Here is a 144,179-nt window from a genome sequence, read left to right as displayed (position 1 = left end):
CCAGACTCGTTGATCTTGGAGTGTATCCTTTCTGCCTCTAGGACATGAACACTTATTCCATTCCTCAGATTAGGGATATTTTCATCCAGAATTTGTTCAACTATATCGTCTAGTCTTCTTTCACCACACTGTCAGGGATCCTGATAATTCTGATGTTGATATGTTTCACGGAGTCATTTATTTCCCCAATTCTGTTTTCATGGCTTCTAAGCTCTTTGTTCCAAGCCTCCTCCTGATCCTTTTTCTCTATCAGTTTGCCCTCTAGATCACTAATTCTGTCTTCTGCCTTTGTTACCCTAGCTGTTAGAGTATTTAGATTAGATTGGATCTCACTGATAGCATTTTTAACTTCTGCCCTGGGTTCTCAGTTCCGCCCTTAGAGATTCTATGTTGTTACTAATGGTTTTCTCCAACCTAGCCATTGCCTGGATAATTGTTACCCTGAATTACCTTTCTGACATACTGTCTATGTCCATATCCCATAGTTCTGAGGGAGAGGGCACAGTCTCTGAATTTTTCCTCTGTTGGGAATTCCTCCTCCTAGTCATTTGGTGAGAGGTGGTTGAGGGGATATATAGCTGAATATATCAACTATGATCCAGGCAAGGTGCACCCTGGAAAGTTTTGGAGCAATTGGAAGTCACCACCAAAATGAAAGAAAAGAGAAAAAGTGAGCGAGCAAGAGAGAAACAAAGAGAAAACCCAGCCAAAATGAGCCCCCAAAGTAAAATTTATAAGGTAAATAAACAAAAACGAAGAAACAAAAAGACTGACAAAAGTAAATGACAAGGAAAGAAAGAACCTAGCCAAAATCCATCCCAAGAATAAGATTTATATAATACCAGAACAAAAACAAATACACAGTAACAGAAGAAAAAGATGGGAGGGTGTTTATAAATCCTCAATATGGGTGAGAAAGGTTATTTTGGTTCTTCCTAGGTGTATCTTGATATCTTTTTAAAGGATTCAACTTTCCAGAGATAAAGGGAGATTAAAACTGGTTTACATGCAGGGGTAGTATTGAATAGGGAAAAAGGATTACTTTGAAGCTTATATATGTATGTATATTAAAAAAAATAAAAATAAAAACAAAAACACAGGTATATGTATGAAAAAGTTCAAGTTAAAAGGTTATTATGGAATATGTTGTATTAAACCTCTAGTTGTAATGGTAAGTAGGTTAAAAAAAATTAAAAGAACAAGAATCGTGAGAATGAATTAAAAAAAAAAAAGAATAAAAGTTGAATCTATGAAATATGAAGGTTTTAGGGCCATGCTGTGAGCTTAATATATTGTTGTCCCTAGATGTTGGGGTTTTACAGTTTTAATGGGACCCTGTGGTTATTGTCCTTTTGTTCTTTTGGCTTGCCTTCTGGGGGCGGGGCCTGCTGCATTGTTCTCCTGTTAATCTTGCTTGGGTTGAGTCGCCCTGCAGGTTATCAAGGGGCTGGGCTTTGTGGAAACTGGTTTTTCAGGCTTTTGTTCTCTGGAGGTTTTTGTTCTTTGGCAGCTTTTTGTGAAATCAACCTGCGCGCCCAGACCTCCGCCTGAGAGAGAAGCCTCCGTCTGCTCCCCTCTGGGTGGTCCAGAACACTCAGACTCCCCCTCTGCAAACTCCGCCGAACACCGCAGCCACCTTCCCAGTGGTTGCCCGAGGCTCCCGCTGGCTCTGCACCCCCGCGCCACTAAAACCGTAAGCAATATTGGTCCAGGGAGCCCGCTTCCGGTGGCTGCCTTGGCCAGGACTGCTGTCTGGGTTCCAGGCCCATGCACGATGTGCTCAGACCCTGCGGTCGAGCAAGCCGCGGAACGCTGCTCCAAGGGATCCCAACCAGAGATCGCAGCGGGTTCTCTCAGGCGCAGGCTGGGAGCGTTCAGAGGCTCAGCCGGTCACAGAAGGCTGTGGTCTTAGAGGCTGTGGGCTCGTGCCCACACCAGGCTCACTCAGATGGGGATGGGAGTGCACCCAGCCGAGCTGTGGTGCAAGCAGTGGAAAGATGGGACTCAGGGACCACAGACTGGAGGCTCCGCCACATTCTCTCTGGCATGGGTGGTTGCCGGTGGTGGCCGTCCTTGGACTGTGGGCTTAGACCTGTGCCCATGACCACCCGATTCCACCAGTTGCCCCTTAAGATCTTTTGCTCTTTGTGAGTGCTTTTCACCAGACTCCAAGTTAGTGCTGTCCTCAACCACAGGGCACTTTCTTATTGGGGTATTACTTTGCAATGGGTCACTTCTGGTGGCTCCCTCCCCCACCTTCTGTTTATTCTCCGATATCAGTCTGACCATTCCCACTCTGGGTTACCTCTCTACTGTGTCTTCTGCCGCTATAGCGATCTAGAAGTGTATAATCCTGCATCTCAGGCTGATTACATGGGTGTTTGAGAGTTTTCTGGTAGATATTTAGCTCACTTTGGGGGACCAGTTGAAACAGGGTCTCCTACTTCTCTGCCATCTTGCCCCTCCTTCTATTATACTATCCCTTTTATTTCTTTTTGTTGGTTTATTTCATTGGCTAGTACCTCCAGTATGAGGTTGCATTGAAATGCTGGGAGAGTATCTTTGCCTCATTTCTAATATCGGGGCAAAGTTTTCAGTATTTCCTCACTGAATTATGTTTGCTCTAGGATTTTTGTTGAGTATTCTTAAGTACATTGAGGAATTTCTCTTATCTTTGGTTTTTAGAAATTTTTGAAAAGGTGTCAATGAATGTTGAATTTCATCACATGCTTTTAATGGATGTCTTGACATTATCATGCTAGTTTTGAACATTAAACATTGCATTCTGGAATAAATTCAATTTGTTGATAATGCATTATTTTTTTTATATGTCTCAATTCAATTTGGTCATATTTTCTTTAGAGTTTTTGAATTGATATTTATGAAAAGATTGGAATTTCTTCTTCTCCCCCTTGTGATAGCCTTACCATGCTTTTGGTAATAAGATTATGCTGGCTTTATAAAATCAGTTGGGAATTGTTTTTATTTTTTCCTATTCTCTGGAAGAGTTTGAATATGTTAGTATTATCTCTTCCTTAAATGTTTGGAAGAATTTACTGGAGTAGGTATGTAGGCCTGAAAATTTCTTTGTGGAGAGGTCTTAAATTTTAGATTCAATTTATTTAAATATATATATTACTATTCAGAAGTTCTATTTTATTTTGTTTCAGTGTTGATGTTTTGCATTTTTCTAAAACTTATCCTTTTTAAACAACTTTTGAATATAGTTGACACACAATGTTACATTAGTTTCAGGTGTACAACATAATGATTTGACAAGTTTATGCTATGCTGCTACCATCTGCCACCATACAGTACTATTGTAATATCATGTCTACATTCCTTATGCTGTGTCTTTTATTCTCATGACTTATTCAGTCCATAACTGGAAGCCAGCGTCTCCCATTCCCCTTCACCCATTTTGCCCATTGCCCAAACTCCCTTCCCTCTGGTAACCACCTTTTTGTTATCTGGATTTTCATAGAAGACTTGTCTTTTTCATCCAAATTTTCAAATTCATTGGCATAAGGTTCCTAACATCTTATGATTTTCAAAAATATTTATTTTTTGACAGAGCACAGGCTGGGGGAGTGGAAGAGGGAGAGGGAGAAGCAGACTCTCCACTGAGCAGGGATCCTGATGCGGGGCTCTATCCCAGGTCCCTGAGATCATGACCTGAGCTGAAGGCAGCTGCTTAACTGAGTCCCCAGGTACCCCTCTGCTTATGATGTTAATGTTTGTAGGATTTGTAGTGCTTTCAATTTTTCATGCTTGATACTAGTAATTTGTGCCTTGTTTATTATTCTTGATAAGGTTATATAAATTTTATCAAAGTTTTCAAAGAACTAGATTTTGGCTTTGTTGATTTTTCTCTAGTTATATACTTATATTTTCTCTATTGTACCTTTATTCATATTTGTTGATCTTTGTTTTTATTTTTACTATTTTTTTCTTTTATTTGATATGGGTTTGGTATGTCTTTGTTTTTCTAGCTTTTTGAAATAGATTATGAATCTTTTGTCTTTCTCCTTTATTATGGATTTAAAGCCAATTTAATCTCAGTACTGCTTCAGTTGCATCCCCTAAATTTAAGATTCATTGCTTGAGGTTCGTTCTTTTTTTTTTTTTTTTTTTTAAGATTTTATTTATTTATTTGTCAGAAAGAGAGAGAGAGAAAGCACACAAGCAGGCAGAGAGGCAGGCAGAGGCGGAGAGAGAGGCAGGCTCCCCGCTGAGCAAGGAGCCCGACGTGGGACTCGATCCCAGGACCCTGGGATCATGACCTGAGCCGAAGGCAGCGGCTTAACCCACTGAGCCACCCAGGCATCCCATCTTGAGGTTCATTCTTAAGATTATGCTTTAGACCAGTGATTTTCAACTTAGGTGATTTTATTGCTGCCACCCCCTACCTTCAGGAATGTCTGGCAGTGTCTGGAGACATTTTTGGTAGTCACAGGTTGGGCAGCGGAGCTACTAGCATCTAGTGGGTAGAGGCTAGGGCTGTTGCTAAAAATTCTACAATATACAGGACAACTCCTCACAACAAAGAAGTATCTGTCAATGGTTCTGAGGTTGAGAAACCTTGCGGACTTAGGCCTATTTATTAACCATAAATGTACCCCCCCATAATATCCTCCACATGACTTGTTTCTTTCCTCCTTTTGGGTTCCCATGGTGCTGTCCCTAATCACCCTATACATGTAGCTCTAAATCATGCTCTATAATCTTTATTATATTTTCCTTCATCACATTATGCATGTTCTCATATGATGTAAATAATATATAAATATATAAATCCATATATGACCATATATATGTAATATTTATTTCTTTTTGCTTGACTCCTTCACTAGAATAGCAGAGTTCTATTTTGTTTTTAACTTCCTTTTCCCAGTGTCTAGAACAATCCTGCATGGTTGGATGAGTTAATATTTGTTACATGATTGAATGCATTGTTGCATTGGAATAAGTGTCGTTTCCAGTTCAAGGCACTGAAAGTGCAGTGGTCGATAAAGTAGATGTTGTGTAAGGGGGGGTACAAATGCGATAAAGAAAATAGTGAATTTTCCTGGTGCAAGAAGGGAAACTCCTCTTCTCCCTTTTTCCTTAGCATGTTTACTTAAAGAAAACTGTAATTTTTAGTTCTTTCTCTGCCCATTTGAGATGTCTATAAACTTTTTAAAAGTTAAATAAGGCTCTAGCCAGTTTTGTAACCTACAAATCCTTTTCAAGAACTTGGTATTCATCCTTTTGAAATGTGACCAAGGAAGATAGCACCTCTATTTTCCAGTCTCTGGGAGTGCGTAGGAGCCCAACTTTGGTAGCTGTGTGACTCCACATTACTAATCTATCTCTTGTCATAAGTAAATAAAAAATTTGTTACCTTTTTTTTTCTTTTGTTTGTTTTTAAATATTTATTTATTTGACAAAGAGAGACACAGCAGAAGAGGGAACACAGCAGGGGGAGTGGGATCAAAGGGCTCCATACTCCAATAGTGTCTCTCTGACCCCCCAAATTTCTCCTATAACAGATGTGACTGAAATTTCATCTACCATGTAAATATTCAGTATTGGAAAATATACTTGCAGCTCTACAGGCAGAACTGTGCCAGTGAGAGATTGCACCAAATTTTTGAATAGGTGTCTTTATTTCCATATAAGGCTTTGCCAACGATTTGTTGAAGACACACCAGAGATCGCAATAAATCCTAAGTGAATGTTGAAAATTCATACACAACTTTCAAGATTATTTTTTTGTTAGTAAGCTGGATATAAAGTAATTCATTTGATATTCACCCTCTTCCTTCCTGTCTTCTCATAATACATTTGGTCTCCAGATGTTGAAGTGAGGAACTTTTTTCCTGGAAAATGAAAGTGTTGGGGGGGCTGGCATATGGAAGAGACTAAAGCATGTCTCAAAATGAAGCTAATGTACATCTAAATCCCTGGGACCTCTGACATAACCTTGCCACAGGCTGAACTTGGTACTGAGAAAGAGGAGGCCCAGTGATTTCTGTTAAAGCACCAAGTAGTTCAAGGGATCATTGGAGAAGTTTTCTCGTATTTTATCCTATGACATTTTTCTTGACAACCTTGCCAAGTACGTTTTTTCCTCTTTCTCTCTCTTTCTTGCAAACGAAGAGTCAAGCTGAGGGAGTTAAAGTAGTTTTCTAAGGGCCCCAGACATTTAGGTGCAAAGCTAGAACTCCAGACTGTTTGACTTAGACGCCCTTGTGCTGTCCCACATATCATACTGCCAACCCAAGGAGTTGAAAGTCTGCATGTTCTGCTACGCGGTCAGACCCTAAGTGTTACTTTAGAACAAAGGTACTGTGTATGGCCTTGCTTCTTTAGGATTTCATGCCTGTATGCCATCGAGGGCTGGGGTCATGAATATCTAGCTATTCAAATGGATGAATGAATTAAACCTGGCCATGCTAAAACCTTTTCCAAAGGAGCTCCTCTTTTAATAATTTCTATTTCTCTTAAGCCTGCTAGTTATTAGAACCTAAGCGATCATTTGAGGAACGTTTTCTCCTTGGCCACTTTAATATTCACTGAATTACCAGATATGTCATTTTACTTTTATAGTGTCTCCACACCGGTCTCTTCCTTTTTATTCCCATTGCCACCACCTTTATTTCAGCTAGCCTCAAGGCGTATATACTTCCATTTACATTCTGTTTTACTCTGTCTCATCCATATATCCATCCATCCCTCTGTCTATCCATCATCCATCCTTTCATTTCATCAACAAACATTTTGTGAGTACTTACTAAAGATACAATCGACAGATTATCACAATATGGTACGATAAATGCTTAAGAAGATATTGTTTAGGGTGCTATGAGAACACAGAAAGGGGACATTCTTACCCAATTCAGGGAGAGAGACTCAGAGAAGGCTTCTTGGAGGAGCTGTCAATCTGAGCTGAGCCTCAAAAAATCAATTGAGTTAGAAAGGTGAAGGGGATGGAGAAGAGCAGAATAAGAACCACAGGGTCCCTCCCCTGCTGCCTCACCATTTCTTTTCTCTGTTTCAATCTTCCCCCATAGCAGTTTGCAATACCTGGCACACTATGTAGTTTACCTGCCATATTGCTTCCCAGGATTATCCAGTGATAGTCCCTGACACCCCAGTAAAAGCCAGATGGATCACAGCGGCTGCCCAGGCTACTGTGGTGGGGCTCCTGTCAGTCCTCTGACCTCTTTTCTCTCCACTTTTCTCCTTAGTCACCCTGCATCAGGACACTGGGCTCCTTGTTGTTTCTTGAATGCATCAGGCTGCCTCCTGCCTTGGAGCCTTTCACCCATTCCTCCCTTCCCTCTGGGTGCAGTGGTCTCACAGATGTCTGCATGACTAACTCCCTGCATTCCTGCAGGACTTACTCACACTATTACACAGGGCTTCCCTGATTATTCCATTTGTAATTAAATCCACTCACCTCCCCACCAGAGCTCTCTATCCCCTAATCCCCCTCTTTTTAAAGTAGGCTCCACGCCCAGTGTGGAACCCATCACCCTTTTTTGCTTAGAAACTATCAGCTTGATCATACCATGCATTTATATGTTTATTTCATTTATTGCCCAAAGAATGTAAGCTTCATGGGAACAGGGCTTTTGACTCTTTTAAAGTCAATTCTGTCTTCACTACCTAGATGAGTCCATAGAAAATCTTGTTTTGGGGGGGCAGGAACAGTATACTACGTTGATGGCATATAGCAACGTAGGGCTCCTCAAACCCCATCCCCCCTCTTCAGGGGCTCTGGGACAGAAACTGTGGAAGTTGGGAGATTGTCAGTGTGTTGGGAGATGTGGTGGGGCAAGGACTCCCCAGCAGCTGAGGGCCTGTCTTCCTTTTGCTATTGCTGGGGCTGGTGGTCCAGGGGGCTCTTACTCCTTGGAGGCCATGTGGACTGTAAAGTCCGCCATCTAGTTGCTGTGGCCAAATTCACTGTCACACCAGGAAATATATTTGACAAAGTGGTCGCTGAGAGCAATGCCAGCCCCAGCATTGAAGGTGGGAGTGGGTGTCACTGTTAAAGTCATGGGAGACAGCCTGGTCCCCAGTGTACCCCAGGCTGCCCTTAAGGGGTCCCTCTGATGACTGCCTCACTACCTTCTTAATGTGATCTTATTTGGCAGCCTTCTCTGGGTGGCAGGTCAGATCTGCACTGCTAGAGTTGAGGATTCAGTAGTGTGGCACCACCTTCCTTGGACTCTTGCCAGGTGCTAATGTTGCTTAAGGGAAGGAAACATTTCATTTTGTTTGGTGGTGGTAATGACTACCTTTCCCTCTCTCTCCCAGCTGATGTTTTTAGCCTTTTACCACCACCAAAGGGTCACTTCTGTATTTCTCAGCAGGGATTTTTCCTTTTGACTAACACATGGGATTCTTCCACAGAGCTATGGATTTCTTGGTTGTTGGTCACTGTCACAGTATAGATATTAGGAGGTGGAGGAAGGGAATGTTGGAGTTTTCAATTAAAGGCCTCTGTTTCCTTGGTGTGTAGGAGGCTGGACCATCTGGCGAGAAAAGGTGGAAACAGGGTAGAGATGATGAAATTTGGAACTTTCACCCATCAGATTGGGAAATGTGACTAAAGACAGAAAACAGAGGGATCCTGAATACAATGACATGTTTGGAGAATACACAATATCCTTGCACGATGTCTGATGTTGATTTTTTTTTTGCGTAATACACCAGTGCTGCTGATTCTTTAGAAGGAATTCTTTAGGGGGAATTCTGATTCCTCAAGGAGGAAGAATGAATTGAACTCAAATTCTCATTGTTAGAAAAGTAACAAGCACAAAGTAATAATGTGCTGTGATTTTCCTGTGCGAATCCTTGTTGTCCTCAAAGAATAGGAACTGCTGTAGCCCACAAGGCAGGCTAATCCTTAGCACTTATCAAATGATCAGACATCCAGCAGATATATGGGGGAGAGAATAAGAACCCTGGGCCTTTTGGAAGGCAAACCTTGTGGTCATTTCCTACTCCTGGAGAGATTAATACTGAAGCTGACATTTACCAAGGGTTCCTTGTGGGCGCTGTACGAATACTGGGTAGACCCTCCTGAAGGAATATCTGCGCTTGGTGGTCCCTCCCTCTGGGTTAGAAGAGGTTCCTACCTTCATCAGTCTTCTCTAAACTTCAACAGTGGGATTTATTTTTGAGACCAGAAACTTGGATTTAGTACAATTTCTGGGAGTGTGCTATGATTGTACTTCAGACAGGCCAGAATAGGAATCTAAGAAGTCAGGTCAGGGAAGGAGCAGGAATTTTAGAGGGAATCTTGGAGCCACTGAGACTTCCAGGAGGGGTCAGGGGACATCTATAGGATCCAGGACCTTTGGGATTTGGGGGCAGGGAATTTTTAGGGCACTTTCTGCAATGGAATATGGAGAAATTTCATGGCAAAAGGGGCACATTGGAGCCAATAGCAACAGAGAAGGAAGGAAAAAAAAAAACACTTATGAGGCATTTACTATGTACCTAAGATTTGTCTAATGCTTATCATATATCAGCAGTGCATATCAACTATATCTTTTTAAAATTTTTTCAGTGTTCCTAGATTCATTGTTTATGCACCACACCCAGTGCTCCATGCAATCCGTGCCCTCCTTAATACCCACCACCAAGCTCACCCAACCCCCACCCCCACCCCTCCAAAACTCTCAGTTTGTTTCTCAGAGTCCACACAGTCTCTCATGCTTCATCTCCCCCTCCGATTTCCCCCAACTCCTCCTTTCCTTCTCCCAATTGCCCTCCGTGTTATTCCTTATGCTCCACAAGTGAAACCCTATGATAATCGACTCTCTCTGTTTGACGTATTTCACTCAGCATAATCTCCTCCAGTCCTGTCCATGTTGATACAAAAGTTGGGCATTCATCCTTTCTGATAGAGGCATAATATTCCATTGTATATATGGACCATATCCTCTTTACCCATTCGTCCATTGAGGGGCATCTTGGCTCTTTCCACAGTTTAGTGACTGTGGCCATTGCTCCTATGAATGTTGGGGTACAGATGGCCCTTCTTTTCACATCTGTATCTTTGGGGCAAATACCCAGTAGTGCAATTGCAGGGTCATAGGGTAGCTCTGTTTTTTAATTTCCTTAAGAAATATCAATTATATCTTGCAACAGTTCTATGAAACTATTGTAATGTCTCCCTTCTGTAAGTGGCAAAACTAAGGCCTGGAAAGTGAAGCCACTTGCTCAGGAGCACAAACTAACAAGTGGCCAAGCTGAGGTTTTTCTTTTTTTTTTTTTAAGATTTTATTTATTTATTTGACAGAGAGAGATCACAAGTAGACGGAGAGGCAGGCAGAGAGAGAGAGAGGGAAGCAAGCTCCTTGCTGAGCAGAGAGCCCGATGCGGGACTCGATCCCAGGACCCTGAGATCATGACCTGAGCCGAAGGCAGCGGCTTAACCCACTGAGCCACCCAGGTGCCCCACCAAGCTGAGTTTTAATCCGTAGTCTTCTGACTCCATATCTAGAGCCCTGGGAAGGAGATTGTGGCCGCTGTTATGCCTGAGTTTTTGCGTCCCGAGAGGTCACCAAGGAGCCAAGCACTGATGCAATCACACGAGGATTTATTCATCAAGCATAAGCTTGGGCCCAAGTATACCTGACGCAGCGGAGTAGGGACTTGAACCCGGAACCAGATTACAGTCAGAGTTTTTAAAGGCAGAGTAGGGGTGGACTCGGCGGTGGGTGAGGACAAAGGGGGTTGTGGATGATGTAAGTCTCTAAGGAATTTTGGAAGCAAGGTCTCCAGGACCTTGAGGGGCTAGCTGTTGTCTGGGGAAAAGGTTATTCGTTACCAATAATAAAAATCTTCTTGTGACACCCTTTAGGTGTATATCAGTGGGTCATATGCTTGGGAATGATCGCTGATACTATCTTGGAGGTTTAGAGATAAAGTGTCACATTTCTCCTATCAAGCGTCCTTGTTAGTGAGATTTAGGTTTAGAAGAAATTTAACTTTATTTCCATTTCCTTCTGCCTCAGCCTCCTTCAGTTTTATGGTGGGGAGGGCGACATTAGGGCTTAAGGAACTGAGTTATTTGTCTCTTGAAATTGGGCTATTGAGAAGATAGCTTCTTTGTTGTAAATCACTAGGACATTTGTAAACTGAGGGAGACTCCGGTCTTGCAGGATTGTGATCTCTGCAAGTTAACTATTTGTTTTTCTTTTAGGGCAGCCAGGGGTGGCTGAGGAATGTCACACATACTACCGAGGGGAGGGGAGCGGGTGGAGAGGGGGTGCAAGGTGCCAGCTTTTGCTTTGCCAAGATGGCTGTACTTATAGGGCTAGACTCGAGGTGGGTACAGCCTTGTTTTTCTTGGCCTCCACAGCCGCCAAGCCAGTAGGTGACAAGACTTTAGTCATATTTTAGCAAGGGGCCTATGCTATGCACACTTGTTAAATGTCTGCTGCTAAATAAATGCAAAGCTTTCCTGCCTTTTGTGTAGTTTCTGGATTCTACACATCGTTCTCTGTCTCCTCCGTCTCCTTTCAGAGAGCATTGGTCCAGTTGCTCTTCTCTACTGCTGTGATCCCTGTTTGCTCCATGTAGCTAAGAAGGAAGGGTCTTTCTCCTGTTTTCCAGGCTGTGCAGCACTAACACCCTTGGTAACTCTCTGCTAGCAAAGCTGGGGAATGGAGGAAAGGGGAAAGGGAAGAAATGGAGAGTCTACTTATCTATTTTCCCTCCCCCCCACCCACTCAAAATCCCTTTCTCAGACCATGGTTAGGGGTGGGGAGAGGCTCCAGAGAAACAAATCATTCTGTGTCTGTGTCCTCTTTGGTTAAATGAAAAATACAGTTTTCTTTTTTATTTTTTAAAGATTGTATTAATTAATTGATTATTTATTTATTTATTTATTTGAGAAATAGATTGTGCATACACACACACACAAGCAGTAGGGAGGAGCAGAGGGGGAGAGAGAATCTTTTTTTTTTTTTTTTTTTAAATTTTATTTTTTTGGTGTTCCAAGAGTCCTTGTTTATGCGCCATACCCAGTGCTCCATGCAATACGTACCCTCCTTAATACCCACCACCAGGCTCACCCAACCCCCCCACCTCCTCCCCTCCAAAACTCTTTGTTTCTGAGTCCACAGTCTTTCATGGTTCATCACCCCTCTGATTTCCCCCAGTTCACTTTTCCTTTCCTTCTCCTAAGGTCCTCCATGTTATTCCTTACGCTCCACAAGTAAGTGAAACCATATGATAACTGACTCTCTCTGCTTGACTTATTTCACTCAGCATAATCTCCTCCAGTCCCGTCCATGTTGAATCAAATGTTGGGTATTCATCCTTTCTGATAGCTGTGTAATATCCCGTTGTATATATGGATCACATCTTCTATCCATTCGTCTATTGAAGGGCATCTGGCTCTTTCCACAGTTTGGCAATTGTGGCCATTGCTGCTATAAACATTGGGGTACAGATGGCTCTTCTTTTCACTACATCTCTATCTTTGGGGTCAATACCCAGTAGTGCAATTGCAGGGTCATAGGGAAGCTCTATTTTTAATTTTGTGAGGAATCTCCACACTGTTTTCCAAAGTGACTGCACCAACTTGCTTTCCCATGAACAGTGTAAGTGGGTTCCCCTTTCTCCACATCCTCTCCAACACTTGTTGCTGACTGTCTTGTTAATTTTGGCCATTCTAACTGGTATAAGGTGGTATCTCAGTGTGGTTTTTATTTTAATTTCCCTGGTAGCTAATGATGATGGACCATTTTTTCATGTGTCTGTTGGCCATTTGTCTCAATGGGTAGGTTGTGAGTTTTTCCCCATTGAGAATGATATTCACTCTGTGTTCTTCACAGATAGATTTTATGAAGTTGAGGAATGTTCCCTCCATCCCTATACTTTGAAGCGTTTTAATCAGGAGCGGATGCTGTATTTTGTCAAATGCTTTTTCTGCATCAGTTGAGAGGATCATGTCGTTCTTCTCTCTCTCCTTATTGATTTGTTCTATCACATTGATTGATTTGTGAATGTTAAACCACTCTTGCATCCCAGGGATAAATCCCACCTGGTCATGGTGAGTAATCTTTTTTTTTTTTTTAAAGATTTTATTTATTGATTTGACAGAGATCACAAGTAGACAGAGAGGCAGGCAGAGAGAGAGAGAGGGAAGCAGGCTCCCTGCCGAGCAGAGAGCCTGATGCGGGACTCGATCCCAGGACCCTGAGATCATGACCTGAGCCGAAGGCAGCGGCTTAACCCACTGAGCCACCCAGGTGCCCCTGGTGGGTAATCTTTTTAATGTACTGTTGGATCCTGTTAGCTAGGAATTTGTTGAGAATCTTGGCATCCATATTCATCAGGGATATTGATCTGAAATTGTCCTTTTTGATGGGGTCTCTGCCTAGATCAGGGTAATTCTAGCTTCATAGAAAGAGTCTTGAAGTTTTCCTTCTGTTTCTATTTTTTGAAACAGCTTCGGGAGAATAGCTATTATTTCTTCATTGAATGTTTGGTAGCATTCCCCAGGGAATCCATCAGGTCCTGGGCTCTTGTTTTTTGGGAGGTTTTTGATCACTGCTTCAATCTCATTACTAAATGTTGGTCTATTCAGGTTGTCAATTTCTTCCTGTTTCAGTCTTGGAAGTTTATAGGATTCCAGGAATGCATCCATTTCTTCTAGGTTGCTTAACTTATCGGCATGTGACTGTTGATAATAATTTCAGATGATTGTTTCTATTTTTTCTTGGTGTGAGTCGTGATCTCTCCCCTTTCATTCATCATTTTATTAATTTGAGTCCTCTCTTTTCTTTTGGATTAGTTTGGCCAGTGGTTTATCAATCTTATTGATTCTTTCAAAGAACCAGCTTCTAGTTTCGTTGATGTGTTCTACTATATCTCTACTTTCTAACTCTTTGATCTTGCTCTCATCTTGATTATTTCCCTTCTTGTGCACGGGGTTGGCTTAATTTGTTGTTGATTTTCCAGTTCTTTAAGGTATAAAGAGAGTTGGTGTCTTCAGGATATTTCAGTTTTTTCTTGAGTGAGGCTTGGATGGCTATGTTTTTCCCCCTTAGACCACCTTTGCCATATCCCATAGGTTTTAGACTGATGTGTCTTCCTTCTCATTGGTTCCCATGAATTAAGTTCTTCTTGGATTTCCTGGTTGATCCAAACATTCTTGAGCAGGATGGTCTTTAGCTTCCAAGTGTTTGAATTCCTTCTAAACTTTTTCTTGTGGTTGAGTTCCACTTTAAAAGCATTTGTGGTCTGAGAATATGCAGGGAATAGTGTCAATCTTTTGGTACTGGTTGAGCCCCTTTTATGACCCAATATGTGGTCTATTCTGGAGAAAGTTCCATGTCCGCTCGAGAAGAATGAATATTCTGTTGTTTCTGGGTGGAATGTTCTGTGTATATTTATGAGGTCCATCTGGTCCAATGTGTCCTTCAAAGCTCTTGTTTCTTTGTTGATTTTCTGCTTGGGTGATCTGTCTGTTGCTGAGAGTGGCATGTTAAGGTCCCCTACAATCAGTTTATTCTTATCAAGATGAGTCTTTATTTTGATTAACAGTTAGCTTATGTAGTTGGCTGCTCCCATGTTGGGGGCATAAATATTTATAATCTTCTTGATGTATAGACCCTTTAAGAATGATGTAGTGTCCTCCTGTATCTCTGACTACAGTCTTTAGCTTAAAATCTAATTTATCTGATATGAGAATCACTATCCCAGGTTTCTTCTGAGGCCCACTGGCATGAAAGATGGTTCTCTATCCCTTCACTTTCAGTCTGGATGTATCTTTAGGTTCAAAATGCATCTCTTGTAGGCAGCATATGGATGGGTGCTGTCATTTATCCAATCTGCAACCCTGTGCCATTTTATGGGAGCATTTAGGCCATTCAAGTTGAGAGTGATTATTGAAAGATACGTTTTTATTGACATCATGTTGCCTGTGAAGTCCTTGTTTCTATAGATTATATCTGTGAATTTCTGTTCTATGTCACTCTTGGGTTCTTTCTTCTTTTATAAAACCTCCCTTAGTATTTCTTGTAGTGCCAGCTTGGTGGTCACATACTCCTTTAAACCCTGTTCATCTTGGAAGCTCTTTATCTGTCCATCTATTCTGAATGTCAGCCTTGCGGGATAAAGTATTCTTGGTCTTATGTTCTTCCCATTTAGTGCCCTGAATATCTCTTGCCCGCCCTGTCTGGCTTGCCAGGTTTCTGTAGACAGGTCTTACATTATTCTGATGATCCTCCCTCTGTACATAAGGAATATCTCCCCCACCCTCACCCCCCCAGCTGCCCTTAAGACATCTTCTCTGAATATATGACTCATGTACTTAACAATAATGTACCTGGAGGTCTTTCTACCCTTGTTGATCTTGAGGGGGTGTCCCCTCTGCCTCTAGGACACAAACACTTGTTCCATTCCCCAGATGAGCTTTTCTTGAGCTGTGGCCCAATCTTTCCGGTGTCCCTTTATGAATTGCTGAGGGCTACAGGCTCCTGAAAACAAACTTCTTCCCCATTAAGTTGTTTAACCTTTTTTTTGAAAGATCACACTCAGCTGCTCAAATGGGCCATCCTTAGTGCTGCTTCCTACACTCTGTTCCATTAGGCAAGATATTGCAGAGACACAGAACCAATAGGATATACATATTTATTGTAAGGATTGGCTCACATGATTCTGGTGGTTGAGAAGTACCAAGATCTGCAGTCAGCAAGGAGAGAACTAGGAGAAGCAATGGTGTGGTTCTAGTTCAAAAGCCAGCAGTCCCAAGACCCAGGATGTGTCCTGGTTTCAGCTGAAGTCTGTGGACAAGGAAAGATAAGGCAATCAAGAAGGAGGAATTCTCTCTTACTCATGGGAGGATTAGTCTTTTTGTTCTACTCAGGCCTTCAACTGATTGAATGAAGCCCACCTATATTGGAGCCAGCAATGTTTTACTCAGTGTACCCACTCAAATCTGAATTTCATCCAAAACACCCTCATAGACACACCCAGAATAATGTGTGATTAACTGTCTGGGCAACCCGTGGCCCAGTCAAGTTACACATAAAATTAACCATCACATATGTCTTTGCCATCCTTCTTTTTACCTCTTATACCCTGAAGACCTTTACATTCTTCTGATCGATATCCATATCCTACCTACTCCATGATGTCACATGTAATTTTGAAGGATTCTTCACTGGTTATTTGTGTCAGTCTCTCTGCAAGATTCTAAATTTCTAGATGAGGATGACAAGGATTTTATTTATTAAAACAAGAGATATAGGAATCTATGATATTTTCTGTCTCTTCCTTAATGGCACATAAGTGGACACTCAGTAAATACTGTTTAGTTCTATACAGTCAGTCCAGTTGGAGAACATGTTTTCTGATAACGTGGATCCCAGGAAAGCAACTAGGGAGGGTGAGTGTTAGTAAGCTTGGGATGGACAAGGATATCTCAGGCCTTCCCTTAACCCTCTGCACGTCCTCACCATGGGGCTCTGGACTAAGGCAAAAAAGCAAGAACTTCTTTGCTTCTTCACTCTTGCTGCGCGAGAAGAGCTGGAGCTGAGAGGTTCCCTTTAAGGTCATAGTCACTCCGGCACTAGACCTAGGAGATCTGCCAGTATCCAAACCCTAGGGCAGTCTTTCTCAACGTCGGCACTATTAGTATTGAGGCCAGAAGACCCTTCTTTGATGTGAGGGACTGCCCTGTGCATTGTAAGATGTTAGCAATGTCCTTAGCCTTGATCTACTAGATGCCAGGTAGTACCTGCACCCCAAGTTGTGACAATTAGAAATGTCTCCAGATATTGGCAAATGCACCCTGGGGAACAGAAGCATTTGAGAACCACTGATTCTGGGTTTCGTTTTTTTACAAAGGAGAGTCACCTATGTGATCACATCTGTGAATCAGGAGGGAACTTGTTCTTTTATCTATTTTGCACAGCTGGTCAAGTGGCAGGAAAAGAAAGAACTCGTATCTTCTGACTTTCAGACTACAGCCCTTTCTATTATATCTCTCCAATGGCTCAGTAAAAAGACCGCTAGGGATGAAGGATCAGAAGAAAGAGTGGATTGACCCCACCCTGAAGGAGATGTCAGTTTTGAGCTGAAGAATGAAAATCCTTATTGAATTACAAGTCTTGACAAAGGGATACCAATAGCTACATTGCTGTTTTCAGACTCTGCTTCTTAATTGTATTTGGTGACCTTTCAGTTTGCCCTTTTGAAAGGGAAGACATTAGATTTCCTTTCTTAGTGGCTAGTCTTATTTTGACTGCTAATATCTCCAAAACTTCCAAACCTTTGAAGGGGAGAGGTAAGGTCCTAATAAAACTTGTTCACTTCCTCTTGAAGATGCGTCACTGTGATAACCTTGTGTGTGCGGCCTTGACAGTGGTGGTTTCCAAGAAAACCAAAATTCAATACTGCCCTTCAAAACAAAAGTTTGCACCAATTGTTACTGAGACTAGATCAGAAAACTAGAAGTACTAAAAATAAGCATCTGAAAGGCACACAATTTCTGAGACTATATTAATTATTTTGCTGTCTGTGTTTTAAAAAGAGTAAATGTAGTTGTCTTTTTAAATTGGCATATAAAACTAAAGACCTAAAATTTGCTAAGTATGGGTACACTTGAACTTAAGATTTTAATTACATTCTTCACCTTTGAAATATAATTCAACTATGCTTAGGTATCTAAGACTTTAAGTTCATCATATTGGAAGCATGTTATAATCAGTGATAATCATTATTATTCAATGAGAGCTTACTTTTTGCTGCCACTGTTCCAAGATTCAGTTTTATAGGGAGGCAGTGTGTGTTAAAATGCCTTGGCCCTATTCTAGACATTTGACCTTATGTAAATTATGTAGCCTCTTTGAGTCTCAGCTTCCTCCTTTGTAAAATGAGGTGATAATATCAACTCCTGTATTTGGATTAACGATATCAACTTTTGTGCAGACTAAATGAAAAAAAAAGTGCAAAAGCTTAATTAATATTAAATTAGTATTTAATGTTGATAATTATTAATAACATTGCATAAAATTATATACTATGCTATTGATAGTGTTAATTATTAATATTACATAGAAACATTGATATGAAGTGAAAATCATGTGAAAGAATAATTAACATTAGTATTAATTATTATAACTAATAATTTTGAGTATGCTGAGTTGGTTTTAAACAGTTAAGAACATTTATTTTTTTAAAGATTTTATTTATTTGAGGGGTGCCTGGGTGGCTCAGTGGGTTAAAAGCCTCTGTCTTCGGCTCGGGTCATGATCCTAGGGTCCTGGGATCGAGTCCCACATTGGGTGCTCTGCTCAGCAGGGAGCCTGCTTCCTCCTCTCTCTCTGCCTACTTGTGATCTCGGACTGTCAAATAAATAAGGTCTTTAAAAAATAGATTTCATTTCTTTGAGAGTGAGAGTGTATGAGTGGGGGAAGGGCAGAGGAAGAGAGAAAAACAGACTCTGCTGAGCAGGGAACCCAGTGTGGGACTCCACTGCAAGACCCTGGGATCATGACCTGAGCCAAAGTTATGAACATTCCTGATCAACAAGGTGGGTTGGTGTTTTGGGGTTTCCATAGTTTTCTCCAAGTTTGGTTTATTTATTTTTTGTGTTTTTATTTTGAAAGTGCTAGTGTTACTCTTCTATGTCCTAAATGAACTTTTTGGACAGGGACCAATCTAGATATGAAATAAGTGTCATTAAAAAGATGGTAAATGGAATTTGCATCACTGGTTACACTTATTTGGGGAAAGTGATCTGGATTGCATGTGATGATGGCATTTTTGAGCAAGTGCACAACTAAATTTTAAGTCTGGGATAAATAAAATGTTCCTATTTGCTTGCTTTCTCTTCCCTCCCTTTTCTTTCTTTCTTTCTTGCCTTCCTTCCTTCTTTCCCTCCTTCCTTCCCTCTTCCTTTCCTTTCCTTTCTTTCTCCCTCTCTCCTTACTTCTTTCTTTCTTTTTTTTTTTTTAAAGATTTTATTTGTTTATTTGACAGAGAGAGATCACAAGTAGACAGAGAGGCAGGCAGAGAGAGAGAGAGAGAGAGAAGCAGGCTCCCTGCTGAGCAGAGAGCCCGATGCGGGACTCGATCCCAGGACCCTGAGATCATGACCCGAGCTGAAGGCAGCGGCTTAACCCACTGAGCCACCCAGGCTCCCTACTTCTTTCTTTCTTGACTCAAATGTCTCATGGTCAAACATATGTTTCCATTTTGAAATACCTTTTTTTTTTTTTAAAGATTTTATTTATTTATTTGACAGAGAGAGACACGGTGAGAGAGGGAACACAAGCAGGGGGAGTGGGGGAGGGAGAAGCAGGCTTTCTGCTGAGCAGGGAGCCTGATGCCAGTACTCTGGGATCATGACCCGAGAGGAGGACAGACACTTAACAACTGGGCCACCCAGGCACCCCTTGAAATTTCTTAGTAGTAACACAGAATGCTGTTTCCAGACAACAGGTCCTAGGGTACTGCCTGGTATTGTTCTCAATACTTGCTTCTTGAACTGAACAAGTTGCTTAAATTATATTAAATTTGTTACAACTGTGGAGATTATTTTTCAGTTGTCATATGAAGGGGAAAAAAATCCCTCAAAGTCCTACTATGAAAGAGTTTCATTTAACTTGTATCATGTTCTGATTTTTTTTTTTGCATTTTGTACTTTGTTATGATCATATCTTCCTTTATTTTCATTCTGCTTTTTAAAAATATTACAGCATAAGCATTTGTATTTTTTCAAGCATAATTTTAGGATGCATAATAGTTAATTGCTTACCTATTATAGCTGAATCTAAAACACATATGGAAATGCAAAAATGCAAAGAAAAGTTGACAAGCTTGAACAAAGATTAAATTTGAGGGACTTTAATTGCTAGATATTGAGACTTATTAATAACTCCATAGTAACTAAAAAAATAACAAGTAGATATATGGAAGAGAATATAGGATATGGAAACGGATCCTCATATAGTCATCTGATTTAGGAAAAGTGCTACTACAGTGACACTAAGAAATGATAATCTTTTGCATAAATGTTCCTGGAGTCATTAAACACGCAATTTAAAAAAAGCAATTAAAAAAAAGCAATTAAAAAAAAAAGCAACATCGTGTTCTGTTTATCTCTTATTGCATAATAAATACCCCAAACTGTGGTGGCTTAAACCAACAGTCATTTTACTGTATCTCAACTTTGTGTGCCAGGAGTTCAGGAAGGATTCATTTGGGTAATTCTTCTGCTCTGTGTGGTGTTGATCTTGGTGGTATTCATCTGATGGATGGGGGTGGTCTGGAGAGTCCATGGTGATTTTACTTACCCATCTGATCCCTTAGTGGGAATGGTTGGAAATCTAGGCTCAGCTGGCACTATTAATTAAAACATATATTTGTCTTCTCCAGCATGGTGGTCTCAAATAGTTGGGCCTATAACATGGCAGCTCAAAGTTTCCTGAGTGTTCCATGAGGCCAAGATGAAAGCTATAAAGGCTTTTCATGGCTAGCCTCAGAAGTCTCAGAATGACATGTATGCCACATTCTATTGGTTATGCAAGTCATTAAGATTCACAGGGGTGGCATTTAGACTTGGCCTCTGAAGGAGTTCAGCAAAGAATTTGGGCCATTTTTATCATTCTAGATGGATCATAGACCTGAAGGAGAAATATAAAACAAGGCTTTTAGAAAAAGACATGGAAGAAGAATCTTCATGACCTTAGGAATAGAATTAAAATACAAACTACATATAATGTATCCAGAGTATAATAGAACTGTTCAATCAATAAGACAGCTAATTCCATGAAAAAATTAGTTAAAAGTGAATAGGTACTACACAAAGAGGATATATAAATGGCCAATAAGAATATGACAATGTTCTCAACTTCATTAATTATCAGGTAAATGCAAATTGAAATCACAAATCCAGGGATGCCTGGGTGGCTCAGTGGGTTAAGTGTCTGACTTGATTTCAACTTGGGTCAATATCTCAGGGTTATGGAATCAAGGCCGGTGTGGGGCTCCACACTCAGTGGGGAATCTGACTGAAATTTTCTCCTCCCTCTCCTTCTGCCCTCCCCCCACTCTCTGTCAAATAAATAAATAAACATTAAAAACAAAACAAAACAAAGGACCACAAACCCACCTACCAGAATGACTAAAATGAAAAGGATTGACAATTCTAAGTGTTAGGAAAGATCTGGAACAGTTAGAATTCTAATACATTGCTGACGGAATTGTCACTTGATACATCTGCTTTTAAAAAAATGAACATATGGATATCCCATGACTTAGAAAATCCACTTCTGGGGCGCCTGGGTGGCTCAGTGGGTTAAAGCCTCTGCCTTCAGCTCAGGTCATGATCCTGGGGTCCTGGGATCGAGCCCCGCATCGGGCTCTCTGCTCCGCGGGGAGCCTGCTTCCTCCTCTCTCTGCATGCCTCTCTGCCTACTTGTGATCTCTGTCTGTCAAATAAATAAATAAAATCTTTAAAAAAAAATCCACTTCTAGAGATATAATAAATATATTAATAATAATAAATGCAGGGGTGCCTGGGTGACTCAGTCAATTAAGTGTGACTCTTGACCTCAGCTAAGGTCTTGACCTTAGGGTTGTGAATTCAAACCCTGTGTTGGGCTCCATATTGGGCATGGAGCCTGCTTAAAAATGAAATGCATATGTTCACCCCAAAGTGTAACAGTGTTCATAGTTTATGAGGTGTACTAAAAATGGTCTCAGATTGGGAAAACAACCCAGATGTCCTTCAACAGTAGAATGACAAATTAATTGTATATTAATACACTTTTTATTATAATAATAAACGTGGGACAAATTATAAATACTATATGACAAGGTAGATGAACATTATAGATGTAATCACGAGCAAAAGAAGGCAGGAACAAAAAAGGATATACTGTAAAATGCCATTATATGAAGCTCAATAAAGTCAAAATTAAATGGTAGTAAGTCAGAATAGTGATACCATTTGGAGGTATATTGACTGGTGGGGGAACATATGAGGTGGTAAATTATTCTATATTGTGATCTGTTGGTGAGTACTCATATGTTGAACTATGCAATAAAATTTGTGCCCTTTTCTGTACATACATTAATACAAAAGATAAAGTTCAAGTAAAAGCAATGCTTAACTTAAAAAAAATAAAGCAAGAGTCTGGGCAAGACGGCAGAGAAGTAGGAGACCCTGTTTCAACCAGTCTCCTGAATTGAGCTAAATATCTACCAGAACACTCAACACCCATGAAATCAGCCTGAAATGTAATCTCTTCTGGATCTCTGCGGGGGCAGAAGATCATCATGGAGAGGTAAAGCAGAGTGGGAGCACTTGGACTGATATCAGAGGATAAACAGAAGGGGGAGGGAGCCACCAGAAATGATCCACTGCAAAGTAACACCCCAATACAAAGTGCCCTATGCTTGGGGACCAGCATTAACTTGGAGTCTGGTTAAAAGAACACAAAAAGAACAAAGGATTTTAAGGGGGAATTGGTGGAATTGGGCAACCACAGGCATGGACCAAAGCACACGGTCCCAGGGTGGTCATGCTGGTGCTCACCCATGTCTGAGAGAGCCCAGTGGGGCCTCCAACCAGTGGTCCCTGAGCCCACAGCTTTCTGCGGTTTGCCTCACCACTGGGGCGGCACACACCCCCCGCTGCACCCGGGAAAGCTCAGCACAGTCTCCTGCTGGAGGTCCCTGGGCCCACAGCGTTCAGTGACCTGCACCGCAGCTCGTTCTGACTGCACCCAGCATGGGAATGGACTTCAGACCGCACTCCTGGCAACGGCAACCACTGGAATGGGGCTCGCCCAGACCAATACACTCGCAGCTTTAGAGGCGCGGGGGGTGCAGAGACCAGCAGGGGCCTCGCGCGACCGCTGAGACGGCGGCTGGGGGCGCGCCCCTCGTGGGAGGCTGCGGTGTTCAGCAGAGATTGCAGAGGGGGAGTCTCTGTGTGTTCTGGACCATCCAGAGGGGAGCAGATGGAGGCTTCTCTCTGAGGCGGAGGTCTGGGCGCGGACAGTTTGCTTGGCACCAGCCCTCTGAACAGCCGCAAAAAACTGCCAAAGAACAAAAATCTCCAGAAAACAAAAGTCTGAAAAACCAGCTTCCACACAGCCTAGCCACTCGACAGTGGGCAGGGTGACTCAGCCCAAGCAAGACTGACTGAAAAGCAACGTGGGAGGCCACTGCCCAGAAGACAAGCCAAAAGAACAAGTGGACAATAACCACAGGGTCCCCATAAAACTAAAACCCCAATATTGGGAGAAAACAATATACTAAGGCCCTGGTATTGCCCCAAACCCTGTATATTTCACAGATACAACTCTTTAAGTTTTAAAAATTTTCTCATGATTCTTCTTTCTTTAACCTACTTACCATTAAAACGAGATGCTTAATACAACATATTACATAATAACTTTTTAACTTGAGCTTTTTTCATACATATACTATGTTTTTTTCTTTTTTTAAATACATCTATAGATATAAACTTCATGGTAATCCTTTTCCCCTATTCAGTACTACCCCTATATATAAAATATATATAAACCAGTTTTAATTTCCCTATATCTCTGGAAAGTGACTCCTTTACCAAAGATAACAAAATGTACCCAGGAAGAACTGAAATAAATTTCCTTGCCCACATCGGAGGTTTATAACCACATTCCCATCTTATCCTTCTGTTATTGTTTCTGTGTATTTGTTTTTGTACTATATAGATTTTATTTTTGGGGTTCATTTTGGCTGGGTTTTCTTTCTTTTTTCCCCCAAACTTATGGGATACAGCAAAGGCGGTCCTAAGGGGGAAAAACATAGTCATCCAAGCCTCACTTAAAAAAAACTGAAAGTTCCCAAATACACGAACTCTCTCTCTTTACACCTGATGAACTGGAAAATAAATAACAAATTAAGCCAACCCCGTGCACAAGAAGGGAAATAATCAAGATGAGAGCAAGATCAAAGAGTTAGAAAGTAGAGATATAGTAGAACACATCAACGAAACTAGAAGCTGGTTCTTTGAAAGAATCAATAAGATTGATAAACCACTGGCCAAACTAATCCAAAAGAAAAGAGAGGACTCAAATTAATAAAATGATGAATGAAAGGGGAGAGATCACGACTCACACCAAGAAAAAATAGAAACAATCATCTGAAATTATTATCAACAGTCACATGCCGATAAGTTAAGCAACCTAGAAGAAATGGATGCATTCCTGGAATCCTATAAACTTCCAAGACTGAAACAGGAAGAAATTGACAACCTGAATAGACCAACATTTAGTAATGAGATTGAAGCAGTGATCAAAAACCTCCCAAAAAACAAGAGCCCAGGACCTGATGGATTCCCTGGGGAATGCTACCAAACATTCAATGAAGAAATAATAGCTATTCTCCCGAAGCTGTTTCAAAAAATAGAAACAGAAGGAAAACTTCAAGACTCTTTCTATGAAGCTAGAATTACCCTGATCTAGGCAGAGACCCCATCAAAAAGGACAATTTCAGATCAATATCCCTGATGAATATGGATGCCAAGATTCTCAACAAATTCCTAGCTAACAGGATCCAACAGTACATTAAAAAGATTACTCACCATGACCAGGTGGGATTTATCCCTGGGATGCAAGGGTGGTTTAACATTCACAAATCAATGTGATAGAACAAATCAGTAAGAGGAGAGAGAAGAACCACATGGTCCTCTCAATTGATGCAGAAAAAGCATTTGACAAGATACAGCATCCGTTCCTGATTAAAACTCTTCCTCAACTTCATAAAATATATCTATGAAAAACACAGAGCAAATATCATTCTCAATGGGAAAAAGCTGACAGCCTTCCCTTTGAGATCAGGAATACAACAAGGATGACCACTCTCACCACTGTTGTTCAACATAGTACTAGAAGTCCTAGCAACAGCTATCAGAAAACAAAAAGAAATAAAAGGTATTCAGATTGGCAAAGAAGTCAAACTCTCTCTCTTTACAGATGGCATGATAGTTTATGGAAAACCCAAAAGACTCTACTACCAAACTACTAGAACTCATACAGCAATTCAGTAATGTGGCAAGATACAAAATAAATGCACAGAAATCTGTTGCTTTCCTATACACTAGCAATGAAAATATAGAAAGGGAAATTAGAGAATCGATTCCATTTACTATGGCACAAAGAACCATAAGATACCTTGCAATAAACCTAACCAAAGAGGTAAATGATCTGTACCTGAGGAACTACAGAACACTCATGAAAGAAATTGAAGAAGACACAAAAAGATGGAAGAGCATTCCATGCTCATGGATCTGAAGAATAAACATTGCTAAAATGCCCATACTACCCAGAGCAATCTATACTTTCAATGCCGTCCCAATCAAAATTCCACTGGCATTTTTCAAAGTGCTGGAACAAACAATCCTAAAATTTGTATGGAACCAGAAAAGACCCCGAATTGCCAAGGAAATATTGAAAAAGAAAAGAAATCTGGGGGCATCACGTTGCCTGATTTCAAGCTCTATTACAAAGCTGTAATCACTAACACAGCTTTGGCACCAAAAGAGACACGTAGATCAAGGGAACAGAATAGAAAACCCAGATATGGAGCCTCAACTCTATGGTCAACTAGTCTTTGATAAAGCAGGAAAAAATACTCAGTGAAAAAAAGCCTCTTCAATAAATGGTGCTAGGAAAATTGGACAGCTATGTATAGAAGCATGAAAATTGACCATTCTCTTACACCTTAACACAAAAATAAGCTCAAAATGAATGAAAGATCTCCACATGAGGCAGGAATCTATCAAAATCCTAGAGGAGAACATAGACAGTAACTCCTTCAACATCGGCTACAGCAACTTCTTTCAAGACATGTCTCCAAAGTCAAAGGAAACAAAAGCAAAAATGAACTTTTGGGACTTGATCAAGATCAAATGCTTCTGCACAGCAAAGAAAACAGTCAACAAAACAAAGAGGCAAACCACGGAATTGGAGAAGATATTCGCAAATGACAGTACAAAGGGCTGATATCCAAGATCTATAAAGAACTCCTCAAACCCAACACCTAGAAAACAGATATTCATGTCAAAAAATGGGCAGAAGACATGAACAGATACTTCTCCAAAGAGGACATACAAATGGCTAACAGATACATGAAAAAATGTTCCATTACCATTAGCCACCAGGGAAATTCAAATCAAAACCACATTGAGAGACCACCTTATACCAGTTAGAATGGCCAAAATTAACAAGACAGTCAGCAACAAGTGTTGGAGAGGATGTGGAGAAAGGGGAACCCTCTTACACTGTTGGTGGGAATGCAAGTTGGTGCAGCCACTTTGGAAAACAATGTGGAGATTCCTCAAAAAAAAATAGAGCTACCCTACGACCCTGCAATTGCACTACTGGGTATTTACCCCAAAGATACAGATGTAGTGAAAAGAAGGGTCACCTGTACTCCAATGTTCATAGCAGCAATGGCCACATTCACTAAACTGTGGAAAGAGCCAAGATACCCTTCAGCAGACAAATGGATAAAGAAGATATGTTCCATATATACAACGGAGTATTATGCCTCCATCAGAAAGGATAAATACCCAACTTTTGTATCAACATGGATGGGACTGGAGGAGATTATGCTGAGTGAAATAAGTCAAGCAGAGAGAGTCAATCATCATATGGTTCCACTTGTGGAGCATAAGGAATAACACGGAGGACATTAGGAAAAGTAAAGGAAAAGTGAAATTTTTCCTTTGGAAATCAAAGGGGCAATCAGAGGGGGAGATGAACATGACAGACTGTGGACTCTGAGAAACAAACTGAGCGTTTTGGAGGGTTGGGGGGTGGGGGTTGGGTGAGCCTGGTGGTGGGTATTAAGGAGGGCACGTAATGCATGGAGCACTGGGTGTGGTGCACAAACAATCAATCTTGGAACACTGAGAAAATAAATAAAACAAGCATGCAAACATGCACTATGCAAATGATTTAAGACACAGGATATTTCCAGTCCGTTTTCATATCTGTCCATAACTGCTGTGATCTAAATGTTTGGTCGCTCCAGAACGCATACGTTGAAACCCCAATACCCAAAGTAATGGCATTAAGGAGACAGGATCTTTGGGAGATGATTAGGTGGCAAGGGCAGAGCCCTCATGAATGACATTAGTTCCCCTATAAAAGTGGCCCCAGAGAGCTAGGTTGCCCCTTCTACCATGTGAGAATACAATAGAATTCTGGGATCCAAAAGAAGACCCTCACCTGACCATGCTGCTACTATGATATTGGGTTTCAGTCTCTAGAACTGTGAGCAATACATTTCTGTTGTTTATGATATAAGTTACCTGGTCTGTTGTATTTTGTTATACCAGCCTTAATCAATAATGACAATAACCATTTATATAGAGGCCCATTAACTTGGTATTTTATAAAAATAAAAAAGGATTTGTTTGAAAAAAATTTGGTTCATAATATGAAATTTAAGAAATTATGTATATTTAGTACTTTAATGAATAAATATAACAGCAACAAAGATCATTCATGAGTTTTGATCTAAATTCCTCATCTCCTTTTCTGGATGTCTGAGAGGAATGATCTTCAGTGTGACTAGGAGAACAGTCTCCAGCCTGGTCTGATCTAAGGTGCAATCTTGTTTTCTTTGCCTGATTTAGATTTGGATTCTGGTCATGCCTTTTCCCCTGTCATCCATGCATGCTGGAATATTATATAGCCATGAAAAAGGATGAGATCTTTGCCATCTGGGACAAGATGGATGGACCCAGAGGTTATTAGTCTAAGTGAAATAAGTCAGACTGAGAAAAAAAAATACTATGTGACTTTCCTCATATGTGAAATCTAAAAAACAAAACAAATGAATAAACAAAAAGCAGACTCATACCTAAAATACAGAGAACAAACTGATGGCTGCCAGAGGGAAGGGCGGGAGGAAGGGAATGGGTAAAATGAATGAAGGGGAATGGGAGGCACAGGCTTCCAGTTATGGAATGAGTAAGTCCTGGGAATAAAAGGCACAGCATAGGGAATATAGTCAATGATACTATAACAGCACAATGTATGGTGCTATTGTATGGTGGCAGATGGTAGCTACAACTGAAATGAACATAGCACATAGTATGGAGTTGTTGAATCACTATGTTGGACACCTGAAACTAATGTACATTGTGTGTCGACTATACTTAAAATTTTTTAAATAAAAAATAAAACATTGCTTATCAAATTAATGACTAATTGTGAGTTAATAAATTTTCTTATTATTCAATTTAATGTTGATTTAAAAATCATTCCCTCCACCCTTTCCCCCTGCTTGTGCTCTCATGTGTGTATGCACTCTCTCTCTCTTTCTCTCAAATAAATGAATAAAATATTTTTTAAAAAGATGGGTTTAGGGCACCTGGGAGGCTCAGTGGGTTAAGCCTCCGCCTTTGGCTCAGGTCATGATCTCAGGGTCCTGGGATCGAGCCCCGCATCGGGCTCTCTGCTCAGCAGGAGCCTGCTTCCTCCTCCTCTCTCTCTGCCTGCCTCTCTGCCTACTTGTGATCTCTGTCAAATAAATAAAATCTTTAAAAAAATATGGGTTTATTCAGGAATGAAAGAAAACTACAACCTGGAACAAACAAGCTGCAGTATAACCACAGGCAAGTCTGGGGAATGAAGGAGAGGTATGGTTTCTTAAGGAGAAAAGGGCTAAGTTGAGAAGGCTTTTAGGAACCAGAAGTCTGTTGGAGTAAACTGAGAGTTGAAGTGTGGTGGCTTCTCACTGGCTGAGCTGTCGCGGGGAGGGGAGTTGGGAGGGTTGGTGTTGGGTGAGGGGTGGAGTGGGGGATGTGGAAAGCATCTCTTTTTCTGGCCGGAATAGCAGAGTGATATCCAAGTGCAAGGTTAAATCCGTGCAAGGTCAAGTCCAGCTCTTCCTGTGGGGTCTGCAATTGACTGTGAGCATAGGGCACGAGAGCTCTCCCTGCTGAAACCCCCTGACTCCATTTTTGTGAGGTTTCCCACTACTAATTTTCACATCCTCATGGGGCTTAAATTCTAGTAGTGCACACCTAGAAGGAAGTAAGCTCCATTACAGAAGTACACACAATGGATGTGCTGTGGGGACAGAGTAGGAAGTTGGACATCATCAAATGGTGGGCATGAAGGCTGAGGAAGTAGTGTGGGCAGAGGTAATGACATATACAGCCTGACAGAGCGTGAGCAAGTGTTCTTTTGGTTCAATAGACTGAGAAATGAATCAAAATGAAGAACTCAAGAATGGGAAGAATGATGTAAAACAAAAATCGGTAAGCAGAGAGGCCAATAAATTTTAGAGTTGTTACTAAGCTCATAACACCATGAAAATGTAAATAATATTTCCTAGAAGATAAGATACATAAAGTAAGAAAAAATAAAATAATCATCTGGACCAGAAAGCTCAGTCAAAGCTTGTAAGACAGGCAGGGGAGAAGGCAAGATTTCACAAGTGGAAATCATTATTGATTTTTATTTAGAAGTATGGGTTCAAATGTATTTATTATAATTACTATAATGTAAAGATGATAATGGTGTAAGTAGGATATATGACTAGTTAATCACTAGAAAAGAAGAAAAAGCTAATACAAGTCAATGCAGCAAAAGATAGGATTATAGAGAAGGGAAATAGCAAGAAGTATGGAAATAGCATATAAGATGATAGTAATCATAACAGACGTATTGCTCAGAGTAATTAATATGAATACTCCAGGGGCGCCTGTGTGGCTCAGTCATTAAGCATCTGCCTTTGGCTCAGGAGGCAGGGTGCCTGCCTCCCAGGGTCCTCTCTTGCTATATTGCTCTCTAAAATAAATAAATAAAATCTTAAAAAAAAAAAAAACCCTTTAATATGAATGCTCCAAATGTCCCCACTATAAGGTCCATTCCTAGATGGACCCCTAAATGCAAAATCCAAATATTGCTATTTACATACAACAGACACACCGAAACCTACATTACCGGACAATTCAGAATAAGGAGATGAGATCAGCTTCTACACTAGAAAGTGTAGCATGTAATATGTGTATATGTGTAATATGTGAAGAGAAAAAATATACTTCCCATGATTAACGAAAATTGACACGTTTTGAAGTATTGAGAGTCTGTAAAAAATGTGCTCAATTCTAGGAGAGATTATATAAAGTGAGTATTCTTTTAAAAGAAAGAAAAACCCAGAAGAGGTCAAAAGCAGTGGGATAAATTCTTGAAAATCACTCTTGTACCTTCTTAGGAAATGTAAGAGCTGTGATGTAGCACTGATATATGGGAGATGAAAAACTATACTGTCACAGGTAGTGTGTTCCTGCTTGGGAGAGGTGACATTAGAGGTGTGTTTATGTGCGATCTGATGGGGGCGCCTGGGTGGCTCAGTCAGGTGAGTGGCTGCCTTCCACTCAGGTCATGATCCTGTGGCCCCGGGAACCAGCCCCACATTGGGGTCCCTGCTCAGTGGGGAGGCTGCTTCTCCCTTTGCCTCTGCCCCTCCCCCTGCTTGTGTTCCCTCTCTCACTCACTCTCTCTCTCAAATAAATAAATCTTAAACAGCCCCCGACCCGTGAGATCTGATGTTCCAAAGTCATTCTGAAATGGGCACAGTAGGCACGTAGTTGAGAACGACACTGAATTGTCCAATAAATGAGTGAGTTGTTAGTAACTAAAAATGTTAAAAGGTTTTATCTTGTGTTCCTAATGAATTCTTTTTTTTTTTTTTAAAGATTTTATTTCTTTATTTGACAGACAGAGATCACAAGCAGGCAGAGAGGCAGGCAGAGAGAGAGAGAGGAGGAAGCAGACCCCCCGCTGAGCAGAGAGCCCGATGCGGGGCTTGATCCCAGGACCCTGAGATCACGACCTGAGCCGAAGGCAGAGGCTTAACCCACTGAGCCACCCAGGCGCCCCCCTAATGAATTCTTTAGAGTCCTTGCATTTTCTGTCAAAATGCTAAGTATTCAAAATATCTGTTTTTAGGAAATCACATAAAAATTGAAGCAAATGATAAACTATAAGGAAAAAAAAAAAAAGGCCCTGCCTCGTTAAGGTATTAAGATCTCTCATGTAGAGGAAACCACTTTCTCTTCTTCACAGAATCCCTACACAGGCCACCAAAATAGAATTTTCAAGTCTGCAGTGGAAAAGGAAGGGAATTTCCACCCTACAATCTGTTCTACTCAAAGCTTCCAAGCGACTGAGAGAGAATTAGGCGCTTGGGGCTACCATTTCCACAGGCTGCCTCTGTGCCGGAGACTGGGGGCTGAAGCTGAGCTAACGTTCAGGCCTCATGCCCTGGAAGAGAGCTGGGTTCACCTGGAGGAAAGAGTGAATTCCAGCGAAGATACTGTGCCCGAGGGTCTAGATTCCCCCCTCAAAAGGCTACCTCTGTCTATAAAGCGGACCCCCATACTGGCTGGGGACCTTGTGTATTTCAGCCCCTTTGGGGTTCTTTCCTCCTTTAGATCTGCCTAGCCCTGAGCCCCACAAGTATTCTAAGGCTCCTTTTCTTCTGTGACAAGCCTAATGGGGGAGACATTGACTCCTGAATTAAGAGGCCTGTGGTTTATGCGTGGAACCGCCAGAGGGACTGGTGTTAAGTCTGATTAATTCAGGAGTGAAGTATTAGGAGGTATTAGCATTTGGCCTCTGAATTCCCTAGATTGTCAGTATGAAAGCTGATGATTTGATTTCATTCCTGCACTTGGAGTCTCCGCTCTTTCCCCGTGATTAGATTCAGCTTACGCAATCTCAGCAGGCATAACTACGTCGGTAAGCTTGTGTCCTTAGTCCGTCGACAGTGTCTCATTTGACCTGGCATCCAGTAGAGAGTCACTGTATCTCACCTTACTGCTGTATTTTTTTTAAAAGATTTTTAAATTTATTTCAGAGAAAGAGCGTAAGTGCTCAAGCGTGTAAGAGTGGGGGCAGGGGGCAAAGGGAGAGGGAGAGAATCAGACTCCCTGCTGAACAGGGCGCCCGATGGGGGCTCCATCCCGTGAGCTGAGCTGAAACGAAGAGCTGGTTGCACAACCTTCGCCGAGCCACCCAGGTGCCCCTACTGTTGTGTTTTTAAGGTGAGCAATTTCTCAACATTTTTTTTTTAACTAGTGAACGAATTGATTTAATAAATAAAACTTTATTTACTTATTTAGTATTCGATGTATGAGTGTGTCTGCATGGAAGTCGGCGATGAAACCTCAGATAGAAGCAGGTTGCCTAAAACGGACCATTGCAAGTGGCAGGTAGTAAGACAGTGTACTCAGAGGCAGTGAGGATGCCCAAGAAAACCATCTGGAGAGTTGTCATGGGCTCCTGATGTTGGACGGGATGCAGGGCCTAGCATCGGACCCAGCACCATGGAGTCTGAAGGTGAGAGTCAGTGGCCTGAGCTCCACGGACTTGCAGCAGAGCAAGGGAAGGTGGCTCTGGGGGAATTTACCACAACTTCTAGCCTCTGGTGTGACAGGGATGCTTGAACTCCCCATGAACCTGGGAGGCCCCACCGCCGCAAGGAATCCTACTGGGCTGTTCTGAATGGGACTCCACAGGAGGGGACTGACCCAGCAGACAGGCGGCTTCGAGAAATCAGCAGCTAAAGAGGAAGCTGTGAGTGGCCAGCTGGAGGCAGCAGAGCCTACGTCAAAGGAACTGCAGGCAAGAGATTTCCAGTGATGGAAGCTGTCTCTGAAAGAGGCCACAAACCAGTCCAAGAAGAAAAGCATTGACAGTTAGAACGTCCCTCACCGAGAGGAGGTCTCTGCCAGAGTAGAACTGTATTATGAATAATACTTTTATTGACCCTGACTTCCTCTCACTCACCTTATTCCATCCCTGAAAGGTCCCAACACCTCAGCTATGGAGTGAAGGAGAAGGTAGAAAAAGAGGTAGATAGGAATCTAGTCACTCCTATCTTTACTCATTATAGGCTTCCAAGCCTGAAGTAGGCCAGAGCTCCAAGAAGGAAAAAGTTTTAAATTAGATGAGAATAGAATTGTGATTATTATACTTGAATAGATTTTTTTTGGGGGGGGGGAAGGGGTGAGAGAGAATCTTCAAGCGGATTCCATGCTGAGCGCAGATCCCAACACAGAGCTCGATCTCATGACCCTGAGATCATGACCTGAGCTGAAATGTAGTCGGAGGCTTAACCGACTGAACCACCTAGGCGCCCCTTGAATAGACTTTTTTAATACTGGAAAAAGAGACACTAAATATCACTGACTCTAAGATGCTGTTGATGATAAGGTGCCCCATTATTTTATATACAACTAAGAAAGGGAAAAAAACCCTTCAATTATGATTATAAGATGACATTAAGACTCAGAGATGAGATGTTAAGATGGAAACATATGCACATTTTAGATAAAATATAGTAGTACTTTACCATTTAAGAATGATTGGAAAAAATTAGGGGATCTGCTTGAGATTTCATTGAGGGGAGGGTAAATGAATTAATTATAGAGGATATCAAAGGAGGCAGTGGTGATAAAAAGTAAAGTTTACTCCTGCTTATACCCTTCAGTGTACAACTGGTTTAAGAAACTGGTTGAATGATGTAATTTCCCAGCCTGATTACTAGCATAGAAACACACATGAGACATACATGTCTTCCACAGAAGTCTGGACAGAAAAGAGGATCTGGGTACCTGAAGACTTGTTTTAAGGTTCACATTCTCCAACTTAAATATGTCTAATCCTGCCCCAACAGAGCAGAACACAGTCCTTGAATGGTCATGTAGGTGCTAAATTTTCTTGTTTGGAACTAAAATTTGGAATACATGGAAATAATGACTACTTGGCATGTTCTTTTAACTTCTGAGGACTAACAGGAAAGAATCAGATCTCATGCCCTCGTGAACACAGTTGGTAGTATGTGGAGGTTTGCAGTGTAACTGAAGTATCTTGTGGCCTCCCTGCCTCGCAGATGTCTAGATAAACTAAACCGCCCACTTCTATGGTCTGGGGAAGTCTGAAGAACTCCCTTTTGTTTTTGTCAGTTCCTGGAGAATTGTGCCTTACAATCCCCTCAGGCTCTGGCTCTCATGGGCATCAATCTGGCCTCCTGTGGTGGTTTTGAAATATGTCCACAAAGTCTCTGACACTCCCCTTTTCAAGAGATGGCACTTGGTGGAGTACAGATGACTCCTGGAGGAGGTCGGTCCCCTGAAGTGTGGGACAGACAGACTGCATGACTTACTTCTAATGAAATGCATGGGGCAGATGTGACCTTGAGCAACTTCTGAGACTAGGTTGTAAGGCATGTGGCTTCCTCCTTGTCCACTCTCTTTCTCTGGAGGGAGTGGCTTTCATGTCCTGAAGCTGCCCAAGTATCCCTCTAGAGAGAGAGAGCCATTTAATTAAGCCATCTGGGAAGTGGAGTTTGGTTCTTTGGCAATTTACTAAGGACAAGGGCCATTTTAGAAGGTAAGGTCCGAGTTCGTACTTACACTTCTGACAGTAGTGATGGTATCAGGGCCCCAACAATACTTACTACTGTAATCAAGTAAATAAAGTAATAGCTTAAAAAGGAAAATATTACTAAAGTATAATACTTAAATCTTTAAAAAACCTCTTCATTCATGAGCAACTGGGTCTCCTTACCCCTGGATTTTCCCTTTTCTAAACCACTATCTTCAGCTGGTATGACCTTCCTATGTCACTTATCTGATCATGCTCTCTGCCCAGGAGAGCAAGCATTTGCGTCCCACCACCTCCCATTGCCTCCAGCTTAAAGTCCAAAGTCCTTTACTTGGTTTATAGGAATTCTAAGGACTGCCATGCTGTGAGATTGTGGTCACTGCTCTGGCCATGGGATATTGACTTTGAGTCTCATGCAGTCAAGATTTTATTTTTCACAAGTTTTGAATGATCAGAAGACTCTGTAACCTTTACCTGAAGATCTTTTCATTCCAGAAATGAATAATTATTTCTTGTCAACATTTCTTGCATACACAGAATTAGTGGACCAAGTGACCAAAGCTTCTGGGAAACACAGAAATGACTGTTTTCACACCCATATAGTAGAAACAACTAACAGTGTGTGGGCGGGTCACACTGGACAGGACGGGGAAAAGAAATTGGTGGAGCAGTAGGTCTTTCTTCTGAAAAGATCACTGTATTAGATTCCTAAACAAAGAAAAAGGAATAATTATGGTATACCCACCATGTAGCAATAGAAATGACAAAGCAGATCTGTCTTGTTGACTTGAGATATTGTCTATCATATAGAGTGGAAAAAAGTGGTGAAGGAACCGTATGGAGTGAATGGCCACAAGCAGGCAAAGGTTCACACAGGCATAAACAGATACGGTATAGACGGCAACTAGGTCGGACTGTAAATGATTATCTCTGGGGAGGAGCTTATGAGGGGAGTTTGTGGCGTATTTTCTACATTATTCCCTTCTGATTTTTTTTTAGATTTTAAGATTATTAATTTATTTGAGAGAGAGAGAGCACAAGTAGGCAGAGAGGCAGGCAGAGAAAGAGAGGGGGAGGCAGGCTCCCCCTGAAGCAGAGAACCCGATGCAGGGCTTGATTCCAAGACCCTGAGACCATGACCTGAGCCGAAGGCAGAGGTTTAACCCACTGAGCCACCCAGGCGCCCTTGACTTCTGAATTTTAAAAACATGTATAAAAATATATCCTTTTATAATTTAAAAAGATAGTTCCATTTTATAAAGATCAAGGATCACAACTAGGAACTTTAAATTAATGTCTGTCCCTTTGTCTTCACACAGACTCTCATTCAAATCCTCCTGGAATGATGAAAGGTTTGATGTCAGGGTTTAAAACACATCTTGAAACCATATTCCAAAGGTATCTTTCATAGCCTCGTTAGTGGCTACAACACTGTATCTGTTATTAAATTGCCCCTCATAGCTAATCTCAAGCTGCTCCACATATATTTACCCCCAGAATTCAGTTCAATCTGGAAAAAAAGAGTTGATAATTCTCCTTTCTTTAATGGTTGAGTAAATTTAATTTTCTCTATAGCCTGTGTCTCTTTTTCCAAATTTCTTGCCCTTGGTATTTCTTGGAAGCAGCATGGTGACCATGGAAAGTGTGGGGTTTGAAGTCAGAGGAACTGTCCACACAGCCTGCGGTGTTCATTTACCAGCAGGACCCCTGTGGGGAGACCATGCCCTTAAACTCTCTGGACTTGAGTTTCCTGATCTATAAAATGGGATGAGAGCCACTGTGAGGGTCCCAGGAGGTAATGAAAGTGATGAACGGCCGCCTCTAGCAAGTAACGCTGCTGGACCTCTCTCTTCCCCCTGCCGCCTTCCTTCTTTCAAATCTCTTCTGACCAGAGTCAGAAGAACTCTGTACATACTAGTAAAAAGCAGAATGAATATAGTTGCTGCCCTTTTGTGCTGCAATGGGTCGCTTTTGTGAGACTCAGCTGGGCAAAGTCTCACAAATTGCCAAATTCTCTGGGAGAATGTGGTGAAGAATCAGGTCTGAATGCTGGCTGCGTTTGTGTATTTGTAGGTTTTTGCCACAGGACAGGCCTCCAAGTAGGTTTGTCAGAGAACAGTTCATCCTTCCTATTTTACACACAAGGACATGGTTGGAGAGCCTGTGACTTGCCCATGGTCTCACAGCACTAGAACCCAGGCTCCCAGAGGATCAAAGGCCACTTTCCCATGTTATTTTGCTTCTGTGACCTGCAGGGGTGACAAGATAAGTGTTTTGGACAAGGTGGGATCCAGACCGAGCGGTCAGAGAAGGGCTGTTGAAGCAGATGGCAGTGAGCTGACTTCAAGAAGAGCAGGGCTTTGTCTTCACCATGTGTCCCCCGTTCCCAGTGACAAGACCAGTGCCCTATAAGCAATGTGCGTCCCATTGGTTTGGTTGAATGAATGACTCAGTGAACAGAGGAGCTGTTCCTGCGGACGTCGGTGGGTGTCTGGAAATGCTTTTGCGATAACAACTCATACACTTAGCTCGTCTTCTTTTGCTCTTATTACGTGCCAGGGATTTATGCTTAATGATTTCCATTTCTTTAAAACTTGAATCCTCAGGACAATTCAAAGAATGAATTGCTACTTCCCCATTTATCAGATAAGGGCTATAATGACATTAGTGTTAAAGGGAATGGAATTTCACGTTTTTAAAATCTTTACTATTCTTGTTACTCCTTTTAATCTGAAACACTTAAAAAATAGTCACATTTTAATTAGTCAAATGCTAAGAAATGTGGTTTTCTGACTTACCTAATTTTCTATCAACCATACTTATTAAAGTTCTATATAAAAATAATAGTGTCTCTATCTGCTTCATTCATATGTTAGTTATAACTGAATCCTAGAAAGTCTGGGTTGAAAGAAACCGTAGAATTCAGCTAGTCCAATGCTACTGCTTTATATATAAAGACAGTCAGGCAAAAAGAAATTAAACGAATCTTTTTCTTTTCTTTAATGACTGTGGGGTTTTGTTGTATTTGTAGTTGTAAAACTAACAAGAGTGACCATCGTTTGGTAAGCTCACAAGTCACGTGTTTCACAAACAGTTCATGTCCTCTTGGTAAGAACTACAGTGACACAGACAGTAGAAAATCCACTTTAGGGGACGCCTGGGTGGCTCAGTTGGTTGGACGACTGCCTTCGGCTCAGGTCATGATCCTGGGAATCCCAGGTTCGAGTCCCGCATCGGGCTCCCAGCTCCACGGGGAGTCTGCTTCTCTCTTTGACCTTCTCCTCGCTCATGCTCTCTCTCACTGTCTCTCTCTCAAATAAATAAATTAAAAAAAAAAAATCTTAAAAAAAAAAAAAAAAAGAAAATCCACTTTACTGATAGACACCTGAGGTTCCGGGCCCTAAGTAACTTGCTCGAGGTCCCATTAACCATAAATGGTAGACCTGGGATTCGTGGTCGGATATACTCCTTCAAAACACCATGCTGCCACTCCCCAAATAGGATCAATTAATAGTGAAATTATTTTAGAGACTGGCCGCAGGAACGATAGCAGGTTGGATTGAGAGTTTACTCATTCCAGGGCACTGGAATTTATGTTAATTCTGTTTCTTGGGAAGGTTGCCCCAAATGTGTCTCCATCCGAAAAGAAGGGGTAGGGAAAAAAACCCAGTTATTCGTGTTTCAATTAATGCCTGTAGCTTCACACATCCATGATCAACAAAATCCAGGTCCTTTGGTCAGTGAGACAGCAGGCTCTGGGCAGCTACGGAGAGGGAACTTGTCAGAGACTCTTGGGGAAGTCCCTACCCTGAGAAAATCCCTCCATGATGACAAAGTGCCCCAGGGACCTTTGAGATTCTGTGAGGGCTGATAAGGTGCAGTCTAAACACGGCTGGCGGATACCATCTTTCTTGGCTTTTCTGAATGACTGAGGACTTCAGCCTCTCATATTCTTCTGTCCTCTCCCCTGTAGGAAGTTCCTGCCTGGAGAAAGCCCCGGTAGGGGTGGGCTAACGAGAAAGAACTCTGGGACTGCTTGGTCTTCCCCAGGGGCTGCTTTAAAAATTAACTTCAGCTTTTATTTTTGTCTATCATCTGTCTATCTGTCTATCATCTGTCTTCTACCTACCTATCATCTATCATCTGTCTATCCTCATCATCCACCTTTCTATCATTATCTGTGTTGGAGGAAGTGGGGGATTATAACGAGCAGCTGCCCAACGACCAAAAGACCCTAGTGACTGAATTCATCAAACGTGCCTTGCAGAGGTTGGGAGAAGCTAGCCTAAAAGTAATTTTAGCCATTCAAGGCCATTCGAGGATGCGTGTAAACATCACCTAGTCCTTGCAGCTGGGGAGCCCCTGAGCCCTGACACCATCCTCCCCACCCCCATCCCCCACATACATCCATTGTGGGGACACGCTGAAATTCTAATTGATCTAGTCATCGCAGACTCAGAAACAGGTGCACTTTGCATTCGTGATTACACATTTTGACTATTTCTGCAAAATCATTGTTAGGCATCAGCCCCAGAGAGAGCCTTAATCCCAAGTTGACAAATCCGTCACTACAAAAAGCACTTAGGAATTACCTGCTTCAAATATTTTGATTAAAACATGATGAAATTTAGAAGTTAGGTTCTCATAAGCCAGTAGAAAAATGTTCCAAGGAAATGGAGTAAAAGGCTTCAGCTCTCTGAAATTATGTAAACGTCAAGCCTTGATCTTATTGAGCTAGTCCTTTGGATTTTCTCCTTATAGGACTCTCCCAAATGGATGACCACAGCCTTCTTGGCCACTGAAATTAGTGTGATGAGAGAAGAACAGGGACATCTACATTTTACGACAGAAGACTATCAAGGGATACGCTCTTTTCCGTGACTAGAATTTATACTCTGTTATCCCAGCTCTTCCCCAAGAGAAGCCTACCCCCTTATACTAGAATTACGCCTGTGCTTCTTGGCCTCCCCCACTAGACCAGCTTCTTTTAAAGGCAGCGCACAGTGCCTGTCTCACTGTGCTTGTCTGCCATAGGGTTCGACTGGAAAACCTCTCTGTGAGACAAGGACTTGTGTACGGGGATATTCTCACACCTGTGAGGGAATGAAGGCGGTAGGATGGGCGAGATGGGAGGGTTGAAATGGAAAACAGTCACAGCGAAGACCTCCGAGATCCCACGGACACCTCGGGTCACCTCCAAGGCTGGAATGACCCCTTCAGAATCTTCCCACCGTGGGACAAGGGAACTGGACCCTTACCGCTCGTCTTGGGGGCAGGTTGGCTCCCTGAGGGAGGCATGGCCTCAAGCAAGGCAGCTGCCACCGGCCGAGGGCAGGTCCCAGGAGCCAGCAGAGCTGCCGGCTGCTGTCCACGCGCCCCCAAGCTCAGGGAATAGTGAGTGTGACGCAATTCTGAACGCAGGGATCTGGGGGCCGTGCCCCAGCGTCCACGAGAGCACTCAAAAAATATTCTTAAGCGAGACATTATGGTCCGGACGTTTCTCCAAGCGACTGGTGTATCTGACGTCGTCTGTGCAACCGGGTATTTTAGCCGACGGGGAGGCGGCGCGCACGGCTGGCAGGTTAGAGACCTCACTTTCCGGGACTCGTGATACCGCTGCCAGGGGTCAGCAGGAATGTGATCTGATGTGTAATTGGTTTCGTTTATCCAGTGTGACCTGCTGGAAGAAATTCGGAGACTTGGCTTGAAGGGCCTGGGCTCCTAGTAGAAGCCCGCCATTTACTACAGGACAAACCATTAAACTTCTTTGTCCTCAGTTTTCTCATCTGTAAAATGGCAGCAATGATACTCTGCCCGACTCTCGGCGGCGGTAACGAGATGGAGGCTTGTCAGAGCCGCTGCACCTGGCCGGCGGGACGGGCCCGAGGAAGCCCTGGGAGCCTCCGTCGGCATGGGGCGCGCTGGCCGCTGAGGGTCGTGCAGAGGACAGAGAGGGTGTGGGGAGGGGATCGGGAAGGAAGGTAGCCTTTTCCTGAGGGGCCCAAAGCCATCTCTTGCTACGTCACCACGGCGACTCAGGCCGGCTCAACTGAAGTAAACTCAGAACAGAAGAGAACAAAAGACCGAGACAAATCAGGCGACTGAGTTATGTACGTTAAGTGTATTTTAGATCTTGTTTCTCGCCTCCTCCTGACCAGGAGAGGCTGTAGTAATCGCGCTCTTGGGAGGAAAGGAAACCCACTGTGCTTGTTTAGTTCTGGGGGTTCTTGGATACATGCGCTGCAGGAGCCGTACCTCAACACCACTTTGACTCAACTCGCTCATCCGAAAGCGAGTGGGTGTTCATTTCTAAGTCTCTCTTTATCTCTGTCTTTTTGTTGTGGTCGTGGTTGCTTTGGTCTCATTTTTAATCTTCCCCTGTGACAGCCCTCTCTCAGTCCCTGTGCTCAAAGTCAGTGATCGTCCTTCAGGTCAGGGCAGAGCTGGCGTGGATTTCCCCAGACCCTACCCGCAACAGTGGAAATGTTTCCTTTGAATTTTAAGCTTTTCGGCACTGATGGCACAAACTTGGTTTTGGTTGAAAACTAGAGAAAAATGTCATGTGGTCACCTCCAGGGACGTGGAGTCAGCTTATTTGTAACCAGAGGCATTTCCCAACTGGTTGCCCACATGACCCTAGTTTTCCCTTCAACCCCAGAGGCCTTCTGCTGCACATTCTACTCCTTTCCCTCTGCTCTTTCTTCTAAATATCCATTCATCCATCCATCTCCCTCCTCTCTGGTTAAGAAGCCAGCTTGGGGGGCGCCTGGGTGGCTCAGTGGGTTAAGCTGCTGCCTTCGGTTCAGGTCATGATCTCGGAGTCCTGGGATTGAGCCCCGCATCGGGCTCTCTGCTCAGCAGGGAGCCTGCTTCCTCCTGTCTCTCTGCCTGCCTCTCTGCCTGCTTGTGATCTCTCTCTGTCAAATAAATAAATAAAATCTTAAAAAAAAAAAAAAAAGCCAGCTTGGTGGCATTGCGTATTTTATAATTCCCTTCCACATCCTCCTTGCCTGGGCCAGATGTAGATGAATTCAACTTCAACACCTTGCTTCTGGGACCCACACTGTTTCTGGCTTAGCTTCCATCTCTGGGAACTGCTGGTTGGCTAGGATAATTTCAACAAAGCAGCAGGGCTGATTGGGGTCAGGTCTGCTTTGTGCTTCCTGTTATTTCAAGACTTATGGGTTAGATTAATCTGGCACTCAACCCTGACCTTGCTGACAATGTGTTTGTTTTTGTCCATAAAGTGCTCTAGAAGGAGAGCACACCAGTGGCTGGGAAAGTTGACTTCACTTGGTCTGTGACAGATCTGGACTCTATACCAATGCTTTTTTTCCAGCGTAGACAGATAACTCTTCCCTTAACCCTTGAACTCCTGCTCTGGGGTTTAAAGAAACAAACCTTACATCCCTATGCCATAAAATATGTGATATTTTATGATGATATTTTACATTTTTTATGGCATATGGATATAATGGAAGCATTTTTCTCGTGGAAGCGTACCCTGATCCCCACCTCACCCCACAACCAAGGGTAGACTGGGTACCCTTCTTAAGCCCTTTAATGGTACCATGTACTTTTCCTTATATTTTTGTTTTTGATTTTTTTTTTTTTTTTTTTTTTTTTGGCTTTCTACATTCTCTTCTATTAGACCCGGTGCAGAAGAAAAAAAAAAAAATCTCTCATTCATCATTGATTCTCCAGAGTATGAAACAGAGAAGTGTCAATATACATTTGTTCATGAATTAACTACAGTTTGGAAAGTGTGGTTCCTCTTTTAGTTTTCTGAGAAGGAAGCAAAGTAGCAACATCTGATTTTCTGGGTGCATCTACCCGGGGCTCTGGGGCTCATGAAGAGGCAATGCTGAGGGTAAGAGGATATTGGCCTCTTACATGTGACTGTCTCCCTGTCACTTCTGTCTACCCATTCCAGTCTCCTTGCTCTACCTAGAACTTGGCGCGCACCATCTTCTCCATGGGGGGAGCACGGCTGGCAATGGAGAAAACTGATCAGGAAGAAACAGCAAGCTGGTAATAAATGTCTTTCTCTTCCTGCCTACCCACATCCATTAACATGGTAAGCAAATGTGTGCCTAGAAGTACATCCATGCTGTTAAGGTCCTTGCCAAACTTTTAGTCTTTCATTCTTAACTCTCCCTACTTCTCCCTTCCAGTCGTCTCTTCTGCCAGCTGACAAAGCCACCACATCTTACATGAGACCAGCTTAGGTGGCATTTAAAACTGATAGGGGTTACTATGCAAACCCTGCAGTTTAAGCCCTATCACCCCAACATTGTGAGCTCCCTGCAAGCATGGCTCTTCCTCACACTCTGACCGCCGCGAGTAGAATAGATGCCTTCTCCCTGGCAGGACTGTGATCACTACTTCTTGGGTGAAATTGAAATTTACAGGGCTAGCCATCGAGGTTGTGGTGGATAGATGTGCACCACCTTTCATCTAAGGCGGTCAGGGCTCCCCACCAAGCACATTCTCTTCCTAGCTCTCTGTTCGGCTCCCTCATCCTTATCTTAAAAATGCCTTACTCTGAGACATTTTCTTGGGTGAGGCAGACTTGAGCTAGGAGTTCCTCCTATGTGACTGCATAGCACCTTGTACCATTATAGTTCTATCATGTTGTAATTGCTTATGTAATTTTTGTCTTGAGGCCAAACATTTCCTTAGGGCAGGGAACTTGTTCACGCCTTTGCTTTTTTGTGATCTGTCCACGAAAACTCTCAGTGATGGGGGAAATGCTCTATTCTCCTGTCCACTGAGGTAGCCACTAGCCCAATATGGTTATTGAACCCTTGAAGTACAGCTAGTCTAACGGAGGAACTACATTAATTGTATTTAATTTTAATTAATCAGTATTTAAATTTAAATAGCCACACATGACTAAATGGTTGCAGTATTGAGCAGCACAGTTAGAAACTTCTGTTTCTCTTATTCTTTCTGAAGAACTAACTCTTAGCTTTTTTTTTTTTTTAAAGATTTTATTTATTTATTTGACAGAGAGAGATCACAAGTAGACGGAGAGGAAGGCAGAGAGAGAGAGAGAGGGGGAAGCAGGCTTCTTGCTGAGCAGAGAGCCCGATGTGGGACTCGATCCCAGGACCCTGAGATCATGACCTGAGCCGAAGGCAGCGGCTTAACCCACTGAGCCACCCGGGCGCCCCTAACTCTTAGCTTTTTTGATTCTCTATTTTGTTTTCTTCTTTTCTGTTTCAGTCAGTTCTGCTTTAATCCTTATCATTTCCTTCTACTTTCTTTACTTTTTTTTTTTCTTCTCTTGTCCTTTTAAATTCTTATCCTGGAAGCTTATATTATCAAATTTAACATTTCTTCTTTCTAATATAGCATTCAAAGCTGTACATTTTCCTCAAAGTGTTGTTTTATTAATCTACATTATTTTAATCTATAGTATTTTATTTATTTTTTTAAAGATTTTATTTATTTGAAAGACAGAAAGTGAGCATGAGTTGTGGGGCAGAGAGAGAGGGAGAAGCAGACTCCCTGCTGAGCTAGGAGCCTGACATAGGGCTCGATCCCAGGACCCTGAGATCATGACCTGAGCCAAAGGCAGACGCCTAACCAACTGAGCCACTCAGCCATCCCTAATCTATAATATTTTAAATCAGCTTTATTGACACTTAATTTACACACATTAAAGTATACCCTTTTTAAGAATACAGTTAGATGAGTTTTAGTCATTATATATAGTATAATAAATACTATATAATATATACTATAATTAAAATATGGACTTTTCCCTTCATCCCCAAATGGACACTCATAACCCTTTGCAGTCATTCCCTTTCCCATTAACCTATTTTACTATAGATTAGTTTTGCCTTTTGTAGAATTTCATATAAATTAAAACAATTAGCATCTACTCTTTGCCTCTGTTTCATTTCAGCAGAATATTCTTGAGAATTATCTGTGCTGTTGTATATAACAATAATTACTTCCTCCTTATGACAGATGGATAGATCACACTTTGCTTATGCATTTATTTCTCAGTGAATGTTTGGGTGGTTTTCAGGCTTTGGTTATTATGAATAAAGCAGGTTTTGGTGTGGAGATACATATTTTAATTTTTCTTGGGTAATTACTTAGGTGTAGAATTGTTGAGACAGATGGTACATGTTAGTTTATAAGAAACAGCCCAAGTGTTTAAAAAAAATTGTATCAGTTTTTAGCAGGAATATATGAGAATTTCAGTTGCTCAACATCCTCATCAATACTTGCTGTTGTCGGTCTTGTAAGTTTTAGACATTCTAATGTGTGTAGTTATCTAACTGTGGTTTCGTGTTGCAGTTCTCTGATGACTAATGATGTTGAACATCTTTTCATATCCTCATCAGACATTTGTGTAATTTTTGTGGTATCACTATTGAAATATTTTGCCCATTTAAGAAACTGAATTGATTCTCTTCTTAGCATTCAGTTGTAAGTGTTCTTTATATATTGCTTTCTTTTCAGTCTTAGGGGGAAATATTAATCTTGCAATATTAATTGTGGTAATAGCTCTGGGTTTCTTACAGATGCTCATTCTCGGGTTTGCTGGGTGGTTTTATCACAAAAGGGTGTTGAAATTTTTAAGTGCTTTTTATTCATCTATTGAAAATTTTTCATTTTTCTTTTTTTTTTTAAAGATTTTATTTATTTATTTGACAGAGAGAGATCACAAGTAGGCAGAGAGGCAGGCAGAGAGAGGGGAAGGGAAGCAGGCTCCCCGCTGAGCAGAGATCCCCCTGACGCGGGACTCGATCCCAGGACCCTGAGATCATGACCTGAGCCGAAGGCAGCAGCTTAACCCACTGAGCCACTCAGGTGCCCCTTTAATTTCAATTTTAATTTTTTTAATCTGTTACTATGACCACTCTCATATAAATATAAATATACAATATGTGTCTTTTTGTTAACATTATGGTTTTAAAATGTATCTATGTTGTTTTGTGTATCAGTAGATTTGTTTTTTAAAGTTGTTCTGAAGAGGGACGCCCGGGTGGCTCAGTTGGTTCAGCCGCTGCCTGCGGCTCGGGTCATGATCCCAGGGTCCTGGGATCGAGTCCTGCATCAGGCTTCTCGCTCTGCGGGGAACCTGCTTCTCTCATTGCCTCTGCCTGCTTGTGTGTATTCTCTCTCTCTCTGACAAATAAATGAATAAATAAAATCTTTACAAAAAAATAAAGTTCTTCTGAAGAGCTCCATTGTGTAAATAACTTCCCATTCCATATTCCCTATTTAGGTTTTTTCCAGTATGGAGCTATAATAAGTAACCTTTCTACAAACATTGTTGCACATGCCTTTTGTGGAGAGAAGAAACATTCACATTTATTGGTAAATGCCCAGGAGTAGAACTGCTAAGTCACAGATTAAGTTTATATATCACTTTAGTAGATACAGCCAAATAGTTTTGCAAACTAACTGTACCAATTTCCCTCTATTAGTACCACATGAGAGTTCCAGATGCTCTACAGACTTGCAAGCACTTGGTGTTGTCTAGATTTTAATTTTGTTAATTCTGCTGAGTGTGTAGTGTGATCTGATTGTGGTTTTTAATTTGCATTTCTCTGATGACTAATGATGTTGAGCACAGTTTTATATGCTTATTGGCCATTTTTGGATTTTTTTTTAAGTGAATATTTGGATTCTGGCTCATTTACCCCCACAAATTTGTCTGTCCTTAACTTATTGATTTACAGAATTTTAAAGGTATAATAGTGTCTTAATTTCTTTAGTTTCATAACGTCTTGAGGTCAGATAGTGTGAGTCCTCCATGTTCATTCTTCTTCAAGACCACCTTGGCTATTGTAAGTCCTTTACGTTTCTATATAAATTTTAGAATTAGCTTGTCAAAATCCAAACAAAATTAAATAAACCTCTGCTGGGAATTTAGATTGAAATTGAATTGACTCTATAGAACAATTTGGGGTGAAATGACGTCTCACCAATTTTGAGTTTTGTAACCCATGAGTATTCTTCTTTTTATTTATATCCTCTTTAATCTGTCTTGTCAAGATTTTGTTACTTTCTGAGGCTGCTTTGTCAGTTGCCAACAGTTAATTAAAAAAAAAAATCTAGTCTAGCTGAATCTTTTAACCTTTCCATGTGTTTATTTTAGGTCAGGTGTCAGCAAACTTTAAAGTGCCAGAATAAATATTTTCAGGTTTGTAGTGCATAGTCTCTGGTCCAATTACACAGCTCTGCTGTTGTGGAGTGAAAAACTGCCATAGACAATGTGTAAGCAAATGGGTATGTCTGTGTCTCAATAAAACTTTAAAAAACAGGCAGTGAGCATGATTTGGCTTATAAGGCCATAGTTTGCTGACAGTCTTACCCAATGCTCTTGTAAGTAGCCTTTAGCTGGCTCTCTTGTAAACAAGATATAACTGAATTTCTAAAAGTTTAAACCAACGATCTCTTTTAATTGTTGGCTTTAGTCCATCACATTAAAAAAAAAAATAGTGATTCTCATATATATTGGCTTTTTTCCCATCCCATCTTACTGTTACTTTGTATTTGTTCTACTTTTTCGTGCTTCTGTCTTGTCTTTTTATTAATTATATTTTTATTTTCCTCCAGTTTTTCATCCTTATTTCTATTACTTTTAGTAATTACTTTTGAAGTTTTGCCATGATATTTATCAAAGTCTAACTTTTTGAACAAGAAAAGATCGAGAATATTTTACTTTTATTCACTTTCCTGTCAGCTTATATACTATTGCTGTCATACATTTACTTAGGTCCTTATTTTTTAACCTGTTGATTAGCCTTTACTACTGTGGTTTTCTTATAAAAGTGTTTAAATTCACCCATACATTTACCATTTTCTTTGCTCATAATGCTTTCACCACCATCTTAAACTTTTTCGCGGAAAGTTTTCCTTATTACCCAAAATAAATTCTTAGAATTCTCTTTAGAAATGTCTGTTGGTGGTGACTACTAGTTTTATCTGGAAATGTCTTTATTTAACCTTCATTTTTGAAAGGTGGTCTTAATAGTATACAATGTTTGGTTGACAGTGATTTCCTCTCAATACCTTAAAAACACCAGTTTGGTTTCCATTGTTATAGCTACAGAGTCAGCTCTCTGTTTCATCTAATTTTCATTCCTTTGTAAGTAATCTGCCTTTCCCTCTGGTTTTCAAAACTCCTCTTCAACAATTACGCTTTTTTATTTCTAAAAGTTCTATTTTCATATCTGTCTGCTCATTTCCGATAGTCCTTCAGTTATTGCTCATTTTGTGACTCCATTTCTAGAAGGATTTCATACGTAATCATTCTATATACCAGCCGATTCCAGAATTTTAGTAATTTCTCCTCTAAATTGACTGTTTTTCTCCCCCTCGGTCATTGTGCTTTCAGTGACTGGGAAACTAAGCAGTTTTCCTTTGAGTTCCTAGTTGCTTGAAATTAATCTGTGAGGATCCTGAGGCCATAAACTGGGAGTGTTTGCACTCAGTAGAGGATTTTCAGTCATTTCTACTGCCTCCAGAAGGCACCAGCAAACCGGGGCGGCTTTCACCACGTTCTAGGTCTCTGACTTTCCGTGGAAGTCTTTGATTTAGATCTCTAACCTAATTTGAGGCTCAGTTTCTTATTTAGCAGCAGTCCTGACCCACAACCGACAGAAAAACTTGTCTTTTTTGTCTTGCGTATTACTCACTGAGTCCCGCTCTGCTTTCAGCTCACTCTTATTTGGGGAGGGAGGATTTGGTGTTGTGGGGTTGTCATTCTTGGAGTCTTCAGCGACATCCCAGAAGTGTGTTTAGAGTTTTGTTTCATCCAGGAAAAAAAAGAGGAGGAGGGTCCTGCAAGTATGTACCACAGAGACTAAAGTTGAGGTCTTTAAGAACCATGTTCAGGGGTGCCTGGGTGGCTCGGCGGGTTAAGCCTCTGCCTTCGGCTCAGGTCATGATCCCAGTGTCCTGGGATTGAGCCCCGCATTGGGCTCTCTGCTCAGTGGGGAGCCTGCTTCCCTTCCTCTCTTTCTGCCTGCCTCTCTGCCTACTTGTGATCTCTCTCTGACAAATAAATAAATAAATAAAATTAAAAAAAAAAAAAAAGAACCATGTTCAGGGGAGAACTCAGGGTGAACTGGACCTGGGGGGCTCAGTCATTAAGCGTCTGCCTTCACCTTCGGTCATGATCCCAGGGTCCCGGGATTGAGTTCCACATCAGGCTGCCTGCTCAGGGGGGGTCTGCATCTCCCTCTCCCACTTCCCCACTTGTTCTCCCTCCCTCCCTCCCTCTCTCTCTATCAAATAAATAAAATCTGAAAAAAAATTTTATTATATGCTTCAAATCAAAGAACCAGCACATATTCAACTAAAAGGAACATTAGACTTTATAGAATTTAATAATTATAAATATTGATACACATATTATTCAAAACCAGGGAGTTTAAGTGTCTAGGCTAAGATGCAAAAATTGACTCTAAAGCCACAAAGGACAAGCAGAGTTTTGACAAGAGGTTTGGGGCGGAGAGGGAACCCAAGAAAATCTAGCAGCAGACATACCTAGCTCTGCCACTTAGTGATGCGTGACTGGGCAGATTCTCACTCCTCTGTACCTTAGTTCACTTTTCTTTGAAACAGGACTCTTTTTGTACCTCTTTCACAGAATTGCTGTATCAAATGAGACAAGGTATGGAAATCACTTAGCAAATATCTCCTGCGTAATGGGTTCAGTAACTGTCCTCTGTTGTAATCACCTCATCCCTCTACCTGCAGCCAAATGCAAACCTGGAGAACCACTGATGGGTATGTACTGATCACCTTGAGCCACCAAATTATCTTACTGTTACCTTTAAAAAATGGAGTAATTGGGGCACCTGGGTGGCTCAGTGGGTTAAGCCTCTGCCCACGGCTCAGGTCATGGTCTCCGGGTCCTGGGATCAAGCCCCGCCTCGGGCTCTCTGCTCAGCAGGGAGCCTGCTTTCCCCTCTCTCTCGCTGCCTGCCTCTCTGCCTACTTGTGATCTCTGTCTGTCAAATAAATAAATAAAATCTTTTTAAAAAATGGAGTAATTTTAGCTTTGTTATGTAATGTATTTTATGCACAATAATAATAAAAACGAAATTCTACAGTTTAAAGAGGGTGTATAATAACTCCCCATGAAATGCGGTCATGTATTAGTGCTTATTCAATTTCTGATGATGACATATACATGAAATTAGGTTTGGATCGACCACTTTGCCAGATTCCCACATTCTTACTTTCACTCTCAGGATAAAGATTTTGAAGCTTTGAAGAGGCATGGAATAATTTGCCCTTTTGAAGGCAATTAAATTCAATTAATAATTTGAATTTTGAAGCTTTGAAGAGGCATGGAATAATTTGCCCAAGGTCATAGAGTCAAAATTCTAGGATTCTATACCAAAGCATCCAGGATTTAAGCATGGGATGTTTCCATGTAGAATATAATGTATCCTTCTACATCGTGATTCTTCCATAACTAGAAATAGAGTATCTAATGAACTAGAAGAAAAACTGTGAAAGAAAGAGAGAGAGAGAGTTTTATAAGTGCAGAGTGATCAACAGCATTGAATATCACTGGGAGATGAAAAGAAAGTGGAGAAAGGTATATATATTTGATTTTGAAATTTGGGGGTTCCCTTGATTATCATTCCTTTTTAAAAAACTAGAAGTTGTGATTTTTTTATTTTCAGCATAACAGTATTCATTGTTTTTGTACCACACCCAGTGCTCCATGCAGTCCGTGCCCTCTCTAATACCCACCACCTGGTTCCCCCAACCTCCCACCCCCGCCCCTTCAAACCCTTCAGATTGTTTTTCAGAGTCCGTAGTCTCTCATGGTTCACCTCCCCTTCCAATTTCCCCCAACTGCCTTCTCCTAACTCCCCATGTCCTCCATGCTATTTGTTATGCTCCACAAAGAAGTTGTGATTTTTGACCTACAATTTGCTAAGGGGAACGAGCTGGCTGACTCTTGAGACTCACCAGGTGATAACTGAGTCAGTGGCCAGGAGAAAAGAGAATTTCTGGCAATAACAATTTATGCTCATTGGACAAGTAAAATAACTACTATGTTTCTTGTGTGCTAATAAGAATTTCTCTTCAAATATAGAGTTTTAATATTATAAGTTTTCATCACACATGTGATGTTCCTCAAGATTTTGTTGTTGTTGTTGACAGTGGGCACCCTAATTTATTTTTATAACAACCACTGTGGCTGGTTTTACATCTTACAGGGTTTCTAGTGCTTTTACTGGAAGTTCTGATCTTGCCTTCCTTCCTGATTACTTGGCCAAATTATATCACTGTATCAATCTATTTCAAGGATGCTTTTGTTATCTGGGTTATGTATCCTGGAAATTCCTCCCCTTATTGTGCCTCCCATTTCCCCAACTAGAATCGAAACACCATTTGTGTGAAAGGATAGTTTCACCATATTTATAAAATCGTTTATATATGAGCTGTGCTCTGAGATCATATTTGACTCGTTAAGATGTTAAGTGTAATTTTTTGAGAACTTCATATTCCATATTGGGCTCTGCCTCTTAGATGTCAGGTTTCCATACTGGTGTGGAAACGCTCTACAGATGGTGGTAGAGTTACTAAATAAAGACAAAGACGGTGTTATTAAAGTATCCATCCAAGCTAGAATCGGAAATAAATAGGAATAAAAGAAAAATGAAACGTATTTCTGACTAATCTCAGGGAAACTAGAGATAACCGGAAATGCATCAGTTCGAAGGCTCAGGAAGAATATAAGAGATATATTAATTCATTTATTCAATCGTTAGTGTAAATAGTTAATTGAGCATCTATTTGATAGCAAGCTGGGTGCTAGGTGCTGATGTATGGTAGTTAAGAAGACCATCCAAATCTGTGTATCATGTAATGGGAGAACAGAGGAATATATTCTTCGTTGGAGGTTGTCTGGAAAGGCTAGGGAAAGTGAATATGAAACTTGGAGTCTCCCACTTAAACTGAGAGGACGGGAATGACGTTTTTCTTAGATAGGCAAATCTCACCTAAATTCTCACCAGCATTTAGGTCTGCACAAGATAGAGGAAGAATTCAGACCTACTCTTATGTGGGCACACTGCCTGGATTTCTTGGTGGAGTCATTCTTCCCGAGTGCAGTCCTCCCTCTTACGCGCACCATGCTCCTTCTGCCAAGAACCTCTCCTGGGAACTTGACTGTGTAACACAGCGACGAGGAACATGAGCTCAGAATCCGGCTCACTGGGGCTCTAGCTCCAGTTTGTCATTAATGAGCTCTGTGTCATTAGTTAGAATTCTTTCTCTTTCTTGAATTTGTTTCCTGTCCATTAATTGGGAGCAGCAACAATGCTTAATTCACAGGACTCTTGTGAAGATGTAATGAAAGGAATTCCCAAATCTTGCGGCGTAATATCTGATTCATACTTAGTAGCCATTGTTACTGGATTGGGCTGAGTTCATTTACTAAGTACTTAAAATGTCCCAGCTTTGTGCTAAGACACTTATGTGTGAGTTAATAATGTCTCTTTCTCCTTACCACGTTTCACCCCTCATTTTTTCGGTCCCTACTGTTGAAATCCCCAGGAAGTCTAGAAATAGAGCCTTCCCTAAAAATTGGGGTAAGCAGCCTAAAAAGGTTACCCAGGACTTAGCAGAATTCTGATTTTTGATTCCTGGGTTTGAGACCCCACTTTCCCTCAGCTCTGAATTTGGACCTCTTTCTGGTCACTGTCATGGTCAAGACCTCAGAAGCTGATGGGACAGAACAGATCTCGGGTAGTTACATTTATGACAGATGAGAACTGCTACAAATTCCCCCGTGTTCTTCACTCCAGACAGGTTTCTGTCTCACCCCTGTGGAAGGTGGTGGGGCGAGTATCATACAACCATGTGCTGCTTTCTTTTTTCACCGCAGGCAGAGTTTCACTCCGGTTGAACGGGTCAAAGAAGAGGTTTCAGTCTAACTGATGGCCTTACAAGCACCTGGGACGTTTGAAGCATCATGATTGTTACTGACTGATTCCGAAGAACTAGGGCTCGTCTTATTTCGAGGGACTATAGTTGTGTGTCCTTGTGTGAAAGGGATAGAAATTTTATCTTTAGAAATGAAAGTTTGATCACAGCATCACATGTAGGCGTTTTACCTCACACCCAGCTGCAGAAGGAAGCAGCCGTGCTGTGAAAACTGAGGGTCTCAGGAGCCTGGTCACTGGGTGGAGCCTGGCTCTTGGCTCACAGATGAGCAAGTTCCTCCCTGATCCTGCTTGTGATTCACCTGTTTTCATCTCCCTTTCTCAAATGCAAGTAAGTATCAATTTTCTTGTCAATATTTTTGCAAATTTGGAATACAAAATAGGAAATCTGTGCCAAGTTGAGTCCTAAATTAATGACGGTCACGGGAGCTAACCAGGGATGCAGCTGGGCTAGATGTCAGCTCCTGTCTGTGGCCTGCAGGGTCCGATTTAGTGACTTCTCTTCTCTCTTTTCCTCTTCTGCTGCTTCATTCATTTCCACCTTAATGTGCTCTTCCCTTGAGCACAGATACAGGGTTCTGAACTGGTGCTTGAGAATCTTTCCCGATCACGGGATGCTGGGAACAACTGTGTAAAGTTTGGAGATGTTAGTAGCAGAGGCAAGGAGAAGAGGAGGAGGAAGACAGGTGGGAGAAAATTTGGAGCCTGTAGCTTAGAGGGTGTCTTCCTAGGGAAAAATTTCACTCACTCTGTAGCAGAGTTAGAGAGACTGGTAGATTTGGATCAGTCTTTCCGTAAATCTATATTGGGATTTTTTTTTTTTTTTTTACATAAAACAGTTGTCACTGACCTCTGTCATTTCTCTTTGGCATGGGATTAACACAATTATCTTTAATTTTTCATTCCTCAGTATGATGTTGATGTTGATTTGAAATTGATATTCTTTATCATGTTAAGGAAACATCTATTATAAATGTTTAAAGAATTCATTTATTCATATAGTGTTCATTCATCGAGAAATAGTGTTTGATGACAGATGTTGGTGAGGTTGCAGAGAAAGGGGAACCCTCCTACACTGTTGGTGGGAATGCAAGTTGGTGCTGCCACTCTGGAAACCAGTACGGGAGTTCCTCAAAAATTTGAAAATAGAGCTACCCTATGACCCAACAATTGTGCTACTGGGTATTTACCACAATGATACAAAGGTAGTGATTTAAACGGGCACCTGCACCCCAATGTTAATAGCAGAAATGTCCACAATAGCCAAACTATGGAAAGAGTCCAGTTGTCCATTGACAGATGAATGGATAAAGAAGATCTGATACACACACACACACACACACACACACACACACACACACACACACACCGTGGAATACTATGCAGCCATCAAAAAATGAATTCTTGTCACTTGCAACAACATGGATGGATCTAGAGGGTATTATGCTGAGTGAAATAACTCAATCAGAGAAAAGACAATCACATGATCTGATATATAGAATTTAAGAAACAAGGCATAGGATCATAGAGGAAGAGAGAAAAAAAAATGAAACAAGACGAATCTAGAAAGGGAGAAAAACCATAAGAGATTCTTAATCTTAGGAAACAAACTGAAGGTTGCTGGAGGGGAGGGTGGTAGAGGGGGTGGGGTTAACTGGGTGTTGGACACTGGGGAGGATATGTGTTGTAATGAACATGGGGTATTATATAAGACTGATGAGGGGTGCATGGGTGGCTCAGTGGGTTAAAGCCTCTGCCTTCAGCTCAGGTTATGATCCCAGGGTCCTGGGATCGAGCCCCGCATCAGGCTCTCTGCTCAGCGAGGAGCCTGCTTCCTCCCCTCTCTCTACCTGCCTCTCTGCCTACTTGTGATCTGTCAAATAAATAAAATTTTTAAAAAAAGACTGATGAATCACAGACGGTACCCTTGAAGCCAATAATACATTATATGTTAATTAATTGAATTTAAATTAGAAAAAAGAAAGTGATCTGTTGAGAACTCTTACGGAAGCAACCTAAGTGTCCATCGATAGATGAATAAACAAAGAAGATGTACTATATACATATGATATACAACAAAATATTACTTAGCCATAAAAAAGAATGAGAATTTGCCATTTGGGACAATATGGATGGACCTAGAGGGTATTATGTTGAGTGAAATAAGTCAGACTGAGAAAGACAAATACCATATGAGTTCATGTATGTGTGGAATCTAAAAAAAAAAGAGTAAACAAAAAACAGAAACAGACCTACAAATACAGGGAACAAATGGATGATTGCTAGAGGGAAAAGGACAGGAAGATGGGCAAAATGCTTAAAGGAGAATGGGAGATACAGGCTCCCAGGTATGGAGTGAAGAAGTCACAGAGAAGAAAGGTACTGCATAAGGAATATAGTCAATGGTATTATAATAGTGTTGTATGGAAACAGAGTGTAGCTACACTTGTGGTGAACAGAGCATGACTGTTGAATCGTTACACTGTACAGCTGAAGCTAATGTAACAGGTACAGGTCAAGTGAAAGTTGTGTGTCAGTTGTATCTCAGTTAAAAAAAGAAATTACAAAAAAATGTTCGATTTTATCAAATTTTTTTTTACAAAAACCAATTGAGATGCTCTTATTGTTTTTCTTATTTAATATAATGATATTATCAACCACACTGTTGTAAGATTTGAATGGGTCTATGTATGTAAAGCTCTTAGAAATGTGTCATATAAGTGTTAGCTATTATAACTGATGTGCTGTGTTATTGGGAGAGGAGGGTCCCCAAGAATCAAAAACACTTTTTTTTTTTTTTCAGGGATACAATGGGTGTCCTTGGGATTATAACTCTTGTGTGTAATTCTTTCTTCTTCCCAGAAAACACTGGTCGTAAGAGAGCTGCCCGTGTTTACAAATTGAATGGATGGCTGTGGTCTTATCCCATCAGTCAGATTAGAGTGCCGGATAGAATGTTCTACTTAGAGAAGTGTGCAGACAAAAGGTGGGCGTGTTTGGAGGCAATTCTCCATGCTGTTTTTACACAACGTGTGTCAGCTCCCGTTCCAGACCGCCTTTTCTAGCATTGCAGAGCACATAGCCTCATTCAAAGCTAGAAGTGGTGTCCTTCTTGGGGGGAAAGGACAGATTTGCTTCCAGCCCAGGATAACAAAGATGATATCTCTCTGTGGCGCAAAGTCTGGACAGAACTGCTTACAGCTCTTTAAAAGACTGGAAGTTTACTAAACTTGGGGCTCCTCAGCTGGGACATGGACGCAAGCCCTTTCCCTCCGCACATGGGACCTGGGGACAATGGGAGCAGATGTGAACATGGAACTCATGCTGCCTGTCATGCCATGAGTACAAAATGTCTAACCATTGGGGTTGTTGTTTCCATCCCCACAGCTTTTGGAAGTGTATCAAGTCAGTTCCGTATGCGCTCAAGCCCTTGACAAGACCTGGACACATGACTCAAGAACAAAATGGTCAAAGTATGTGAAATGGAGACTCGCAGAAGGGGAAATCTGAACAAATAAGAACACATGGCAAGGTACTCAGTCTTACTCAGAAATACAAAATGGAGTCTTTACTGAAAATGTATCAAAAATGAGATAACCTTTCCTTATCCTTGAGTCAACTTATCAAATTGACTCAGTTAAACAATATGCATAGTTAACTTTTGATGCTGGTAAGATGAGAAAAATAGGTACCTGGCGCATTGCTGTTGGAAAGGTAAATCCTCACTGTGTTAATTTTCTTTGCTGTGTAACATTACGACACACCTCGGGGCTCAAAACAACACAACCGTATTAGCTCACAGTGTCAAGAGGCCAGAAATCCAGGGCCTGTGGGGCTGGGTTCTCTGCTTAGAATCATACACGGTTGAGATAAAAATGTGTGCTAGGGCCACAGTTCTTATCTGGGGCTGCAGCGTGCTCACTAGTTGCTGGCAGGATTAGTTTCCCTGCGGCTGTAGGGCTGAGGCCCCTCCCATTTCCTTGCTAGCTGTCAGCCCCAGGCTGACATAATCAGGGAATCCACATTACTCAGAGGACGGGGGATTATCGCAGGGCGTGTACGCGGTGAGGAGAAGGAGGTCATCCTAGAACTCTGCCTGTCATTACTGTAATTCGGGAAAGTAGTCTGGTATTATTAAGCATTCATATACATTTTAATTCTGCATTCCTACTTTTAGAACTCCATTTTATAAGGGGATGAAAGTCCAAAGATGTTTATTGCATTATTTGTGATGACCCCAATTTGGAAACTCATTCTTCACCGAAGGAGTAGGTTGAATAAATTATGGTTTATCTATCACATTCTTTATATGAATAACTTAGATCTTTATCTGTTGATAGAGGATTAATCAAGATCTACATTTTTCCCCAATTGGTTAACAATTGTCCCAATAACATTTATCAAATACTTATCTAGAATGACTAGAAATGCCACTTTTATTGTATATTAAATTTTTTTTTTTGAAGATTTATTTATCCAACAGAGGCAGAGACAGTGAGCCCAAGCAGGGGGAGGGACAGAGGGAGAGGGGGAAGCAGACTTCCTGGTGAGCAGGGAGCTTGATGTGGGGCTTGATCCTGGGACTCTGGGATCATGACCTAAGCCCAAGGCAGATGCTTAACCAACTGAGACACCCAGGTGCCCCAGAGACATCAGATTCTTATATAGATTTCTGGAAATTCCATTCTGCTCCATTGGTAACTCTGACATACAAAATCCTACTAATTAGATCAGTGTCTTGCAGTGTGGATGAGCAGTTACTATTACATATACAAACTAGCAGATATTTTGTTTCCATCATTGGCTGGATCTGCTGGTATGTGGAGCAGGAACCAGCATTTGCCATTTGTGACAGCACAAGGTAAAAGCTGATCAGTATTTTACCTTCTTTGATCAGGCGGTGGCCTTTCAAACTTAATGCCTACCACTTGCTGTGGAACTGCCCTCCGTAAACCAAACAGTTCTTTGCTGGTCAGTTGGTAGCTGTTTCCAGGGTACCATCCAAGCGGTGATGGGGTCTGACAGCTCTTAAAGTGTTTTCAAAGACAGCCCTACGGGAAAGAGGATCCCTGCTCACAGGGGCCGTCTTGCAGCCGGTCCCCCAGCAGCACGTTGCTGTACAAACAAGTTCCCTCTTACTACGGAACCCTTCTGGGCGCTGCTCTCTCCGCTGGAACTATTCTGTCTGCCCAAGAGAGAGGCAGAGATTGCAAATGGCTGTGAGGCAGATGCCCTGGGGGAAGCCCAGCACGAAGCTGGCGAGTTGGACCGATGCTAGTAGCGCCAGAAGGCTGCAAATGGTCCAGAAAGGAAGACGCTTCGGACGAGGCTTTGCCTGCTTGGTGATACATGTAAATGCTAGAAATAGTATAACAGGACCAGAACAGAAAACGCTGCAACAACTTGGATCACTGAATCACAATTCTTCAGACTAAGGAACATATTTTAGAGTCCGTATTGTCTAGCCATGGGCAGAGGAGGTATCTTCTTCAGATGAGCAGTTTAAAAGAGAACTGGGTAGGGTAGCTGGAGCACTGGTTGTCGAAGACCAACGGGAGGAGATACAAACATGAAGGGCTGGCTTACATACTTTCATGAGTGTGGGCTCACATTCCACATGAAGGAAGCCAGGGGAGGGTCCTTGCTACATAAATTCCTCTGCTTTCCTGGTGTATCTGGGAGAAAGGGGGGGGGGGATCATGGTACGACAATGACTATATTTTTTCTTTCTTCCCCACATCATCCCAAATGTTCTTTTCCTTACTAATGCGGTGGTCCTAGGATGAGGGACATGACTGCAAGTACTGGAAACAGGGATGGTTTTTAAACAGGAAATTGTTATAATTGTACCTTTAAACTTTTGGGTCAGAATTCTTAAGGGCTTGATGGGTTGGACCGTGCCTTAACCACATCTGGCAAAACTGACCTTGACAGTTAATGCAGCTGTACCTCCTAGTGGTAGAAGTAGCCCGTTCATTCCCTACATATATGGGAGTAGATGGGGTGGGGAGGGGAGGGCACTTGCTGAGTGAGTGTATCTGGCAATCTAGACCAGCTCAGCAGCTGAAACGAACATCCTTTCCAAAGGTCAAACATTTTGGGTACAAACGGAGGGGAGAGATAATAGCTAAGGGAAAATGAATGAATGGGTTACCCAATCAGGGAATTCCGATGTATCACATTCACACCTGGAAAGAGGCTCAGAGCAAGTGATTATATTGTCCTTTAGCTCAATTGTACCAGATGCCTAAAACGGTGATGACATATATTTCTGAGACAACTTCTATTTTTTTTTTTGAAGATTTTCTTTATTTATTTGAGAGATAGAATGAGAGGAGAGAGCATGAAAGGGGAGAGGTCAGAGGGAGAAGCAGACCCCCTGCCGAGCAGGGAGCCCCGTGTGGGACTAGATCCTGGGACTCTAGGATCATGACGTGAGCGGAAGACAGTTGCTTAACCAACTGAGACACCCAGGGGCCCCATAACTTCTATTTATTGAAAGTGAGTTGATCACATGAAAGCCAGCAAACTTGAATCTTGCCCAGAGAGACGTTTTGGTTATATGATATAATGGTAAATGGACTAATTGCTAATTGTCACCAGCTATGACCCCAAGACCTGACCTTGAGTGCCCACCTGCTGTACTCACTGACTTCTGTTCCACATTTTTCCTTAAACTCTTCTTTTTAGTTCATCTCTTAACTCAAGTAAATGGAAACCAAACCCACACCCCTGGTGATAGCAACCTTCTTGACCAGACCTCCCACTGGCCCAGACCACCCAGACCAGTTTGAGCCAAACCTCTGACTCAGGCCTGTGCATGAGTGACCTGTAGAATGACCAACAACTACATTTACCTCATTATAATACCAAAATGCTAAAGTGCGCACAAGCCTCATTTATATAACATGCAACGCGTATAGGCGTGTTTCCTTAAGACACATGCACTGCCGTACGCCAGCCTCTACATACTACAGCTTCCCTAAATACTCATCCTAACCCTTAATGAAAGGAACCCATCCACCCTTGCTTAGGGAGTCCTGGCTCTGAAAGTTACTTCTGTGATCTCCCTTTTTGCTGCAAATAAAGTTCGCTTTGTGCAACAACTCCACCTGGTGTGTCTGTGACTCACCACGAAGTGAATTCCCGTTGGTTCTGTTGCACAACTGCTTAGTGGGACTCCAGTAATATGCCAGATCTTTTTATCCTTATTTTTCAGATTACATGTATCATACTTAGGGTGGAACACTGCATTGTTGGTGAGATAATACTGATATTGGTCAAAAGTACTGTGACATTGGGTCAAAAGCCTCCTGTGCCTACCCCACACTGACTACTCCAGATGTTAGGCATATAGAAAGAACCATAGCCAAAGGCCAGGGGGTAGCCGGTATAATAAAGAATTGGGCTTACTTTTATCTCTGGTTCCTGGGACATTGCCTCAGAACTCCTGGAATTTCCTGATAGGAAGTGTCTTTGCTGTTTATGGTCAGTCCTGATAGTTTAACAGGCTGACTCAGGGTGGGTCCCTGATAGTTTGTGTTGATGAGATGACTCAAGATGAGAGGCGGGCTATGCCCGAAGGAGCAACCATGTGACTAGAGGGTTGGGGCTTTGAGCCACAGTGATAGATCTCTAGAGAGGGAAGGTGGGGCTAGAAATTGAGCTCAGCAGATGATTCTGACAGTGATAACTATGTAATGAAATCCCCATAAAGTTTTGGACACCAAAGCTTGAGTGTGCCTCCCCAGTTGGCGTTTTGTTGTGTTATCAAGTATTCTGTTGACGTGGGAGGAGGGTGATGTAACTTCGCTCCGTAGGGAGAACACAATGGAAGACTGGAGCATGGAACCTTCCCAGACCTCGCTTTATGATCTGTGTCCTTTTGCTGAAATAACACTTTAATTAAAAAATATAGTGGTTTTCTGAGCTCTTGGAAATGTTCTTGTGACTTATTGAACCTGAGTGGATATAAATTCGAGGGGACCCTCAAATTTATAGATAGTCGGTCAGAGGTGAGGGTGACCTGGGGACCTTCGCACTTGCAGCTGCTGTCTGAAATGAGGGCTGTCTTGAGTGACCATGCCCTTCGCCTGTGAAGTTTGGTCCAACTCTAGGTAGTTGATATCAGAAGTCGTTGCAATGCCCCCCGCACCCCGACCCATGCCCCTGGTTAAGAATATTAATAAAGTATTATCTAAAGGTATTCCTCTCAGTGTAGATGCTGTATGTCTAAAACCATAATTTTGCAGAAAATGGAAGTCAGTCATGAGGGACTAGATTAACATCAGAATCTCTACCATGCAGCATCTGGAGTCTTGTGAATGAAGACAGGATGAAGTTTCCATCTCTTACTGCATTACCCTGTCCTTCTACCTTAGAAGCATGACTTAAAACAACTACAAAAAAAACGGCTTTTCTTATCCACCAGGGAAGACCCTTTGAAGTGGGTGGTCAAGCCATTCCTCCATTTTTAACCACATTCCTACCTAAAAAGAGCACTTGGAGCTCCTTCTGGGTAAGTATGTGGCTTCGTCTTATCTTGAGTCTATCCAAGTTTATTCTTGTTTCCAAGGTCTGGATTTAAAACAGGTTATGAAAGTTTCTCAAGTTGACCATCTCTCTTCTATGGTTGCTACGGACAGAATTGTGTTCCCCTAAAATTCGTATGTTGAAGCTCCAACTCCCAGTGTGCTGGTATTTCAAGATGGGGCCTTTGGAAGACAACTGGGTTTAGAGAAATCATGAGTATGGAGCCCTTATGATGGGATTAATGCCCTTACAGGAAGAGAAGAGACGCATAGTGCTCTCTCTCTCTGCCATGTGAGAACACAGGGAGAAGGCTGCTGTTTGAAATTTTGCTCAGCACCTGGTAAATATTTTATTAAATATTATGATAGTATTTTTCTGTTTGTGTGATTCTTCCAATCTTCATAGATATGCTGATAGACAATCAAGACAAAGTCAGGCACTATTATTTCTCTATTTTTTTTTTAAACTAAGAAGCTCAGCCTTGATATTTTTGACTTAACTTCCCTTATCCTTTTCAAGTCTGAGTTGCAACAACTATCTGATCTTTCCAATTTCTTCTATTGAAAAGAAATACCCAAATAAGAATAGTGATGTTATTAAGTGATATTTTATTAAGACACTATCCAAACACTACCTACACCATCCCTCCCCACTCATAGTGAGGATGAGGATGGGGGAGCAGATGAAACATGACAGATGACCAAGGTGAAGCAAGACAAGGCAAAAAAAGATTAGGTGCTAGACTAGTGCAGAACTACAAGAGGTTTCAACGGACCCCATGAAGGACTCCTTTTTTGCCCATTTAGCCAACAGTGGAAATTATTTCTGTCTCCCCTAGAAAAAGCCCAGTGCAAATCAACTCTCTCCCAAGAAGAGAATCCACAGCCACATTATACCAGTATTAACTTGGCAATATGGTGCCATCTCATATCACAGAACCAGTAAAATCCTAAACTTAAACCCAAGCAATTCTCGCTGGGATGGAGAAAGAAAGGAGGTGGGGAGAAGGAGCCTTGAGCTCCCCCTAGAGGTTAGCAATAACATTCCCATAAAGTAGGATTTCTATTGTAAACCGACGTTTGTTTGCTCATATAACTAAATTTTCCATCATCATACTGCCAAAGTCTGTTCAAGAATTTGAGGAGCATTATAGTAATCAACAAATTGGAAAAAAAAAGCATATATATAACACATGGGCTATAAAAAGCACGAAGACACTGTCGTTTTATCTCTTTTTTAAATCCTTGTTGCAAGCATCCTGATGTGGACGTGAGTATCAAGGTTCAACCCATTGTAATTAGTAGCATCAGTCAGACATGACCACATGAGTTGCTTGAAAAGGAGAAATGCTAGTCTTACTTCCTTTCCCAATCTCTCCTCAAACCAATTAATCAGAATTTCTGGAGGTGGACCTAGGCACTAGTGCTTAAAAAGATTTCTCAAGTGATTCTAATGTGCAGCCAAGTGGAAAGATGTGCTCATCAAACCTAGTTTCTTCCTCTGAGCCCCATGTTTTTTCTTCTTTTCTATTTTATGTTTCCATTTTCTGTGGTTCCATTTTGTTGCTGGCAATTCCTCTTTTGATCTCTTTTATATTTTAATTTTATCAATCTAATTTTCTTCTTGAATACTCTCTTTTAGCCTCTGTTCAAAAGATGCTTCTAAACCGCATTTAATAAACCCAAGATCTTCTAGGTTTGTCCCATCATTCTCGCTCTGGTAATTCCTACTCCTTTAGGACCCTGGATCTTGTTTATGAGAAATAAGGTAGAAATCTATATCCAGGTACATGGCCTCATGAGAAGAATTTGAATGTTAATGATTTTTCTGTACTTATCATTCTTGGTCTTAGAGTTGCCTTTGCATTACATTCATTTTTTAAAATTGCTCCACCTAGCATATTTTTAAAAGATTTTATTTATTTCTTTTTAGCATATTTTTATGCTCTTTTTAGCATATTTTTAAAAGATTTTATTTATTTATTTGAGAGAGAGAGAGAAGAAGCAGGGGGAGGGGCAGAGAGAAAGGGAGAAGCAGACTCTTCCTGAGCAGGAAGCCTGATGTGGGGCTCGATCCTGGGACTCTGGGATTATGACGTAAGCCAAAGGCAGATGTCCAAGTGACTGAGCCATCCAAATGCCATAGAACTTGATTCATTAATAGAACATGGAAGAGATTAAGATCTTATGAAGAAAGTCATCCAAACATAACCCTAAACTCAGTACTAGACCTAAAACCTCCAAGTCCTCAGTTTTGTAACTGTCATTCTGGGATGCCTTTCAGAACAGCTGGGAAGATAACACTGATGACCGCCTACCTATCTGCTGGCTACTGCGTCTACCTTCTCCTACAACTAATATTTAGCCATGACTAAAAAGACAAAATAATATGGAAGCTTTCAAGGGAACAGCTTACTTTAGTTTATGTGCTTGATTCGGCTGAAGCAGGAGAACTCCATCACGCCAAGGGAACTTGTCCAGTTGTCTTCCTAGGGCAGGTCCAGTGCAAACCCAGAAGTGGATTTATCTTGGCTTCATCCCTTTTACCTATAGCTCAGCTCTCCACAGGCAAGAATCAGATGGGAAGCAACTGCGAGGTCCTGATGTTTTTGCCTCAATTTCTGTTTGTGCCAGTAAGACCAAACTGCAGGACCCCCGTCCTCCTCGCTATTTCCCCCTCCAAAGCTCAACTTTAAATTTCTGAATACTCCTCCTGTGTTTCCTCTGAGAACCCTTTGCCAGCATGGTGAAGGGCAGTCGCTGGTCTGGTGTGGATCCCTCTTCTTCTGGCTTCTGCTGACCCTCTTTGGCATGTGCCTTTCTTATTCCATCCTTTCTAAGTGAATTTGTTTACTCATGTTTCAGGATCCTGGCTCTTGACCTCTCTCTTGGACAAGTAGAGGTCTTTGGGCTGAGTTTTGTGTTTGGAATGGATATAACTGGTATATATGTGCAGGACTTCAACTAAAAAAAGGTCTGATAGCTGAGTACTGAGGAAGATCTGGCTGTGAGAGGAGGTAGGAAATATCAGGTCCAAATGAGCAGGGAAACAGCAAGACACTAAATTGAAGGGTTGGTAAAACAAGAACAACAAACAAAAACAGAGAAACAAACCAACCTGGCAAGACAGAATGAGTGGGTACAAGGGAAGAAACCTGAACATATTTCCAAATGCAAGGAGGTGCAGGGGATGGGAGTCTCAAAGTTGCCCATAGTTAAGGCATGGAAGAAAGGCTTGAATGATTCCTAGGAAGTTCTGGAACTTATCTTACTGGAAGTGAGCTGGAAACCATTTCACCTGCAACTTCTAAAATACATTTTAAGTACAACTTCTATGAAAAAAAATTTCAGTGAAGCTTTGGTACTACCAAAGTGTTCCACAAAGTGCCTGCTGCAGTTCCTTGTTAAACTGGGGACATCTCTCTTGGTCTTGATCTGATTGGGGCTCCTTCTGGTGCCTGAGTGGCTGCTTTCTCTCCGTGTTCATTGCTGGTCTGCTCACAGTGATGGAGCACACAAGCTACCCTGGTGGGAAGAGCTGTTTCCTGACTGGAATCCAGGTCATCTTACAATCCACAGAAATACAGAAGTTGGGATACTTCCCGTGCGAGACAAATAATCATCCTTTCAACCTCGACTCAGGGCACAGGTGCACTGTGTATTTAACAATTTAGTGCTAAGTATTATATAGATAATTATCGCAAAGGAGGAGAAAAATGGAAAGTTCCATTCTGGAAGGGCTCCTTAAGTAATTACCTATATTTAATTTCAGTAAACGGGTTTGTGTTTTAATGATTTCAACAATCTGAGCTTCAAATATCTGATTCTATTTGTATGAAGATTGTATGAAGATATATCAAGAGATCCATAATTAAGCTGTTAGAATCTGAGGCCAGCATTCCTCCAACATGATAATTAGCAACTGGATTCATCATCCTTTAAGATAGGATTTCAGGGAGCTTTTTATTTCTTCTCTATCTTCCTTCCTCCATCCCTCCCTCTACCCTTTCATATTTTTCTTTCCTATCATCAGAGCTAAGAACTGGATTTATTACAAAAGAGACCAAATCTTTACTTTGACAGATGCCTCTATAAACATTAAACCTTTGACCTTGTTTAGCTAACTGAAACCTGCCTAAAATTCAAGAGTCAAATAATTGGGCATTCAAATTTATTATTTGAATATTATTATTCAAATAATAGGGCATTTATCTTATTCTCTGGTTGTAATTCTCCACCTCCTAGAAAGAACTTCAATAAAGGAAAATTCCTATGCTTCTTTCTAGGGAAAGCAGGTTGCCAGATGGGGTAGTCTGAAGTCCTAATAATGTAAATTGAATAAGACAGGGGTCTTAGGCCTAACCATTGGCTCCTCCACAGTAGTGTTACTGAAATAACAATTAAAAATTTTTAAAAATTACCAAAAGGGCTAACATTAATTGAAATTTCTTATATTGCAGGCGCCCTGCTATGTACTTTATAGGTATTTTCTCTTTTAACCATCAGAATAACTCTATGGGTTAGAGACTATTATTATCTTTGTTGTACTATAAGGGCAATAAAGCTTAGAGAGACTAAGTAATTAGTGTAGGGTCACTAGCTACAAGGGCTGGAACTGTGACTCAAGCCCAGGTTAATATCATCAACTTCCCATGATTTGGACCATGTGGAAGAACCTCCTGGGTCAGGTTTTCCCATGTGTGTAATACACATTCATTCTACAGTTAGGTACGGAGTATCTTCTACATGACTAGCACCTTTGTGGAAAACGGGGATCCAATAACGAACAATATCTGTCTCTACCCTCAAGGAATTCATAGGTTAATTTAATTTATTCCCGCTTTGTTCTAGAGCAAACTTCCTGTTCAGATCTATTTGTTGGGCAATTAACCATAATTAATTAAACTCAGATGCCTAGATGGAATCTGCAGTTAACTTACATGGTGTGAAGGTGCCAGGTAAATGTAGAATTCTGGGAGCAAAATGCTTGCATTTTGACCAAGACTTATATATCTGCTTAGTATTTGCCATATCAAACACCCGGTGGATCTACAGAGTCTAGGGACTTTGTGCCTTCCCCCTCAATGGTTTCCCAAACTGAGCTTATTAAAGTAGAATGCTTAGCAGCCCCTACCCCTCCACCCCAGAGTTTCTGATTCAGAGTTTGCATTTCTGAAAAGTTATCTGATGATATGGACGGTGCTGGTGTCGGGCTCACACTCCGGAAACCCTCGCTGGGTCATCTATGCATAATTTTAGTCTTGAGTATGTTATGAAATAATTCTCTCTGCTGGGATCCTAATGAGTTTAGTCTCTTAAAAGACATTTGATCTTAAAAGCCTCAGATTTCAATCTACTTTTCTCTCTTCCACTCTTCAAAAATATTTGTTGAGATCTTTGTTAAGAAACTGGAGATATTGACGTGAATAAGACCCTATGGCTGGAAGTTTTGTATATTTAAGAAAGAAATTTCCACCTCTTAACTTCTATCTCCATACTAACTTTCAGTGTAATCCACTAAAATGTTAAAATGAGCACATTCTCTCTAATGTTGAATGTTTCAAGATGATTAGCTAAGCAAAAATTAAACTACAAAATCATTTATGTTTTATTAATGTGCTAAATTGGACAAAATTAGTTAAACCCTTTAAAGGTTTTTATAAGACAAAGAAATACAAAATATCAAGATCTCAATTTAGCTTATAGGCTAAATCTGTAGATGCCATATACATAAAATGGATATTTAATAGTTTTTCAGCTCTGTTGATGAACAAGGTCTTTCCATACATGGATTATCAAATTTTGAATATTTAGAATACAATTAAGGATACTCTGCACTTTCTTTTTTAAATACAAAAGAATTAGATGATTTGATGATTTAAGAGTTTCAGGATCACATAATGCCTATGAGTCATGAGTGTGACCACTACCACGCAACATTTATTGAGTACTTAGCATGTGTCAAGCACTGTACTTCGTGCTCATTATGTCTTATCTTTTACCCCTCCCAAAATCTATGAAGTAGGTACTATTATTATCTCCATTCTACTAAGGTTTAAATATTTAGCACTATGTATTGGCACTGTTGGTATTGTTGCTAAGGGCAGGAAGTTCTGGTGTCCAGGTGCACGGGCTTTGACTTCAGGGGAGGGGATGTATTGTGAAACGAGTGGGTAGACGGGCTACTTCCCAGCAGTCACAAGTCCTCTGCCCAAATCCTCCCACTGACTTTAAAACCCAGCTGAGCTTTGCCCTTTTCTTTTGTCCTCCCACCCTTTGGTATGCAGGAAGGATGTGGCATTGCTACAAGAGTGATGTCACAAGGAACAGGACATGCTGTCCATTCAGAGACATCAAGAGTATAACTTCTCCTGGTATGCTGTTTTGGAGAAATTGAATGGACAGTTTTATCTTTGGATATTTCTCTTAACCTTACATTTTAATGATGTAAGGGATGTCCTCAGAGACTAACAAAACCCTTTTCTTGATATGTAGATCTTTTAGTACTCATAATCCTCTTGCTGTTTTAAAATGCATCTCAATTCTGATATGTCCGAAACGGAACTTACCATCTTCCCTCCCCTGCAAACATGTGCCAAGCCCCTCCTCTTTTTCCCACCTTGAAAAATGGCCCTATCACACACACAGTTGTCCAACCCAGAAACCTGTCCTTCATTCTAGTTTCCTCCTTACCCCTCACCCCAATTTAATTAATCAAATCTTGTCAACCTACTTCCTAAAAGACCATCCACTCTTCCCACCTCACCGCATTACACTTCTTGCCTTCTTATTTGCGACTCTCATCTTTTAATGCATGTTACTGTGAAATTGATTCTTCTAAAACCCCAATTATTATGTCATGTTCTTTTTTTTTTCATTTTTTAAAAGATTTTATTCATTCCTTGACAAAGAGAGACAGACAGCGAGAGCAGAAACACAAGCAGGGGCAGTGGGAGAGGGAGAAGCAGGTTTCCTGCTGAGCAGGGAGCCTGATGTGGGGCTCAGTCCCAGGACACTGGGATCATGGCCTGAGCCGAAGGCAGACGCTTAACGACTGAGCCACCCAGGCGCCCCTATTATGTCATGTTCTTAAACACCCTCTAATACCTTTCCACTGCTATTAGTATAAGTTTCAAATTTTGTAATGTGGCTTATGAGATGTTCCATGACTGGTCTCTGCCTACCTCTCCTGTCTGTCTCTGACCACTTAGACTCCAACCATGATGAATTTGTTTTTGCTTGAGAGGACCACATCCTATCTCCCATACATGCCGTTTACATGCTGTTCTCGCCATCTGGAACACTTTCCCCTCAATTTCCACTCATACATCTGACATCAACTTAAATATTCCTTTCTCTAGGAAACTTTTAATTCTTCTACATTAAGGAAGGTATGGACAGCATATGTACCTTTTTTTTTTTTTTTTAGATTTTTAAAAATTTTTTAAATTTCTTTTCAGCGTAACAGTATTCCTTGTTTTTGCACCACACCCAGTGCTCCATGCAGTCCGTGCCCTCTCCAATGCCCACCACCTGCTTCCCCCAACCTCCCACCCCCCTGCCCCTTCAAAACCCTCAGATTGTTTTTCAGAGTCCATAGTCTCTCATGGTTCACCTCCCCCTCCAATTTCCCTCAACTCCCTTCTCCTCTCCATCTCCCCTTGTCCTCCATGCTATTGGTCATGCTCCACAAGTAAGTGAAACCATATGATACTTGACTCTCTCTGCTTGACTTATTTCACTCAGCATAATCTCTTCTAGTCCCGTCCATGTTGATACAAAAGTTGGGTATTCATCCTTTCTGATGGAGGCATCATACTCCATAGTGTATATGGACCACATCTTCCTTATCCGTTCGTCCGTTGAAGGGCATCTTGGTTCTTTCCACAGTTTGGCGACCGTGGCCATTGCTGCTATAAAAATTGGTGTACAGATGGCCCTTCTTTTCACTACATCTGTATCTTTGGGGTCAATACCCAGTAGTGCAATTGCAGGGTGATAGGGAAGCCCTATTTTTAATTTCTTGAGGAATCTCCACACTGTTCTCCAAAGTGGCTGCACCAACTTGCATTCCCACCAACAGTGTAAGAGGGTTCCCCTTTCTCCACATCCCCTCCAACACATGCTGTTCCCTGTCTTGCTAATTTTGGCCATTCTAAGTGGTGTAAGGTCGTATCTCAATGTGGTTTTAATTTGAATCTCCCTGATGGCTAGTGATGATGAACATTTTTTCATGTGTCTGATAGCCATCTGTATGTCTTCATTGGAGAAGTGTCTGTTCATATCTTCTGCCCATTTTTTAATATGATTGTCTGTTTTGTGTGTGTTGAGTTTGAGGAGTAATAATAATAATAATATATAATAATATATAATATATTAATAATAATATAATATAATAATATTATTATAATATATATAATTATATATATAAATTATATATATATAATTATATAATTATAATATATAATAATATATATAATATAATATAATATAATAATAATAATATAATATAATAATAATCATTATTATTTGCAGATACTTTATCATAGGTGGCAACTAGATTCTGAGATGAACAAAAAGGACTTCTCTGCAACTAATATGTCAACATATGTGTTTGTAAATGGATCAAAATATTTTGTCAATGCTATTGTTAAATATATTCATCAAATTTATGTTCAAATTTTCTTAAATTCTTGTTAAGAATTTGTCATTTTGCACATTGATCAATGATGGAATAGAAGACTCAGAAATAAACCCATAATTACATGGTCAATCAATCTTTAACAAAGCAAGAAAGAACACCTGATGGGAGAAAGACAATCTCTTCAACAAATGGTGTTGGGAAAACTGGACAGCCACATGCAGAAGAATGGACCTGGACCATTTCCTTACACCGTACACAAAAATAAAATGAATTAAAGACCTAAATGTGAGACAGGAAATCATGAACATACTAGAAGAGAGCACAGACAGTAATTTCTCTGACATTGTCCATAGCAATGTTTCTCTAGATAGGTCTCCTTAGGCAAGGGAAATAAAAAAAAATCAAAATAAAAAGCTTCTGCACAGTGAAGGAAACAATAAACAAAACTAAAAGGCAACCAACTGAATGCGAGAAGATATTTGCAAATGACGTATCTGATAAAAGGTTAGTATCCAAAATATACAAAGAACTTGGACAACTCAACACCCGCAAAAACAAATAATCTAACTAAAAAATTGGCAGAAGACATGAACAGACATTTTTCCAAAGAATAGAGATGGCCAAGAAACACATGAAAAATGCTCAACATCACTTATCATCAGGGAAATGCGAATCAAAAGCACAATAAGATACCACCTCACACCTGCCAGAATGACTAAAATCAACAACACAAGAAACAACAAGTGTTAGCAAAGATGTGGAGAAACAGGAACAGGAACCCTCTTTCACTGTTGGTGGGAATGCAAACTGGGGCAGTGACCCTGGAGAACAGTATGCAGGTTCCTCAGAAAGTTAAAAATAGAGCTACCCTTTGATGCAGTAATTGCACTACTGAGTATTTACCCCCAAAATACAGAAACACTAAATCAAGGGGATACATGCACCTCTATGTTTATTGCAGCATTATTTACAATAGCCAACTTATGAAAGCAGCCCGGATGTCCACTGATGGATGAATGGATAAAGAAGATGTGGTGGGGGCGCCTGCGTGGCTCAGTGGATTGAGCCGCTGCCTTTGGCTCAGGTCATGATCTCAGTGTCCTGGGATCGAGCCCCGCATCGGGCTCTTTGCTCAGCGGGGAGCCTGCTTCCCTCTCTCTCTCTCTCTCTCTCTGCCTGCCTCTCTGCCTGCTTGTGATCTCTCTCTCTGTCAAATAAATAAATCTTTAAAAAAAAAAAGATGTGGTGTATATATATACAATGGATATTATTTAACTGTAAAAAGAATGAAATCATGCCTTTTGCAACATGAATGGAGCTAGAGAGTTTAATACTAAGTGAAATAAGTCAGTCAGAGAAACGCATACCATATGATTTCACTAATTTGTAGAATTTAAGAAACAAAACAGATTAGCAAAGGGAAAAAGAGAGAACGAGAGACAAACCAAGAAACAGACTCTTAATTATAGAGAACAGACTAATGGTCACCTGATAGGAGATGGGTGGGGGGTGGGTGAAAGAGGTGATGGGGATTAAGGTGTCCTGGTGAGCACCAGGTGTTGTACGGAAGTGTTGAATCGGTAGATTGTACCCCTGAAACTCATAAAACACTGCATGTTAACTGTAGTGGAATTAAAATTTAAAAAGTTTGTTATTTTGTTTGTAATAAAGTGAACATTATGAATGATGAGGAGTGCAAGTAAATCCAGAATACTTGTTCCAAAAGCAAAGATTTTATCTATGAGACATGAAATATTATGTAATTACATAATGTAATATTATGTAGAATAATAAATAATATTATCATCAACACTATGGATGAAAAGCTTTATTCATCATCTAGTCCAGTTACTTCAAAAGTTTGTGGTTTTTTTAAAGATTTTATTTATTTATTTGACAGAGAGAGATCACAAGCAGGCAGAGAGGCAGGCAGAGAGAGAGGAGGAAGTAGGCTCCCTGCCAAGCAGAGAGCCCGACGCGGGGCTCGATCCCCGGACCCTGGGATCACGACCTGAGCCGAAAGCAGAGGCCTTAACCCTCTGAGCCACCCAGGCGCCCACTTCAAAAGTTTTTAAAGGAAAGCTGATTTCTGTTTCTGTTTTTGCTTTTTAAATGAAACACCATGCCAAAATTAAATAGAAAGTGAAAACAAAGTGAGGTGAGACCCTTTAAGTTCTGTCCACTTGTTTCCTCTTCCCCTCCTCTGTAGGAATTGAGGACTCTGGAATTTAGTTTGAAATACTATTCTAGTATAACCCATCACCATACAGATAAAATTAAGATCATGCTAGTTTTATCTTACTAAGTCAGATGCCCTTCTAAAGTAGCAAGAAAAGGTCTGGTTGGACAGGAACAGGACTAAGAAGTAACGCACTCTACAAGCATGTGGTACTTCCACACATACACACATGTGATATAGACATACCTGCAAAGAGATATTCAGAGCATGCTATTATATTACAAAGTAATAAATAAATACGTCACCTGGGAAGGTGCGGTCAACCTTGACCCTTATGGAAAATTCCCTGTACTCCTCAATATTTTTACTGATTCCTGAGCATATGTTTTCATAGTTGTCTCTATTCTAAGCTCTTCCTTCAAAGGGATTAGCTAGATGTATGAACTGTTGCACTGTCTAGTTGACATCTTCCCTCCTTCTCACCATGTCACAACAGACATGAGACTCAGCCCTGAGATGTAACAAATAATCCAGTTCATTTTAAGTGTCTTTATCTTATTATAGTAATATAAGTCCTGAAATGATGGGCTTAATCTTATCCTGCCAAATATATCATTTTTAAAGTTTGAGCTTTATGATGTAAATTTTTAATATTTCTTCCCTAACATGTAAACACTTTTGTGATCAGTGGAAGAAAGAGTGGCTTTGACAGGGTGTATAAAAAGATTAGTGCACAGACATAATTTTGAAATTATAAGTGACTGCTTCTAGTTCTAGAAAACTTGCAATGATTTATCAAGACAAATTTTGTCCTATCTACTCTAATGAGAGAGAGATGATTAAAACTGTCGTGGAATCGAAGGGGAAAACAGAGAAGTAAAAGAGTGGACTGTGAGATAGCCTCACCACAAGCCAGTAGAATGGTGAAGACAGGGACATGGAAAGCCTGGGCAGATCTGTGTGCGTCCTGGAACATGGAGTCAAAGGAGAGGGGATGGAGATGCCACCCTTGTGGGCTGATAAGTGACGTGTGAGAATGTGGTGGGAGAGGGCAGACAGGAGGGTGATGATATAAAAGGGGAAGTCATAAGGAAATGGAAAGATTTTTATCTTTGACTTTTCATGTTCTGTTTTGGGGATGGCTACATGCCTTTTATTTTCAGACTTGCCGAAATTAGAAATGTGTATTAGTTTTCTATTGCTGGTGTAATGAATTAATACTAACTTAATGACTTGAAACAACACAGTTTCATTATTTTATAATGCTGTAGGTCAGAAGTCTGACATGGATCTCACTAGGCTAAAACAAGGTGTCAGCAGACCTGTATTCCTTGAGTTCTAGGAAAGAATCCACTTCTTTGCCTTTTCCAGCTTCTAGAGGCTGCCCTCCTGCATTGGGCATGACTCTCCTCCATCTTCAAGACCAGCCACATTATACCTCTCTGAACATTCTTCCATAGTCACATCATCTCCTTCTGTGGAAAGTTTCTTTACTTCTAAAAACTCATATGATTGGGGCACCTGGGTGGCTCAGTGGGTTAAGCCGCTGCCTTCGGCTCAGGTCATGATCTCAGGGTCCTGGGATCGAGTCCCGCATCCGGCTCTCTGCTCGGCGGAGAACCTGCTTCCTCCTCTCTCTCTCTCTCTCTCTGCCTGCCTCTCTGCCTACTTGTGATCTCTCTCTGTGAAATAAATAAATAAAATCTTTAAAAAAAATAAAAAAAATAAAAACTCATATGATTAAACTCGCTTCACCTGGATATTTCATTGTAATCTCTCCAAGTCCTTGATCATATCACATCTGAAAAATCCCTTTTGCCATGTAAGGTAACATTCTCAGGTCATTATTCTGCCGACTACAGGATAATTCCTTCTCTAGCCTACTCTAGATCTTTTAATCTGAATGAAACAAGGACACTAATACAAGCCAAAGGGATTTTATTCTCTATTTCTTGCGAAATTCACTGCCATGCAAGGCTCAGATATAATCTGTATTTCTTCTCCCTTGTCTAAACATGAGAGTCACAATATCTGAATGGCGCAGGGTTTCAGGCCTAGCTGAGTTTCTTGGTGTCTGAAAGCTGGATTACAAAGCAGAAGTAGTGACTGGTAAGCAGGCTTCTGTCTGCATAACCACAGTATTCTAAAAAGAGAAAGGCTATTTGAACACTTTCATTTTTTTCCTCAGGGAAACATAGTGGCCTGTCGTGCTAGCCAAAGTCTTACCTCATTTTTGACTGTGATGGCTACATTTTAAAATTTTTCTTAAATTTAACACCAAGCAAGCATAATTAATAGAGAAAAAGGACCTCAAGTGATAAAACCATAAGCATTACATATTGTAAGACCTAAAATTTTAAGTGCTGCTTTGACATCTTTGAGCCTCCTAGGACACCGGAGGCCACACCATGAGTTTTCCTGCTCTTGCCAGATATGCCCCCAAACTAGAGGGAAGGCTCCCAACGGGCTCATTCCCATATCAGCCAGACCTGCTGCAGCCTACCTAATCCTCAACCTAATGGGCTTTACCTTCCGGCCAGTCCATACAATTATTCAAAGAAGCAAATCACCCTCTCCCACAGGAACCAAGGGTCACTCCATTCTCTCATTATTCCGAAGCCTGCCTCCCACAGCCCCTGCTGGTTCACTCTGCTCCTGAGTGCCAACCCCATGTGACCCTGCCTGGCGTGTGGTATATGCACTCCCCTGGGCTGTGAGTATATGTGACTAATCCACTGCGGCCAATCTCTTCTGTCCAGTGTCAGGCGTCATGTGTTCTGCCATCTTGTTCACTGAGGGTGGGAAACTCCTCCTTCACCAATGGTAGAATAGGAAGTGATCAGAACCTATTTGCTTTCCTTGTTGCAAAGTATTTGGTCTTTGGACTGAAAAAGATATGTGAATGCTCTGGGTCCCGTAACAAGAACCACAGGCCCAGTCTTCCTCATGGGAAAAGGAACAAAGTCAATATATGATGCTGTTATGTATTCCTGGGATTTTTCTAGGGGCTTCCAGTAACATTGCAGAAATGTGGCAGGGGACAGAACGCAAGAAAATTGGTTTCACATGCAGCTCACTAGCTTCTTTGGGCGTGTCATAACCTTTCAAACACCAAGTTAATAGACACTGGAATGTGTTGAGGAGGAAGAGCTTATCTAAAGAGAAGGCCGCATTCCATCTTATTCCCCGTCAAAGCTTTTTGTCTTGACTTTTGTAGAAAAAATGGAAAATACGTAATAGTATGATATAAACTGAGATTGATATCCAGAATATAAAAGGAACTCCTAATAATCAACAAGACAGAAAATTTAATAGAAAAAAATATATAAAGATGAGGCTAGGTAAGTGACAGAAAGGAAAATCCTGGCGGTTAATAAATGTTTAAAGAGAAGGTAATTCTCACCAATAATCAAGGGAATACAAGTTAAAATAACAATACTCTTTGCACTCATCATTTGGCAAAACTTAGAAAGTCAGATAATATCCAGGGATGATGAAAATGTGCGGAGACTTCAGGAACTCTGAGGAGCAGTATAAACTGGTGTAGCTGACTCCAGAGCACAGGCTTACATGAACAGTGAAATTAAGCATGCCCATAGCCTGCGACTAGCACGTTTGCTTCCAGGACTACGTCCCAGGGAAGTCCTCAAGGAGTTGATGACGGTGTTCGCCCAGGTCTTATGTATGGTAGCAAATAACTGGAAGCAAACTAAATGGCCACTGATTTCCAAGGCACCAGTAAAATGTGATAAGATCAGATTCTCAGCATCATTCAAAAACAGTAATTTAGAGCTACATTTAGCAACATTGATAGATCTCAAAAACTTATTATTGAATAAAAAAATAACTCAATAAGCGGGATGACCCTTATCTAAAATCCTTTTCATTTAAGTTAAAACCTAAACACAAAACATGCCGTAAGCTTTAAAAATACACCCATCTTTAAGTAAGCGTGTGAAAAATGGATTAGAAAGTAGGTGTTTGGCTATGGAAGGGGGGGATGGGATTGTAGATGGGGGATGGAGATGAAAAAGTAATGGAGTAAGATGGCACCAATGGAGGGAACTAATTCTAACTGATAATGATAGTGTACCATAAACGGGGGCTGTGATTAACTTGGTTCTGTGCTCCCGATTCCAGAGAAATAGAAAGGAGGAAGAAAGGGAAGAAGGGAGGGAGGGAGGGAGGGAGGGAGGGAGAAAGGGAAAAAGGATAGGAGGAGGGAGGGAGGAAGAAAAGAAGGAGGGAGAGAGGATTGAAGGAGGGAGGAAGAGAGGGAGGAAGGCAAGAGGGGGTAGAATGTGTCTGTAGGTGTAGATTACGAGACCTTGACTTTTGGGGAGTGCATTTCCAACCACTGAGCCCATTCTCTTGTAGGCACTTTGGACTCCTAGTGAGGACAAACAGATAAGTAGGCATCCTGGTGTACGAGACAGGAATTTGGAGTGCAAGACAAGAGATGTGCACATTTCTTTCATCTTTATCACAGGCTGGTTGAATAATCTTTGGTAGGTCACAGATAACACTGTTAAATGGACCTGTTCTGTGTCCTGCAGGATCCTTGTGATGATGAAATTAGGGGAACATGTGGCAGAAAATATCAGCTTTGCATAAATATCAGATGACGAATCTGTAGCAAGACTTGGGGTAGACAAAATGATTCTAGTCAAGAGAAGGAGAGTTGAACTAAGTTTCCTAGGCCCTGAACTTGCCCGGGTCCTTGCCTCCTGGAAAAGGAAAAGGACAAAAGCCAAATCCAAGGGAGATTCTTTATCTTAAGGAAAAATTGCAGGGGCACCCGGGTGGCTCAGTCAGTTAAGCGGCTGACTCCACGCAGCTCAGGTCATGGTCTCAGGGTTCTGGGATTGAGACCCACATGGGGCTCTATGCTCAGTGAGAAGTCTGCTTCAGGATTCTCTCTCTGCCCCTCCCCCTGCTTGTGCTCTCTCTCTCTCTCTAAAATGAATAAATCTTTTTTTAAAAAAATTACCATATATTGTTACATTTGTTCTATTTTATTATTGTTGTTAATTTGTTACTGTGCCTAATTTATAGATTAAACTTTACTGTAGGAATGTTTGTATAAGAAAATCATAGTAACACAGGTTTTGGTACTATCTGCGATTTCAAGCATTCACTGGGGATCTTGGGACATATTTCCTGTGGCATAAGGGGAAGTCCTGTAGTTCCGTACTGTTATGATCTTCCCCCAAACCTCTAAATATTCTTCTTTCAGTTCTTCCTTTACTGATTCTCCTAGCTTGACCTTGGTCACATTATTATACTTAGAAATGTCCCCGGATCTGGTTGTCCCCAGACATTTCCTTGCTGGTATATAGGGTTGGACTCCTATCTTACAGTATCATACCTTACATTAGAGAAGATGTTACGTATTTACTTTCAATGATAAGACAAACTTTTAATTTTCTATCTCTCAGAAGTTACAAAAATTATTCAAAATCCACAGAGGTAAAGAAGACGCTTTTTGGTACAAGAACTGTGAGTCCTTTTCTACTGGAAGCTGAGGATGATTCTCAGAAATCCTTAGGACCGCAGGAAAGCTCTTCTCCACTAGACCTGTGGACGGTGCAAGTGCCAAGAAAACTTTAAGGGATATTCTCTTAACTTCTACCCTGGCTTATGTCCTCCCCCCTTCCCTGCCTCCTTTCCTTTGAAGTGAATGCTGATAATTTTGGGTGTCAAGAGCTAGATTTTTGGGTCAGTAGATCTCTGTTTGGCCATGCATGCGGGCAGGTTTGGCTCCTGAGAAAATCTGAACATACTGGGTTCCAGGAATGGCTCACTGATGAAGGAAGGAAGGGGAAATCCCATTTCTTGAGTGCCGAGAACTGATATTGGAGATATCACTCAATTATTCCATAGTCCAGTGAGGTAGTGATCATTGTTTTCATTGGAGAGAAAAATGACAGGTTAAGAGAGACCTAAAATGTTTTCAGTGGACAAAAGTATCACATACAAAGTGACAGAATTGGATTTTGCATCTGATAACAAAGCTCATTATTCTGTTTCTATACTCCTATGAGGTCTTGGAGGTCACCTAGCACCATTCTCCTCCCCTAACACTTCCCCTGCACTTTCACATGAGAAAACTGAAGTCCTTAGAGATCACCTGTGTTGTCCTAGATCATATGGTAGCTAAAAGTAAAACTGGGTTTGGAACTTGGGTGCTCTGGGCCACTGTTTGCCACTTTATGCTTCCACAGTTACAAAATTAGATTATATATAATGTAGTTATGGTCATAAAAATCACGTGATACTCTTTGCTTGAAGATATTGCTTAATGTTTTTCTTTCCTGCTTTTCTGTCCCATTTCACCAGCACAGCCTGCCGTATGCCCTCTTCTTGGACATATCTGCTGCCGCATAGAGAGAGCGTCAGGAGGTCCACGTGGCTGGGAATTTCTAGACATTCAGCCTAGGAGTATGGAGAAAGCAATGACCGGAAGCTGGATTTGAAGGCACCGTAAGGAAGGCATTTCTTACAAGGTAACCTACGGATGCAACTGTCTCTAGGTAGGTGACGTGCCCTTGTTGATGCTGAGACTGGAACACTTGGTGGGAACTCAAAGCGACTCAAACACATATAGAAACCGGGCAGTAGATGGTTGGCCAGAGACTGACTGTATATGGCTTGTAATTCGTTTCTACTTTGAACTTAAATTATGTAGGAAAGGAATACGCTTCAGCAGCAGAAGAATTGAGTGTATCAACAATGCCTACAAGTCTGAAGGAGCCACTCTGCATTTTACGTAAATCTTCTTTCCTTCAAAGGGGCTTCAAAGTACCGGCAGACAATGGACACGTGCTCTGTGCCTCTTGCTCCGAGGACGGAGACACCACTGCATTAGGGGAGGCCTGACGTTAGCCTTCTTTCTCTCACTTTTCCCCCAGTCCCAGCTCTTATTTCAGGATCATATGAGATTTACGCAAGATCCTGCTCGCCTCCCTAATCAGGGAAGACAGAGGAGATTCAAGTTCCTGGGGAAGGGGAAGCTGCTGTTGAGCAGAAGGCAATGGGAGAGTGATCTGGGACAGAGAACGCGGGTGCGGGTGTGAGACAAACTGTGCATTCTCAGGAAGGACAGATAATATTAGAAAGCATGGTAAACTGGATGAAAGTTTGTAGAAGAAGAATCAACACAGAAAGCTTTGTGGCCAGGGTTGGGGGAGGGACATGGGATAGGCCCGTAGTACACTTTCAAGAAAGGGAGGGATGAAGGGAGGGAAATGATCAGTGCTCTTCCTCTGCACCTGGGAGCTGGCTGGGTCTGCATGGCCAGAGGTCGGTCTGTAACACGCATCAGATTTCGCAGATTGCTTCTGAAATTACTGAACGATGTTAAGCATCTGAATGGTGCTTTGTGGTGGGTGGTGGTACTGTTGATGGGCGTGGGTGAGTTCCAAGGATGTGTATCATAGGAAAAAGTTCTTTCTAAATCCGGAAAGATGTGATTCTCTGACTCTAAAAGTTAAAAAACAACGCAAGACAAATAGCATGGAGGACAAGGGGAGATGGAGAGGAGAAGGGAGTTGAGGGAAATTGGAAGGAAAGGTGAACCATGAGAGATATGGACTCTGAAAAACAATCTGAGGGTTTTGAAGGGGTGGGGGGGTGGGAGGTTGGGGGAACCAGGTGGTGGGTATTGGAGAGGGCACGGACTGCATGGAGCACTGGGTGTGGTGCAAAAACAATGAATACTGTTACGCTGAAAAGAAATTAAAAAAAAAAAAAAGAATACTGAAGCCCTCTAATAACCCTGTTCTGGCCTAATGGATAAATAATATCTCATCCCTACTTTTGTAATCATTCTGTATTCTTTTCAGTGATAAGGTTCCTGGAAAAGATGGCTTTTGCAATCAGTTTTGAGTCTCAAGCTCACAAGCACTGGAGCAAATTCTCATTCACCCACACCTCATATAAATCATACTAAGAAATTCCTCTCACAAAAGGTCCTTCTACGGGTTTTCTCTATAGCCCATTCTGGAAAAGTTTTCTTCACTTCTAATCAGACACCACTGAAGCCACTTTTCCTAGTTTGTTGTTTTCAGTAAAGATGGAGTACAGTGTTTTTTCCCCCAGATATTTCGAGATTTTTATCTTCACAGCCTGTTCCACAGAAATAAATTAAGGGCACCTCTGTTTTTTGAGCATGATAGAAAACACAAACTGTGCATTTCAGATAGACATGATTTTAAACCTAGTTCCACTACTTAATGGCCATGTTTCTGCCTCCAAAATGCTATGCTTTTGCTGTGCTATGCTCCAAAATGCTGTTATCGTTATAACATTGCCTGGATCTCTCCTTTATATCATGTAGGTCTCTGTTCACCCCCATAGTTTCCTACCATGCTTAGTTTTCTTCGTAGTTTTTCTAATACTCAACATCTTGCCTGTTCGATTTTTTTTTGAGTCCTCCTTTATTGTCTGTCCCTCCATTAGAATAATACTTGTCATAGAGCATACACAAAACAAATATTTATTAAATGGATGACTGAATGTGGAATTAGTGACCTGGGGCAATTTAGTAACTTTCTTGGAGCCTCTGTCTCTTTTTTCCTGTTAAACAAGGGCTATGAAATCCCACTCAAAGGACTGCACCAAAGATTAGATAATATGATGCAACATACTAGCACAATGTCACATCAAATGTATTCAGGACTTCTTATTTTTTCTTTCCCTGGTGACAAGTGATTCCCCTGTAGTGTTTGCCTAACGGAGACCTAAGGAGAGATACCTTAGAGACACCACTGAGAGATAATTACGTTGGTATCTGATGATCAAAGGACAAAACAAAAAACGAAAAAACAAAACTCAAACAAAAAATCTCAGTGCTTTCAATGGGTTATCTGACAACGGGAAGGAACATGAAAACTGAAGAACATTCTGTAAGACGTGGTTGCTGGGAAAGAAGCTTGAGGTCTTCAGTTTTCTGATTTCCTTCTGTTACGGCAAAGACAGTGTTGGCCCAGGGAAGGGAGGTCACTTGCCAGGTAACTAGTAGCAGAGCTGGGTTTGGAACCTACACGCTTTGTGCTCCTGCCTCCTACACTTCACTTGCCTCTAACCCTGAATTGCTTCAAGCTAGTTTCAGAGTTTAGAGTCTCTGCAGATGGAAAATGTTAATCATTTTGGTTTCAGATTCTTGGCTGATTCCAGCTTTCTAACTCTTTAGTTATAAACATGTCTTAATCTTCATCATAATAAGCACCTTAATAACAATAAAGATTAGGAGGCTACTTTTTTCTCTTACTAAATGAGGTGACCTCTTCAAAACTTTCTGTTTGCAGCCCTAAAATTACATTGTAGGAAATAATTGAAAGAAGTGATATAAGAATAAGGGGAACACAGGTAAGATGAGAATAACAGAAGATAATGCTGGAAATACTTGAAGATCAAACCTAGTATCAAATCAGAGACTCATGGTCTGAAATCAGTAAATGGTGTGAGATGATGTGATAAAACTGTGAACGTGATCTGAATCTGTCCTAGAAAATAAGCTCAATAATAAAAAAAAGTATGATCTAAAAATCTCACTGTCATTTTTTTAGACATGGGCAATCTTCTATGACTTTTGATTTGTCTACCATGAAATCTTGACAACTTTAACATAATTAGACATGCTTTATGCTAAATCAGCTTTACAGAAACATTGAAAATGAAGTGTGTTTTAGACAATCACAGTTTCCATATAGCTTATTTTGGGTAGAATCAGAATAGATACCTTTTTAAAACGTAGTTCCTAAAAAATGTGCTAAATTTGTTTCTAGTGGGCTCCGAATAACTTTGTTGGTTCAGGCTACATTTTGATGGGACTTAGTCATTAGTGCTTTCCCCTTACATGCCCCATGCCCTTAGTTTGCCCTTCTCTCTCACATCTTCCTCCCCCTCCTTCATTCTTTTTCTTCTCCTCCCCCATGACACTCCTCCTTCCCATTCCCATAATTTTCATACTACCCCACTCTGTCCATCTTTCTTTCCTCTTACTGGCCCAAGCTAATTTGAAGAAATTATAAACAAAGATCTTAATGTCTTGAAAAACTGCGTAGATGAGACTTTTAATTTGAAATACGTGTAATTTTTATCAGAGGTCGTGATCTTGGATACAGATTGTAGTGGATTGCATTGATGGCTCCAGTTCTTCCCTGTAACCACATTCTTTGCCATGTGACTGTGAAGTTCTACCCTCGGAAAAGGTGGTGGTGTATTTCCCCACTCTTCACCTTGTTTTGGCTACATGACTTGCTTTGGCCAATAGAAAGAAGTTGAAAGTCTACCATTTCCAAGCCTGGGGCCTAAGAAGCCTTGTATTATTCTGTCCTGCCTCCTTGCACCTCTATCATTGCCATGAGAAGAAAATGCCAAGACTCCTCCTTGGGTCTCAGAAAGAGAATGAGAGGCACCTGGCACAGAACTCCCTACCCAAGTCAACTCTCAGCTGACCCCCAGCGAACACACAAGTTCATGAGCTCAATAAACGCTATCGTTATGTACCATTGATATTTGGTGGCTGTTTGTTACACGAAGTTCTTGTAGCAATAGGAAATTGATATACTGTCCACATCAATGTCTTCCATTTTGAACATGTGCAGACTGAGGCCCAGAGAAGTGTACAGTTATAAACTAGTTGAGGACAGATCTGGAGCTCGGACCCAGAATTTCACATAGCTGGACCTATACTTGTCCAGTGAACCATGCCTTGTTGTGAAATGCATTTGCATATGCCTGAAACTCTTAATGCCCTTCTGCTGAACTTCTATTAATACCTCCTTATTATTTATTCCTATAAATAATTTGACTCTATCACTTCAGCAATCAATTGGGCCAACTTAATTATTCAATTTATGATAAAAGGCAGGAAAAAGAAGACAGTATTGTTAAGGCTTATCCATCTTACTGTGGTATATATGTGTATGTATAGACGTGTGTGTTTGTGGTGGAGAGCTATGAAAACTTGTCATCATAGCTACTACTGGCAGAGCAATTACTGTAATTAAACCATACTTCATGTATTGTGCTAATACTTTTTAAAAAAAATTCAAGTATAATTAACATACAGTGTTATATCAGTTTCCGGTATACAATATAATGATTCAACCATTTTATACATTACTCAGTGCTCATCACGATAGGTATACCTTTTAAAATTTAAATTTAAAATTTAATTTAAATTTAAAATTTTTAATTAAAAATTTAAAAAAATTTTTAAATTTAAATTCAATTAGCCAACAAGCTTGAATTTATTGGCAAAGAAAATACTGCCACATGTTTTTCTTGAAGTACCAGGCCCATTTCTTTTGTTTAAAAGAAAATGTCTGCCAGAAAAAGTTTGCTGATAGCTGCTCTTAACAAGTGTCATCTGTGCATCCTGGGGTGCCTTAAGAGGTCTATGAGGTCAAAACTATTTCCTAACAACACTGTCACATACTTGTCTTTTTCACTTTCACACAGTGCCTGGCATTGGCACTGAGGGTGGATAAAATTGTTGTCATTTTGGTGTCAATTAAGGCAATGGTGACACTCTGTGATAGTCACCACGTTCTCTAAAAGTCAATCACAGCAAACAGAAAAAGCTAGTTTCACATAAGAATGCCCTGATGAGGCAGCAAAAATTAATTTTATCAAATTTTGACTCTTTCAGTATCCATCTTTTTAATATTCTGAGTGCTGACATGGGGGTGTGCTGCACACTGAAATACGGTTTCTAGAGGGAAAGTCCCTCTGTGACTGAGTGAAGAGTTTAGTAGCTGTTTTTTTCCTTGAAACAGGGAAGATTTTTTTTTTTTTTTTAGATTTTATTTATTATCTGGAAGAGAGAGAGAGAACACAAGGAGGGAGAGTGTGAGAGGGAGAAGCAGGCCTCTTGCCTAGCAGGGAGCCAGACGTGAGACTTGATCCCAGGATCCTGGGATCACAACCTCAGTCAAAGGCAGACACCTAAAGACTAAGCCACCTGGGCACCCCTTGGAACACAATTTTTGCTTCAGGAGAAAAAGACTAAGAAACAGTCTTTTTGATTTTTTAGACTTGAGTATTTGGCAGATACTTTCTTTTAAACAAAAGAAGTGAGCCTGTTGTGCACCTGGGTGTCTTAGTGGGTTAAGCCTCTGCTTTCCGCTCAGGTTATGGTCTCAGGGTCCTGGGATCGAGTCCCGCATCGGGCTCTCTGCTCAGTAGGGAACCTGCTTCCTCCTCTCTCTCTGCCTGCCTCTCTGCCTACTTGTGATCTCTGCCTGTCCAATAAATAAAATCTTAAAAAAAAATGAGCCTGTTAACTTCACAAAAAACATTTGGCAGTATCTTTTGTCAATGATAAAATTCAAGCTCTCAAGTGAAAGTCAATTTTGGAAAACTTGCATACCACCTTGAGAGTGATTGCTTACTAGTATAGTGCTTAATGACTTTTCTGGTGACCATAGCTGTGATATGAATGAATGAAATTTTTTTTCCTGGCTTTTGAATAATGTAATGGGTCAGTGTTAGGAAGATCTGTATAAATTCAGTGAGCCAGTATTTAAATGATCAATGAATCACGTTACAAATTCATAGATGGTAAAGGATCCTTTCAAGATGCAAGATATTCCAATGGATCTTAAAGGAACAATATAAATTTATGGATATAATTTTTGATTTACAGGGCAACTAATTTTTAAGAAACTACCGCTTAAGTTCTGCTATATAATCAAATGATGATATCCCCAGTTTTCTGAAAAGAATATTAAAACACTGCTCTCTTTCAACTGTATGTATAGTTGATTAGATTTTCTTTGTATACATCAACTAAAACAGCATGTGACAACAGACTGAATGTAGCAGATGTGTGAATCCTGTTGTCTTTCATTAAGCCAGATATTTTAAAAAAAAGATAAAAACATAAATTGTTCTCATTACTTTTTTGAATATATAGGTTTTTCTAAAAAAATTTGATGTTAATATGCCATAGGGTTAATTTTTAAATGAATAAATTATTCAAAATATTCTGTTTTAATTTTTGGTATAGTAAATATTGATAGATATAGTACATGTAAATCAAAGCTCTTAAGGGTCCTCAATAATTTTTAAGAGCATAAAGAGTTCCTGAGTTAAAAAAAAATTAGAATTGCTGGTCTTTATATACTCTATGATATGGGTATAATTATTATCCCAAGTTTATGGATGATAAAACTAAGGCTAAGAGACATTCAGTAACTTGCTCAAATTCAGATAGCTGTGGTACAGCTAAGATTCAAACTGCAGCAGAATGATTCTGGAACTTACACTTGTCACCACTAAAAATGCCTTTAAGCATTTCTGGATTTGGAAAGCTGAGAAGAATCTGGACAGTCTCTCTACTGTCTCTTCCCCACTTAGGACAGACCTCTTCTGGGATGCCTGGGTGGCTCTGTTGGTTGGTTTAGGCTCAGGTCATGATCTCAGGGTCGTGAGGTGGAGCCCCAGGAGGGCTCTGCTCTCAGCAGGGGGTCTGCTTGAGATTCTCCACCCCTCTCTCCCACTACTTGCTCTCCATCTCTCAAATAAATAAATAAATAAAATCTTAAAAGGAACAGACATTTTCTATGCTCACTTTTTTTTTTAAAGATTTTATTCATTTATTTGACAGAGAGATCACAAGCAGGCAGAGAGGCAGGCAGAAAAAGGGGGGGGAGGGAAGCAGGCTCCCTGCTGAGCAGAGAGCCCGATGCGGGGCGCGATCCCAGGACCTGAGCCGAAGGCAGAGGCTTAACCCACTGAGCCACCAGGTGCCCCATCTATGCTCACTTTTTATTCAATCCCCCTTACCTCCTTCTAAAGACATGGGCAGTCTGTATGCAAAGCTGCACTTAGTAAATTAGGTAGAACACAGAACATAGAGCAGGTGGAGAGAGGGTGACCGCAGACCTATCTGGTGAAGCTTTTCATTTTCTACTAATTAGGAAGAGGAGAGAGATGTAAAGCCACACAGCAGTCTGGGGAAGGCTGGCTCAGTTGCCAGGGCAGGCGGCAGAAGATGAGACTCAAATCTGGGTTTTGCCCTGTTCCACGTTCTCGTTTCAGGAGTATCCCAGAGAAGACACGTCCACCTCCTGGTCCTGGCACACACCGAGAACCGCTTAGAACCCTCTTTCTCTTTGAGCTGAGTGACAGCCTCAAGGCCTGGCCTTCTCAAGGGCAGGTCCCCTACAGTCACTCCGCATAAAGGATATGGCATATACGATGAACCTTATTACTATCCTGGCATTATACTGAACCTGTGACGCCATCTGTGCAGCAGGCGTGAGTCTCCTGAACACAGAGCCCATCGGGAGGCTGTGTTGCTTCATTCCCAGGACTAGAAAAGCAAGCTCTGGCATTTCTGTGGAATTTTCACTGGCTGCATTCATTAGGGAAGATCTGTATATTCTTCCTCCTATACCTGTGACATAGAACCCTCCTTTGTCATCCATGCCCCATAGACAAATATATAATTTAGCGGCATGGGCTCTGGAGTCAGATTATCTGGGTGTGACTCTCTAGTGGTACTGTAATACCATTAATATTATTATTATATTAATATCATTTATATTAAGATGCCTTAATATAAATGAAACACATTTAACAGTACCCAGCTTACAGTAATGCTCAGTGAATATTTGCTATTTATTATTACTATTATTATTATTCTGTGGCAGAGTTCCTATTTAGGAAAGTGTAACTCGTTTAAAACAAGGAATTTCAGCTCCAGCAGCAAGGCGATTAGGTATCCTGAGTTATCCTCCAGTTGAAAACAACCAAAAGAAATGGAAAGAATATAAAGAATGTTTTAAAAGTCCATCTCTGAGCCAGCGAGAACAGAAGACATTCACAGAGGCTGGAAACTCACTGAAAGTAGGAACCTTAAGGGCAAATGCACATCAAAGCAGATTTCATTTGGGATTATCTAACAGACCTTGGTGACCTTGATGTTTTGTTTTGATGCATGCATAGGACTTAGAAGACAAGGGAAAATGACTAAGATTGGACTAAAGTGGGTATCTTATAAGAAACTCACAAATAAAGCTGGAACACCTAAGAGCTCTGGTCTTAGTTTAAGGATAAGCTCAATCTTCCCTTAGACTGGGACAATAAGGAACCTTGTCTGGTTTGACCTTGGTTTGAGCAGAGGAAGAAAAGTCTCCCCTGAGAATTTATAACCACAAGCCAGTCCTCTCTGGGGCTTGAGCATGAATGGAAAGTCTGAGCGACAAAAAGAAACGGTGAGCAAGGATGTGATTAAAGATGTGGTTACATAAAAACAAACACTGACTGTGTAACATAATAACAGCAATGATAATACCTACCTGGTAGGACAAATCAAAACAAGACAGAACCAAAATACCAGACCACTACAGCATTTAAATTCAGGGAGTTACACTGATGAGAATTAAAACATTCTCAGATCTGTGTAGTGCTTAAGAGACGATAAAAATATGAAACTTGGAGTTTGTTAAGGATGCATGTTAAACGATTTAGGTTAACCACAAAAGGCACAGACAAGTTCTCCTTTTCCTGAACACCTTTTGAAAATCTCAGGTATGAGGATTTGGCACTGAGGTAGCATTATCTGAGGTTCTGCCGTTAGGTCATAAAGAGAAAGGAAAGTTTTTGCAATGTAAAATATTCACTAATGAACTGGCTAACCACGAAATTAGTCCCCACATAAATATCCTTCTCCCTCTTTTCTAAGTCTATGGTTGTGAACATTTGAATGCAAAGTAAATTGAGTGTTGAGTAAAACTGCAAAGCTTGCAAGTCAAGATACTGAGTCTGTGAACGTACAATTGAAGAGTCACACTTGAAGCTGTTGAGGAAGGAGGCTCTGGCAGGTTCCGATCAGTGGACAACTGAAGAAGACGGGATCCCAAAGACGGCTGCGTGATCTGATGATTTAAAAGAGAATGATTTTGACACACGAAGGTTAAAAGAGTCCTTGAGAAAATAGATGAATCGCTCTCTTTAATTATACTGATTATGGAAAAAACCCAAGATGCTGGAAAAGGGACCCCAAAATGCAGTGACTTGAGATAGCGATTACAGTCTAGCTCTGGGGGCTCCGGTGGGGTGCAAGCTCCTTCCGTCTTAGGGCTCGGACTTCTTCTAGCGGGTGGTGCTCACCTGCGGAGTCGGAGAGAAATCTGTGGTGCGCCGGAGTTTCAGTTGAAAGGAAGGGGAAAGAGAGGAAGTCCAGAACAAGCAATTTCCTTTTAAGCAAGTGATAACAGAAGATATATGTTTATATCACTTCCTCTCACAGTCCATTGGCAAGAACTAAATTGCATGGCCACAATGGCTAGTCAGGCTGAGAAATGTCATCTCTGCATGGGTGAGAGGAGAATAGATTTGGGGGGACCATCTGTTACCCACCCAGGGTAAGACTGACTCTGTGGTCGTGTTCTGAAAAAAACATGAAGTCGTGTTGCGCTGTCTGTACAGCGATGTGTGATAATTAGGTCTGGTAAATTATGCCCATCCAAATCAAAACTTCATTCATTCTTTAACTTAAAAAAGATCACCATATCATTATTACTCATATTTAGTCAGATAAAGTGAACTTATTTAAAAAAACAAATAAGCAAGGGTTTATTAGACTAGGTGCTTGCTGACTTTTGTTTTGTCTTTTAAGTCTTGCTGACTTTTATTTTCTAGCAAAATGACTAGAAAACTTGTATTTCTCCTCTACGTCTGTAGTTGGTGTGATTCTTGATCCACGATCTCTGTGTTGGAGAATTGAAACACACTTAATTTCTATGTTTCTTATTTTTAACCTCTATGTATTTTGGTCCAAGCAGTTGCAATTTAATTTCACTTCACAGTTCTTTTCACTCTGGATGCGCCTAAATTCTGGCACCCAGAAATTACGGGGGCTCTAACCTGGCATCTGCTGGGACCGCTGTCACTCATTGGGGTCTCCTTCATTAAGAAAAGTACTTCAAGCAAATACGGGCGCCAGGTCCTGAGAAACACATCAGCCCTTTTCCTTCGCTAGTGACTTTCGGTGCACGGCTAAAAATTCTGGCTCAAGAGCAAGGTCAAGCACGCACGCATGTGAGAGAGAAAAGTCGGTTAAAAGATTGGCTCCAAGTGAGGAAGAAGAAAGTTAACGACTAAGTGGAAATCTGGGGGTTGTTTATGATTTTTCATTTTCAACGAATTTTTTCAGGTGTGTATGTACAAGAAAGAGTGACTTCGGTTTGTCCTGGGGAATTTCTCTTCCAGTGCTGGGGCCAGGGGTAAAGATCTCTGTACACGCAGAACTGAAGGCCGCGGCGTTGGACCCACCTCTGTCCGCACGGCTGTGCCCCCGGCTGCTGCGGGGCGTGGAAGGAGCGAGAGCCCCGGTTCCAAAAGGGGCTCAGAGTGTCCTGGTGAAGAAAAATGGCAGGACAGGCGGGAGGCCGAACTCTGCTAGTGAACCGCCGTGGCGGGAGGGAAGCCCAGCCCTGGAGAGGCCAGTGCGGATCCGAGAGGAAGGCGGGACGGTTGTAGGACGAGAGGACAGCGTGGTCGGTTAATCGCCAAAGGGCAGCGAGGAGCACGGCGGGCGGAGGGCGCGCGGGCAGGAGGACAGGCGGCGGGGCCAAGGCTGGAGCGGGAAGGTCGCCTCGTGGCTACTCTCTTTCCTCAGCTACTCACCGAGGAGGAGCCTCTCCTGGGCTCCTGGGCTCCTCTTCCTGTAGCCTCGAGGGTGAGAACACGGGCCCTGCAGCCGGCAGACCCGTGTGAATTCTGCCTCCAGGACTCAGGAGGGTGTGAGCTGGGGGAGCTACTCAACCTCCCCGAGCCTCCGTCTCCACCTCGCCTTGCGGGGTTTGGAGGGCTGCCCTGAGCTACCACATATAAGGCATCCCACGGAGTTTCCAGCGAGTCAGTGTGACCAGCAGTCATCCTGATGGTCAGTCCTAGGGGGATGCAGCGGGCAAAAAAGGATGAGCTGCTGCTTCCCAGTGTCTGGAGTTCACAGGCCATTTGCATCACTTCCTTAAAACTCCCGGTCTGCCGGGAATGCATGAGATCAGGAACATGACGTGATCCACATAGGCCTGGCGTGTCCTAGTGCTTTTAAAGATGTTCGCTCCCTCCCTCACCACTTATCCCCCCTTCCTTCTTTGTTCCTCAGCATGCATCTTCTACTGTTCCGGTCTTGTGTCTGTGCTTGGACTAGGACAACGGACACAGAGGAGGGGGGTCCTGTGCCGGCTTGCCTGGACGGTCCTCGTGTGGGCTGTTGAACTAACATTATTTTGAGTAGTTTTGAATATTCTTCCCTTTCACTGACAAAGCGTCCCAGTTTGGCCATGAATCACTCTAGTGCTACCTCGGGCCTTCTGGCGTCCTGTCCTGCACGCTAGCCATGCTCACAGGCTGCCTTTTCTGAAGAGGAAATCACCTGGGGGCTTTGGGCTGGGGCATATCCCTCCAGAGTGGCTGCAGAGCGGGCAGGCCTCTCCCCAGGCAACCCCCTTATGCGTATCTCCTTCACCGTCTGGGGGTCCCCAGGGTTACCTGGCCAGCTCTCTGGGTGCTACCACATCCTATTCTTTGCCCTGGAGTTCTTGGTGAGACAAGACACAGACAGACAAGAGTCCCGGCCTCCCTATCCTGTTTGTTTCCAGCCAACACAGATTTTCTGGTCATCTGACAGTTTATGATACGTTTGGGAAAAGGAAGAAGGGGGAGCAAAATTACATACAGGAGGAAACCTCAACTCAACATTGGGACATTAGAAATGCCCCTAACCTCCGCAGGAATATGAAAGTTGGCCTTTCTGAGCCCTCCTTACTCATCCCTTCCAGCGAACTTCTGAAATCCACCTCGCTCTCGTCTTCTGTCTCGACTTTTTTTATTCTTGGGACTTTATGCAATAGTTTCCCCACTATTTTCTTCAGCAACTTATTTTTGGAACTTATTGGATAAATATTCTTTTCTAGAACGGGGGCAAGCAAAGACATGGACCGAAAAGGGACGAATTCCTGGCAGTTTTTTGGGTTTGTTTTGTTTTTGTTTTTGTTTTCCTGAAAAGACTCATTCTCTAAGGCATTCTGGTCTAATCAAATCAAACTCCAGATAGACACAGAATAACTACAAATGCTTCCTGAAGGCTATGTGCTGGGACTTTGGGAACATTATCTCACTGGCATCTCACAGCCACCCCGTTATTACACTTTTTCTCACCTTTACTATACAACATTATATTCTTTCTCATATTTATTACTGAGGAAACCAAGGTTTAATGAAGTTAGGTTGTCCAATTACTCCAATTATTCTTCCATTATTACTGAAAAGGGTGAGGCAAGCTGGAATTCAGCCTCAGGCAGCCAGTCCCTAAAGCACCTGGTCTCAATCCCTGTAGTCGACTGTCTCCCCAGACTGCAGGAACCAGACACTCCGTCCCGGACTAGTAGCTAGGATCCAGCCTAGGGGCAGCCTGCCCGGCATGGGGCTGAATTTGGGGCGGAGGGGCCCCTACACTTCTGGGAAAAGGCTCGACACTCTGACCCCCTCTACTTTGTCTCTCTGTGGGGTTGCCTTGCCTTGCTTTCTCTAACAGCTTTTAACACCAGTCCTAGCGATCATATCCTCATCTTTCCTTTTAAAGTCATTGAAAAGGCATCATTTGGTGACACTTTGGAAGGGTCACCTCCCCCCCACCCCCTTCCCCACTTCAGTTGGCACTGATTTTTTCAGTGTCCTATTTTCTTACTAGATAGAGTGCCATGAGGAAGAAGGGGCATGCTGAGGTTAGGGTGTACAGTGGGACGGCAGAGGAGGCTGCTGTACCTGGGTACACTCAGGGAAGGAATTTTCCAGGCATTTAAGCTAAACCTCTCAATTTTGCTAACTTTGGATCAGTTCTTCCTGTGAGGTCAGCGTGGGGGAAACGTTCTTGATTACTCTTCACCTTTGGCTTTCTGGGATCAAGATCTTTACTGTCTGATTATATCATGTGTGGTTATTATTATCTTTTTTTCTTTCACTGACACAACTAACTTTCCCTGATTAAGGCTGGGACTTTCTCTCTTTGGTCATTTCAGACCCTTTCAGTGGAGTTTTTGTACCTTGTCTTTTGCCTCTGATGTTTCCTTTACTCAATCGGGCTTTATTTCATGTCTCACTGGCTTCTCCCCTGCCCTCACTTTCAGATGTCAGAGAGTATCCAGCAGAGGCAACTGGGCTCTCATTCTGGAACGCAGTCTTAACGATGAAAGAAACAAAACTAGTGTCAAAGCTGAAGACCGATTGGAGGAAGAACATATACCTCATAGATGGGTCCTTTTAGTAGGAGTAATCCGGAATCATAATGCTACGATATTCCTAGCTTTGGAGATAACGTTAGTTAACACTTAACACACATGTGTTATACGTTATGTCCTCCAAATCGCCTATCCTGCTGCACTTGACTCTCACTCAAACCCTGAGCAGGAAACATTCCATTTTCAAGGCCTAGAGATTTTTTTTTTAAAGATTTTATTTTTATTTATTTGAGAGAGAGCATGAGCGAGGAGAAGGTCAGAGAGAGAAGCAGACTTCCCGTGGAGCTGGGAGCCCGATGCGGGACTCGATCCCGGGACTCCGGGATCATGACCTGAGCTGAAGGCAGCCGTCCAACCAACTGAGCCACCCAGGCGTCCCTCAAGGCCTAGAGATTTTAAGGGCCTTGCCAAAGGGTCACAAAACTAGCAAATGGTGGTTGTGGAGTTAGGATTCATCCCTCTTAACCTCTACAATGCTGTGTGAAGGAAGAGATCCCAAGGAGTGAGTCAGCCAAATGGTCTTAACCTTGTTACATACCCTCTCTGTGCTTTAGTTTCCTCATCTGTAAAATGGGAAGAATAAAATTACTCTTGGAGTCATCTTAAGCACCTCTGTGGTGCTTGCATGAAGAGCTGTCCAAAACAGATCTCTTGATTTTGCAAACTGCCTCATCGACGTTCCTCTCTACCATCTTCCTCTTACTGAGTCAATGGCACCAGTACATAGAGACTCCGTTAAGTCATCCAGAAATCATCTTTGATTCCTTGAATTCCTTCACTTGTATTTAAGCCAGTAAGTCTTGCTTGACCTGCAAAACACGCCCTAAATCTGATCATTTGTCAAAATCTCTTCTGCCTCAACCCTAGTAGTCAAGGGGTTTCACATCTTGCCAGGATTACTGTATCTTACTGCTTATAAAAGTTGTTAGGATTAATTCATCTCCCACACAAGTAGAAAAAGAAAACAAATAGAACTTTCTCCCTTTTTTTTCCTTAAGTAGTAATGAAAAGACCAATGAAAAAAAATTTTTTTTGCTAACCTTGCAGTAACAGAATCCCACATGTTATACACATTAGGAAGGAGCTTTAGTTAATATAGTGTGAGGTTAGAGGTGGGGGCAGCTAGGAAACATCAAAGGTATTTTTTTTTTTTATGTTAGGGGAATTTTGCTCCCCATTTCTGGGTAATGCACAGAAGATGAGATCGTTGTAACTGGAAAGACAGAGATTCAAAGTGTCAAGGAAGGGGGAGGCTACTGTGAGTAAGGAGCTTTAGAATATTTTCATCAATGGGCATTGAGTTGGCCCTTCCCTGGAAACTGAGATGAAGCAGGTAGGGGCCCGTGAGATAAATATATTGGTTTCTTGGGTGCTGTCAGTAGACATTTGTAGTAGCAATGGAGGGGATCTCAGCCACAGCCAACAGGAACAGGGATCTAGAGAGATCATCTGGAATGTCAAGGTGATTAGACCATGCAAGGAGGCTGAAGACTCAGGAAGAACAGAGGTTCAAGGAGAGAGCTGTTGACCAAGATGAAAGCATCAATCTGGACTGATTTGTGGTGCATCTGAGCTCTCCCCGGAATGCCCAGAAATTCCTGGGACCACACTGTGGAACGCGACAGACTCAGGCTACCATGGGGGTTAGGATCTGTCTAGTGCAATAGTGTCCACTGGAAATATCACAATGTAATCGAAAAATATTTAGTAGCCACATTAAAAAAAAGCAAATAGAAACAGGTGAAAGTAATTATAATAATGTTGTATTTAGCCTAATAGATCCAAGATACTATCATTTCAGTATGTGGCACTAGTCCAGTAGTACGCTGGTAAAGTAGTTCTCTCTGAAAAAAAAGTCCCAACCTGTAGTGTTTACCAATTTCCCTGATGTAAATACTGTTACTATGCTCAATCTCAAGTGATGATAATGACTCTAATAATGACAGCTAACAATTATTGAATGCTACTTTGTATCAAACAGCTTCTTTCTCAGCACTGTGCTTTATTTGTCCTTTTGTCAGCATTTTGTTATAACATTTCTATAAGAAAAAAAGCAACTGCATTTCGAGTTTTTCTCTTAATTCTGTTATAACTTTATTTCAGTCATTTGTAAATCTCTTTATACTGGAGTGTTTTCCCCTTTTTTAAATGACAGCTGCAGTATCCTAATTAATGAGGTTATTATCTATCTATGTATCTATCATCTTTCTATCTGTCATCTATCTATCATTTACTGGTTGATCATAGATAACTAAATGAAGGCCGTGACATGAAATAATTTATCAATAGGAGGCAGTACATCTTTTATTTGCATACAGGTCTTTTGACTCTGCCCAGGATGTCAAGAATAAAAGCAAAGTGGGATCAAAGAATGGCAGGGAATCATGGAACTAGAAGTATAGAAGGATAGAACAGCAGAAGCTCCAAAGAACTAGAATAAAACTACAGCTCTTAATCCCATTGAATTCAGTCCCTGTACTGAGCACAGCCATGGACTGGTGCTGGGGGAGAACAGGGACATATGACAATGGCTAAGGCTTGTCCTCTCTTCCCCATGGGGTGACTTGACTGGCACATCTACGCCAAACTCTGACACAGGGTAGACTGCAACTGGTGCTAAAAAAAAAAAAAAAAAAAAACCTAATCCAGCTTTCCCAGACTGAGCCTAGAAAGCACCAAGCAACCCCACAGAAAGTAGGAAGGAGAGGCCTGGAGGAGTTCCCTAAACCGATTTGCATAAAGTTGCAGGGGTTTTTGTTGTTGTTTTCCGTGTGTGTGTGTGTGTGTGTGTGTGTGTGTGTGTATGATTTTTGCAGAAAGGACATACCCCTAGGACCTATTAGTACAGCGTAGGGAGGTGGAAATGAGTGAATAAACCATACGGTGGTATTGAGGGTAGGGAGATAAGGGAAAACCACCTTCAAGAAGAGAGACTGCTGACCAGACCTCAGCTTTAAGAGGTGGTTAAGGAACATGTGTGTCCATGGAAGGATAAACACGAAAATGCCTGCACAGATTAAAAAAAATATATATATCACACTACAGCATCTGTTGAAGGCCTACTCTGTCCAGAAAATCGCTCCGGGTGTTTTATAGATTCTTATACTCTCCATCCAAACTAGAAGCACATCCAGAGAAGAGTTCCCTAGAAGCACCTTGAGGATGGCAGGGTGATAACACCGTCGTTATCACAGAGTGCATGTATCTGGAGGTGGAAACGAGAGAGAGGTCGACACACAGTGCTCCTCTGGTGCGGCTTTTATGGCCTCCAGTTTTCTCAGGCTGTCCAGGCGGCCAGAATAACACGCCATAGACCTGGGGCTTAACAACGGGAACTTAGTTTTTCACAGTTTGGAGGCCAAGAGGCCATGATCAAGGAATCAACAGAGTCAGGTTCAGGTGCGAGCTCTCTTCCTGTCTTGTGGCCGCCTTCTCACTGTACTTGGCAGGTGGAGAGAGAGACAGAGAGCGAGCCAGTGAGCTCTCTAGTGACATTTCTTATCAAGACACTTGTCCCAAGGCTGCGCCCTCATGATCTAATCACCCTCCATTGCCAGTTACCATCCTCGGGGGATTAGGACTTCAACCGCCGATTGTGGGGGACACAAGCTTTCAGTCTACGCCACTAGCTACGGAAGGTTTGGAAGAGTTAAACGAACAGACAGACCTGGATGGTCTCGGTTTAGATCCCAACACTGTAGTGGTTGAGTTCCTCTGAGACTCTGCTTCCTCATCTCATGAAGATGTGGTTAGTAATAACCGCGCTCAGTTGTTCCCAGAAGGATTGAATGAAGCTCAGAGGGTTTGTTCCTGGCACACAGACGGCGGACAAGAAACAGAAGCATGTATTCTGTTCACTGACACTTTGGGGGAAAAGATCAGATCCAGCTGGTAAGAAGTTATTTTGTTACCGAATTAGTGGGTGTGTGAATTTGGCAATGTTAACATCCGCTAAGATACACTAATTGCTTACTAAGTGCCTGGGCTGGACACAGAGCTTGTATTTTCACTTAAAAAATTAATAGTTTCAGGGCACCTGGGTGGCACAGTTGGTTAAACATCGACCCTTGGTTTTGGTTCAGGTTGTGAGATCGAGCCCCACTCAGTGCGGAGTCTGCTTGAATTTCTCTCTTCCTCTCCCTTTGTCCCTCCCCTCTGCTCTTTCTCTTTCTCAAATAAATAAATCTTTAAAAAAAATTAATAGTTTCACATAGAGTTTAAGAACAGACCTCAGAGTAAAAGGATCTGGATTCAAATGCCATATCATAAGTTTACCATGTGACCTTGGCCATGTTAGTTCATCTCACAAAGCCTCAGTTTCTCTCAATTCTAAAATGGGTACAAAAATAGTACCCTCCTTATAGATTTGTTGCTGGGCAGTGGAGAGGTGTTTCAGATGGGACAGTAAGCAAATGCAACATTCAGAGAGTGAGTACGGTCGTGCTTCAGCCATGGTCAACTATGGAAATGGATCTATATCAGGGTTTGTCAACCTCACTGCCACTGACATTTTAAACCATTAATTCTTTGTTATAGTGGGGGCTGTTCTGAGCCTTGTGGGATGTTTAGCAGCATCCTTGTCCTCTACCCAAGAGATACCTGTAACACCCACCCCAAATCCAGACAATCAAAAATATCTTCAGACATGGCCAAAGGACTAGCTCCTGGGGGGAGCCAAATCACCCCCTGTTGGGAAGCACTGGTTTACATGAATTCCAATTTATACCCAATTAAACACACTTTGGAAAGGGGAAGGCATTTCTTATGTACTCTGGATTTGCTTTTGGAATGATTACTTTCAAAAGAAAAATTATATTTTGGGTGTGAATAAAGATTCTGTATGTGGTGGTAGTTTCATGAGTATCTACAGTCAAAACTCATCTAATTTTTCACTTTAAAGCGATGAAGGTTTTTTTTTTTTTTTGCCTATAATTATATTCCAATAAAGTTGATTCTTTAAAAAAAGAAGGTGGCCTACATTTTATATGTTAAAAATCAACTTACAATTTTTTACATATTCTGGCAGTGCCATGTGTCGTACCTACACAACTTGAAAAGTAATATTGCGTCTAGATATTTTCTTCTCATGGTGGTGTAATACTTCCTGGGCAAACTTCCACAGAGGGAAAAATTTCTGTGGCTGTTTTATGCCACTAAGTTTTAGAATCTGTCATCATGCCCTAAAAGAACTGCCAATGATCAACTTAAAGAAAAGTAGAAAATATGAAGAATGAAGGGGAAAATCAGCATCAGAAGAAAAAGGGGTTGACAAGATGAGGGGCTGATGAGTCTAAAACCCCAGTGAAATATCACTAGAAGAGTTCACATTTGCATTTGAAATAGTGGTGCACGTCCGGTTTCAATGAAAATTACACATTTCAGGTTTGCTAATCTTTCACATCTAAGACCAAAGTCCAGCTATCAGGAAACTTCTATATTTAATAGTGCCATTTTCAGTTTTGTTTAGACTCTTATTCTTTCTCGTCCTGAAAATAGCCACCTCAGATCTACTGCAAGCAAATCCAATTTAATTTAGTAAATCTTAGAGAAAGAGGACTTTGGCCCTAGCAGTGAGCGCTATACAAGACTCTTAACCTACGGATCGTGCAACATCATGGAGAAGCTTAAAATAGATTTAAATTATTATGACACAAGAGAGATCATGATAATGCTTTTGACATAGGGGTGGAAACAACTGCATCCTTCTGGGAGGTCCAGGGGAGGATCCTTATCATTGGAATGTAATAGTGAAAGAGATCTTAAGTGGTCATTGGGGGAGAGCCATAAATCAGGCTGTTGTCAAAAGTTTTAGAAATATAAATTCGCAAGGTACTACTTCAGACTTCTCAAACCAGAATTTCTAGAATGAAGGCTCAGGAATCTGAATCTTTCAAAAGCTACCGTGACTCTGATGATCAACCCGACTGTGGGAACTTCTGTTCATACAACCCTTCCCACTTCATGGATTCCTGGAACAAGATTCCTTCAGGGTTTTTCTTTAGCTTTTTTTTTTTTTTTTCTGGAACATTGCAAGCTAAATGCCTCACAAGACAGCCAGCCCTTCGCGGAAAATGTGTATGTAGTGTGTAGGCTTTGATTGTCAGAGGTGGCGGGGAAGGATATTTGAGGCACAGTGACGATCAGAAATCACCAGGAGACAGAGGGAGATAAGTTTGGAGTGGACACATGAAACCTGTGGTCCCATTATGGAGTGACTTGAATATCAAGCTAATGAGTTTCAGCTGCGTCCTCTTTGCGAGGTGACCCTTGATAGGATTTGGTCATCACTGGGTTTAAAAGAGTCTGACAGAGCTGAATGGATTGGGGATCACAGAGACTGGAAATAGGGAGGACAGCTGGGAGTTCAAGTTCAACATTCAGGAGTTCAAGTGTGGAGTCATAAGGTCTCGCATCAGAAGCAACAGGAAAGGCAAAGAGCGGGAAAGTATGAGCCGCGTTATAGGGATAGTACTACAAAGCTTGACCGAGTAGGGGAAAAGTCAAAAGAAAAGGAAAAGTTAAAGCTGATTCTGGGGTTTTGAGATTCTTGAGTGCTGAAACATTAACAAGAATGAGGACATGAGGATTGAGAGCAGGTTGGGAAGTCGGACGGCAAACCAGGTTTTTGACATTTGAAATTCGTTGTTTCCCTCACCAACTATTTTGTCACCTGTCCCAAGACAGAGCTTAGTTATGACTCCCTTTGTATGCACAGAGGTTGGCATAGAATAGGCCCTCAAAAAATTTGGTGAGTTAACAGCCACTGTAAATATCTTCTCCTCTCTGCTTCTGTTTAGGATTTTACTAATTCTCACTTAAAGAATTGCAAGCCCTCAGGACCGCCCCAGCTCCTGCTGCTGTCTTTGTGTGAATTAGAACAAGGTGCTCTCTCTGAATTTATGAATTTAAAAAGGGGGCTTTTATACAGATGTAGTGAAAAGAAGGGCTACATGCAACCCAATGTTCATAGCAGCAATGTCCACAAGAGCCAAACTGTGGAAGGAGCTGAGTTGCCTTTGAACACATGAATGGAATAAAGAAGATGTGGTCCATATGTACAATGGAGTATTACGCAGCCATCAGAAAGGATGAACACCCAAGTTTTGCACCAACATGGACAGAACTGGAGGAGATTATGCTAAGTGAAGTAAGTCAAGCAGAGAGAGTCAATTATCATATGGTTTCACTCATATGTGGAACATAAGGAATAGCATAGAGGAGATTAGGAGAAGGAAGGGAAAAACGAAGGCGGGAATCAGAGGGAGAGATAAACCATGAGAGACTATGGACTCTGGGAAATACACCGAGGGTTTCATCGGCTGCAGGGGCTTGGGCGGGGGGGATGGCTTAGCCCAGTGATGGGTATTAAGGAGGACACGTATTGCATGGAGCACTGGGTGTTATATGTAAACAATAAATCATGGAACACACATCAAATGGTGTCTAACATAATAAATGGTGACTAACATAATAAAAAAAGAGGGGCTTTATCTGGGTGGATGCTGCTCTTTGTCCACCTGGGGCTTGGGAAGCCATGCACACCTTTGCGGGAAGATAAGGGCTGCCCTTCATATAGGGCGAAGCCTCCCACTCAAGAATGGAGGACAGGGACTGCTCAGGGCAGAGGTGGCTTCGGACCTCACTTTTCTCATCAGCTGGGTGTCCTGGACAAGTCCCCCAGCTGGTCCCCTTGATCCCTCCCCTCCATTTCTATTTCATAAGAACATATTTTTCTAAAATGTCCCCATAACACATTCCACTTCAACTTTCCTTTTTACCCCAGGGCCATCAGGATAAAGTTCAAAGTTCTTAACTTAGAGCTAAAGTTCATCTGCGACAACTTCTCAGCCTCTTCCCCCACCGCTCTCCTGCACAGTCCTCCTCTCCAGTCACAGTCCCCAAACCAGCAACGCACGAGCAGCTTCATCAGGCATCCTGCGTTTCCCTCATGCCCCGCCCGGCTGTCACTGCTCCTCCTTTCCCACCTGGACTGTCCTGCCTTCCTGTCCATGATCTCCTTGAGGACTAAGAACGTGTTTTGTTCATGTTGCTTCCCTAGTACCGGTATCTTGGCAACTGGCTAATGCTGGTTGAATGGACAACTAACTTAGAAGCCAATGAAGAGCCAGATTTTACACCCCACCCCACCCCACCCCCAAAACCAAACCAAAAAACCAAAATAGAACAACACAAAACAAAGTGAGAATACTCTTCTGCTTCTTTTCTGTTATGCTTAAAATTATCATGTAGGTGTTTCGTAAATATCCCCCACACACCAAAAAAAATTTTTTTTAAGTTTTTGCTGCTTTTTAAGCACGAGGTAGTCTATTAGTTGTCAAAGGTTTTTATGTTCCACACTTTTCTGTAATCTCGAAATGGCTATTCATTTAGCGGTCAAAGATCTATGGGAAGATAATTGCTTGGAATGAAGTCCGAGGCTTCCTTCGAAGGCTGGTTTGCTCTGGTGGGTCTGTGTGTGTGGCTTCAGCGAGAAGCCTTACAAAAGGGCACGGAGATTCAGGGAACACACTTGACCTGGTTGAAAACCTCTGCTTGGAAGCCAGAGCGCTCTCCTCACCTGCCTGAGCGAGAACGCCATCAGCGCTGTTCCAAATGCCGGGCCAGCCCGACTTTGAGATGCTGACGTGGTCTGTCCGAAGGCCTTGCCTGGAACCTCCAGGCCAATCTGTATTTATTTTTTCTGTGCGTATTCCTCTGCTTCCCACCAAGAATGTGAACAAGTGGTGAAAATGTGTTCGATTAAGAAATGTTTCAGTGTGCGTCATCACGTGAACTTCAACCAAAACTTCGCAAGTAGGCAACACAGGGTGTTGGAGACCCGGACAGGTCGGTGACAGGTGCACCACGGTCACGCAGGCTCACACACTGCCATGGTCGACCCCGAGCTCATTTGGGACAACGCGAAAGCAGAGGCTTATTCTGTTCTGAGATTCTCATTGTCTCTAACAAAAGCCAGTAATTGTAGTTTTTTCCCTAGAAACCACGGTGTTAATAATGAGAAGAGATGCGGGTCGGGGCATAAGTACATACACTAAACGTTCATTTTCTTCCATGCTTTCGGCAGTCACTGAAAAAAGTATTTTCTACGATTTTAGCGTTGATAGTTTCCATGGATCTTTTCCAGCCAGTCTTTATAGTTTCTGATAGCATTTTAGTTTTTGACTCTTTTTTAAAAAAGATTTTATTTATTTATCTGACAGAGAGAGAGATCACAAGCAGGCAGAGGGACAGGCAGAGAGAGAGGAGGAAGCAAGCTCCCTGCCGAGCAGAGAGCCCGATGCAGGGCTCGATCCCAGGACCCTGAGATCATGACCTGAGCCGAAAGCAGAGGCTTTAACCCGCTGAGCCACCCAGGCACCCCTGTTCTTGACTCTTTAAGTCGGGTTTTGAAAATAAATAAGTCATTACCAATTTTAACATCTATTTATGACTATCAACTATTACACAAGAATTGGGGTCTACACACTGACTTTTCTTTCATATTTTTCCCCTCCACATCCTGTATGTTATATATACTTTGCTCATTGGAATCACTAGCTAGAGATAAGTTCCAATGGAACTTGCTTTTTAATTTTGGCTTGGTGTCTATGATAGTGTTACCTTATCTTCCAGACAAAAACTTGAATGTCTGAAGACCAAAGTGTTCCCCAAGTGCAAGGCATAATGATTATAATGAGGATATTAATTCATACTTTCTCTGATTTATGCTGTAATCATAAAAGTATTTTCCACTTTCCACAAACTGCTTCTCTTTGCAATATGCCTAATATTCACTTTCCATAAAATTAAGTTGATATATCATTTCATATTGTTGATATCAAAATAGACTTTCCCCCCTCCTTTCCTTGAATATCTGTTGAGTGGCTCCTAGGGAGCTCAGAGAGACCTATTTGCCTATAGAAGAAACAGAATCCTGCCTTAAACGTCCCCTCCCCTGCAACCCCATGGTCTCCAGTCCAGTGGGGGGTTTACTCTGTATCCAGTAAATATCTGTCAATCTGGACTTGACGTTATAAATCATTTCATCATTTATTTCCATGCTCAAGGGTAAGGAGTGCCCATCTATTGGTAGAATACTCTTACTTTCCAAGTTCTGAGTCCCACCCACCCCTGACCTCAAGGGAAGGAACAATCTATTTCAATCTATTCATTTCTTCATTCACACAAAAATTATGTAAGGGGAAAAGGAAAAGCAGAAGGAAGGGGGAAAAGTCAGGATACTCTTCTGCTTCTTCTCCGTTATGCTTAAAATTAATCATGTAAATGTTTACTAAATTTGCCTCAAGAGATGAGCTGAGAAAAAGATCGTAAGGCTGTCTAGCACAGTGTCTGATAAGGGGGATGCTCAATATTTATTAGAATGTAATGTACTAAAACCAGAGGATCTCACTCCTTTATTGCTACATGACCACCGTCCTGCTTTCTTCTTTTCTCTTTTTCATCTCAGGAAGTGTCTGGATGCGCCTTTATACACACGCGTCTATCTGTCCGACGGTTCAGCGCTTAGTTACCCAGGGACGAGCAGACGAGCAATTAAGACCGACGTTTTCCTCAAATCTCTTCTATGGTCTAAGAGACGCCTCAGGGAAGGGACAGAGGAACTCCTACATCAACGGATGATGATTTTTATCTCCATCAGTGACCCACAATTTGGTTACTGGTGCAATGAGAAATTAAGAAATTAGCACACTTGTATGACTGTCATTTCACAGTCACTCAAATCAGAACTGGAATGCCACAAAAACAACTCCCTGTTCGCCCAGAGAAAAAAAAGAAAGAAAGTAAAGGGGAAATTCAGATTAGTCACAGAGAAGTTCCCCCGCCTGCCTGCAGAAGCTGCGGTGTTAAAACTGAGAGAGTGCGTTGTGTTCTCTCAATCGCCTCTTCTCTCTGGCCCTGGGACCTCTGTGTATTTTCTGATTGATAAGCTCTGTTCTCCCTTCATCTCCTTCCTTGTGGAGAAGAGGTCAGTCTCCCTCAGGCTCCCCTTTGCCACAGTTTTCCTCTTCCTTGCATCCAAACCGTGAAGATGGAAGGGGTCCAACCCCTGGACGAGAATGTGGGAAGCGCACCAGGGCGAAGGCTCCAGAAGAACAAGCTATTGCTGGGGGCGGCCGTGATCCAGACGCTGGGGCTGCTCCTGTGTTTCACCTACATCTGCCTGCACTTCTATGCTTCCCAGGTAAGACGGATGCTCCCCTGAGCACCTTCCCCATCCCTCCCTCCCAGCTCATGCTGAGGCTGCTCCAGCAAGCTCCAGGCACTTGGAAATAATCTGGTGCCCAAACTGTTCATTGCCCCGCAGCCTGCCCCTCAGGGACTGTAGAGTGTGGCCAAACACCCTCCTGTCTCTCCTTTCCTTCCTTCTTTTCAGTAGGGGCAGTGCTGGGGCACAGTAGAGGTAGGTGGGGCAAGGGCATTGCTTCTGGTTTCTCCTCCTCCTCCTTCTCCTTGCCATGCAGGAAAATCTGGTATTGCTTTATGAGCTCTCACTCTGAAACCTGGAATCACTGATATACGTGCTTTAGCCAAATTCTGCTACTAAGCATCTGATCAGGGAATTTATGAAAAAGGAAATAAGAGAGGGACCTGTTCCACTTTCCCACTGTATTCATAAACCCCACAGGAGATTTGCCGTTGGAAGAATGCTGAAGGCACCGGTACTAAGTCCTTTCAATAGCTCATCTATGGGTTCTGAGGGCAGAGAGGCGTGTGTTCACGTGAGTGTCTGCATATGGCAAAGAACTGCCCTGATAACTTAATCAGAGATTGTTTTTTTCACTCTCTCTCTGCCAGTCACAACTTATAGACATCGCTTTGCCTTTTTCCAGTGCATTATGTAGTGGGTGATTATCTAACTATTTCTCCCACTTAATGAAGATGTTCTTTCTCCTTTTCCTTCTCTTTGTTCTGGTTCTTTCTACATTTTTTTTTCTTATTTACTTGTTCATATCTACAGACATTTTTTGGTCTTTAAGGATGTTTCAGCTGCAGGAGATTCCACTGAAGAGAAAATAAATCTAGAGTCTTCCCACATTCCCTTGGTGGGGCCAGTCTGAGAGTTCGTTTCCTTGGCAGGTCATTTTAGGTTACAAAGGCTCTCTCTGGTAAAGGTGAGACAAGGGGAACTTTAGTTTCTGATAGCCGTGTCAGAGACTGGGTACCTCAAATTAGACCAGGATAAGATAAGCAGAGTCCTAACCAATGCCTGGGCTTGTCTTTGTCTACAGGAAGTCGGGGTTTTTGGTGCACGGAGGCTGGTGGGAGTGCGGTTGTGATCAGTGTACCGCGGAGAGGGCTCATGTTCCTAAATTCCAAACGTGTAGCTGGTGTCGCGTCAGGTCTGCAGACCGGCGAGCACAACAACGTGCCAGCGCTCTCTTGGTCTTGTCACCTATCTCCTTCCCCGTGCAGAGCCCCTTGGATGAAATGAGTGTAGGCGATTGGGGGGGGGGGTGGGCAGAGGAGGAATGTGTCCATGGCAGGGTACCTAAGACCTAGACCGGAATTAGGCTTTTCTGAGAAGAAAACAAAGAGAATGACCCAAAATAGAACAGCTGAGTGCGTTCACCAGGTCTGGGAGCCCTGAGAGCGTTTTTTTCAGACAACCACAGTGCACATATTTCCTCACACTGTGGGGTGACAGAAAGACAGGGCAGACGACCCAGTCAAGACCCAACAGTTGCCCTGGGGCTCCGAGCAGGACAGGGGAAAAGGTGAAACAGAGAGCCAGCGGGTGGCGGTCCGCCGGAGACTGTGAATACCTAAGAGATGCTGAGAAGGAGAGAAGTCCTTTCTGGCAAGTCGCCCAGTGTCTCTGTGACAGAGCCTGGAGGGAAAGCTGACTGCGGGCTTCCAGGATGCTAGAATTCACTGAGCCCATCTCTGGGAGAGGATTAGCTTTCTCTGGTCCTGGCACAGAAATAGAAGCAAAGACACAGGAGGTATGTTAGATCCTTTTGCTCAAGAAATGTGCTCTCTTATACTTGCGGTACAAAATTTGGGGGACACAGATATTTGAAATTCTTCACTGCACATCACCTTTAATTTTTTTCTTATTTCTTAGCTAGACTGTCATAGCTAACGTCATTTATTGTACTGTTGTAGGACCCAGGGCAGCACAATAGGTCCTTACATGTCATCTCACGTAGTCTATTAAGGGGAAGGCTAGCATAGATGGGTCATGTGTGTTCGCCCAGGAATTTGATCAAATGGGGTGCTGGGGGCAGTTTGTGTGTGGGAGCGAGGGGTGTAGTGTAGCTGGTGGAAAGGGGACCTAGACTGGTAGCCTTCCTAAACTCGCTGATAAGATCGGAATTTTGGTTGAAGGAAGGGGTAGGTGGTGATATAAATCCAATGTCTATTTTACAAAACATAATATTCCAGTGATGTGTCTGAGGGGTGAAACTGAGCTTAAATGTTGATCATTTGTCCAGCTGAACTGGATCTCTTTCATTGTAGGAAAATGTATTTGGAGAATAATCGTGATTTTTCCTAATTTCCCAGATTTAATTTTTAGCTTTATAAAATAACTGCCTCCATGTAGAGCTCTGTAAAAAAACAATAATACAGATATAACTGTTAAACTGCATTTGACAGTGGACTTTCCCTTCAATGAAGTTTATTTAGTAAACTTTGTTTTCTCACAACTCTGCTAAGTTGTATTGACTTATGTGAAAAGCAGAAGTCTTCGTTTTTGAGATACTAGAAAAAAGATAGGTCTTACCCTTTCCTCCTTGTAACTTCCCTCTTTGGGCCTTGATTTACTCATTTTAACACAAGGCAGTTGGATCACATGATCAGAAAGAACTCTCCCAGCTCAATATGCTGTGAGTATGTAGTTTATATATATAAATTTATAGAACGGGTATGAGGATTTGAGAAATACAAAATGTAAGTAAATAGACCTTTGTGTCTAAGCTTATGAATTTCCTGCTTCTTAAGAAGGGACTGGAGGAAATAAATTTTGCACATGTATTTGTAATCTGTACCTACTTATATACCACATGCTTCTCTGCATCACCTGTTCTGGGCTAGGGAAATGTCTTATTTTGAAAGGGGGAAGAAGTGTCTGTCCTAGAAGTATATTGAGGATACAAGTTATAAAACTAAGTGTTTCTTCCACCAGAACCAATACACATTGTTTGGATATTTACTGGGACTGCCATTAAAGTAGGAGGCTCCCAGTTGTAGCTGTATTGTCAGCTGGGAACAATGGCAGAAAAGAGCTGACCTATAATGTGCAAAGCTTTTGTAAATTATATCCACGTGGGGCTCAGGGGGTTGGTTAAGCGTCTGCCTGCAGCTCAGGTCGTGATCCCAGGATCCTGGGATCGAGCCTCGCATTGGGCTCCCTGCTAGGTGGAGAGTCTGCTTCTCTCTCTCCCCACGAACCCCCCACCCCTGCTCGCTCTCTCTCTTGCTATCTCTCTCTCCTAAATAAATAAATAAAATCTTTAAAAAAAAATTATATCTGTGTGCCTTAGGGCTTTTGAAGCTTTCCCAAGGTTTGTACCACCTTTAATTTTAACGTAGCACTTAATATATATGAGGGCTTTTATTGATAATTCTTCAGCAAATCCCACAGTGAAAGGTTTATACTCTTACCACCAGTTAAACTGCTGGAAAGAACAGAGTGGGGATAGTTGGAAAGTGAGTTATCTCTTCTGTACCAGTGATGCCCAGAATTAGAACTCATAGTTTTCCAACCAAGGTTCAGGCAGTAACTTGGATTTTTTTTATTCGTATCAATTAGGAAGAAAAAGAGGTATTTTTGCCTGAAGAAATCTTGTCTCAGATTAACTCAGTTTAAATGTGTTCCCATGTAAATGAACACATTTTTTAGAAATTCTTTTTTTAAATGACAGACATGCAAATAAGTGATTTCCAATACATCTGAGTTTGCATTGCATAAGCAATTCTGTGGGAGTGAAAAAGAAACGTCTGAAGTGTTGAACTAAACTTGTCATTAATTATTTTCAGGTCTTCAGGGGAAGTACTAATAAAAAACACAAGAGAATCTTTGGATTTTTGCGCAGGCATTGGACATAGTCTATTTACAGATAAAACCCCAGAAACTCAGAGATAGTAGAAGCTGGGGGAGCAGCTAGTGCTTCAGCTAACACTAGAAGGAGGAGTGGAAATTCTTTCAATGGACAAGACAGATGGTGGCCTTGGACAGGGGCAGAAGGCTTCCTCGGTAGAACCGCAATTTGTTCAGAGTGGTTGAAGTTGAGTGTTCATAGGGTAAGTGGCAAAAGGTGAGGCTGAAAACCTAGGCGGGGGCAGATCACAAAAGGTCTTGTGACTCATGCTAAAGGAGCACACTTCCCTCTACTCTATGCAAAAGAGAATACAGGACAAATTACTAAAATTGTTGCTTCTCCAAATTTCGCTTCTCTCCTGTGGTCTACCTATTGGCAAGTGAGAGAGTGAGTCACATCTCTTGCAGCACTAGGGGGCACCACAGGAAAACTAACCATGCTCGGCTTCCCGTTTTCTGCCAGAGCGCCTGCTCTTTTCCTGAGCGCTCCGGATGACCGGATTAGAAAGCTTTTCTCAGGAACCAAGTGCTGATCCACGTGTGAGAGGATGAACACGTTGGGGGGCCCGATGTGGTTCACTATTTACACAGCGATCGATGACAAATGTAGATACATGTTCTGACCCATGTACTCAAAATAGGACAGAGTAATGTGGCCGGAGATCAGGCTGGAAAATGCCACATATGTATACGGATATAGAAACACACACACACACACACACACACACACACACACACACACACACACACAGGAGATTTGGGAAGTGAGCAAAAGGGTCTGAGTATAGACCCAGGAGTGTAATCTCCCAGTTCCTTTTCTCTGATCTCAGCCCCTAGCTACTAGCACAGAGTAGACCCAGCCTTGCCCAGGGCTGCCCAACCCTGCCCTTCCAATTCTACTTCTTCTAAGAGCAATTACTCTCGTGCCCTTTACTCTTAGAGAAACTGAAGTTTTCCACCCTTTTCAGGGATTCTTTACTCATGGAAAACGAATGTTAAACTGGAGGTAGCTAGGTTAGGGGAACCATGTACGATGTTTTTATGTTATGTTTAGTGAGTTAAAGGAAACAAGAGAAATACAGAGTAGAAAGGTTGTTCCCCAGTCACAGGTGAAGCTTGTGGTCCTGGCTTCCTATAGCTTGTGTGTTGTCTGAAGTCATCATACTTTTGATATCCATACTTTTTCAAGTGAAAGAATGAAAACACTTCCTTATAGGACAAAACAAAACTTCTCAAACTTCTGAAGGAGCTGTTGGGGTATAGATGACAGTGTGCTGAACCAGGAACCAGACGACTTGTCCAGTCCAGCCTTCCAACTCCATGACCCTGGGTAAATTCTGTGACATTCCCAGAGCATCCATTTAATCATTTCCAAAGCTGGAACTTGGCTTCTGTGAGGAGCGAATGCTGCGGTATCGAGCTCTGCAAATGCCGAGTCTATGATTATTCCTGGACTTGCTTCCACAGCCAGAGCACCACTAAAATATCTACTTTGTGGCACTTCTACACCTGGACAAACACCCCATAACTCAAACCTCGGAAACCATATCATAGGCAAGGTTAACCTTAACTTCACGAAGCTTGACTTTGCTACTGAAATTTATACGATTAAAAACAAACAAATCCTTGTAATAATTCTAGCATTTTTGAACGTAGATTTCTAAGAGCTCATGACTGTGTTAGAGAGGAAAGGAAGGATGAAGGGGAGAATTTATGAAGGTATATGGTGTTATTAGGGTTAGTGGCTGACAGTGGTTCAGAGACCTAACTTACACACTTAGAACATGGCCTATCCCATCCCCCCCAGCCCCGGTCTGATGTATTTCATTCCTTTCTCCAATGACTTGGTTGCCGAAATGGGTAGAAAATTATGTCTAGAAAAGGCATGTTGTCTTGTTCACAATACTGAAAACACTGGGGATCTGATTAGCGTAATTAAAAATTATTTTTCCTTTCAGCAGACCTTCATTCTAAAATGTACCTTAGGTGGGTTGTAAATTTGTAGAAATTTGTCTACCTTTGCTAACGTGTAAATGGTACTTAAGAACATACTCTGACAGAAAAATAAACGAACACTCAAGCTTAATGCTCACAACACTAATGTAATAAGTGCCTGTGGATAGAAAACTATAGCCAAAGCGTTGCCCTGTATCTGTGGAGAAGGGAGAGTCCCGTGCGTAGATGATGGACCCTCAGGGCTGGGCTTCTCTGAAGCCAGAGCTAGGGCACGGGCCTAGAGAACCACAGAAACCATCAAAGATCTGGATGAAAACGACAGTATCACAAAACACAAGCAAGCAGCACGACAGACATTGAGGGCAAACTTAAAAACCTGTTGGGTTATAAAGTAAGTTGTAAAACACATTTTATAGTTCAGTGATACAAAATATATTTTGAATTACTTGTGTGTTGGGTGCCTAATGTTTTCAGCTTCCAACGCCCTGAAAGTTCGTAACTTGACTAGATACTTCGTATCTGATGAAGACTGGGAACTCAAAGCTCTTTTGGGTGGATAACGGATGGGTGTCACTCCTGCTGTTACTTGCAATAACAGCCCCTCATCTTGCAGATTTTTCCCCTACTTTTGTCCTCTCTAATTCATTACAACTTTGGAGGAAGTTAGGTGTTTTTGCAATGAGGAAATTTGAGGCATGAGAGACTTTCCTAGGTTTATGTAGAAAAGTCAGGGTTAGAAATTAAGAATGGAGGGGCAGGGCGCCTGGGTGGCTCAGTCGGTTTAGCATCTGCCTTTGGCTCAGGTCATGATCTCAGGGTCCTGGGGTTGAGCCCCACATTCGAGTCCCTCCGCATCTGGCTTCCTGCTCGGTGGGGAGTCTGCTTCTCCCTCTGCATCTGCCTCTCTACCTGCTTGTGTTCGCTCTCTCTCTCTCAAATAAATAAATAAAATGTAAAAAAAAAAAAAAAGAAAAGAAATTAAGACTAGGTCTAAATTCTAGTCCTGGTCATGACTCCATGACCCTAAGCTTTAAATATTTTGTCTGCCTGTTTTAAAATTTGTTTCCTTTTCTGACATCAGTAGTTTTTGAAGAAAAATTAAGGGAACGATTTACAACCTGGTATCGAGGAAGAAGATTCTTTTTCAGAGGAGAGTTAAATCTACTTATGCAGATGTTGATAACATGACCAATGAAGCTTTCCAGTCACATAATAACTTACAGGTTATTTTTATAAGTTGGAGTATTGCATATGTGGTCTATTTACAGTTTGGGCACTAACTCATTATTTCTCTGAGCCTTATTTTCTCTCTTTCATTGATATTTTTTTAAAAATAATGAGATTCAACTGCATAATCTCCCTGCGCCTTTTTAGTCCATCACACTCTGAATTGAAGATTTACTTTAATGTGAAAGTGTGATTTGTTCACTATTTCAAATACCTATTCAACAATGTATTTGTTTTGTAGGGTGGCCATAGTAAATTACCATCACCTAGGTGTCTTTTTTTTTTAATTTTATTTTTTATAAACATATATTTTTATCCCCAGGGGTACAGGTCTGTGAATCGCCAGGTTTACACACTTCACAGCACTCACCATAGCACACACCTAGGTGTCTTAACAGAAATTTGTTCTCTCACAGTTCTGGAGGGTAGAAGTCCAAAATCAAAGTGCTGGCAGGGCCATTCTCCCTGTGCAGGCTCTCGAGAAGACTCCCTCCTTGGCTCTTTCTAGCTTCCAGTGGCTCCTAGCGGTCGCTGGTGTTTCTCGGCTTGTAGTTGTGTGACCCCAAGCTCTGCCTCCCTTTTTGCTTGATCACCTCCTTGTGTGTATCACCGTGTCCTCTCTTCTTGCTTGAAGGACACCAGTCATACTGAATTTAGGGTCCGCCCGAATCTAGTTGGCCTCATGTTAACTTAATTAACTACACCTGCGAAGACCCTATTTCCAAATGGAGTCACTTTCTGAGGTGCCAGGTGGACACGAACGTGGGGCACTTGTTCGACTCATCACGAACTACTTGTTTGCTTACTTGTTTAGCAATGTCTTCGGGGGGACGGTTACCTGTCAGACGCAGAGGAAGCGGTGGTTTGCAGCTGCGGTCTTCCTTGCCCTCCCAGATTTCCCGACAGGGCGGGGAGGCGCGAGGGTTAAAGAAACAGTCGCACCGTGTGTGAGAAGCACTGGATAACCAAGTGGGGCATAGGAAGAAATTTCAGAGAAAGTTACCTACCTGCTTCGACGCCTGGTTTCTTGACTGCGATTACAAAGCAAGCATACTTTTCTTTTGCCTTAGGTGTTTGTTTCTCTACCACTCATTATCAGAAAGTCTTTCGTTTTCTTTTTTTAAAAATTTTTTCATTTAAGTGTAGTTGGCCCACAATGTCACATTCATTTAGGTGTACCTCATAGTGACTCAACTTCTCTATACATTTGCTAGGCCCTCCACCTGTCCCCAAACAATGCGACTACAGTATCACTGACTACCTTCCCTACGCTGTGCCTTTTAGTCCACTGACTTATTCATTCCGTAACTGGAAGCCGGGTCCTCCTACTCCCTTTCACCCATTTTTCCCATCCCCCTACATCCATCAACTTGTTCTCTGTATTCATCGCTCTGATTCTGCTTGTGTTTATTCATTTTTTTTTTAGATTCCACATACAAGTGAAATCATATGGTATTTGTCTTTCTCTGCCCGACTTATTTCACTTAGTGTAATACTCTCTAGGTGTATCCATGTCCTTTTATTTAAAAGATTTTATTTATTTATTTGAAAGGGAGAGAGAGAGAAAACACAGAGGGAGAGTGAGACAGAGAAGCAGACTCCCCAGTGAGAAGAGAGCCCGAGGCGGGGCTCAATTCCAGGACCCGGAGATCATGACCTGAGCTAAAGGCAGAGTAAGCCACACAGGGGTCCCAGATTTTATCCTTTTTATGGTGACATAATATTCCACTATCTACATCTATGCCAATGCTTGTGATTCTATCTATTATCTATCCATCCATCTATCTATCCATCTACCTATCTTCATACCAGACCTTAAGAAGGCTTTAAAATTTCATTGTCATTGTCACCACCATCAACATCCCACTGATGATTTTTACCAGCCACCAATCTCAGTTTGCACCAGAATACAGGTTGAGGATCATTTAGGCTCATGCAAGTGAGGCTAAGAGCTTCACTGCACAGCCAGCACTAGAGATATTTTTGATTGTTCACTAAGCATCAGAGGGAGCCACTTGGGGAGGAGGCCTGCTGTTTTTATTACAGTAGAAGGATTTACGGTGTTGAAAAGATCTTCTCTTCAAAAGGTCTTCTTATCACCCAATCTCTTGGGATTTCTCTTTTGAATGTTGTGATTGGCCTGCTCTGGGACATGGAAGTGTCTGTAGACATTGCTTAGTCCGTCCATAGTGTGAATAAGTACTTTTTATTCTATACCGTTCATTCTACCAGTTTAACTGAGGTTGGACATCAAGATGAGGAAATTAGAAACTGAGGAAGGGAAAGGACTTGTTCTGGCTTAAGACAAGACCCAGGTGTTCCTATTCCCAGATCAATGCCTTATCTGCTCTACTAGGTCGCCCTCCCAAAGCAACGGTCCTTGCTTTTTGTACAGCAAGTGATATGGGGAATGAGTGACCTCAAATAGAAGGAGATTGATTGTAATAATTTTGCAACTCCCTTTGTACTCAAGGATGAATAGGGCCATTTCCAAAAAACCTTGAGCAATGTATAGAGTTGGCTAGAGCCCGTGTCCGATATTATGTGATTATGGAGTCTCATGCTAAGGTCTGGGCATTGTCTAAGGGGATAAGTTCCACCTTAGCTCAGCAAACATTTATTGATAAGCCATTATGTCTGAGGCATGGTAAGACTTATGAAAATGCAGCTGGTACATTGTAAACGGACCCTTCCAGCTGCTTAGAGACTAAGCTGCTAACAAGGATATTATAGTGGAGACTTAACTCTGTCACTGTGGTGAGGAAGGGAGCTCTTGGAAATGAGATCCCTCTGTCAGTGTACTCTGAGGACTTTCCAGTGTGGAAAGGGAAACCCAGATACAAGGAAATCTTTCCCTTGAGGATATAAAGAATTGGTCGCGTTAGGTCAATCAGATAATTGTGAAAGTGTGCTCAGGTCACATGGATGCTTTTGCTTTTTCATTTGGTTGTTAACCTGAATACCTAGATTCCTCCCAGGCATTTGTTAATTGCTAAGCATTCAGGACCATGAAATCACAGTTTCTTTTCTCTGAGATAGAGAGGAGAGGGTTAGTAAGTGCCTCTTGGAGGGCTATCCATCACTAAGCAAACTTGACAGGAAGAGTGGAAGTGGTTAAAGAGGGCAGGCTACATTTAGAGTACGGCATGGGCTGTGTAGTAGAGAGAGGACAGCAAAAAGGCGCCGGCGGCCATGGGAACGCAGAAAGAGAGTGTTTGGATGACAATTAAAATGGCTTTTCTTTGTGTTCATTAAAGCACAAAAGCCTATTCAAAGAGGTTTTCAAAGTCACACATTTTCATCTTTAAAAAACATGGCTTTTGGAATAAGTTTTTCTGAATGGAGAAGCCTCTCTGGCCAAAGAACCAGTTTTTGCCCATTCTTCTCATGTTTTTTCCCCCTCTGAGTGATAAGAGGTGGGCCCCTCGCAAGGAGGCTGTTTCCACTGAGGACACATTAAGTGCACCAGGGTAAGAGTCTACTTTCCCAGCCTGTTGTAATGAGTGAAGTGTGGAAACTTCCATATTTTCAGAGGCTCCTTGCTACATATCCTGACAGCTTGCGAGGTTTTACTCTCAAGATCTCTCAGGTCTCTTCTCTTGACATGAAGGTTGGGAAAGGAGTGGCTCACATCCCAGTGGGGGTGGCGTGGTGAACTGGGGAGTCCCCTTCAGAGATCTGTTTCCCCACCGTCCAACACTGACGCACACCCCCGCGCACTCCCACATCGGATCTCAACACTATCCCAATACCGAGGGAGGAAGGGCAAGGCCCACACAGTGAATGCAGAGCCCACTTCCTGCTTCAACATTTGATGAGTGTCATTCCCTCTTGCCACAGACGCCCCTCTCGAGGACAATTGCCAAATGAGTACAAAGTTGGCAGCCTCATGCCACATCCCAATGAGTCAGAATTAGAAACTCACACTCCAAAGATGAGCTCTTTAAATAAGCGTCACCTTTTTGGGAACATGGTACATAGTGCCGGGTAAGCTCTAGACACCAGACATTTCCTCACCATGTTTTTGGACAAGTCAGTATGCAAGAGGCTGAGAGAGGCCAGGAAAGGACCAAATTCTGGCTCTTCTTTGTAGCACCTGCGTGCTGTCTACTTTATACTTATTCGCGGGCCCGCTGCTCCTTGCCAGGACAATTGTACCTAATCAGAGCTGAGTTAAAAGTTTTGCCAACCTGTACTATGCGGACAACCTTCTAGAATTGGCTGAAGAGCTTTTTTTTTTTCCCCCCTGAAGAACCTCTGGATATTTTGAGATATATCTGAATATTTTAACAACTATTTAAAACCTAATATGTTAGTCTTGATCAATACTGTTGATGAAAATAATTCAAATTAATCTTGGACCATCAGACATTATTTTCATAGGGCTTTTTCTCTCTCTCTCTCTTAAGATGGTATAGGATAAGAGAAGGGTTATTATCAGGAACTTGGAGTTCAACCAAACTCAAGTTAATACCTGTTTATTCGTGAGCAAGTTCTTAACAGCATTGATTCTCATTTTCCTATCTGCAAAACATGGGTAATTATTATTCATACTTACAAAGATTATTTTGCACAGCAAATGAGGTAATGAATCTGAGAAAGAATAACCTAGCGCACGGCATGTTGAATTTTTATTCTTTTTCTTGAATGCCAAGAATGGTCTCATTCCTAGACCTTCCTTCCATAGAATATCTTTTGCTTCGCTGGTTCCTTTTCCTCTTGCAAGGCCTCTGTCATGTCTTTCCTCCTTGAGCTGCCAAAGCCTGCAGTGATTTTTTCTTTTTTTTTTTTGTTCTCTGGAACCTTATGGGATATACTGTCTATTGACCGTTAGTAAAGGTTTTATGTAGAGGAAGGGTTTTGTTTCCTCAACTGGCATATAAGTTTGTCAAAATAAGAATTGTCTGTTCTCTTCCTCTCTGTTCCCAGAGTTGACTCTAATGCCTGCCATACAACAGATACTCTGTAATTGCTGATGCTGTGTCAAACCACCAAATAATATGGCAATCATATTATTCAATCAATTACTGAATAATTCAGTAGAAAAAACATTTCTTGTTTACAGCAAGGAGATGATTTCTTTTATACTCATGCTTCCGAGACCAGTTCATTCAAACACCAGGACTGGACTTTCTCTGATGCACTGGCCCTACATTCACCTTTGAGAATGACGTGGGCTCTTCAGACTTTCCAGATTGAAGAATCTTTATTCTACAGCTTGTTCTTATGTGGAAGCTCTCTGGGACCTTTGATATTTTCCTATTTCTTTTAGTATTTGGAGAGGATCTGAGGATTTTGCTTTTCATGATATAAAAAAGACCATGTTTATTTGCATGTGGGTAAAATAAGTATCTCTGATTGTTTTCTGGTAATCTTTCTCATGAAGCCCAGATCCTTTTCTTTGGGCTACAGAGAGCCAGAGAGCGAATATTTCAGGGATGTTGGTAGTCTTTATTCAGTATTTTATTAATTCCTTGATTCTGTCGTTATACATGAGGCTTGACTGATGTTGTACAGAATAAATTAAGAACGTGATATGGATCTTGTCTTCCATGTGCACCCAGGAATAATAGCTGACACTTGTCAACTGCTTTCACTGTTCCAGGCCACATACTGAAGACTCACAAAACATGAGCTCATTCAGTCTTCACAACAACGCTCTAAGATATAGATCTTACCATTTGTACTCTACAGATGAAAAAACTGAAAATCAGCAAGGTGGTACCGTTTACCAGGGTCACACACTTAAATAGTCTTGTAGAGCAGATGAGACTTCTATCCAGTGTAGAATGGAAGTCAGTAGAGTGTTTTTTATTTTTTTTTTAATTTTAGGATTCACTCTTGGTGTTGTACATTTTATGGGTTTTAACAATTGAATAATGGCATGCACCCACCATTACGGTATCACAAAGAATAGTCTCACTGCTCTGAAACTTCTTTACATATTCACCTCTCCCTCCCTTCTCCCTAACTCCTGGAAATTACTGATCTTTAACTGTCTCTGTGGTTTTGTCTTTTTCAGAATGTTTGATGCGTAGAATCATACAGTATGTAGCCCCTTCAGATTGGCTTCTTTCACTTAGTCATATGTATTTAAGATTCTTCCACCTCGGGACACCTGGGTGGCTCAGTGGGTTGAGCCTCTGCCTTGGGCTCAGGTCATGATCCCACAGTCCTGGGATCGAGCCCCGCATCGGGCTCTCTGCTCAGCGGGGAGCCTGCTTCCTCCTCTCTCTCTGCCTGCCTCTCTGTCTACTTGTGATCTCTCTGTCAAATAAATAAATAAAATCTTAAAAAGAAAAAAAAAGATACCTCCACCTCTTTTCATGGCTTGATGGCTTCCTTCTTTTTAGCGCTGAAAGACAGTGCAGTGGCTGGACGGGTCACAGTATGTTTACCCGTTCGCTTACTGAAGAACATCTTAGCTGCTTCCAGGTTCTAACAATGATGAACAAAACTGCTATAAACATCCATGTGAAGAGAGTGACTTTAAACACTTGCTGTGGGGGGTGCAGAAGCCAAAAATCAGGGACCTGATTTAGGCTTTGAGGGTGGTGATATTTTGATGAGTAGACGCAGCTGGAGGGACATTCTTGGCAGAGAGAATAAAGAAAGCGAGTATTTTTCAAATGCTCGCCAGACTAACTGTTGGGTGCGTTCACATGTTATCTTACTTAAACTTTACAATCATCTGAAATAGTCCAATAGTAATATTATGCCTTATTTTCACAGAGCTAAAAACTAATGATCAGAAATAGTATATAATGGTTCCAGACTGTTTTTCTGGAATAGAAAGGTGCCTAGCATGGCACTGGGAGGCTCTCCTCCAGAAGGGAGTGGGTCCACGCCCTGCCAGGTACTTTAGGATTTGTTGTTTTGAATCCCAACCACTGGCTGGAGACAAAATACAGGAGAACTGTGACCCTGGGCATGTTGATGGCTGGGCACAGACAGGTTGAGGGCAGGGATCTAACGAAAACTGGGACACAGAAGAAGAGATTGTTCATTTTTCCATGAGGACCTCCTGAACAGTGAAGCTATGAGTTTCCCTCCCTGGGGCTAGAGGGTGGGGTAATGCCATCTTCCACACCCTTTCCCCCAGCATGGCTGAACTTTAGCATGAAACACAGCACCTGCAGTAGAAGCTGGAGTTACTTTCACCAACCCTGTCCCTCTGCACCTCATGGGGCACCTTTATTAGGGCAGGTCTGTGAGCCAGCACAGTAGACCTCTCCATCAGAAGACCAACACAGGCCCCTACATGCACCAAGTCTCCTGATCATAGAATGCTCCAAAGCATCAGCTTCAGTCAATGGATATAGTCAATGTGCTAAATGGAAAAAATATGCAGGCAAGAATATTTTATCTAGCAAGGTTGTCTTTCAGAATAGAAGGAGATATAGTCTCTAAGACAATAAAGAACTAAAGGAGTTTGTGAACAGTAAACAGTTCTGCAAGAAATATTAAAGGGAGCAAGAGAGACCAAAAGCAACAAAGACTGGAAAGGAACAGATACAATTTATAGGAATAGTGATTTTACAGGTAATACAATGGCACTAAATTCATATCAATAATTACTCTGAATGTAAATGGACTCAATGTTCCAATCAACAGACATAAGGTATCAGAATGGATTAAAAAAAAAAGACCCATCAATATGCTGCTTATAAGAGACTCATTTTAGACCCCCAAACACCTCCAGATTGAAAGTGAGGGGGTGGAGAACCATCTATCATGCTAATGGACATCAAAAGGAAGCTGGACTAACCATACTTACATCAGACAAACTAGATTTTAAACCAAAGACCGTCATAAGAGATGAAGAAGGGCACTATATCATAATAAAGGGGTCTATCCAACAAGAATATCTAATAATTGTAAGTACTTATGTCCCCAAATTGGGAGCAGCTAAATATATAAATCAATTAATAACAAACTTAAAGAAACTCATTGATAATAATACAATAATAGCAGGGGTCTTTAATGTCCCACTTATAGCAATGGACAGATCATGTGAGCAGAAGCTCAACAAGGAAAGAATAGCTTTGAATGACACAGTGGATTAGATGGACATAACACTTAGAAGAATTAATACCTAATCTTCTGAAGCTGTTCCCAAAAATAGAAAGGGAAGGAAAACTTCCAAACTCATCCTAGGAAGCCAGGACATTTCTCCAAAGAAGGCATATGAATGGTTAACAGATACATGATACCACCTCACACCTGACAGAATGGTTAAAATTAACAACTCAGAAAACAACAGATGTTGGTAGGATGTGGAGAAAGGGGAACTCTTTTGCACAGCTGGTGGGGATGCAAACTGGTACAACCACCCTGGAAAACAGTATGGAGGTTCCTCAGAAAGTTAAAAAAAGAGCTACCCTATGACCCAGCAATTGTGCTACTAGGTATTTATCCCAAAGATACAAATGTAGTGACCAAAGGGGCACCTGCATCCCAATGTTTATAGCAACAATGTCCAAAATAGCCAAACTGTGGAAAGAGCCAATATGTCTATAGACGGATGAATGCATTAAGAAGATACGGTATGTACAATGGAATATTACTCAGCTATCAAAAAGAATGAAATCTTGCCATTTGCAAGAACATGGATAGAATTAGAGTATATTATGCCACACAAAATAAGTCGGTCAGAGAAAGACAAATATCACGATTTCACTCATATGTGGAATTCAAGGAACCAAACAGGTGAACATGGGGGAAGGGAAGGAAAAAAAAAAAACAAGCTAAAAACAGAGAGGGAGGCAAACCATAAAAGACTCATAATTAGAGGGAACAAACTGAACATTTCTGGAGGGGTGGTGGGTGGTAACTTGAATTAAAAAAAAAAGACTGTGCATAGTACTGTTTTGTATCAAAGAGAAAGAAAGAAAGAAAAAGAAAGAAAGAAAAGAAAAGAAAAGAAAAGAAAAGAAAAGAAAAGAAAAGAAAAAAGAATATATAAAGTTTCCAAATGCACAAAGCTAGGCAAGTCACAATTTCAACTGAGACTGACTCCTAAGTCTGTGATCTCTGTCCCATCCTACCTGGCTCTAGTCAAGAGCAAAAAGATTACAGAAAACAGCTGGTGAGAGCATAAGACACAGACAGGATATGTGTGGCTATAAAGCTTGACAAGGAGGTTGGAGCCAGGCCATGGCAGGTCTCGAACTGGGCACTGTGGAGGGGTTTCAGGGCAGTGGGGTAGTGAGTGTGAAGTAATCAAATATGGAGGATGAAGGAAAAAGTTGTAGAAGGGCAGGGAGCAAGAGAAAGGAAGGGACATCTTATTTTATTTCACAACATTGCCTGGATTTGATGGTATTGATGTAATGAGAGGCTTCTGAGAATCCATAAATGTCTAATACCGGGCAAGCTTCAAGAGAGGGAACAGGAAGGCTGAGTCTGGAGTTCTGTCAGATCTACCCTAGAGAGGAAGTCATGTGCACTTTCCTTCCTGCCTCTCAGCGTTGCGGTCTCAGAGAATGTCCTCTTGATGACTAACGACCCTGCTTCACCAGGGTACTTCAAAACGTTCAGAAATGTCTTTGATTTGCAGGGACCTTTTCGAGATTTTGCAGAGTCAGTCAAATTAAATCATGAGGACTTTTAGATCTGAGAGCTAGATGTAAGTTTGGATGAAGAGGCTTCCTGTTTTCCTCTTTTATTACAATTGACCTAGAATTACAACTTCTAAAAGCCAAATCTTGGACAGTTAATGCTGGAAGGGATGTCTGGAAGTTTTTAAAAATGAAAAAACTGACTTCTAGGGAAGTTATGAAATTTGCCCAAGATGCCTGTGAACCTGCCTGGCCGACCTTAGCACTGAGGTTGCCGTGTGCTGAGCCCTGTGCTCGGTGTGCTATTCCACACGCTGCTTCTGATTTTAATTACGTGGCCACTCATGCTGGGCCCAACCAGTTGGAGTAGTGGGGGGCTTGTATCTACCCAGGGGATTATGGGGATAGTGTAATATGCCCTTTGAGAGGCTCTCTTTCAGAACATTGCCTTAAGCAGGACGGACCCAGATTCCGGCATCACAAACAGATCACAGAGGGGACAGAACCATACCCCCTCAAGCTCTCATGTCATCCCAAGTCAACACCTCTATCCATGGGCTCACCACTGAATTTAAATGGCCTCTGGGGTTCACCCACTGGCAGGCTCAGAAAGGCTCTCTCTTCTTCCTAGGCTGCCTGCTGTTTCAGCTTGGTAAGGTTTGTGATTTGACATAGAAGGGAAGTAGGGGATTCCTCATCTGTGTGGGCAGTCCCAGTGGAATCCGCTTGACTGCGGCCACTGTGCGCCAGGAGAGTGGGAAGCTGGGATTCCACACCCCAGGGTATGAAAACAAATCCCTCCCCGTACCTTTGATCACAATGTCTTGCCAAAAATAACCTGTGAGGAGAGATGTTCTTGGCAGGAGTAATAGGTGGTGCTTTTTGGTTTTGGTTTTGTTTTTAATTTCCTTTTTTCGTGGGTAACACAGCGTATGGGGAAACATTTTAAAAATATGAAAAAGGAGATCATGAAAAGTAAGCGTCCTCCCACTTCTGACCTCAGGCTTCCAATTCCACTTCCCAGAGGCAACATTTATGAGCTGTCTTGTGGGTATTCCTTCAGATATAGTCAATGCCCATACATGCATTATTAATATTTTTTAACATGAATGGTGATATACTTTATATATGATTCTGCCTTTTTTTCCCACTTCATGTATTTTGGAATTTGCTCCGTATGGAACTGCTTTGTTCTTTTAGCCATTAGATTACTGTAGATATTTTATCTATCAGCTTTCTTTAGTATTTTACTTCTCTTTTGCTGCTGAGCACCCACTTGGTTCAAGTTAGGTTTTTCAAGTCATTAAACCGAAGAGGAAGAGACATTAGAAATGTATGCACTCAAATCTACTGAACTCTGCATGATTAGACCAGTTCCTATTGCCCGTACGACCTGAAAATACAACAGTCTTACTCCCAGGTTGCAGCGAAAGTACCAGCAGCCAGGAAGCTTCCGGAATTCACTCCCAGTACATTCTGCGGGCTTGTGGCCGTGTTGGATTGATTGGTCACAGCCTTGCTCATGAGGGGATCTCTGTGACTGAATGGATTTCTCAAGATGACTATTAAATGCTCCATTATCCAAAATGGGAAAATGGGGCTCAGAGAGCCAAAACAATATACCAGAGAAGAGTTTGGCAGAAGTGGAGACAGAGCTTAGATGCTTGCATGACAGAGCAGAATATTCCTAATTTACCTTAGGAGATGTTATAGAAAACAAGGGGGCGGTAGAAAGTCTGAGTCTAATCTTTGTAGAAAACACGAAGTGTCTTCTCAAGTCATTCCTTCTATAGTCCTGCATTTTTGCTTAATAGAATATGACTTGTCAATTTCATTTGTTTGCTTTTTTTTCTCCTAAAAACGTGTCCTTTTTCCTCCTTCAGGTGCCACCTCAGTATCCTCCAATTCAAAGTATCAGAGTACAATTTACCAGTAAGTATTGTTTAACTGATTCATGTTTTTAAAAGACTCTTCCTTCTAGTCTCTTAATTTCTTCCAAAAACAGAATCTCTCCTTACCCTTTGGGAAGCACAAAATCCTGCAATTGTTAGAGCCTGCATGCCATTTTCATTAGGTACATAGAAGGTGTATAGAGAAGACAAGAGAGTAATTAGTTACCAAATATGTGGTTGTCACTGTATTGATCACATTATATGCCTCTCTTACTCCTTCCAGGAACCCTCTGAGTAGGAATTATTCTCATTTTTTTAGGAAAGAAAACTAAGGCTTCACTTCTTACAAGGCTGTCTGACCGTATGACTTACCATTTCCCACTAAATCAATTACAGAACAAGATTTTGTCTTAAGGAGAGTGGAGGGGGCATGTCTTGGATATGAAGACAAGGTGATCTTCTAACTACCAGAAGAGCATTATTTGGATCCACGATTAATATTAGGACAATCACCAGGAGTTTCTATATGGATATTCATTTATTTATTATATTCTTCTGAGTCTGAAGGGAAGTATATCTTGCCTTCCACCAGCAACCCTCATTTTCAATTCAACTTAATTCCCCCGGGGCCTGGTGCAAAGGAATAATTAAATGAATTATGTCTGGTAGTGGAGACCTGTTCTTTCCTATCACTAAGGGTCATGGGAGAAAATGGGGAATCCGAGATGTGGTTGCTTGGCCATTCAGGATGATATTGTGAGGTAGGAATAAAAAAAATTTAGTCTTTTTGCTTTGCACTTGGAATGGCCCTATACAAAGCTACCAAAGCCTCCTTTACCCCCATTTTCTCCCCCCTGTGGTGGCAACTCTTCCCAAGGCATTTGCCAGGAAAAACTAGCAATAAGATAAAATGGAGAAGCTGGTCTGTGTTCCTGAGCTCTTTCTCTGGCATCTTACTGAGCAGAACTGAGCCCACAGACATTCTGGGCATAACGCTTACTAAGCTTAAGTGACTGCTGGCAAAGGCCAGTCATCCAGTCCCAAGGCATATGAAAAATTTGAATTTCACGGTCAGGTCGAGAGAGGATAGAGAAGCGGTAACAAGCTTGGTGTGAGGTGGTGTGCAGGATCTGGGCAAGGGGCCTCTTGCTACCCTTTGCCCTCGTCTATCTGTTGAAAAAGAAAGAAGGCACCGAAATGACCAGCCCTTCCTGGTTTTGAGAAATCGGGGAAACCTCGGAGTTCCATTTCCCGCCACTGGTCTGTTGTGCCTACTGCTGGCTGCTATGACCTCTCCGTTTCTGAATCCCATCTGCACCTGAACCTCTCTGGGCCACTAGTATTATTAGCTTTGCCTCTTCTTCCATTCCACAGGGGAAGCAGACTCCAACCCTCACTCAGAAACACAATGCTCTCTTACTTTCTTTCTTTTAAAAACCTCTCCCTATCACTTCCTCTTCACAAGTTTTTAGAAGGATTAGAAGGTTGCCCAGTGCTGTGCTCAGTAATCTTTTTTTTCCTTCTTACCCTCCCCTCCTTAGGGTGTGAGAATGAGAAAGGTTGCATCATCACATCCCCAAACAACGAAGAAACCATGAAGGTGCAAGACAATTCCATCATTATCAACTGTGACGGGTTTTACCTCGTCTCCCTGAAGGGCTACTTCTCTGAGGAGCTCAGCCTCAGCCTTTATTACCGTAAGGGTCGGAAACCTCTCTTCTCCCTGAGCAAGGTCACATCTGTTGACTCCATTGGAGTGGCTTATCTGGCTTTCAAGGACAAAGTCTACTTTAATGTGACTACTCACAGTGCCTCCTACAAAGACATTCAGGTGAATGGTGGGGAATTGATTCTCATTCATCAAAATCCTGGTGGATTCTGTGCCTACTGAGGACCCAAGGGCTGCTCCTGAGCCAGACACCAGAATGAACAACAAACCAGGGTTGGACAGGACTCTTGATTCTTCCTTGGGAGTGAAGACACTGTCCTAGCTTAGCCCCCATATATGGCCACATGGGATGTGACCAGAATCAAATCCCCCAACTCAGGGATATTTAAAACTTATTTTTACGTACCAATTAACTTTATTTATCCTTATGTCTTCTAAATCACCTACCCCTCATCCCTTATGATTGCTTCAAGCCCACTAGGCACCTGTACAAGAATGAGAAAATAGGTACCTCTTCCTCAAGGCACCTTCTATCTACTGGTCAGGAGACTGTCATAATAAACTTTCTTTATTGAAAAAGACACTCGACTACCATTTGCTGGACATTTGACATCTGGCTTTGTCAAAATGAAGAGGACCAAGGAAGGGGCTCTGAATCGGCCAAAGGTGGCGTGGACTCATGGTTGGCAGCCAAAACGGTCTCTCCAAGATGAAATTAGTTGCGGTTTGCGTAGTGTCTAATACCTCTGCCATTTGTTGGAATTCAAATGGAAGATCATCTTGAGAACAGCTGGAAGGACTTGAAGACAAACAGCTGAGAAATACTCTGCTCTGGGCTTTTTTTTTTTTTCCCTCTACCACTTTGCTTGCTTTCCCTGCCTCCATTGTTCTTAATAGAAATTTCCCTTCAAAGAATCATCCTGGTGATGTGATGCTGTGAAAAATCTAATCACTGATTTCAGGAAAACTGAGGGAGAGTTTTCTAAACTGGGAGAGTGAGATAATTTATTGTTGAGGGTTATCTTTATGGCATGGGAGAGCAGTGAAACTGGACAGCTCAGGGTAAAAGTCAGTCAGAATTTTGGCGGTCTGGAAAGGAAAGCACGTTCTTTGCCTCCGCCAACCAAACCAACACACGTGCATTTTCCTGCTTATGCTGAGACACGCACTCAGCCCTATTTTGTGTACATGTATACCGCATTGCTAGCTTCAAAAATGAAGCAGTTCTATTCTTGCCTGCAACTTTATGTCAAGATACTCAGAAGTTATTATAGTATATGAAAAACAATGATATCTGTAATATTGCATATGATCTAATACTGATAACTGAGACTAGAACGAACAATAATCAGCAATACCAATAAGGAAAATGATCCCTTTATTTTTAGTTTATATATCCCTCTTGATGCCTCAGGCTTATGGCACTGTGGACAAATTTCCAGACGATTTGTAAGTTCTCAAATTTTTGATGCAGCAAATGGTTATCTCCCATTTTAGACAGACTGCATAACATGACATAGACTCTTTCTGGATGATTCTGTGTCATCAAAGTGATTGTACTGTGCTGCAGTACAGTGATATCTCCAGGATCTCCAGAAAGGGAGAAGACAGTTTGCCCCATACTCAATGGTCTCAATTGCATTTGTATTTTTTCCTATTTAACATAGTTTTCCATCCCCTCTTAAGTGTTTATTTATAAGAGAAACTGTGCGTACGGTAAGAGCAACCGAGCTCTGAGTAGCTGTCCAGGCGCTTTCCTAACCGTAGTCATGGTCACGATCATAATCACAGGTAAACATTAGTGGAGGGTCTGCGGTGGGCCAGGCATTGGGCGAAATGCTTTACATGAATTGTTCTGAGCAAGATATTCCGTGATATTTGTCTTGATGACTCAGAGGATTGAAATATGTGTGTGTGTGTGTGTGTGTGTGTGTGTGTGTGTGTGTGTATTTGTTACTCACTATGGTTTTGGGAAGTTGAAGCTACTCAGAAGATGGTAACTAATAAGTAAATGTTTATGACTATAGATAATATTTAAGAAAATATATATTTACTTTTTAAAGGTTGGAATTTCTAACTATATTTCTCCTGAACATTCGCATTCCAGTGGGTTGTCTGTCTCTGCTGTCAGGGTTCTTCCTGACAGACGCCCACTCCCTTTAGGTACACGTGGCTTTGCCCTTCCCGTGGGGCCTCTTTTGGCTACGCAGGGATTTTTCTGTCATGTGCCAACTTTATTGCCCGCCCCCAACTTGAACCCATCAAAATATGCATTTTGCCTTTCAGTCATTTCTCCAGAAAGATAATTAAACCTTCTTTCCGCACGGCGAAGTTTTGTGGAAGGAGAACGGAGTGAGAAGTCAGGAGATTGAAAATCTAATTTGATTCAGTCTCTAATGAGCTAGGTGACCTCAGACAAGTAATTTCTCATTTTTGGATCCTGCTTTCCTCTCTTGTTAAGTGACTATTTTGGAATCTTATGCTCACAGTGCCAACTGTGAATGTTCATACTAAATGTCTAGGTACTGGTTGCTGTGAGTCAAGATGTCCAGCCTTCTCTCACCCTGTGTGGAATTTTGTTTTCTGAACCGTCTTCCCTCAGCCTTCTTGACCACTCTTTCAAGAGCAGTTCCAACTGTTACTTAGTACCTTTCTATTTAGAGGCTGGCATAAGGGATTCTAATCTTGATCCAAATCATAATTTGTTCTTAAGCATACTGGGCAGGTCCCCTATTTTAAGTCATAATGTTGTAGTTAGTGCTTCTCTGGCTCTCAGGAAGTATTAATATTGATATTAATAATATAGCTAATAATAATATTGATATTTACATGGAAGCAAATAAAGATTTCAGAATTCACTACTAGTTCAAGTGCTAGAGTTTTTATTTATCCTCTCTTCCTTTCCTTGTTTTTTTTTTTAAAGATTTATTTATTTTTAGAGAAAAAGAGTGAACGAGTGGGGGATGGGGAGTGGGGGGAAAGGGCAGAGAGAGAAAATCTCAAGCAGACTCCCCACTGGGCTCAGAGCTCATCGCAGGGCTTGGTTTCATGACCCTGAGATCATGACGGGAGCCAAAATTGAAGGTTGGACACTTAACCAACTTAGGCACCCAGGCACCCCTTCCTTTCCTTGTTCTGATCAGCTAATTCCCTGATGAGGGAAGGATAGGGCAAGTATTCTGATTTCCTATCTGCCTCCAATTTTGGCCATCAGAACTATGACCAGGGCATAGTCGAGCTGCCAAACTCCACTTCTGCTTTTCATTCACTTCAAGTGAATGAAAACATTCACTTGAAGTCCTCAGGGCTCCTCTTCATGGTTCAAAAGACCAATTTTTTTTTTTAAGATTGTATTTATTTATTTGACAGAGAGAGAGAGAGATCACAAGTAGGCAGAGAGTCAGGCGAGGGTGGAGGGGGGAAGCAGACTCCCTGCTGAGCAGAGAGCATGATGCGGGGCTCGATCCCAGGACCCTGGGCTCATGACCTGAGCCGAAGGCAGTGGCCTAATCCACTGAGCCACCCAGGTGCCCCTCAAAAGACCAATTTAAATACAACTCTACAATGAGGAATTCTTGCCTCATTTCCAAACCCGAGAAGATCTCTTAGAGTTACATGCCCTTTCCTTAGTAGTAATTACATCCTAATTACTCTCCTTATCTGTAAAGTGGGGGATATGAACACATACCTTATGGGTTATTCTGAGTATGAGAATACCTAGTATATTGCCTGAAATATATATGGTTGTTCTCAATACCTAATAACTCTTCATTTATAAAAGTCACTAACTCTACAAGGCAAAAAGTAAGTGCCAAACGAATAAAAGAATTACGGGGATTTAGGATGGAGAGATCACTGAAGCATAATGGAAGAGCCTTATAGGATTTACACTGGAAAAGAGAGGAGAACATAGCTGGAGAAGAACAATAAGTGTAAAGTCCTAGTTGTAGGAATTCTCATGATTTTCTGAGGACAAGAGCTACCATTATGGATATGGCTCTCATTCACCCATTTATTTGAGCATATTCTACTTTTCCAAGATAGGAATCTGTGTTTGGTCATGGTTGGATTAATGGGTAATTTGAGGATAAAATACAGAAAGCATAAAGACAAAGCTAAGAATTTTGGATCATGTCCTACAAGGGGAAGCACTGCACTGAAGGTTTTTGAATAAGAATTTATCATGGTTTGGGAAACAGAGTGAGCTCTTGTCAGTATCACTTTTCATTTTGACCTAATTCATATGAGTACCTTACTTTCTGTCAGTGAACAAAAGCTTCAGATTACTTTTATTAGAGAAAATGAGAAAAAGAAACATCATAAGAGCTACATTTTTAATACTTTTGGGAAAAGACATATAGAGAGCTTCTTATTAAACTCAAAGTGAATGCTTAATAAAGACTACACTGGATGTTTTAAAAAATATTAAATATTTTCTAAAAAGTAGTATTTTAAGATATCAATCTGAGATGTTATGAGCACTAAAAAATAATCCCTGAGGATTGCAGTCACTCTGCCACATTTCTTTGTTTATGTCTTAAGTATACCCTGTTTCTCAAATTAGATTTTTGTCAGCACTTTGGAATTGCCTTTCCTCTACCTATCTGTCCATCTGTCCATCTATCATCTATCATCTATAAATAATTTTCTCTCCCTGGCAGCAGTCTCAGTCACAGAACATGTGGGTGGCTAGCAACCTCTCCCTAGCATCCCTAATAATTAGCCATGGTGGCTGATTCAATCCATGATCCATGGGATCTCGACACAAAAGGATATTGATAAAATTTAAAAGTAATTGTTACTTAGGAGAGCTGACACATGAAACCTTTTAATGTTTTAATGCCACCACTCCCCTCCCCTATCCAACAGAAGCTGGTCAGATGGTTGGTTTCAATCTTGAGGGCATGGGATGCAAAACCCTTCAGCTTTGACTGGTGCCTGGGGGGCAATTGGGGTAGCATTCCATCCAAAATCAGGCAGGAAGTTGACATAGGAAGAGGATGCCAAACAGCAGGGTGTTCTAGCGTTCTGACACAGTCCTTAAGAAATCTGAAACCATTGTGTATGGGGCACAGTTAAACACGGTCCTGACCAGCATTTTGGTTGATGGAACTCTTTGACTTTTTCATCTTTTTAGGGCCTATCTGTGGGATAAAATAGAGGATCTAAGAGCTGAAACACAGACTTAGAGCATTTAGGTTTTCTTGGAGTCATGCCAAAACTGAGGAAATACTTTATTTTCATAAACTCTCTCTCTATTGCTGATGTGTATGAAAGACTTTTCATGTTCCTCTCGATCAAGCTGTCCTCACCTTTGGTTTTTGAGGTTTTAAGATAAAACAAAAACAGTAAAAAAAATTTTAAAAAGTAATCAACAAGAAGACTTGCTATTGTAGAAGTACAAGCAGGAAGTAATCTCTAGGGGCGCCTGGGTGGCTCAGTGGGTTAAGCCGCTGCCTTCGGCTCAGGTCATGATCTCAGGGTCCTGGGATCGAGTCCCGCATCGGGCTCTCTGCTCAGCAGGGAGCCTGCTTCCCTTCCCCTCTCTCTGCCTGCCTCTCTGTCTACTTGTGATCTCTCTCTGTGTCAAATAAATAAATAAAATCTTTAAAAAAAAAAAAAAAAGAAAAAGGAAGTAATCTCTAAAGGTCATTTCAGTCCAGCTGTCTACTTTTATTTAGGGCGCACTATTCATAAGAACATATGTCACCTTAGAGATTATTAGGATATGATAATCTATGTCTTCACCTTATAATGAATTTTAAGAGGTAACATTCTATACTCCTACAACCATTCCTTAAGGCAACTTGAACCTTTCACTTTATAAACATCTCTTCACTATTATGAATCAAGCAATAGTCAGTCAACTTGAATTAATTCTACTCCTACTCTATGCCAGGCATTGTGCTAAGCACTTAGTAATATCTTTTCCTCATGAGAAATGAATAGGAGCTATTATTCTTGATCTTCTTTTACTCTTCAGCCCCCAGTCCTTGCTGTTATCATGTCTATCACCCATTCTGCCTCTAACAGGCATGTATTATCCATACTGGAAATATAAATACAAATATAAAACAGTTTGTTTCTGCTAAGTATTGAGAGTAGTGTGTAGTATTAACTGGATTGGGGAGAAGCTAGAAGCCAGGATATCAGATAAAAAACTAAGGGTTGATGACTGTAAAGGAAAAAAAGGGTTTGAAAAATAACAAAAAAATTAATCAGACCTACGGATTGGTAGGATGTCAGTGGTAGGTAAAGGGAAAAATTAATTTGTTCATTCATTAAATGTGCTGTTTTGAGAGTCAGGAAGAGATAAGGAACAACAAGCAAAAACAAGAAAACAAATTAGTGTGTTAGGAGGGGAAAAAAAGGAGGGGGCATATCCACTTTAAACAGGGAAGAGATCTCATTGAAAAGATGACATTTGGGGCACCTGGGTGGCTCAATTGTTAAGCCTCAGCCTTTGGCTCATGTCATGATCCCAGGGTCCTTGGGATCAAGCCCTGCATCAGGCTCTCTGCTCAGCAGGAAGCCTGCTTCTCCCTCTCCCACTCCCCTTGCTTGTGTTCCTTCTCTCATTGTCTCTCTGTCAAATAAATAAATAAAATCTTAAAGAAAAGAAAGGAAAAGATGACATTTAACTCAAGATCTGAAAATTGGAAGAAACCAGCTGTTTGAAACCAGAAATGTTAGCCAGGCCAATGAGGTGGGGGTGGAGAGTGGGAAAAGGAAGTTAAAAAATACCACCTATGACCACGTGACCGATTTCAGAAATGAGGACTACAATACTTATATTTCTTCCTTATTCTGATATGACTATATTGATGTCTATGATAACCAATTTGTTCCTTCCACTCTCCGTTCCTTTGCCATCTGTTAACGGTAGTTAACTTTACATCTTATATTTTAAATAATAGAATATCAAAGAGGGACGGACTGTGACTCAGCTGAAAAAACAACAAACACCACCCAAAGATGGATGAATGGATTTTGTATATCATCTTTGGGGGAGAACCAGCATGTTGTACAAGGGACAGCTGCATCATTGTGTGGAAGTATCATGTTGACGTTATCTTTATTCAGACATAAATGATGATAAAAGGATACTATGTGGACAAGGGGTGAACTGGGGTTCAGTTTCTGCTAGTACAAGTTAGCTAAGATAGAAGCATAAGTCCTAGAATTCTTTTTACCCTAGAGTTACAGGGAAAAGTCTGCGTGACATGCATAAAGTGGAAATAAAAGAATAGCAATCTTCATACTCAAAAGCCTAGAATCCAGTGTCAGGTACTGTGGCAACTCCCAGTCATTGCTGTGGATCTGCGGACTCACTATGCTGCTGGGGGCAACACCGGAACCACAGCTCATCTTGCTCCTTCCAGATCTTCCAAGCTTCTCCAAGTCCTAAGGCCAGCATTTATGCAGCTCTGTAGCTCTGTGGTGGAGGGATCTAATGTCTCCTGCAAGGCCCTGGTGTCCTCAAGATTAGTGGTGCCTAGAGACAGGTGTGTGTCCTGGCTTGTTTTCATGGGTTCAGTGTTCAAGAGAAAGTGACAGTATTGAGATTAGGCCAAGAAGATCCAACACGTAAGGTAACAGTAGTCCTCAAAGAAGAAAACTAATACAGAAAACAGAAGAAATGCTAAAACTATAATTTTAAAAAACTCTTCTGAAGTAAAGATTTGAAATCATGTATTAAAATGCCTAATGCATAACCTTGGGAATTCTGACCCTGAATGACTGAATTTTTAAAAATTCCTGAACTTAAAATAAGATATTTAAAGAATTCAATAATTGTCTTGGCAAAAACATTATCACCAGACTAACACTCTATTACGTTCCTGTCGGCTACAACAAATTGCCACAAACTAATCAGCTTAAAACAACAGAAATTTATTCTCCTAGAGTTTTGGAGACCAGAAGTCTGTAAAGAGTCTTACAGGTCCAAAATTAAAATGTAACAAGGGCTAGATCCTTCTGGAAGCTCTCAGGGAGAACCATTTCTTTGCCAGCTTTTAGAGGCTATTCTCATTCCTTGGTTAATAGCCCCATATCACCTCACCTTTTCTCCCCTTGCTTCAACAGTCACATTGTTTTCTTTCCTTTCTACAGTCTGCCTCTGGTCCCATCTCATAAGGATACTTGTGAATACATATAGGGCCTCTTTGTATAATCCAGGATAATGTCCGTATTTGAAGTTCCTTAACTTAATCACATCTGCACCATCTCTTTCCACATATAAGGTAAGAGTCCCAGGTCCCAGTTATTAGGACATGGATATCTTTTGGGCAGGAGGCATTATGCAGACTTCCACAAACACTTTAACCAGAAGAAAACAGAAAATGTATTTAAAATACCCAAAAGAAAAATAAATACGAGCCAAGGATTTTTATATCCAGCAAAACTGATATTCAAGCACAGTGGGCAAGGATCAATTGCTGTTTTCAACTTTTAAGAACTCAGAAAATCTTATTCCCATAAGCTCTTCATGAAGAATCAATAGGAAAATGAGCTCCAGACAACTGAGTACACAGACACCGACCTAAGGACTTGTGGTGATCATGAAACACCTGGTTTCTATAAAAACAAGGCTTACTTCCCTATGACCCTGCAATTGCACTACTGGGTATTTGCCCCAAAGATACAGATGTAGTGAAAAGAAGGGCCATCTGTACCCCAATGTATATAGCAGCAATGGCCACGGTCGCCAAACTGTGGAAAGAACCAAGATGCCCTTCAACGGACGAATGGATAAGGAAGGTGTGGTCCATATACACTATGGAGTACTATGCCTCCATCAGAAAGGATGAATACCCAACTTTTGTAGCAACTTGGACGGGACTGGAAGAGATTATGCTGAGTGAAATAAGTCAAGCAGAGAGAGTCAGTTATCATATGGTTTCACTTATTTGTGGAGCATAACAAATAGCATGGAGGACATAGGGAGTTAGGAGAAGGGAGTTGGGGGAAATTGGAAGGGGAGGTGAACAATGAGAGACTGTGGACTCTGAAAAACAATCTGAAGGGTTTGAAGAGGTGGGGCGGGTGGGAGGTTGGGGGAACCAGGTGGTGGGTATTAGAGAGGGCACGGATTGCATGGAGCACTGGGTGTGGTACAAAAACAATGAATACTGTTATGTTGAAAATAAATTTAAAAAAATTAAAAAAAACAAGGCTTACAAAGAAGAGATTATAGTAGATAATGGTTGTATCCTCTGACAATATAGGTATATTATAATTTTAAAATGGGCAGGGGAGAATGAGGAGGATATTTTAAAAATATCTTTTAAACTGTTCTGACTAATTATATTAATGGTAGTTATATATTAGAATTGCTATTCAGAAACTGTTGTGTATGATGTGGAATAAAGTAAATGTATAATAATGATTCAAGGCTCAGCTTGGAGAAAATTCCTGCATGAGGCCTTTTTAAATTCTACTAGGCAGAAGAAAGCTTTTCCTCTCTCTGAATTCTCATTTTAAAATTCTTTTATGACCTTATTATTTTCATGATGATGAGTTTCTGTACTTGGCAGAGTGCTAAGCATATCAAGTTGGCCAGTAAATATTTTTTGTGAATAAATTATCTTGAAGAAACTTATTAGGTACAGAGGTAAAACACAGATATTGCTAATAAAATTCTTATACTGGGTCCACATTTCTTTTTTCCCAAAGTGATGCAGTATCTGAAAGATAAAGTATCTCCATTAGTAATGTCTCCTCATTAAATAGTTAAAAGTTCCTTCTACAAATCCAGGTCCTGCCCCTTGGTAAATGTTTTGTTTTGTTTTGTTTTGTTTTGTTTTGCTGGGTCCAAATTGGTAGCATGGAAATAGTTCCCCAGGGACCCATAATTTTACTGTTTTCTGAAGGTAGTTACTCTCTATAGGTACAATTGATTAGATAAACATCATAAACCATAATTATCTACCCACAAAAAAGCAATTACACCATTACTTATTACCCACTCACAACTTCCTTGTACACAGAACAAGATACCTTGTACAAGATATAAGGTCGCTGTAGGATTTATTCTGAGTCTCTATCCTAGCCATGTGCTTATAAGCAGAAGACATTTGTAAGATGAAACTTTACCAGCTGGTCTTAGACAAAAAACAAACAAACAAACAAACAAACAAAAAACCCCAAAAGATTAAAAACCAAAAACCAAACAAAAAACCCCCCCAAAACAAAACAAAACAAAAACCCACATGACTTTCTTCTAGCTTGGCAGGTTGTCTGTTAATGTGGTGTCAATTGATAACATAACTCATATACTATCCAATAGGGGTTTTCCTGGAAGAGGAATAAAATCTAGCTGAGGAGCCTGGAGAAAAATATAGTGTCCCAAGAAAAGCATAAACATGCAGACAGATGTGTCTAGATTTATATTCCACAAGAATACCTGAATTGTTTTTTTCCCATAAAGTTAAATAATACAGGAAATATTTTCAGATTACACAAAGTCAAGCTCTTCATAAAACTTTTGCCAGAAATTCTCAAGTGGCTAAGTGTGGTTATGTGTGCCATAACTTCCTAAATAATAGCTTCCTTTGGTTTGGCGTGCTAGATGGACCTAACATCAACAAAAGGAATGATGAAGTACAAGTGAGGGAAAAGGAAAAATAAAGCAGGCATGGAAAGGACAAGAAATCAAAGAAGGGACAATATGTTTCCTTCAAGAGCATAGGTTTACACTATTGGTTTATTAAACTTGAGGATATATAAAATTCAATTTAATTTATTTGAACAAGTATTTGTTCAATTTTTTTTTCACCAGGTGCATGACACTGTGCTAGGTGCTCTGAGGAATCTGAGCAGAAAGAAGTAGAAGGTTCAGAATAATAAGATTGGTATAAACCCAATACTTGTACTCAATGGAGGCTAGAGTTCAAATTGAGACTTTAACATCCCTTATCAGCTGAGTCCTTTGGCTGATTACTTACTTGTATGTCCCCTACTTATTGCCTTCTTTGCTCCCCCATCATACAGATAAGGGATAATGAAACCTATTCCACAGGATTGTTGAGAGGATTAAATAAAGCAGTTCATGACATTTTCAAGATGTTTAATAATCTTTGTTGCCACTAGTAGAAACCACAGCCCCTGTCCTGTAGGATAGTAATTCACAGAAACAAAAGACATAAAAGCCTCTAAAAGAAGTAGAGAAATATAGAGAAATTTAAAAATGTGTATGATTTTTAAGAAAGAGGAAAGATTAAATGGGATATTTTGGACTATTAGCAAACGGTGAAGACTTTTTGATCTGTATGAAGTGGTAAACCTGTAGGCTTTTGTTTTATTATTGAAAATTCTACAGTCTTAAAAAAGTTTTTTAAAAAAGTCAGCCATACCATTTTACAGGTGAGAAATGTAAGGTTTGCAAGAGCAGAGACTACTAGCTAATCAACAAAATTGTTTCCTCTTCTTTCTGGGACTCCCAGCTTCTCTTGCAGTCAGTAGGGGTCATGCAACTGAATTCTACCCGATGAAATGTGAGTCATAGTCCCTCCCGCTTGCAATGATCCATGCTCTTCTCCTATCTACTGGTGGATATTAACTTCCAGGGCAACTTTGAAGCCTTCCACAACCTGTGGAATTGTGACAAACTTCATGGAATAAAGCCTGTTTTCCTTCTCTTTGCCACCAATCAGAAAACACCTATTTCATCTACAAAGCAAGCAATTTCCAGTATTTTATGTCATTGAGATCTGGGGATTTTTCTTTTACAGTAAGCAGGATTGCTCAACTAAAACACTTGGAGAAAATAAGAGACTGATTATATAGAGAACCACTCACAAAGCCAAATTTATTTATTTTTTTAAAGATTTTATTTATTTATTTGACAGAGAGAGATCACAAGTAGATGGAGAGGCAGGCAGAGAGAGAGAGAGAGGGAAGCAGGCACCCTGCTGAGCAGAGAGCCTGATGCGGGACTCGATCCCAGGACCCTGAGATCATGACCCGAGCCAAAGGCAGCGACTTAATCCACTGAGCCACCCAGGCGCCCCACAAAGCCAAATTTAAAACCTCGGAGCATCAGGGAACCAGTAGAGAATGTTAGAGACAGGTGAAATTTTAGAGACTATACCCACATTCTAGTAGAGAAGCAGCCATATTTAAGGGTAACAAGTATCATCAGCACTGCCACCAGTTCCATCATCGTGATCACTGTCATGATTCCACACACAATAGTATGTGCAGTGGCTAGGAACAGGCTATGGAGCCCCATGACTCGTGTGAATCCTGGTTTACTATTCACTAGTTGTGTGCCTTGCACAAGATCCTGAACTATTCCAGGCCTGTTTATCCTCAAAATAGGAATGAGGATATTAATTTTTATTTCACAGAATCACTGATGGTATTGTTATTTCATATGTGTGAAGCATTTAGAAGAGTATCTGGCACATAATAAACACTCATTATGTAAAGCTGTTATTGTTATGGTTTTAGGATGAGTCAAGACACTGGGGAAAGTATGAAGCCTTTGAGACTTCATATTGTTGTCATCTTTCCTTGTCTGTGTGTCTACAAAGAACATGGTCATGGGTAGCTGAAAAGCATGAGTATTTTGACTCTGTGTGGCTGATGGCTTTTAAACATGAGGTATAGCTAACCTTCTGATTCTTAACTTGTATAGTGGATAATGAGTATTCATTTTATTATTGTCTTCCAAAATGTTCACATATATACTATTTTGCATGCATAAATATTTTGTCAAAAACAGGATTTATGGGGACATCTGGCTGGCTTAGTGGGTTAAGTCTGGTTATGCCTCTGCCTTCGGCTCAGGTCATGATCTCGGGGTCCTGGGATCAAGCCCCGCATTGGGCTCTCTGCTCAGCAGGGAGCGTGCTTCCCTCCTCTCTCTCTGCCTGCCTCTCTGCCTACTTGTGATCTCTGTCAAATAAATAAATAAAATCTTTTTAAAAAACATGATTTATGGAGTCCTATTTATGAATTTATGGAAAATTATATAAATATATTACAAATGTAATAAGAATCAACTTTTCAATACTTTTTTAAACTTTTCTTTTCTTTAAAGATTTTATTTATTTGTCAGAGAAAGAGAGTGAGTGAGAGCATGAGCAGGGGGAATGGCAGGCTGAATCAATTAGATTCAAGCTCCCTGCTGAGCAAAGAGCCCAATGTGGGACTCGATCCCAGGACCCTGGGATCATGGCCTGAGCTGAAGCCAGATGCTTAACCAGCTGAGCCACCAGAAGTCCCTACTTTTTTTTTTCTTTTTTAAAATTAAGTAGTCTCTGTACACAATGTGGGGCTTGAGCTTATTATCCCAATATCAAGAGTTTCCTGCTTTACCAATTGAGCCAGACAGGTGCCCCACAAGTCCTGAATTTTTACAATGAACCCAACTTTAATATGTGGTATTTTTGTATGCCAAACTGAAGTCTTGTCTTTTGTATACATGGTAATATTGATTTTATGACTACTGTTAAAATCCATTTGCTATGATTAGAGTTCGTAAGATGATTTCAAACAGAAAAAAAGAATGAATTTTTAATATTTAAAAATAATAGGACAAGCACTCTGATTACCCCAGTTATAGCATAACATTCCAAAGAGCTAAGTTAAAAATGCAATGTTGGCTTGCTTTGCTTAGAAGAATGAGGCTATGTGGGGATAAGTCATATCAGATACAATGGTAAGTGGGTGAGATTTATCTTTGATGTCAACAGGATTCTTATCTTTACTCCTTTATGCTCCTGCTTTCCTCATGGTCTCACCTTCTGTCCTTATCAAATCACACTTTTTGGCCACCATGACCTATTGCCTGGTTTTATTTAACATCTTCCTAACAGGTTCCTTTGGTCACTAATCATATCCTCTTCAATCCTGTCTCTAACCCACATTCAAGAGGTCCTTTTGAAAAAACAAAATTTGAGGGGCACCTGGGTGGCTCAGTGGGTTAAGCCTCTGCCTTTGGCTCAGGCCATGATCCCATGGGATTGAGCCCTGCAGGCTCTCAGCTCAGCGGGGAGCCTGCTTCCCCTTTTCTCTTTGCCTGCCCCTTTGCCTACTTGTGACCTCTGTCTGTCAAATAAATAAATGAAATCTTAAAAAAAAAAAAAAAGAAAGAAAATACAAAATTTGACCATGTCACTCTTTGACTTGAAATTCTTGGATGACTCCATTGCCTTCAGGTAGAGTTAAGATGATATGGCAAAGCAAAGATCATTAGTTGCCCTTAATATCTTTTTTTTTCTTTCTTCTTTACTAATAGACCCCAATTTTGTTAGGGAGAATTGTGCTCAGTTAAGAAACCATACGTCCTAGTATCTCTTGCATATAGAAAGAAACAATGGACAAAGTTCTGGTTAATGGAATAAAAGCCAAAGTTTCAAGTGTAGCATTGAGAAAAGGAACTGACTTGGAGGGACTGTAACCAGTTATTCTTTTTCTCTTCTTCCATCTCCTTGGAGGAAATGGTGGCTCAAGTTGAAGTGGCCATTTTGAGACCCTGAAATGGTCTTATGGAAATGAGTCTGCACTAAAGATGGAAGAACTGAAAGCAAAAATGAGCTGAAATCTTTAATGGTTTCCCCATCATGGAGATAATTTGTACTGCCTCTTCCTGGATTTGTTGTACATGAGAGAAAAATAACCCCATGTCTTATTTAAACCATTATTTGGTGACTTCCATCTCTTACAACCATATACAATTTCTAAATGGTATATGTGACTTCAAGGTGTAGTGTCTACCTATCTCTTCAGCCCTACATAGCATATCTACCTACTTTTGCCCTCAATCTTCAAAGACCTACATCTCAAACAGAATAAATTACTTTTGGTTCCTTAAACTGGTTGCTCTATTCTGCCTGAAATATTGTCTTCCCTCTCTTTGATTAATTTAATGTCTACCTTCTCTCCAGTCTTAATTATTACTTATTCCAGGAATACTTCCTTTTCATTCATTAAATCCTGTACTTTCTATCTTGTCTGTTATCAAGTGTAATGGATAAATTACTTCTATGCTTCCTTTACTTCCTTTATTAGTATATTTCCTTTACTTCCTTTACAATAGGTTCAATGAAAGCAGTAGCTTTGTTAAGTGTACAGTTTTAGCTTTAACATCTAGCAGCAATTCAGGCATTTTAGAGCCAGTTGGTAAATGTATGGTGACTGGTGAGTGAATAATGAATAAATTAGTGGTTAAATTCACACCAAAGTGAAAATTATGGGTTTATTCAAATATAGGCTATTTTGCCTATAAAAAGAGGTCAGAATGTATCTTCTCTGAAAGAGATGGATGGTCCTTTTTGCTTTCCCAATATCACATGACAGCCTCCTACTCCACAGGAGGAAGAAAAGATGGCAGATTTCCACTTTTGTCTATGATTTGCCATTATCAATATGTACTCCTCACTCTTCCTCCTCTTCCTCCTCTTCCCATCCCACATATCATGGCTTAGAGGAAGATTAAATCAAGGATGAATATTTCTTCAGAGAAAACATCATCTCTATTTTAAACCAAACAAAATCCAAGGAGTCAGTTTGGCTTTTTTGAGGTTGAGTAATGGGTTTGGAGGAATGTATCGCCATGTGCCAGATGCTACACTGATACCATCACCTCTGCCTAAGTTTGAATTTATTTTCCAGTTTTTATTGTTACTCACACTTCCATGCTCTTTGCTCCCTTTCTGAAAAAAATAATTTGTCAAAAGTTAGCTTATCTTGGGGTCTGCATCCAGGAAGAGACTGAAATCTGGCTGGAAATATTTGTTTGTCAAGAGGGAATTCCACCGCTTATGATTTACTTGGATTAGTCTGTGAGTCTAAGATAACTAACGTAAAATTCTTACTTAAAACAGAAGATTTACCTGGGATTTCCAAAAATTCTTATGATTTGGGCAAGTAATTAAACATCCCCTCTCAAAGATTGACCAAGTAAAGTAGCTGAGTTTCAAGAGTTTAAAAAATCAGTTCTTTATTTCCCTTGGCTTTATGTTCTGTCACTGAATAAAGGAGTAGTTTCTAAGGTACTCAGATGGAGTTCTGAAATTCTAAAAAAGGGGTTTTGGTATCAAGGACCAGAGAAGCTGCATTTCTGAAACTCATATATCAAATTTCTTTTTTGTTTAAAAATTACTTAATGAAATTACTTACACATGTTGAAAAAATTTTATCAATAGTCACTTACTCCTACCTTCCTGGTCAATGTCAGAATGGATTGAAATACAAATAAAATTCACTGCCTATCTGGATTCTTTTTTGTAACTACAGCAAATTTGGTCAAAGTCAGCCAAATCCTTTAAAAGTTGCTGTGAAACAAATAGGTAGATATTCTTGACAAATGAGAAATATCCTGATACCAGTCTATAGGTATATAATAATATACTTGCGTCCCATACCCACTAAAGGAAGTTTAGCCAACAGAAAAGATAGGTGATGGTGAGCAGAGATGCAGGCAGAATAAGTGGGGGAAATTGTTAAGTTTCAGTGTCTCAGAGGCTGTCACCATTCCCTCTACTGCATGGCAGACATCGCTCATTGATCTAGACATTCTCTTCTGTCACGCCTGAGTTAGCTTCATTATTTTTGTTAACCTGGTGTTCCAGGTAGATGCTAAAATTGATTGACATTAGTAAGATAAAGAAGGGTTCTTTGTAACTAAAGTATTAAAAAGGTAAGTACTGGAGGTACTCAAAACTTAGTGAAAAACTAACCATAGAGATGGGCCTAAATCAGGAGTTCCAGTCAACATAAGTAAGGGATTAGGTTGGGATGTGAGTCCTACAGGTAGGAGAGCTATTACAAGAGAGAGAATGTGGGAGAGAGAACGTGGAGGGAATTTCAACACTTTTCAGGAAAACTGAGTCTCCTGTGACCTACTTATATGGCACAGTGTACATAGACCTCTTTTCCTTCATTTATGGTTGTTTGACTTTGCACAAGTCACTAAACTCTCAAATTGCTCTGTATTTATAACATTTCATGACAAAATTGTGAGAATTAAGTGAGATAATCATAAGAGTTTTGTAAATTATAAAGTTTTGTAAATTATAAAATTTATAAAAATTTATAAAATTATAAAGTGTAAATTATAAAGCTGAATGTTAAGATTGGGTGGAAAAAAAAGTAAAAATATTAAGCAGTTATCCTGACAACTTGTACTCTTCATTGATCCTAAGCAGGTACAAACCTCCTATGAGGTTTATATTTTATAAATAATATATGTTATGAATATAAAATTCATGTTATGAATATAAAAAATAAATGAATATAAAATGTTATGAAAACCTATGATTAAGGGACTATTTATTTATAATAAACACTAGCCAGATAGATCCAAGATAGTTACTATGTCAGAGAATGTGAGATTTTGAGGATACTGAGTGGATAAAAATCACACTAGAGCCAATCTACAGAGAAATCAATCCTCCAAAATTATAAAGCAAATTACAAGCAGGAGAAAATAATGGCGGAGGTAGAAGTGACTGAAGGACTTTTCAACCGTAGAGTCCACAGATACAAGAAGTGGGAGGGGACCTTGAGCCTTCATCAGGGTGATGAATCGAGTCACTATATCTGGAGTAATTTGGCTGTTGTGTTATGCAGTGGGCAGTGGTATATGTGCATGCTCAAAGCAAAGAGTAAGACTAAGGTCCAACTTCATGCCCCTCTCCTCTCCCACAATGGCCAGAGGCAGGTAACCAGAATAGGCAGGCCCAAAACTAGTTTCCTCAGTACAAAAATGTACAAACACTTAAAGAAAACCTACACCATGGAAAAGAGGTACCAAACTTAACAAACAGAACTATTCCCTCTGGTTAAAAACAGTGTTAGAAGAAACTTATATGAAGAAGAAGGGACTGGTTTTCACAGCAGACCAAGTGGTTTGCAAGGACTTACCTATGCCCCAGAAGCTCTTCAAGAGCCACTGACCTACAGCATACATCACAAGTCACACAGCTTACTTACAACATGTCCTCATTACTCATACTGGTATTACAGAAACTTTCTTCAGAGAATTGTGAAGAATAACTTGGAAGCCAGCCATGCTTTTGGGATTGACAATGAAGTGGGAAGGGACACAAGTGGGGGTGGAAAACAAGCACTGACTTAGGTACCTTGTGTGGGCAGGCTCCCCAAAAGCCACAGTAAAGCTGGCTACACATGGAAAAAGGGGCAAAACTTTGATTACATGACTTTGGATTGTTTAACAGAAACTTACTAACCAGTGGTGGCCTGACTTCTAAATGTGACAATTATAAAATACTTGCTGAACACCCGTCATGTATTGTATATGAAAGCCTGTAAGAAATAACTCCTGACTGAGTTCTCTTCACTCCATTCCAGCAGGCTTTACAAACAAGATAGAAGATAATAGTTAAATAACAACGCAGTGAAAGGCGTTACAAGTGTAGATGAATGGGGCAGATATGGAGTGCTATTGTATTGGAAAAAGAAGTCCTTGTGAGTTGGAGCTCCCTGAGAAGTTTGCATGGACATGGTGGTCCATAGCTGAATGTTAAGATTGGGTGGAAAAAAAAAGTAAAAATATTAAGCAGTTATCCTGACAACTTGTACTCTTTATAGATCCTAAGCAGGTACAAACCTCCTATAACTAAAAAGAGCTATGAAACCTAGACATTCCTCCAGACTTTGAAAGAAAGTCAAGAAATACTCCACAGTGCAAGGAACAGGATGAGAAACCAGAATAAAGGGCCTATTAAGTACTTATGTCATGAGTTAAAGACACCTGTCATGTGTGGCTGTCTAACATATATTTTTTGAAGATTTTATTTATTTATGAGAGAGAGTACCGGGGAAGGAGCAGAGGGAGAGGGACAAGCAGATTCTGCATTGAGTGTGGAGCCCAATGTGGGGCTTGATGTCAGGAATTTGAGATCATGACCTGAGTGGAAACCAAGAGTCAGATGCTTAACTGACTGAGCCACCCAGGATCCAAGGTCTCTTGAACAGACTCTAGTTTGATTGTTCTCCTATTACGATTTCCACCTTTGTTGGGTAGAATGGTGCTAGCAGGTAATCTAGGTTCTGCCAAGTAGACACTCGACTTCAGAGTGGGTTACGTGAGGAAAAATGCTATTCATGGATGGGTGTGGCTTGGTTCTGGGCCTGGGGTTAATGGTAGAAGCATTGTTCTGTGGAGAGTTTCTGGGAAGAGTTTCTGGAAACCCAACCATAGGTTTATTTCTTCAGCCCCTTGACCTACTTAATATCCCATAATAAATTCCTTTTCTGGTTAAAGTTCCCAGAGGAAGTTCTCTTTTTGGAACTAAGAGGCTTAGCTGACATTCTATCAGTTCTAGGTAGCTTTTAAAACTTGGTTTTAGAACTGCCCTACATCCCTCAAAGGGGATGGATCACATGAAGTCTAAGCAGTGTGTAACTCATGATATAAGAAGAGTACAAGTCCATTGTATCCTTCTTTCCCTTTAATATTTATTCAGAAGAAGTAATCTTCCCCTACTCTGAAAACTCTGGTAGACCCCAGGACTTTTCTATTCAGGATGTATGGTCACTTTAAGTAAAGAACACATAAATGTGTTTAATAATTACAGTATCTAGGAGAAGATATTAAAGAGATCTCAAAATATGATTTATTGGCTCATTTCCTCCTACCTATGGATCAGCTGGTTTCAGCCTAGAAAATTCTAGCGGGAAAAGGGGTCAGAGTTAACTTCTTCCCTAACTCTCTTTTTAACCTCTCTTACCTTGCTGGTGTGGCAATGTAAAGGAATAGAAAAAGCATCCATTGAACTGACCGAAGAAAGTCTGCTTAAACATGGCAGGTGTTTAAAGCAGAGTCTTTCATGAAGCTCTTTGTTGGCTCTTTGGAAGCTAGGATCAGGTCTCTCAGACTTCCGTTCCCTTATCTTGAGCAGATACTTTTCCAATCTAGATGGTTACTTGAGCTTTCTGTAGTTACCGTGCTTTCTGTAGGCATTTACTTCCAGGTTTTTGCTGTTGGGGTTCCACTGCCTCTTTAGGTGGCTATACAGGGCAAACACCCAGAGCTCTCACACCTGGTTCCCATCAACATCTTTGCCTTGACGAATTCTAGCAGTGTTGGCCAATTTCAATATAATAGCATGTTCTGTTTCCTCTCCACCAGAGCAGTTAGCTCATATGTGAGTTGAGATTCTTTGGGTGAACATTATTTATCTTATTTTAATTTAATACTTTTATTTTGAGAGAGAGAGAAAGAGCGCACGCATGAGAGTGAGAGTTGGGGAGGGGGCAGAGCATGGGAGAGGGAGAGAGAACCTGAAGCAGACTCCATACTGAGCCCAGAGCCTCAAGCAGGTTTCAATCCAACAACTGGGAGATCGTGACCTGAGCTGAGATGAAGAGTCAGAAGCTTAACTGACTTAGCTAGTTACCCAGACACCCCATCTTTGGGTGAACATTAAACCTCAAATCTTTATGACATATAGTCATCACAAATTGAACTTTTTTCAGTAGCCCAATGGAAAGCCACCTTCCTTCTGTAAGATAAAGGGGCAAGCATCTCTCCCTAACATCTTGTAATAGAAATCAAAGACAGGTATTTTTTTTTAATGAAGTACTTTCTAAATTTGATGAACAACTCAGCAAACATGAATGCAGTGGGTAGGCAGTTGCTCTGGGGATGCAACAATAAACAAAAAATGGTACTTGCTTCCTGTGTGACAGATTTATAATTGCAAACACATAATTGCAGAATGGCGTGTGTCGGGCAGAATGGCGTGTGTCGGGGAGAAATGATGTTAACCAGTCTGCTGAAACGACATGGTCAGAAGAGAAGATATCTAAAATATGAGTAATGGTGTTTTTAAGAGGAACC

The 144,179-nt window shown here is 41.3% G+C and overlaps 1 protein-coding gene and 1 long non-coding RNA gene across 3 annotated transcripts; both read left to right on the top strand.

Annotated features, from left to right (window-relative positions):
• The first annotated feature begins 55,670 nt into the window (after positions 1-55,670).
• On the top strand, positions 55,671-78,806 carry LOC125086081 (uncharacterized). The gene is made up of 3 exons (XR_007123093.1): positions 55,671-55,910; positions 60,686-60,896; positions 78,072-78,806. It is a non-coding gene; the product is annotated as an uncharacterized LOC125086081 (long non-coding RNA).
• Positions 78,807-102,935: 24,129 nt separating this feature from the next.
• Positions 102,936-126,210, top strand: TNFSF4 (TNF superfamily member 4). Of its 2 annotated transcripts, none has more exons than XM_047705143.1 (3): positions 102,936-103,199; positions 121,687-121,735; positions 123,237-126,210. In XM_047705143.1, exons 1-3 carry the CDS (start codon positions 103,047-103,049, stop codon positions 123,584-123,586), a joined length of 552 nt encoding a protein of 183 aa, XP_047561099.1. In that variant the 5' UTR covers positions 102,936-103,046; the 3' UTR covers positions 123,587-126,210. The 2 variants fall into 2 exon arrangements, with proteins under 2 accessions (XP_047561099.1, XP_047561101.1); XM_047705145.1 differs by lacking the exon at positions 102,936-103,199 and adding an exon at positions 104,682-104,961.
• The last annotated feature ends 17,969 nt before the right edge of the window (positions 126,211-144,179 follow it).

Source organism: Lutra lutra, chromosome 15 (assembly GCF_902655055.1).
Source record: "Lutra lutra chromosome 15, mLutLut1.2, whole genome shotgun sequence".
NCBI classification, from domain to species: Eukaryota; Metazoa; Chordata; class Mammalia; order Carnivora; family Mustelidae; genus Lutra; species Lutra lutra.
This window is presented reverse-complemented; position numbering and strand designations above follow the sequence as displayed.

Excerpts from the sequence above, each read along its gene's own strand:
- TNFSF4 (XM_047705143.1), top strand. The coding sequence starts at position 103,047 with ATGGAAGGGGTCCAACCCCTGGACGAGAATGTGGGAAGCGCACCAGGG. Across the intron at positions 103,200-121,686 it reads TGCACTTCTATGCTTCCCAG|GTGCCACCTCAGTATCCTCC; the intron begins GTAAGACGGATG and ends TTCCTCCTTCAG. Across the intron at positions 121,736-123,236 it reads TATCAGAGTACAATTTACCA|GGTGTGAGAATGAGAAAGGT; the intron begins GTAAGTATTGTT and ends TCCCCTCCTTAG.